The 144,179-nt window shown below is 41.7% G+C and overlaps 2 protein-coding genes across 2 annotated transcripts; both read right to left on the reverse strand.

Moving 5' to 3' along the window:
* Positions 1-38,561: 38,561 nt before the first annotated feature.
* Positions 38,562-50,220, reverse strand: LOC144671994 (NACHT, LRR and PYD domains-containing protein 3-like). The gene is made up of 6 exons (XM_078533929.1): positions 50,145-50,220; positions 49,988-50,053; positions 46,605-48,321; positions 44,683-44,769; positions 43,114-43,305; positions 38,562-38,698 (listed from the first exon to the last, which is right to left on the reverse strand). The coding sequence occupies exons 1-6, from the start codon at positions 50,218-50,220 to the stop codon at positions 38,611-38,613; spliced, it is 2,226 nt and encodes a 741-aa protein (XP_078390055.1). The 3' UTR covers positions 38,562-38,610.
* A 2,350-nt stretch (positions 50,221-52,570) lies between these two features.
* On the reverse strand, positions 52,571-115,706 carry LOC144671995 (uncharacterized). The gene is made up of 6 exons (XM_078533930.1): positions 115,586-115,706; positions 114,071-114,228; positions 110,455-110,611; positions 80,094-80,263; positions 68,045-68,216; positions 52,571-52,821 (listed from the first exon to the last, which is right to left on the reverse strand). Exons 1-6 carry the CDS (start codon positions 115,704-115,706, stop codon positions 52,571-52,573), a joined length of 1,029 nt encoding a protein of 342 aa, XP_078390056.1.
* Positions 115,707-144,179: the final 28,473 nt, after the last annotated feature.

Raw genomic sequence — 144,179 nt, forward strand, 5'->3', positions numbered from 1 at the left:
AGCATTTCTGCATAATAGACTCCAAACGGTGCCCATTTCCAAAAGGAAAGGGTTCAGTCAACGACTCTCGAGAACTTTAGCATTACCACTGGAAAATTCGACGTTACATACATTTTGGAGCTCATAGACGATTCACCCTGATGATGCTCTGGCAAACGGCTTGCACTTGAGGGGTAATTCAAGTGGAAGTATCGCTATGCTGTGTCAGCCATGTTCAATATTTGCAAACAGACATGAGCACTAACTGTGAATGTACAAACTGACCAAAATTCGAGGATTTTAAGGAGCATAACAAGCTGCATCGAAATGAATAGTGTAATACGGCTTTATCGGAAAGGCCAGTATAACTTGTCCACAGTATTCCGTAAGTATATCATCTGGAGTTGTGCAGCAAATTTGATATTGACACATTCCTTATATTGCATGAAGTAGCTATTCGAAAATCTTGGATATTCCCGTCGTCAAGGCCGGGTGTTTACATAATTGTCCTGTTGAAAAGTGAACAGCCTCTACCTAAATGATCGGATATGTTTCACGGACGGATAAAGGGATTTCGAAACGGTGCTTCCAAACATGTAAAATGTTATATTTGTCATGACCCTCCTCTTTTCTTCCTTTCAAGAGCTTCGCTAACATTGGTTTAAGAATCTCACTGTGATGTTGTTTCATTCTTTCGAAAATCCCGCATGCTGCCTGAACTTGCCGAACACAAAACACTCTCAAATTAATTCAGTTTGTCGATCATGAAACACATTTTCTTATGAAAAGATCACCTCCAGCAACGCCCCTTCGGCCCTTTTGTTACTAATATTGCCATTTCCTCTGGCATCATTCTGTGTTGTAACGATTACCAGGGGGCATAATTCTTGAAAAAACACGCAGGCCTGAGCACACCTATGATGTGTAAGCGTAGGAATTTTACAGAAACTTGTAAAATCAGTTTGCACATATGGAAGCGAGCAGAGTACCTGTTATATAGCTTAAAAAGCTGTGGTGATAATTTTTCAGGAATGGGATATCAATTAAAATGTTGTTACATGAAATGTTACATGGTTGCATAAGGGAATAACATTATATGAGGTGAATGATTTCATTCTGCCCTTCAAACTCCTTCCGACAATAAGTAAAATCAATTACGACCTAACCGTGTCTTGGACAAATCTTAGTTTCCCCTGTAATCATTTAACTTGTGTGTTGGTCGAATGCTGTGCAGCTCAATCTTGAATACGTTGATAATTTCAGTTGCCAGAGCATTGGTGAAGTCCAAAGATTAACGATCCACGGAAATAAGACATTTCTCCTCATCTCGCCTTAACTGTGTAACCACTTATTCTAAAAGTAATTTATTCACAGCAGAATGTATAATAAACAGAGGCACGGCATCAAACTTGATACTTTCAGTATCAAACATACTGCAGTCTGATAAATTTTCATTATTCGTAAATTCAGGTTTTGCAACCCAGAATATTCAAAGTTTAAAAATTAGAGAACTCATTCATTCCATGAACAAACCCGCATGGGCCCCAGCTATGCCTGTCTCTTTATGGGGTATGTGGAACATTCCTTGTTCCAGTCCTACTCCGGCCCCCTCCCACAACTCTTTCTCCGGTACATCGATGATTACTTCGGTGCTGCTTCATGCTCTCATCGGGACCTGGAAAAATTTATTAATTTTGCTTCCAATCTCCACCCCTCCATCATCTTCACATGGTCCATCTCTGACACTTCTCTTCCCTTCCTTGAACTCTCTGTGTCAATTTCTGATGATAGACTGTCCACCAATATCCATTACAAGCCTACCGACTCCCACAGCTACCTCGACTACAGCTCCTCACACCCCGCTTCTTGTAAAGACTCCATCCCATTCTCTCAGTTCCTTCGCCTCCGTCGCATCTGTTCTGATGACGCTACCTTCAAAAACAGCTCCTCTGACATGTCCTTCTTCTTCCTTAACCGAGGTTTTCCATCCACGGTCGTTGACAGGGCCTTCAACCGTGTCTGGCCCATATCCCGCGCATCCTCCCTCACGCCTTCTCCTCCTTCCCAGAAACATGATAGGGTCCCCCTTGTCCTCACTTATCACCCCACCAGCCTCCGCATTCAAAGGATCACCCTCCGCCATTTCCGCCAACTCCAGCATGATGCCACCACCAAACACATCTTCCCTTCACCCCCCCTGACGGCATTCCGTAGGGATCGTTCCCTCCGGGACACCCTGGTCCACTCCTCCATCACCCCCTACTCCTCAACTCCCACTTATGGCACCTCCCCATGCCCACGCAGAAGATGCAACACCTGCCCCTTCACTTCCTCTCTCCTCACCGTCCAAGGGCCCAAACACTCCTTTCAAGTGAAGCAGCATTTCACTTGCATTTCCCCTAACTTAGTCTACTGCATTCGTTGCTCCCAATGCGGTCTCCTCTACATTGGAGAGACCAAACGCGAACTGGGCGACCGTTTTGCGGAACACCTGCGGTCTGTCCGCAAGAAAGACCCAAACCTCCCTGTTGCTTGCCATTTTAACACTCCACCCTGTTCTCTTGCCCACATGTCTGTCCTTGACTTGCTATTTTGTTCCTGTGAAGCCCAACGCAAACTGGAGGAACAGCACCTCATCTTCCGACTAGGCACTTTACAGCCTTCCGGGCTGAATATTGAATTCAACAACTTTAGATCTTAAACTCCCCCTCCCCCCATCCCCACCCCGTTTCTTCACCCCGCACGCCCACCCCCCCCCCCTCCCCCCCCGCTTTTTTATCAATAATTTATATAGATTCTTCTTTCCCTACCTATTTCCATTATTTTTAAATCTAAAACTAAAACCTTGTTAGCCTTTCCACGCCACCCCCACTAGAGCTGTACTTTGAATATCCTGTCTTCCATTCTTAATTAGCACTTTTCTCAGACAAAACACCTATTTGACCCTTTTGTCTGTGACATCTTTTGATTATCTGCTTATCTCTACAATCACCACACCCTCAATGTCTCTCTCTCCCCCCACCACCCACCCGCCCCCCCTCCCCCCCACCCCCCCACCCACCTTAAACCAATTTATATTTCTCCCTTCTTCTAACTATGCTTCAGTTCTGCCGAAGGGCCATGAAGGCTCGAAACGTTCATTGATTTCTTCTCCACCGATGCTGCCAGACCTGCTGAGTTTTTCCAGGTAATTCTGTTTTTGAAACTAATGTACTTCTCTGATATACCTCCGACACAAGAATACACCTCTTTATAAAAATAAACCAACATGGCAGGTTCTACTGTTCTCGCTTCACCAAGGCCCAGCTCACTTGTAGAAAGACAGAAGCACATTGATAATGCATCAGCTTTTAAAAATAGGAAAATTACAATTACGTTGCGATTTTTTTCATGGAGAGAGATTTTTGATGGGGTGACTTTTCTCCTCGCGTCACACCTTTAATTGGAGCTTTTAATGTGTTGCTTAATGGTAGCAGTTTGCTTCGAAAACATCATGACATCTATCACATTCCTTTCTAAATTCCTCACTTATGTTTTGAGTTGCGAGTTTGAATTTTAAGTTATAATAGTTCCTAATACTATGATAATCATAATAGCAACAGGCATAGAGTCTTTCTTGAGCTTTGTGTTTTGTGGAAGTTCCGATTCAAACCTGGAGCACTCAAAGGAATGTATTCCACATGCATGTATAATATATAAAATATTAAGCGTGGCTTCAAAATCTGATTCCATAAATCACATCACGAAAGCATAGGCATTGTAGCGTTCAAGCTGAAACATTGAACGTTGCAGAGATGATCAATGGAAGACGAACGAATTAGAATGGAATGACACGTTTCGTAAGAAACTTCAAAAAAAAGTTTTCGCAAGACAATTGTGTTCAGAGATGCTTGCATACCTCTCACATAGAGTGTGGATTGTTGAATAATCAGTTGTGGACAATAACACGATGAATAACGTTAAAAATTGCAAATAATTACGTGGTCATTTTGGTCAATATTAATAAGATAGGACGTGTGGTAAAAGGAGCACTGGCTTCAACATAAATTTGTTTTGCGCTGAGAGCGATCACAAATTTCACCCACATCTTTATGGATTTAAGCTGTGCAATTTCATTTTCCAAAACTTATATGTTTTCTTTCCATAGTATTATTAGTTTTAGCAAAGGATGCTGCTGGCTTTTGATTTGTTTCGACACGTCAAAATTCGTCGCCCACGTTTGGCCACTGATCCTTCAGCTGCCTGGCATCGAAACTCCAATGTTAAGCCCAAAGTGTCTCTCGATGCCCCGTTCGTCCCTTTAGATGCTACTTAAAACCGAACCCTTTTACCAAGGCTGATATGTCCTGATTGATGTGTTTCTGTTAATTCGTCCCTAAATTTGAGAGAAGAAGAAGAACTATAGAGAAAGAGAGGGAGAGGGAGAGGGAGAGAGAGAGAGACAGGAAGGACGAATAAGTTCGAGCTAACTTTGTGCGTTGTTTGTCTAATTGCGATTGAAATATCTTCCACCTTCAGAAAATCAGAAAGCTAGCTGAACGTGATCAAAGGAAAGAGGTTCTCCAACTCAATTTTAATATTTTGTGTGAAAAACGGGGCTCGGGAAGAACGAACAACTAGAGAATATCCTTGAAATGCAAAACTCGAAGCCAAAGCTTAAAGATACAATGTCCAAAATACTTTAGAGACCTGTAGACGGTAAGTGATATCGATAAATAAATTAACCCAGAGAATAAATTTTCTTGTAAAAAGAGTTTCAGATCCCTTCAAGTTAGTGCAATTAAATACTTGACGTAACGGTTCATTGACATTCCTAACATCCATTCCCCATTTAAGTCCGCTTTAAAAACTGGGTTGTCATAAGCACAGCGCCTTATTCGATCGTTCTATGAATATCTTCCACGGATTTTATAGAAGTGAATAGAAGTTGCAATTGGTGCCGTTTGCATTCTTCTCCGATCTGATAATGCGTTTATGTAGTTCAAAATGAAGCTTTCATCACTGGTAGTATTGATATTCGTGAGTTGAAGCTATAATCCCAAAAAGTGTATGCTATTAATTTATAATCCTATACACAGTTGTCACGAACACGATTACATGTAAATGGCCATGCACACTAGATATGATTATTAAACAATCTGAACTTCAGAAAAATAAGGCATTATCTCAATACACTTCCAATGAAGCCACATACCTGTGAGGCTCAGGATGCACTGTCACAATCCATGCACTACTCGAAATATCCAGTTGGAACATGATTTTCAGCAAGAAAAACGAGCGATTGTGTACCGACAAACAAACATGGCAACATCTTGCTTAAGTGCAAAACCCTGCACGAAGCTGTCCGAATCCTGGTGCACTTTTGATTTTCATATTCACTTGCCAAGATACTGCTTGGCTTTGAATTCATATGTACTTCCATTGGGTATTCTGCTGATGGCTGTTGAATTCGACGACTTTTAAGGGGATTAAGATCCCAACGGTCGAGGAAAATTAAATAAGGGCAAAATTGAACCTAATGGGACTTTTCCTGCGGGAAAAATAACAAAACTCGACCAAGATCAACCATTATTTTCCAGGTAAAACGAAATAAAGGCTACTTTTAATATATACTATGATGCAAAATAAATGAATTTCTTCCAGCACATGTTTAAGTGTCATTCATCCGGCCGATGTTCAGCATTGCAATAACCTGCCTAAAGTTACTTGAGGCACTCCAGGAAGCTGCCGTTTCTCAACGACTTCTCAACGATACACCTCAGCCCCCTCCCACGGCACCTTCCCTTGCAACTGCAGAAGGTGCAACAATTGCCGTTTTACTTCCACCGTCCTTATTATCCAAGAGCCCAAACACTCTTTTCAAGTGAAGCAGCATTTCACTTGCACTTCCCTCAATTTAGTCTACTGCATTCGCTGCTCCAAATGCGATTTCCTCGACATTGGAGTGACCAAACACAGACTGGCTGACAGATTTGCGGAACACCTACGGTCTCTCTGCAAGCATGACCCAAACCTCCCTGTCACTTGACAATTCAACACACCACCCTGCCCTTATGCCAACATGTCCGTCCTTGGCCTGCTGCCATGATCCAGAGAAGATCAACGCAAACTGGATGAACAGCACCTCATCTTCTGTCTAGGCACTTTGCAGCTTTTTAGACTGAATATTGAGTTCAACAACTTTAGATCATGAACTCTCTCCTCCATCCCCACGCCCTTTCCGATCCCCCTTTTCCAATAATTGATATATATTTTTATTTTCCCACCAATTTCCATCATTTTTAAATGTGTTTACATCCATTGTTTTAACTGCATCTTTTACACTATTTCGATCCTTTCCTCCCACCCACAACCACTAGTGATATCTGTCCCTTGATCTTCCTGTTCTCTCCCCGTAATGCAACCATTAGCACATTTATTAGCTAATATCACCACTGTCAACACCTTTGTGTCCTTTTGTCGAAGACAACTTCTGGCAATTTCCACCTATCACGGGCCCTTTATTCAGCTCTACCTGTCCCACCCCCCTCTTATACCAGCTTATATTTCACCTATTTAGTATTTTTCCTTAGTTGTGTTGAAGAGTCATACGGACTCAAAACCTTGACTTTATTCCTCTCCACAGATGCTGTGAGACCTGTTGAGTTTTTCCAGGTAATTTTCTTTTTGTTCTGCATAAAACTGAGTGGACACCAGCGACACTATGTGTCCAGTCCGAAAAGAACATTTCTGAAGGTTTGGAATTCATCACTGAGAATGAAGAACATGTTGACAATAATAGAGTCATGCAGTCCTAATGTTGTGCAGCACAAACAGGTCCTTCAGCCAATCGTGTCCATGCCGCCCATCAGGCATCTAATAAATCTAATCCAATTTTAGAGCATTTGGCCCTTACCTCTATATGCTATGACGTTTCAAGTGCTCATCTAAATACTTATTAAATGTTGTTAGGTTTCCTGGTTCTACCGCCCCGTCAGGCAGTGTGTTCCAGATTACAACCGCCCTCTGGGTGAAAAAAAAGTCATCAAATCACCTCTGAACCCCTCCGCTCCTTACCTTCAGTCATTGCGCTCTGCTTATTGGCATCTCGGCTAAAGGGAAATGTTTCTTCCTATCTATCCTCTCTATGTCCCTCATTACTTTGTATACCTCTGTCAGGTCCTCGCTTAGCCTTCGCCTCTCTAAGGAAAACAACCCTAGTCTGTCCAGTCTCTCTTCAAAGCTGAAACGCTCCAGCCCAGCCAGAATCTTGTTGAAACTCCTCTGCAACCTCTCCAGTGCAATAACGTCATTCATATATTTTGGTAACCAGGAATCCACACAATACTCCAGTTTGGCTTAGCTGTCGTTTTATACAACTCCAACATAACCTCCCTAATATTAAATTCTATACCTCAGCTAATAAAGGCAAATATAATTTATGCTTTCCTAACCAACTTATCTACCTGTGGTGCGGCGTTCAGGGATCTATGCACATTTACACCAATATCCCCCTTTATACTCTGTACTTCCTGGGGTCCGATCATCTATTGTGTGTCCCCTGGCTGCGTTCGTGCACCAGAAATGCAACACCTCACATTTCTCAAGGTTAAACTCCATTTGCCACTGACCAGCCCAGACTGCCAGCCCATCTATATCGTCCTGTAATCTAAGACTTTCCTGCTCACCATTTACCATACCAGCAATTTTCGTGTCATTTGCGAAGTTACTGATCATAGCACCTATATTCACTTCTACACCATCGATAATCACTGCATACATCAAGAGTCCTCGCATCGATCCCTGCGGTCTACCGCTCGTCAGAGGCTTCCAATCGCAAAAAAATCCAGTAATTATGAACGTCACTTAAACATTTTGTTGAAGAAGCCGGCGCTTCCCCTTTAGAGATGAGCTGTTAAGAGAAATTTGATAGAAATTTTCAAAGTCAGAAGATGGCTGAAGGGAGGCGAAATGCCGAAAAAAATCCTTCTGTTCTCAGATGTAAAAGAACCAGATGACACCGATTTAAAGTGATTGACAAGTAGCAAAGGCAACATGTCAAAACAAAGGAAAACGAATACAGGTGAGTGCTTAGGATATGGAATGCATTGGCTGAGAAGGTGAGGGAAGAATATTTAATTGGACAATTCAAAAGAAAAGAGGGCTGCTATCTGAAAAGAACACGGATACAGATAAAAGACAGGTTAGTGGGCCGAGGTAAACGGTTATTGAATGGTGCCCGTATGGACAGTAGGAACCAAATGGCCTCCATCTATGCTGTATAAATTATACGATTCTATGATTCATTTTGGATGAGCTCCTTCGTGAAAATATTATAAATTTTGTTTTTTTTTTCACATGTTACTCAAGGTTCTACAACAATCACTTCAGCGAAGTTGGAAAGAAAACTCTGACAGCGGTGATGGAATCCACACCGAGATTGACAGTGGATGTATAGTTCCAAACTGAAGTAAAGCTTCAAATTGCATCGAGCGCACATGTTTAATGGAAAACAGCATGCTTTTTAATTTGTTTGTTTGACAGAGATAGTGAGTGTCTGCCCAATCGCTTGATACTAGCAGTTTTGTCGAATAATTTCACCGCAAATTGACATGGCAGGGATGTAATACCTAAGGTGTGAGTGAGTGTACGATCATTCTGCTGCCAAACACCTTGAAAATAATACAAACATTTCCGTCACTGTTATTATTATGATTTGCTTTGCCATTGATTTTTTCCTGTAATCTCAAAGTAATAACAGTTATTGAATAAGTTCCCATTTGCTTGTAATAGAGGAGCATTAAGGAAAACAATACCTCCGAATTCGTCAATCCACGATGTCCGTGCCAGGGTACCCAACTGTTAAGAATAGACAAAAGACTGAATTGTCCTTTGTGAATGGACGATTTGTATCATGTTGCATTTTGTGTGTGAATATAATTGAGCATGATTGAGGCATGGAGATAGCGGCAGGGGGAGCCAGCTTTCTGTTCATCAGGGCGGGAAAATTACGTAACGTTACGTTCAGAGTCAGCAGCTCCCGGAATTAACTTTAAATAATTATACCTATGTAAAAGACACTGCTTCAATGAAACGTCAGTCAATTTCTTGTACGCGTAAATTTATGCTCAAAATTTCTTCTAACACTCTGTCTGATTGCAAGTAAAGCGCAGGGTGTAATTAGCAAATCTAACCTCTTTGTGTGTCACGCTGCAACCTTATGTTGTTTGGCGACGATTATGCGTATTCACATTCCAATTCGTCCATCAGCACGGTATTTGTAACCTGTTCTCTTTCAGATCAATGGGACTAAACACTTTACTGACGTCGCCCTCTTTTTCAGTTCGGATGATCTTCAGCAATTTTTTTTTTTACTTTGAGGCACGTTTCCCACAATAACCATATTTTGCACTGACTTCCTCTCTCCCCCAGAGGAACACGGAGAAATTAAAGCACTTACATCGCAAACAAACGAAATTCCAGAATTTCAAAGAGCACTCAACATAAAACATATAGCGCAGACGTTAAGTGTAGAAAATCATTCGGAATTAGACTTGCAATGTAAACCCCAGTCAAAAAAAAGAACCACCTGCACAAGCACGCACAACAAATTGTCAGTTGTAATGCTTATTTGGAGTGCACACAAACAAAAGCACTTGAAACATCCGTGCATATCTGCAACGGTATTTTCTATTGCGCCATCATTTTCAAATTTCAATGCGACTATAGGCCATATCGAGGTATGTGATATAGTCTGAGATTGGAAAATCCCACAGACTGAAACATGATCATGCCACTACCAATATGCAAACATTCAAATAATGGTACTTAAAGTAGCCCTTGACCAATTGCGAAACCAGTTTGGTATACACTACAAAATTCACAAATTTATCCTCTATGAATTCACCACGTTTTAACTTACATAGGTATTATCGAGTCAATTCATACAAATTACTTTGCATTTACCTCATGTACCTTGCCTATGACAGCCTGAAATAATGAACGCAGCTTTGTTAATAAAAAAAAAGGAATATTTGAATTTGTTGTATATAATTCCTCAAAAAACGAGGAACAAAAGCCTGTGAATGGCGTGTTGACAGCAGGTTAAAGGCGAAAAGCAACCTGACGTTACTGGAGTCTCAGAGTACAGCACCAGTGAAAGGCTAAATAGAACAATGTTGAAATTGCAACGTGTCTTGCAGAGGTCTTATGGCCGTTCGGTAGCGTCCCTATTTTGGGCCGGAAGTTCTGCCCTCAAATTCCACTTCAGGATTTGATAGCCATGGAAGGTGCGATCATAAGGTGGCCAAGCAGGTTGATAGTCAATATGTAAATCCGTCCAATACGCCCGATGGCATCTTGAAAGAGTGTGCTGTCTGGTCAGCCATATTGAAGAAGGCAATGGCAAACCTCTGCAAAACCTTTCCAATTTTAAAGAGGGACCAATCCAAAAGAACTTGAGGCACATAAACGCCCTCTTTGGTCATGACATCTGAAGGAGGAAGAGAGGTATGAAAGATGTTTCTCAGTGTATATGCGGAAGCTGTCGTCTAACTATGGGTGATCTCGCAAATAGGCCGACAAGGACGACAAAGGGTGGCAGATTTCCTTTCAGAAAGGTCAGCGAACCAGATAGGATTTTCCAACAATTTATATTGCTTTAATGGACGTTTCATCATTGCACGTTTATTTATAGATTGCTATTGAATTTAAATTTCACCATTCAAACCTGGGTCCGCAGAACATTTCTCCCGGTATCTGGATTACTGGTGGAGCGACAGCGCCTGCTTGCCACTGCCTGGCCAAATGGCAAGAGCAATCTAAAGGCTGAGTTCGTAGATTATTTTCTTGTTATTTTCCAGGAGAAATACGTGATGTAATGCTTTAAGGAAAAAGCTATATTTTATGTACTATGCGTTAATAAAGCTGGGTTAATTAGAAATGAGGGAATAAAAGGCCAATTGGAAAATAATAATTGAAACGCTACTGAATTACAAATTAAATTTGAAAATGATAATCCCCAAGCACACACACAAGAAAACCTTAAAGATGAACAACGCCAAATATGTAAGCATGAAGGAAGAAATGGCGAATGTTGTGATTAAGTGGTACAGAAGTAAATGGACAGTGGAGACAAATAATGAAATAATTCAAAGTTTCAATAAAAATACATTGCAAGACAAGCAGAAGCTCAGCAGGATGTACTATTTGTGTTTCCTTCAGGTTCTTAAGAATTGCATCATGTTAAAAAGTATGCATATAATTTAACAAAACTGGTGGCAGTCTGAAGATTGAAAATAGTTTTGAAATCATCACGGTGACACCCGTTTAATAAAAACGGAAAAATAATAGAATATGACATTAATCCATCTGGAAATATAACAACAGATTGCAATACATATTAGAAGCATATAAATAGGAAGTGAATACTTTAAGAAACCGTTGCGCACTTAGATGCAGAGGCAGGAGGAACTGTTGCAGAGAAAAAAAACTTCTTTGCGGAAATTAACATAATGAAATTTGGAAAACACATCGAGTGACTTGATGACTCATTCACTCGAGTTATAATTAAGATAGCAGCAGAGTCAGCGGATGTGCTGGATATAATTTTCGACAATTACTTAGATTGGGGAACTGAGTTATTGGATAGGCATTTGGAACTTGTTAAAACACGTTTCAATAAATGCGGGAGTGAATAAGATATATATAGGCCATTTAGCCTAACAGCAGTCATTGGGAAAATGCTACATATAATTGCTAAGGGAACCTTAAACACAAAGTGTAAAATGTACTACAATGGATCATGGTGTAGGGTGTTATATTTGAGCGTAAATGGAGGATTGTACAGAGACAAGGTACACATGGGTTTTAGCATTGCTATGACTGATGGAGTTAGTATAGCCGAGTTATGTAAAAATTCCAGAAGGAATCTTTAAATAATTGTAATAACATATCATTTTAAATTTAATGTTTGAGATGTGAATCTAAATTCAGAAATCAGAACACCATTTCTCGAAGTCATACATATAACCAATTGAAACATTTTGTTAATTTACACAGGTTAAATTAGTTATAGGTGTGGCTTCAAATCACAACTATTATAAATATTAACAAATTACCAATCTAACCTCCATTAAGGAACAACATCCCATAGACTAAATCAGACAGCAGGCAATACATCTGCACCTCACGAATTCAAATTAGATTGTTTTCCCTTTGGATGCTGTGGAGACATTTGGAGGCTTACAGCTGGCTTTTGATCTCGCATTTCATCCTATATATTAATGACTTAGATGAAGAGCCAGAAAACAATGTATTAAATGTTGCTAATGATACGAAGTTATTAGGGAAGCTAAGCTTGGGAGCGCAAAGAGAGACTGTGGGAAGTCATGGTCAAATTAAGTGACTAGGCAACAAGATGGCAGATGGTGGAACATGCAGGGAAGCGTGAAGTTATTCCCTTCAGTCCTTACTTTTCTAACCCTACTTGGAATTTATGTTGCGCCCTTCATTTTGTCTTTTTCTCTGATATTGTATTCTTTTACTGCCCTTATTCAGCAGCTATTCGTAATCCAGCATTACATGAACTGCTATTGGCATCATGATATTGTTACTTTCCCCATTCCCCATCCTTTTTGTCCAGCACTATGAAGGTCTTCTTTCCCATTGAATTCTCTCTCCCATTTGCTGTATTAGAAACAGGCTCCAATATTTTCCCCTTTATTGGTGCTATTCTATCATTTTGGGACACTTGGCCTTCTCCAAATTTGTGACCGAGTGCTGATTTCTTCTGTTCGCCTTGGCTTTTCTTCTTTCACTAGCTAACGCCTGGCTGCCAGACAAGTCCTTCTCAAAGGAGCTATCATCCTCCTTCTGTTAGCTGAAGGACAATTGCAACTGCAACGGGGACTTAAACATGGTCCATCTCTATGCGGGCCTCATAGAGAGGCTCAAGCTGAGGCCCTACTCCAACTCCACCCATCAAGCTTTGGCCTTTAGTGTGGCCTCGGGGTTTGAATTTAGTTTTCCTTCGAACATCAAAAACTGTCTGGCCCTTGTTTCGCGGGGCAGTTCCTCGGAATCGCTAACAGTTTGAATGAGGAATGGGGACAATTCTCCTGAAAACACCGAATATTAGAGTCTCTCTGGGAGTCCATCCGCCTCCGATATAGATAAGGCATTGCCCTCTAATTGATAATCTTATTTGGCGAGTAGCTCTTCTGCACTGCGCATTCGGGAATCTTTCGGGGCATCTCTTTTGAAGTCTTATGTACCCAATTTCCTTTCTTCACCATCAGCAGAAGTACGGTCTGCAGTGGGAAAAATCCGGCCACCTGAATTCTCCCTTTGGTTTGTAGGGTACGGAGGCGCGGTAGGGCGCTGTTAATTGCTGGAGGGACTTCTCGCACCTCCTTCTCACTTTTCTTTTCAGAGCTGGGGACATTTCCTAACCAGATAGCCCTGCTTCTTTTTCCAGCACTCATGGTTATAGCTTGGAAAGGACCTGCCGGAATTTAAAGCCCTACGTGCAAGATCGTAACTATCTGCTATTACTGCTTGCTGCAACCCTAGCAATGATGATTCTCTCTGCTCCTTTAGGCATCGTCGCATGTTGGAGGTTAGGTTATTTTGGATTATTCCAACAGTGCTAGTTCAAGCAAGTATTATAATGTGCGTGGAATATTTTGGGCTCTTATTGATCGGTGAAATGTGATTTTTGTCACTCGTTAAAGCTCGTGTAGATTTTGTTTAGCATCTTAACGAGCGTTCCTTATTTGCTCGTGGCCTCTGGGACTAACTCGAAAGCACTTAGGAAGGCAGATTCAGGTAGCCCAAAATTTTGGGATGCCGAAAGTAGAGGTCTTGGTTTTCCTTGGCAACTTCCCCGAATTAAAAATATCCAGATATCTTACGGCCATTTTAACATCTCTGCTGTGATCAGAAAGGTGGCAAAAAAATTCTTCCCATTACTCTCTTGAAACTTGAGAAGGTACTTCGCATAGGTGAGTGCCCAAAAGAGTGGATTTGTGTTAAGGGGATAGGAGATGCTGCCGCAAAGAAAGGCATGTATCCTCCGAACGTCGAAATGCCTGTTCTCTCTCTCTCTCTCTTTGAACGGTTAGCTCCATTTCCAATTTTCCGAACTGGTATACGCTTCCCATTAATCGTTTGCTTGCTGAAGCTCCAATTGAAGCTTTTGTAACTTGATATTGGCTAGGCGAGGGGGTTCGGAGTCATGATTGATTTCCATTGTTAAATGCTCAACTGGTAACGTCAAATGCAGACGTTCTACCACCGCCAGAAACCGTCAGTTACTTTAGACTTTGCTGAGTAACTTGAATGGCAGCTGCAGACCTACAGCCTACAATTAATCTTTGCAAAGTGGGTGCAAACATTTTCCGCTTAAATTATCTTGCTGAACAGGCATCTAGCCATCGGGGTTACTGTTTCCTCACGTTTAAGATTAATAATATAATTCGCTGTGTGTTTACGTGCCCTTAGATTCCTAAAAGCCACCGAGTTTCCCCTTTTTGCAATTCCACTTAACTACTTTAATTTTAATTTGGTTAGTAGCTTAACATGGTCTCCGGGTGATTTCGAATTGGATCAATCCTGGACAAGCCCACAACTTATGTAACGGGCAGGAGAGTGATTAATTTTTAAAACGCCTTCCGCACACCCCCACGCCAACCCCCTCTCAATAAACGTCCGTGAAGAAATGTATTTATGTGTTCACACTTCCCCTTTTGGAACTAGTAGCGTAGTTTCCGTAATACGTCAGTTTGTGTGATGCAATCGTCTATTCAGAGCCCCACAGCAAACTCGAGATAATGTATAATAAAAGGGTTGGTTTATTTTACACACACGCAAAACGTGGAAAGGGGTATCACAATGCGCGCCCTTTTTGCACTCACACAATAACAGGGGCATGAGGAAAAACAAATGTGTGCAGGGCAAAACGCGATAAAAATAAGAGTTATGGTTTCATGAGACTCATGAGTCCAAATCAAAAACCTAATGGTGTAAATGTTCTAAGGGTAGCAGGCTTAAACTGCTGCAAGGTTATCAGTAACCATAGAAGCGATAACTTCCCCGTTGGAAGAAGGCACACAGAAATGAATGAGTCTTATCGACACATACAGGATTTCCAATGTTACAGTACTGCACAGTGTGGATGAGGGCCAAGAAATATACCTGTACACAGAGTCATTTATGCTGATGACTGATAGGTGTTGAAATGGTGGACTTACTCTGTTGATTTCGGCACAGTAATATTACAGCTTCCAGCAGCTTGCTTCGAAGTCGTGTAGCAGGCCTCCAAATTCTTCTGCTGGGTTTTTGACGACAGATGTATTTCATTTTTCCTGAATTGCAATCTCGTGTGGTTGAGCACATGAGCGAGGGTCAATTTAACCCTTGCAGATATGTAGTCTCTGTGGACCAGAGCGCTACCTTAGATATGTAAAGGTTTTTGGTGCATTTCATTGCAGTTTGAGTTTCCACATTGCTGGCGGCACTGGCATTTTTTTTTTTTTGAAAGGTAGCGAAGTTCTTGCTGCTTTTTGAAAGTTTTTAAATCGAGGACATGAGCCTCATAACAGCATCAACTCGCAATACTATAGTTAAGGTTATTTTAATTCAGAGCATCAAACCCTGGTGAAGCATTTTTGGATTATGAGAGGAAGTAATTTACACTCTGTGGCAAATCAATGGACTATTATTTACAATTCCATCACCACCTCCAACTCTATCGTGATTAATTTTATACTATTCTTTCCACAGCATAAACGTCAACTTTGCTCTTCTCCGCCGATGATGCCAGACCTGCTGAGTTTTTCCAGGTATTATTGTTTTTGTTTTGGATTTCCAGCATCCGATTTTTTTTTTGTTTTTATCTATATTATTATTATTATTTTAGAACGATCAACAATTCCGGTTTGTATTAAGCCAGGTCTGAACAATCCACTCCTTGTCCAACAGCTGGTTGCTTAGATCTCCTGGATACTCTAAAGAAAATAACAATTTAACATTCCTGGTAGATCCGTTATGTGTACCTCGCTCATTGCAGTAAAGACGACCTGAGAGGCAAACAAAAAAAAACTTAAATGAATGTTTAGCCAAACTATCGATATTATTTTTCTGGAAGTCAGATTTTGCATGGAGGATTGGCTTTTTTTGAAAAAGAAATGGGCTAGGTGCTAGGTTTTCCCAATGAACTATGAGCCGCTGAAACTGAAATGCATTCTGTGTGAAGTGTGAGCGCCGATTGTACCCCCCTTAAGAAGGGAAATTGCTTGCTCCTTGCTTGGGCCATGTTGAGTCTGAAATCAGCTCTAAATGGAGAAATAGCTAACCTGTGCTGAAGGCATGTGAGCTATCGTTTGAAGTTTATCACCTGAGTGGATCACAATGAATTACATCGAAATGACCATTTTGTTGGTTGACATTTCCAACTGTTAAGACAACATATTGCACTGAGTGAATTATTCGTTTTTGTGATCATTGTCTAGCATTTCATTTTTGAAAGAAAGCCTTGAAGGAGACTTTGTATATGTTTAACCAGAAGTATCAGCAACAGCAGTATTGACACTTCATTGAAATACCTCTGTGTTGAAGCATTATTAACTGACATATTAGATTGATGAAAGGGAAGCATCTCAGACATGTATATTTATTTTTTGTTACACTAGGAAAAGACATATACCTCTCTATCCATTTATTTACATCTATCTATATATCTATCCATCTTCTGCCTGTATATTCATCTCTACCTATCTATCTATCTATCTATCTATCTATCTATCTATCTATCTATCTATCTATCTATCTATCTATCTATCTATCTATCTATCTATCTATCTATCTATCTATCTATCTATCTATCTATCTATCTATCTATCTATCTATCTATCTATCTATCTATCTATCTATCTATCTATCTATCTATCTATCTATCTATCTATCTATCTATCTATCTATCTATCTATCTATCTATCTATCTATCTATCTATCTATCTATCTATCTCTGACAGCCCTTAATAATAGTGATAAGCCTACTTTGTTTCCCATCACTTCTGCCCAGCTGTTGATTAACCTCCTCGGGTCTTCTGCCTATGTCAATTACTTATGCAGAGTAAGTTATAAGAAGGCAGCGCACCACCATCTTAGCAAAGTTTAATTATAAATGGGCAACAATGCTGGCTTATCCTACATAGACAACATCCAAGGAAATATATAAGAAAACACTGCGCCTTCAGATTTTTTTTCGTGGGAATACATTTTAGTTTGTAAGCACGTTTTTTAGAGGAACAATCACAGAATGACTATAGCCGTGCAATAATTTTGCTCTTAATGCTTATGATTTTCTACCAAAATATTACTGGCAACATTTTTTAAATTTGAAGTATTAACACAATAAAATCTTTGCGAAATTTGCCAGAGAAAATAAGTAAGACATTTGCAGGCTGCGTATGTCACTGATTTTTGTTCAGGACTTTAATAACTTTCGAGAACTGATTGTGGTGTTAGATTTAAACAAAATATATCACTGTGGGAATACTTTCCCATTTGTAAGAATGTAAATATATATTATATATGTACAAAATGTAAATAAACAATGCTGCACAAATCGCAGCTGGAGATAATGAACTCACTCACACACATATTAGAAAAAATCCCCAGTCCTGGAACTCACAGAGGAACTATATATTTTGTAGACACTGGAGGCAAGTTTAAGGACGCAGCCACTCTTCTGGTTAGACAAGTGAAACGCATGTTGGACAATTTTCATTTGATGCGGGTTACACGTTAGTTCTGCCATAAAACAAAACACGTAAATTCTGACGTTTGGGCAGTTGATAATGCCCCTTCAGATAATAATGCATAGTAGGGGAAGGAAAGCCTGACAAGCCGACATGTTTTCCTACGTTTGCTAATGGTGTATATTTGGGGGGATTGAACTATAAGTGTTTCCTTTCTCATGATGAAGCCTCACACATGTTGTTTGGTGAGGCACGAAAGTTGTTATTAGTCATATCAGAGAATGGATCAACCCATCACTGATGATTGCAAGTCAAATGAAACTGCCTACAAATAAGAAAACGAACAACTGGCTGAATAACTAAGTATTGATTGATTTCGTAGGGAATTGTTTCCAAAGTCCTTTCTATGAGGTTCATTTGATATGTTAATATGCTAATAAGCTTGTTTCTGTCGAGGTGTTCGTTATTTACTTATTGGATAGCTGGGTACCCTATTCGAAATGACTTGGCTGTCGTTGAGTTATTGCTGCCTGCAGTGATGTGAGAAAATCCTGCTGAAATTGAAGTTTTACAAGGTTACTTGACTGATTTCAAACAAATTAAATAATGATTTTGATAAACATGATGTTGAAATTGATATTCTGACTAACGAAATGTTGGAAGTGTCAGAAGATCTGCCTGCTATCTATCTATCTCTCTCTCTCTCTCTCTCTATATATATATATATATTAAAGTTCTAAGTGCATCAGGCTCAGATGGAAAGGGAAATGACAGTTGGAGAATTTGCTCAATAGCCTGAATTTAAATGGAGACATAGCATATGCAAGATGTTAGAAAAATAATGATGAAAAAAAAAAGAAATATGTGTTTTGATTGTGAATGGAGACACAAAAATAAAATAGTGCAAAGTTAGCGTTATAAAGCTGCAGGAACGAACGCTATTCCCTGAACGCACGTTCGAACATCAGAAAGTGGAATTGGCAAAGTTTATCAAAAAGTGATTGTGCAAAGTTCAATTTCAGAGTAACGTAGTTGAAATGGAGCTGGGTAGGGTAATTTTTGAACTGAATAAAATTATTATCAAACTCTCTCAGCTGAAATATAATAACTAGGACAAAAATTCTGAAACTCTTATTGCAGCATGAGAGAACTTTACTCGCCAGTGATGTTATGCTCTAGTGAACTATAATGGGGAGAATGACGCTGTCATTGACGGCAATTCTGATGTTCATTAGGCTTTTACGTTCTTCAGAGACCTGCGCCTAAAACGGAAGGCACGGCAGAACGGGCAAATTATTGATATTAGTAGTTGAAAAGAAGAATGGGCAGAATGTTTCAGTGCCTATTTTTTATAAGCTGAAGGCTCTCATAAAAGCAAGAATATCTTGTGACATCCTGGTGTACGGGTTAAAAAAATGTGGAAGTGCTGAAATCACAGGGGATGAAGAATTATGACAGATAATTTGTTCTTCATCTCATAACAACCAGCATCCCAGTTCAGATCCATTGCCAATAATGAACAATATTGTTGAAGGCAAAAGTGACCAAGGCGAACATTGTTATTCGCTTTGGATCCATCAAGAATACTATCCAACTGTAGATTAAGAAGATAACCATGGAAAACACAAAGCTAACGTACAACTGTTAACCAAGTAGATGGATTGACTCGGACAAAAACAATACATAATTGGAAATTAGATTAGTTTGATAGATTGAAATAAAGTGTGTCAACCAGTATTTTAAGATGTTTTGTTCGCCAAATCATTGGATCTGTAAGAACCCATGTAGTGTTTCCCTTGAAGCCTGTCACGTTTGGTCGGTTGGTAATGATTAAACATTATGCTGCTTCCAATTTACAAAGTTTAATTGTAAAGTTGTGCAAAGTGATTGTGGGAGGTAGGTTATTTCTAAAACTTATAGTGGGATAGTCGTCAAGCTGTTTACAATGTTACGACCTTTTGCATTATGATAGGGTTGCGAGAAAAAACCCTAATTTCAGTAAGGCGTTTTATTTCGTCTGGATGAGGGATACTACATTTTAAGTGTATTATGGGAAGCAAGCATTTTACTTCTGTTTGATGGTCTCTTCATAAAAAAATGGACCGGGGAGTATTCTCACAGCAAATACTTTTTTTTAGCATTTGATCGTGACGTTGTTAGCTTCCAAATGATTCCCATGTTTCATTGGCTTGCCTTGGAAGTGAAGAGCTGCAAACCAAAAATTTAAAATAACACTAATTACAGTTATGTACCATTTTATTTTCAGAAAATGTCATTAAGGAGGGAACAAAGAAGTGTTTTTTTTTCCGAATAGAAAAGTTTAAATTTGGCAGTTTGCGAAATCATACTGGTGTTGAAGTCGGTCTCTCTGTGTAGGGCAGGCACTACTGCACTATGTGTGTTTGTGCGTGCGTGTGAGTGTATTACTCAGTCAGATATAACAGGAAGACTAGGGAGTTGTTGATGGATAAAGTACATTGTTCCTATTTCAATGTTGCGAGTGATGCGCAGCTCTTTTGAAATTCTCGAATTAGGGGTTGACTGAAGATTTTCTGACTTTAGGATGCTAGTGACCCTAGTGAGATAGCGTTCGTCGATATGCGCCCTGTCGGTGGTAAAATTGACTGAGGACTTCAGTTGGAGTACGTCAGCTCGCGGTTTGCTATTCCACGGTCGTAATGATTGATTCTGGAAGTGAAATATACTATATTCTCAGATTTCAAGTTTCAATGATTCCATGCAGCACCATTTTTGTTCAGGAGCTAATGCGAGTGCCTGTAACTACGTGAGGAATATCTTTGTTGCATTAGCATTAAAAACAACATTTTCATTTCAAAGGCCCTCTACCTGTTTTAAAGTGTTTCAGTCATAGTGCCACAGAATTGTTACATCACAGAAGGACAATCGTGTCTGCACCGGCTCCCCAAGCGAGCATTATGATTTAAAGCTATTTCTCTGCTTCCCACAGACCCCCCCCCCCCACCCCCCCCCCCCCACCCCCCACTCTCCCCCCGCCCGTAAAATTGTGCATTTCATAATCAGACAATCACCTAATGCCTTCTTGAAAGCTTCAATTGAACGTGACCTTACCAGACTTCCAGTCAGAAAATTCGAGACTCGAGCCACACTCTACATGATTTTTTTTTTCTTGCATCACATTGCTTCTTTTGCAAATTTGTGCCCTGTCGTTATCGATCCCTTGACGAGCGGAACAGCTTTTCCCTTTGTACTCAATCCAACTCCGTCGTGCTTTTGAACAACGCTATTAATTCTCCTATTAGCCTTCTCCGCTCCAAGGAGAGCAGTCCTAGCTTCACCATTCTTTATTCAGTTCTCAAGCTTCTCAGCCCTGGAAGCATTCCCGTAAACCTCTTATGAACTTTCTCTAATGCTATCACAACCTTTCCATAATGTGGAACACAGAACTGTCCTGGATCCTCTAACTGAGGTCTAACTAGTACCCTATATAACATCAGGTTAACCTTACTTCCCTTGTACTCTATGCCCGATTATTAACAGCAAGGATTCTTTGTAACTGCTCTCTCCACCTGTCCTGCCACCTTCAGTGATATGTGCACATATACACCCAGGCTTCTCTAACCCTGTACATTCTTAAACATGTACCCTATATTTAATATTGTCTCTCTATATTCTTCCTACCAAATTGAATTTCCTCACGCTTCTCCGCAATAAACTTTACCTGCCAAAATCAGCCCACTCCACCAACTTGTCTCTGTCCTTTTGACGTTCTAGGGTGTTCCCCTCACAGTTGACAATGTTTATAAGTTTTGCCTCTGTATCAAACTTTGAAACTGTCACCTGCACACTAAGCTTTAGATCATTAATATATATCGGAGAAAGCCAGGACCCCAAACTGACCCCTGTGAAAATCCATAACAAACCGTCCTTCAGACAGAATAAAATCCAGTGACCATTACATCCTGTTTCCTATGGCTCAACCAATTTTGAAACCACACTGCTTTTGTCCCTTTTGTTACATGAGCTATAACATTTCTCACAAGTCTTTTGCGTGGCACTGTATCGAAAGCCTTTCGAAATTCCACGTGCACCTCATCAACAGCATAGGCTAATTTTAGCAGTTTTGCTACAGTGAAATTTCATTTAAATTGTAGTGTGCCCTTTTCATTTGTGTGGTGCTGATCGCTTTTCCTTCAGCAAAATGTTATGATGAATTGTAACGGTTATTGGATGCAATCTTGTACGTGTTGTATATTCGGACGATTAAAAGGCATTAGATAGTGCCCCACATAACAAACTTATTCAAACATTGCCAAAAAAGCAACGCTGTTAAATTAGAGTTCAACTGGTTGTGAAGGATTGTTCCAACATATACACACCTGGCAAACTCCTAACACAAGAGGAAACTTAAGCACATCAGCCTCTAAATTGTCAGGTTGTTCCACCAGGTAAAAATCTGCAAGAATTCTGACACAGTGTGAAATAACACGAAAACTTGGCGAAAGTCTTAAGAAGTGATGTCTCTCAAAACCTGCTAAGACATGGATATATATTGCATAAGTGGCCTGGCCATTTTAAACGTCAATAACCCAGACACTTGTTGCACAATCTGAATCCACTGTGTAGACAAAAAAGCACCTGAGTAAACACCGTGAAGTACAAAAAAATGCAATATGACTCTTCCAGATCCAACATGATATTAATTGCTATCTTGTTTAACACCAATGCAGGCTGTATAGTTAATAATTGTTTGTATAATACCAATAAATGACGATTGGCAAGGTAGAAGGCTTTGAATTATAATGCCGTTACAAGCTTTTTTTCCACCAAACGACTGCAAACCTGTACGTAAGAACCATCTTCTGGTGAACCCCTTGTTAGTAGAATTGATCGTAAGGTGAGCTTCTTATTTCATTCCCGCATCACCATTGAGGCCTTTTATTTTGCAGTGAAACGACATTGTCGATTGCCCCTTATGTCAACTTGCCTGTCTCGAACATTCTCGTCTCTGACTTTTAAAATCCAATCGACACTAGTCTGTTCTACGCCAGGCAGGAGTACATGATGGTAACCTTCACAACCGTGAAGTCTTTGAAATTGCAGCCGTTTTTAATAGCCTCACGAACTCCGAATCACCCCATCACCCCTTTGCCCGCTGACAGAATTTGGATCTTGTTTAAAGCCAAGTCTAAATTTTGTAATACTTTCGCTTGTCCACTCCCTGTAGAACCTCGCCCCTTCGTTCTTATGTGAGCGTCTCCAGACGTAAGCCTCCCGAGGTCTCACTGTTACCAGAATTCTGGCAATTTAAGTATTTCCGATTTTCCTCGCTCCACCATTTTGGCATGGTATTCACATCTCCAGAAGAAAAAAAAAACCTTAACATTCCATTATTGCCTCTTATCGTGTTCCCGCAGTTAATCAAATGACACGTGCACCGGTGGCAAATTTTGCTTGAAAACGCTTGCAGATGGATTTTTATCGCAATTATCATGATAATGATACGGTATAATCGCTTTTTGTCTTCATGACCTTATTGTATGTTGAACTCACCCAGACCCTGTAGATTCATGGAAAATTGTGAAACCTGATACACACTGAAACCATTTTGGATTCAAAATATAAGTTGCAGTTTCACGACACATTTCGGCATCTTTCATGTTTCCAACATTCCGTCAAGTTACACACTGCAGCCACGGCACAACTCTGGTGTAGGAAGTTGTTCAATGTTGGAGATGGCGTGTCGCTGAAGTGGGTTTCTTGTCACTTAATGATATTGGCTTTCTTGAGAGTTGTTGGAAATGCTGCCGCGCGGGAATCATGTCCTTCCAACGCTAAATGTGATTTGGGCTTGGGCACGATTTGGGGAGTCAAGGGGTGAACTGACCAGCGTATCATTTATTTTTCTGGGGGGAAGAAGAGTGGAGAGCGTTATGTATTTACCTTGCCAGTCAAAATTATTTTTATTGGTGATGCGCAGAAATGCGCCGACCAACCAGCGATGCTAATACCTTTCAACGTCAATAGGCGCTACGTTGACTTAATTTTTTTCTGACATGGTACTTCTCTTGTTTTGTATGGAAATATTGTGTTACTTCCCTCTAAATCCTAATTTAAATCCAGATTTGTTTTTTGTTGTGCATTTATGCATGGGCTACTTTACAATTCGAGTTAATGTTGATGTACTGGATACGATGCAATGAACAACGAAATTTGATAGTTCTGATATTAAGAGTTAAGACAGGTGGCAGGCAAAGTATCCCGATAACGGTTTGCCATAAGGCTCTGAACCTAAAGAACAACTGAAGTGATATGTTGGGGTTGAGATGATTTTCATTCAACAATCAAAAACATTTTAGCCCCCTTTATTATAAACTTGATTTTCGCAAAAAGAACGTTTTGCTCTCATTCTCATTGAAATAAAAATATCAACACAGCAATCAATTGAAGGCACACTGGGTCAAATGCTGTCTTGGTAACTGGGCCAGTAACTCTCACTTTACCTATATAATCCCGGAGTTTGGGCGAATGCTTAGACCAAGTCTACAATGAGGCCAGGAGCAGAGTTGTCCTGGCGGAACATCAGCTGATTTTATGGATTGCGCCTTGAACGCATTGTTAATCATAATTTTCATGACGTTATTGATAACATATACTAAATATTTCTGTCGAAAATTGATTTTTTCGGATTTGTCCTTTTCTTGGAAAGAATATGCCTATTCCATTTTCCACAATGTCGATTAATGCACATGTTTACTTGAACTTGGACAGCTTTTCGAGGTTCGCAGCTAACTTTTTGGAACTTTGACACTTGATATATCAAATGATTTCATATAGTTCTTCAAACCACCTAGATTTAACCGGAACTGGTGGAAACTGACATCATAAAAGGCTGAAATATATCATGCACTCGGTACATCAAGCAGAAAATAGGCCCGAATGCTGCAACATTGTTTTAACTAACGTGATGATACCTGCCATGTAGGAGATTGAAGGTGTTCGTTAAGATTCCTCGTACAATTAGTTATTTGATATTACACCACTATTGTCAGGTTCAATGTGATAGGAATGCTAAATATGACCTGCTCTATTGATTTTCTGATCAATTAGCTGTAGACAATGCTGCCAACGATACTTCATCATTTTTGAAGGCCATCTCCATTTTGAAGACCATAAGGTATTCAGTGCAGTGAATGGATGTCATATGAATGTGACGAATATTGGGTATGTGTGCGAGTGCGTGAGATGGTGGGCGGGTGAGAGAGTCGGTGAGAATTTACGGATTATGGCAAGAGATAAGGCGCAGTGCGCACTTTGCAGCATATATGTTAATACCCTGCCGGGTTTGTGAAAATCCTGGAAGTACCATAGATGTCTTTAATTTTCCTTTGACATCATCAATCGAACACAAGGCTTGGCATGTAATTTCCGCACCGCAAAATGTTATATTATCTGTACGGAGCGGAAGCAATTTTGGTATCCATATGCATCTTGGCAAGATCCTGTTGATCGTAAAGCTCTCTACATCTAAAATCACTGGGAATCATATGCTGTAATTTCCAGCCCACTGCTCCCCGATCCGAAACAAATATGAAAAGTTTAATTAGACCACTATATTGTCCTAATTGCATCCAACTTTTTAACTTACAATCACAGAATCCGAGCATCAGGTCTGTAAAACTAACATGTAAATTAGTATTTAAGAAAAAAAAAACTGACTTAAAGCAGCATCAAAATAAAGAAATACGACCTGCGAATTTATAAATCTATGGCATAAACTCTACCCCTTCTAAACTCCTACACACAAGCACACAGAAACACAGACACGCACACACACAAGCACGTGAAATAAAACAGGTCAATAGCACCAAACCTGCGTACGGATTTATGTGGGTTGATTTTCATTCAGGTCATCACAAATTCCTTGTCGTCCATTGTTAATGGCAGGAGGTGGTCTTCCAAAGCTTTCAGTGTTTAGTTGTCAGGCTGAACACTTGTTTTTCAATTTCGCTGCAGTTTATTTCGCCTTTTCGTCTAGCAAGAGTTTTCCTTTTTCAGAGAGAGCAGTTTACAGAGATATTAGCAAGCAAGTCTTGTAGATTACCTGTAACCCTGCACACACAGGGGAGAATGGCTGTGCATGTGTTCGCTTTGCAGGCGAGGATCTCACTACTCACTCCTATTACACTACAACTTGGTCATATGATCAGGGGCCAATTAAAATGTTGTTGCTAGGCAGTTCGTTTTATTTCGGGACCCTTTTCTGGCAACATTTTGTCCAACCAGGCCACTCTGTTCAAGGAGATAGCAACATGGAATTTTTTTCACATTCTGTTCCGGTTAGCATGCCTTTCAAATGCTGCCATGGATTTTTTTTTTAAAAGCCATAGTTCAATTTTAAAGCCAAAGCCCAAGAAAATATAAATATGCCCTTTTCTCTACGAATGTATTATTAAACCCGATACAAACCTTGCAGGATACCGGCAAAAATTGAAAACCTAAGCAAACCTGACAGGATTCTGACCGTGAATGATGCTGAAAGAGCTTTGACACCTTGCTATATTGCGGGTATATTTGATGGAGTATCGACTATTTTAAAGCTCCGTACACTCCTGAGACAATGCGCATGCTCTGTGAAACAATGCACTCACAGGCACAGACAGAAACTCACATATACACACACACATATTCAAAGGCTCACACGCACAAGCACAAACTCACTGGTTCACGATGACACCGTGGACAAGCAGGGTTTCCAGGAAACTGTTTTATTAAATATCTTATAGCTCCCTCAGTGCAAACTTTAAATGCAATCGCAGCACAAAACTGTTGTAACTCATTTGATAGAGATGCTGTTCAGACTATAGATGAAGTGGCCATGGAATGCAGAAGAACGAGAGAGTTAAAAATGGGCATTTAAACCTGCTACTTTGGTAAGTCCCGATGTATTGAGAGGCGGGCGCGGAAGAGCGGGGGACGGGGTGGTGGTGCTGAGCCGTCAGGAGAGGGTGTTAACTGTATATCATTATCTTGCCGAGGAATCTAGACTGGAAGTTGGTGTTTGAGGGCAAAATAACAACTAACATGGGGGGGCTTTCAAACGTCATTTGATAAGAATTCAGGACCGGCATGTTCCTGCTAGGATGAAGGATAATCATGGCAAATTTCAGGAACCTTGGATAACGAAGGATTTTGTGAGATTGGTTAAAAAGAAAAGGGATGCTTTCGTAAGGGCTAAAAGGCTGGGAACAGATGAAGCCCGTGGAGAATACAAAGAAAGTAGGAAGAAAATTTAGCAAGGAGTCAGGAGGTCTAAATGGGGTCATGAAAAGTAACAGGCAACCAGGAATAAGGAAAATCCCAAAGCCTTTTATACATATGTAAAAAGGAAAAGAGTAGCCAGGGAAAGTGTAGACCCACTCAGGGACAGAGGTGGGAATCTCTGTGTGGAGCCAGAAGAAATTGGAAAGATACTAAATGATTACTTCTCATCAATATTCACCAAACAGAAGGACTTAGCGGTCGATTTGTCTAGGGGAGAGTGTGTAGATAGCCTGGATCATTTTGAGATCAAAAAAGAAGAGGTGCTAGGCGTCTTGAAGAATGTTAAGGTGGATAATTCCTCAGGGCCAGATGGGATCTACCCCAGAGTACCGCGGAGACAAGAAAGAAGATTACTGGGGCCTTGACAGAAATCTCTGTATCCTCACTGGCTACGGGTGAGGTCCCAGAAGACTGGAGAATGGCCAATGTTGTTCCACTGTTTAAGAAGGGTAGCAGGGATAATCCAGGAAATTACAGTCCGGTGAGCCTTACGTCATTGGTAGGGAAATTATTGGGGAAGATTCTTCGTGACAGGATTTACTATCATTTGCAAGCAAATGGGCGTATTAGTGAGAGGCAGCATGGCTTTGTGAAGGGGAGGTCGTGTCTCAATAGCTTGATCGATTTTTTCGAGGAAGTGACAAAGATGATCGACGATGGAAGGACAGTGGATGTTATATACATGGATTTAAGTAAGGCCTTTGACAAGGTCCCTCATGGCAGAATGGTACAGAAGGTAAAGTCGCATGGGATCAGAGATGAGCTGGCAAGATGGATACAGAATTGGCTTGGTCATGGAAGACAGAGGGTAGCAGTGAAAGGGAGCTTTTCTGAATGGAGAGCTCTGACTAGTGGAGTTCCGCAGGGATCAGTGCTGGGACCTTTGCTGTTTGTGGTATACATAAATGATTTGTAGGAAGATGTAACTGAGGCAATTAGTAAGTTTTCATGCGACACTAAGGTTGGAGGAGCTGCAGATAGTGAAGAGGATTGTCAAAGGATACAACGGGATATAGAACGGTTGGAGACTTGGGCGGAGAAATGGCAGATGGAGTTTAATCCGGACAAATGCGAGGTAATGCATTTTGGAAGGTCTAATACAGGCAGGAATTATACAGTAAATTGCAGAAACCTTACGTGCATCGACGGGCAGAGGGATCTGGGTGTACAGATCCACAGATCACTGAAAGTTGCAACGCAGGTGGATAATATAGTCAGGGAGGCATACAGCATGCTTGCCTGCATTGGCAGGTGTATTGAGTATAAAAGCTGGGAAGTCATGCTGCATCTCTATAGAACCTTGGTTAGGCCACACATGGAATATTGCGTGCAATTCTGGTCACCACATTACCAGAAGGATATGGAGGCGTTGGAGAGGGTGCAGCGGAGAGTTGCCAGGATGCTGCCTGGTCTGGAGGTTATTAGCTATGAGGAGAGGTTGGAGAAACTCGGATTGTTCTCACTAGAGCGACACAGATTGAGGGGCGACTTGATAGAAGTTTACATAATTATGAGTGGCATGGACAGAGTAGATAGTCAGAAGCTTTTTCCCAGGGTGGAAGGTTCAATTACTAGGGGACATAGATTTGAGGTGAGAGGAGAAAACTGTAAAGGAGATGTGTGGGGCAAGTTTTTTTACGCAGAGGGTAGTGAGTGTCTGGAATTCGCTGCCAGAGGAGGCGGTTGGATGTAGTTACGAAAGTCATGTTTAGGAGGCAGCTTGACAAGTACATGAATACGATGGGAATAGAGGGATACGGACCCCGGAAGTGCAAAATGTTTTAGTTGACGGGCAATATGATCAGCGCAGGCTTGGAGGGCCGAAGGGCCTGTTCTTGTGCTGTACGTTTCTTCGTTCTTTGTTCTTTGTAGTGCAAGGGGGTATATTATGATCTTGCCAGCTGTACACCCGGTTTCACCGTCTGGTAACATGATCCCATCTGGTCTTTTTGCGGATTTACATTGTCTTGGAACGAACCCAGGAGTTCATGAGTTTGCAAAGCAGATCAGCATCCTAACGGATGAATTGAGTCTTGACAGCATAATTGGATCCTAAGCGATTTGTATGATATTTCACCGTATTAGCATAATCCAGGGGTATAGATGTTCTTGCAGTGTATTGAGAAACTAGATTTAGTGGGTTGATTCATTGTATATTTAGGACACAACCAGATGTGTTGACCTTACAGCAATATTATTGAATAATGTGTTCATTTTACATTTATTCTTTTGAAACAGTTCATTCAGAAATTCTTCACTTACCGTGCCTTCCGCCTTTTAAAGCATTAAATAAATATAAAGTTCGATGTTGCCTCGCCAGGCCCGTGCTGAAGTATTGCTTCACAGACACATTTGACACCTTCGAACTGGGATCCGTAAATCAGTTGTTATGCCCGAATCGGTGTTTGTAAATTGAAGAAAGTTACCGTTAAAACTCGAGAACGTCTGCAAGCTGGCTGTTGGGTGACTTCCAAGCCGGGAAACAACTTAGCATCGGGGCAAGTCCAGGAAAGAACAATTACAGGAGCATTGGAATTCAGGTTTATAGATAGTAAAACTTTTGTAACTCATGGTATCTCTGAAACGAAGTCAGCAATGTGGTTCTAAACTCGAATTTTCATTTCAGATTATACACAGAGAAGGTAATAAATTTTGTTAAACAATGACTTTGGTCAAATTTCGCGTCAAGTTCCTTCCGATCATTGTTTCTACACTGAAAGTTTCTGAGTTTCACAAAAGCTAGTGCAAAGAATTGAAGAAAAAATGTGATACGCATTCGTTCCAAAAGATGTTCACACACTCCAGTGCTAAATTCATTATGCTGATACTCCGAAATGTATATCAGAACAAAGTCAAAAGTAATAGCGTTGAATTAAGAGTACACTCGATCTGCTCCACAATTTCATCATATAACTGGTAATTTCCATTAATCCACGATTGAGCATTTCCCCTGGATAGCCTCCTTTAACAGACCTTTCACCGTCCCTGCTTGGAAAAGGCCAGATGTTATAAATCATTAGTTTCGTTTGTGATGAGAATTCTGAGCTAATCGAGATGTTGAATTAAGACGGAATTTGTACTGTTGCGCGTGGGTGGTGTGGGGGTGGCTTGTTGTGGGGCGGGGAATGTTCTTGGTGTTGGAGTAGGTAAAGCAAGGTAGAAGGTCAGCTATAGGTGGGGGTGGAGGAGAGATTAACATAGATGTAATGCACATAACACAAATAAAGTGTCATTGGCAGTGGCGAATTCTAAAGTAGATGTTGATAGTGGCATAAAGTTGAGAAGTTAGAATGTGTTAATGGTAGAACAAGGGTCAGCATTTTGTTAAAAAAACAGATAAAACATGTGGCAGATGCCCATGTTCGCGGGGGTGGTTGGCGGTAGATGAGGGTGGGTGGCGTTGGTGGGGTGGGGACTGTGCAGCGTTGTTAAGGCAAAAAGGATAAAACTAATTTACAAAAGAGAATGAAATGAATTAATGAATAAAACTGTAACTAATTCAACAAAATATTAATAAATGAAAATATTTTAAAAGGTTGAAAACAGCGAAGAGAGTTCATGACCTGAAGTTGTTGCACTCAATTATAAGCCTGGAAGGCTGCATAGTGCATTATCAGAATGTGAGGTATTGTTCCTCCATTTTGCGTTGGACTTCAGTGGAACATTGCACAAGGCCAACAATGGAAATGTGGGCATGAGAGCAGGATGGCTGTTTGAAGTGACAAGCGAAAGAAAAGTGTGGTTCATGCTTGCGGACAGACCGAAGGTGTCCCCAACCGAATTGTCCAGTAGTTGATTCACGCCTTTCAGTTGAGCTGCTAAAGTTGTGCGTTTGCCAGCAGCCTCCCGCCAACCCACCCCCACACCTTAGCCCCCACCGTCGCATGTGTTCTTGCCGCAAAGGGATAATCATGCACTCAAGTGGACAACGTTGGCGATACAAATGGCCTATGAACAGGCTTACGCATGACTCCTTCCGCCCACCACCTCATGAGGGTCATGAGTGGACGGGTGGGTGTTAGGCTGAGCTAGTACTTTTTTACCCTTGCGTTGTCAAAACCAAACCACTGCCTTGAAGTACCCTGACGTGGGCCGTAAAATTCTAGCCTAAGCATGCCAAATTACGCTGGAGGATTCCGATTTTTAAGCCTATCTGCCTGTTGTATTATGCAAAACTGCCGCGATCTGGTGGGGAACGGCGCCCGACGTCACCATGCCCGACGTCAGCCCAACAATACGTCTCCAATTGTAGGGATGCTCCAGGTTTGGGAACCGAATAAATTTGCGCATGCGCAGAAGCAATGCCATTTGATTTGGTCAGAAATAGGCTTAGCTTACCTAATCAGGGCGTGGAAGTAAATATTGATGATGATTCCGGCTTTTGATCTTCTCAATTATCATTCAATTCTTGACCATTCTCTGCCACGAATGATTTTGCATGGGCGTTGCGTCCTTTACGAAAAATGCTACAAATCTCAAATAGCCAATATCAAGTTAGACAGTTCTACTTCGGTCTGTGTGTCTGGCGAGGCATTACAGTTTTATTGAAGTAGTTCATTGAAGCGACTATGAACGGGGCCATTCTGCTGAATAGAATTCCAAAGATTTATTGACAAAGTTGGGTGGAAAATATTTCAGAAATTTACGGGAGGGAAAGAACCAGAATTTTGTTAAATTTGAGAGCAATACTCAATTGCTTCATGTGATTCCAAAGGTCTCTGTGCTTGGAACTGGGCAGTAAAAAAAAAAAAGTTGTGTTGCTGTGAACATTTTGAACCTGAAGAAATCGTGCACCTTCGAGCAAAATGCCTCATGTAGAAGACCGTAAACTTATTAGGCAAGGATCGCTGAGATAATGGCGGAAGATTAGGAATGTTCTCACAATCTTGCAAGTAGCAGTAAGTCACTATTTGAAAGCTCACAGAAAACGGCAGAGGTAAGAAGTTTGATAATGAGCAGAACATTGGTTACAATGAGGGAGGTCGCAGAAAGGGAGAGACAGATGCTCCCCTAGGTCATACAAACATAGAGAATGGATGCTAGGAATGATCCTTGGGGACTAATATAATATTCTTACCAGAAGGAAGGACATATGGAGGCAGATTGGTAAAAATTAAGAACCAAGAGGCTAGCATTGGAAGGAGCAAATTGCCTGCCATTCAGAAGATATAATGTCCATAGATAAAGATGAATCAAATAGCAATGCTTAAAGCATCAACTGCTGGAGTAGTTCAGAGTATAGATTTTTTTTTAAATCTTAACATATTCAAAGGTGAAATATCCCCATGTTCGTTCGCACAAATTAATATGTATGAGATTTTTAAAAATCATTTAAAAAGCTCGTATTGCTCAGACGTCTGGCAGCATCTGCGGGAAAAAAAAACAGTAAACGGGAAGAACAAAATGCTTTCAAAGCAGGAGTGTTCCCTGGATCTGGAGACGCATTATCGGGAGTGATGAACTTTGGCGGTGCTCCCGACGCCATCATGCCACTTCTGTGCATGATGGCACGTGGGCGACTTTAAAACATGGAATCTGCATCGCATTATGCAAATCTCAAGTAACGGTATATCCATGGCCCTCAACGCCCCAATTGACGGCACAAAACAACATGAACGCTATAGCGCATTTGAGTCAGATTCACGCCGTGTGTTTTTTAAAGTGGAATAATGTTTTGGCAAGTTCGACAACTGAGCAGTGCACCGAGTCTCAGCTAATGAATTAGTAGCTGCTGTAACAGCTGGGGGTACTTCATTGAATGATCGCAGGAAACATTTTAATATCATATGAGCTAGAAGCCTTAGCTCGGCAGTAGGCTGCTCTGCTGCTTGCGATAATTTGTTCCTGGACATTTCCTCGGGCTTTAACATAGTTGAGGGAGATGGGCATTGTGTTCTCGGGAGGAGACACAAACTTCAGAGAGAATAAGAGGGAGAGGAGAGTGAGCAAGATGGGGAGAACAGGACGTTCAGGATGCTCTGGTTCTGTATGAAGGGGCCAGAGCCACGCCAGAGGTGAGAGTCATGAGCAGTTATGTATCCTCAGCGGGGGAGCAGAATGTCTTACACGGCCCCCAAAGAGATAGAGCTATCTGCAAATGTCACAAACTTATGCAAGAGTACGCTTAGGATATCAAGATTCACAGAGACTTCATTCCGTGAAATGCCCACAGGGGAGATCTTCTCCAACTGCATAGCTTTGGGGGGAGTGCTGGCGGGCTTGTGGTTGGTGGGATGATGCTGGGGAACGCAGCCTCAAATAAGTGTAATGCCACGCTGAACTTCTTCGTGACAGGTCCCTTTCAGGCAGCATGCAGAGAGCGGAGGGCAATACCGCAGCCTTTTACACGCCACTGTATCAAGGTCTTCTCGGACGCTGTGTTTAGAATGGCAGAGCAATATATCTCTTACACATTGGGCAACCAAAGTAAAATCGAAAGAACCAATGGGGTTGCAAGGTACAATGAACCTTTGGCAATGTGCGCATCGACAGTGAGGCTCATGCTTGACAGATCTGGACCTTGATTAAAAGGAAGGGCTTCACTCGCTGAACGTCAGGCTTATCTGTGATCATTTTCGAAAGATCGTGCTGGTAGGCACCAGGTACCCGGGAAGCAGCCACGACTCCTGCGAAACCCACAGGTTCCGGATTTATTCGGCGGTCCTGATATCTTCGGTGGATGCCTCGTTGGGGACTAGCATTGAAGATGTGCCCCTTAAGGCAAGTGTAGGCATTTAGACCAGATTCGGAGAGGAGATACAATGACAATATTGGAAGCACAGGGGCCATATTAGGATAGACGATCACCTCTGGAAAATTTGACTCAGCCTTGATAGATTAGTAGAACATGTCAGTACGCTGTATTATGTGCGCCCGTCAACGACGTAGACCACTGCTCCCTTCATAACCTCTCTCCATCCAAAGAGGGTATACCCTATAAGACATTGGTGACCATTCATCTGGCGTTGATCTGAGATGAGTGGAAGACCCCGGAGATGATCGTATGGATGGCATTAGTTAATTCTGTAGATTGATGAAGCAGGGAGGAGGATACGCAGGGTGCGCTTGTTAAATATAGGGGTTGGTTTGACCCCTCCCCAATGCCTTTCCATTCGCTCCAATGGCTTAGACACCTCTGTATGGTAACATACAACAAGTAGGCAACTCCTCTATGTTAACATGTGGGAAACGAGTTAATGGTCAAAACGAAAGCCACCTCTGCTCAATTTTCAAACAATGGCTACATCAAAAATTAAACAGATACACACTTACCTTAAAGGACTGCAATTACCTCCTCTTTAAAAATGCTGCAGTACTCGGCACAGTGTTGATATTTTCGAGGTCGCCTGACATCCTTATGTGCCAGGGGGCTCTGACCGCGTTCTGTCTCACTGCAAAAGACCTCGGAGGCCGCCAGTGTACCTTCAAGCATTACTTGGACATGGCGCTGAACTGCTGTAGGCATTAAACAAGCCCGCTACTCGCAATTGGATCAATTATCATATTATGTGGCGAGTTTGAACGCAGGCCACGAAGTTGTTATGCACTACCAAGTGCTGGCCCGTCCTCTCGCGCAGAGTTGTGTTATTTATTCCACGTTTCGACTCTGTATGACCTCTTCTGAGCCAAGCTTCTGTTTTGGTCTCTAAACGTTAACTCGGTTTCTATCTACACAGATGCTGCCAGGCCTGATGTGTCTTTGCAGCATTCCCTGTTTTATTTTTTTTCTTTTCTTCAGATTTGCAGCATCCGCGGGATTTCTGTCTATATTTTAACATATTAGATTAATGTTACATACGAACATGCGAGTTTACGATTAGGAGCAGCAGTAGTTGAGTCTGCTTCGTCATTCTAGAAGATCAAGGCTCGCCTTTGTGTTTTGAGTTCTAACGTTGGTGATGGTATGTGATGGGAATATCCTTTCAAAAGTTTATTTTTATAAAAATGTATCGATGCAGAGAATCAATGGAGGTTGATAAATCTTCTATAACAGAAATTAATTTGATGTTCGGTTTATTTTCTAGGATTGTGACTGTGCGAATAATGACTAAGTAATCCTTTGAAATCCGTTGAGATTTAGAGGGAAATGACCTGGTGCTATAAATGTTTACCATCCCATGTAATGTGAGAATAGGCAAGTTTAGCTGCTAAATTTGATAAAAAATGAAGACAGCGTGAATTAAATTAATTTTTGTAATGCAGCTGTGAAAATGACTGATTCAACTACAATACCTTGACAGATTTATAAGCTGGAACCATTGATAACGAAGGGATATTGGAACAGCACGCTTACAATAAACACTTAGTAACAGCTGGGGAAGAGTTAACTAAGGGATACAGATAGGCACAGTACAAAATAAGGTGAAGCATTATCAAGGGGGTGCAGCAGCAGCGGGATCTGTGTGCATATGTGCATAGATCATGGCAGGTGGAAGGTGAGGGGAGAGAGTTTCTAATACAGCATGCATGTCCTGAACTTTATTCATAGAGGCGTAGAGTACAACAGCATTGAGGTTATGCTGAGCTTTTAACTGACTTTGTCATCGCTGGAAACATTTTTGTAAACCGTGTCTGCACTCTGTCCAATGCCTTCACATCCATTCTAAAGTCTGAAGCGCGCAACTGGACTCAACACTCCAGCTAAGGCCAAAATTTAACTCAAATGCATTCAACATAACCCCTGCTGTTGATGAACCTAGTTTACTGCATATTTTATCAACTCATGGCTAAAACTGTCCTGAGCCTTCAATGACTGAAGGCCCTATACACACAGATTCATCTGTTCCTGCACCCCCTTTAGACTAGCAATCTGTTTTTTTTCTCTCTCCACTTTCATCTGACCAGAATGAATCACTTCACACTTCTTCACAATGAAATTCATATGCCACAATATGCCTCAGATGATTTGCTGTGATTGATTAGAAAAAAGCGAAGCCAACAGTGATAACAGAACCCTCGGTGGCAACTGTCGTTCGAAATGCAGAGAGTAGTAAGGCTTTTGCTTTGATTGACCTGTGTCTATTTTGTGAAGTTCAAATGAGATAATGAGCGTTTTAACTATCTTACTATTAGTTCTGACCGTCGATAAGACCATATGAACTTTTTAGCTTCGGGACATGGGGTGACTTCAAAACATCTTCACAGTAATGCATTAGATTGAACATTGATGACATAAAAATAGCTGTAATTAACGCTGGCCGACCATCGGACTCAGAGGCACTAGTGCAAACAACAATTAGTCGATGTTGAATTTATATTTTCTGTGACTTTACATGCCTTGAACCATGGATTCCTAACATTAGTTCCTTTGGGGAGATATTGGGGGGGTGGGTGGGGGTGGGGCGTGGTTGTGTTTGTGTGATATGTGTCTGAGGGAGAGAGAGAGAGAACGAAAGACAGAGCAGCTGCTGTGGAAAGCAAGGGAAGGAGCGGTATACTGTTAGCCAGCAGACAGCAAGTGGTGAGAGCTGCTGTTCAAGTCGAAGATATGAGCGCTAGCAGCTTTTAAGACAATGGAGGTTTCACATTGTCATTACCAGAGGAAGGAATCTCCCCAATGGCCATTGTTGAATGAAACCGGTTCTGGAATGCTCAAAAGGCACAGAGCAACGACTTTCAATGGAAACTGTGAGTGATTATTGAACAAAATGGGGAGAACAGTGCCTCTTGCGGGCAAGTGGTAAAAAACTGTCTATGGGGGGTTTAATAAAGCCAACCACATTGCTGTAAATTTGAAATGGGTCGTCTTGAAATTATTTCCATTCTTAGGACAGATTGAAAGATCTGTTATGTGACGTAACACTATGGAACCCGCGTTGGAACGGCAGCATGATTGGCAGCTTCAGCAAATGGAGCCATGTGTAATAGAATAACCTGGAGAGGGGGTGGGGAGGTGGAGAACATTACCTAAAAATGCATCAATATCAATTTTGTTCTTTTCATTCAAGCATTCAACTTTGAATGTTCATTGTTTAAGTCGATATTATAATGCAGTGCTGAATGTATACAGACCATTCAAAGGACGCTACTTCTTTCACAAAGTGCCAGGGGAAGGCACCACTGGCATCAGCTTAATGTGTCATCCGGAAGATAACAGGCCCAACGGTGCAGGGCTCATTCAGTGCAAAATATACTGAACTGTTTGTAGGGATGTCTTATTTTGGTGAAGTCTACTGTTCTACAGCAAAGTCATCAGCAGTTTTGTTATTTCTTAGTAAAACCAAGGTAATGTTTAAAAAATGCAAATCATAAGCAGAGAATGTATGAAATTCAATTACTGTTGGACTGACATGAACCTGATTGATTTCCATTCCGGGCCTTTGAAATCTTGGTAACATTGTCGCCTTTGAATAGCAAGCTGCAAAATTGCTTAACCAGACACCTGAAACCTAAATCTCTGATTGCAATTCACTGAAACATCAAACGAGGAAGTGCCCTTGGCAAAATTCGATGTATTGGCAGCAAGTGCCGACCGAATATTAGGGACCCACTTTTATAACATCAAATGAATGATGTCAAAGATGTTCCAGGGCATCAAATGGTTCATGGTTTTATGTTGCTAGGGTGTACCTTGGCCTAGTTCTTGGTTGTTTTAGACAGTGTTTCCCCTGTGAGGTACTTTTGCGGAGCAGAAGGGGAGAAATGATTCACAGGGTTTTCTTGTCCTCAATTGCTGAACGGATTTGATATCTTGGAGAAGAAGAAAGATGATTGCCAAAGTTGGAGCTAATATTGAGGGGAAAAGAAACACCAAGGGATTATATAAAAGAAGAATTTTTCTTCACATCTTGTTCATGTGTATAACAGATTTTCACCATAAAGCATTAATACTTGCAAAAATCGCGTTCACTTGGGAGCAGGATGAAGCTATATACCGAGGTGATCAAATATATTCATGGGGCAAGATGGCTGAGTGCTGCTGTGAATGGAGCACGGGGATTTGGAGCCTGGCATCCGAAGTGCGTGCATTCTCAATTATGTATTCCCGTGGACTGATCTCAAGAATTCAACTAAGACATATCTGGGAGCAGGTTGTGGAGTGGTATGTTGTCTGATGACACCTGGGTGGTGTGGAAAAGTGCTTCAAAGGAAATAAAACACACTTGGAAAAATAAACAAAAAAAAAAAACAACTGCTATCCCTTGAGCTTTTTTGTAGATTCATTGATTAACTGGTGAGGATATATCCGGTATACTGAGAGTGGGACGGCAATTTAAAAAGGCCAGCTGCCGGGAACTCAAGCTCACGCTTGCTGACCAAACCGAAGTGCTCAGATCGCCAGGTGTGCCATTGTCAATATGGTCAGCAATACCGCGAAATGTCATATCTCGAATGATGAAAAAAAAGTGTAGCAAAAATATAGAATTACACGTGAATTTTCAACTCGCAAGACAGAATTGTTTGAGCCCTGCAGACAGGAAAGGGGCAGAGTGAACGGGTCGAAATTGTAGTTTTTAACCTTCATTGCGCATATATTTTTTCCCCCAACAGCTTTTCCCGACAAATTGTTCAATAAAAGCATGATTTCAGAGACCATCACATAAAACATTTAATAAAAATATGTGCAAAGGAAAACATAAGTTGACATTCATTCCGTAATTACAGTCAAGTGCAATGATTCATTGTCCGAATTCAATGCTTTCCGCCCCTCTTCTGAGAACTGATTGCCTCTCAACCTGAAGAAAGGAAGTGAAATTATCATAGAGAATACAGGTCTCAATAATGAGTCCATCAATTTATGCATAAAACATAGTAATATTATAAACTTCAAAAATAAATGTTCACATGGATTTTCTGTATCTACAGCCTCTAATTTTAGACGCATTGCTGTCAAGCCAAGTCTTAATGCAAATCCTTAATTCCCTTCGTAAGATGTGGATGAGAAGCATGGTTGAATTTCTATGGGACAAGTTGTAACACGTACTCAAACACTGCTTTTTGAAGGGATTTTCGGGGTTTTTACACGGCTTCAGTGAAGGAACACGTCCATTCAAAATTAGGATTCAGATGTGGTTTGAGGGGAAATGGCAGATGGATCGGCTCCTGTAGGTCAGGGCTCCTGCCGTTTTACTTTATAGGTATGTTATGATTGGAAGAAGGTGAACAGGCGAGACCCTGCAATGCACCTTGTAGAAAGTACACGATGCATCAACTGTGCGCCAATGGTGGAGGATGCAAATGATTATGTGAGAGGATTAGGTTTCAATCAAGCCATATGCTTTTCGCTGCGTGTGGTGTAGCTTTTTCATTGTAGTTCCGACACTCTATCAGTAAACTACTGCGTTTTCTTTACACAGTTACATTGTGCCTTATAGATGCGCGACAGGCTTTGGTGCGATTGGGTGGTGAGTTTCTGGGCACAGAATTCCCTGCCAAATGCCTCCACTTTAGGAAAATTATTTATAGACTTGATTCAGATAAGCTTCTGTTTAATGGTAACCAGCAGAATTTTGATAGTGGAGGGTTCGATGAAAGGAATGCAGTTTAACAACAAGCAGAAGTAGTTGCCTTTATGGGAAGCTCACTTACGAGCACTTGAGTGGCAATAGTTTGCTTGCGACTTATTAGGCCAAACCTGAATGTTTTCCAGTACCCCCTTTATGAGGCCATATTAGTTTCGATATGTGAGTTTCAAACCCATTCATATTGTGAGTTTTAAAGTGATTTTATATATTTAAAACTGTACACAAGGAGGCTAGAAAATATGACCGCCTAACGTCAACAGGCTTCATTTGTGCATTAGAGCCATTCCCTGACTCAATACTGAGAAAGAATAACAATAGTCGTTGTTGTTGAGAACATGAGCATTGCTGAAAAAAAACATTTGGCGAAGTTTATCTTGCATTTATCAGGATACCAAAAGTATACTAATGCCAGTGGAAACAAGTAGTTATACTGTTTGAGAAAAGAGTGCTGAATGGTTGGCATTTAGACTCTGATTAGTGGATGCGTTGCAATGGAGAATGCACAGGTGAATGATGACAGACAGGTAGCTTCCAAGAATCGTTTAAAATTTAAACCAGGCAGCTTGACTGTGATTCGTCATGGCATTGCACTGAAGATTGAAGCAGCGAATGGCTACCACTTATTTTGTTTAGCTGAAACAGGTGCAATCTGTGTACATCTTCTTTCTGCCCGCAAGAAACAGGGCCATGTGTTTTTATTTATGTGGCTTCCGGCACACGCAAATGCACTGCACTGCGCGCCACACTGACAATGTTAATCTCGTTGTCATAGTAATTTTCCGTACATTGAAGATTATTTAGAAAATGTAGCTCAATTGCGGAATCACATCTAACGTTGAACGCTTTGTAAAGAGTTTTGCCCTTGCAGGCTGGTTGGGTACAGTGTGTACTATGCCCATTGCGAACAGCAGTAGGGACATGCTGTTTGATATCATCCACGAGTCTTAGGGTCGTAAGGCATACATAACTACAATGGCACTGAGTTTGTGAGATAGGTAGAACAGTTTTTTTTTTGTCTTGACAACAACTTACTGTTACTACCAAATACCACTCATATTGCTACTGTATAGTAGCAGGGTGAAACGCCTGTTTGTCTTTTTTTTAGATATATTGCCATTAGTTGGTAATCTGAGGTGGACTAGGCAATTTGTAGGCCGTAACTAATGGACTTTGGTTACGGGTTTGCTTGGCATACAACGTGAAATGAACAATGAACTTAGGCTTGTGGTTGTTGGCTGAAGTAAAGTCTAACGTGCTACCGCGTTAATGTTGACAGGGCCTCTCCTGCTTCCAAGCCTTTAAGTGGTGTCTTAATACCACGTATTTAGCGGGATGATGGGAAATTTAGGTACAGTGATGGATCATAAACTCCGTACATCTAGCTGACGATGGTTGCAATAATTCCAAGCCGCCATTAGGCATGGATTTGCCTTGATAACAGAAACTGAGAGTGCGGATATGTGTAGACCATTACTCTATGGTTATTGATTCAATGTCGTTTACCATACGCAATCGGATTGGGCGGGGCTATAGAGCTTTGATCTGTCTTCGCCATTGTTTTCTGCAGCATTTTCTATGAAATGGTGTATAGATAGTCTGTATGTAGAGAAGTGCTGTAGCTTCACTAGGCTGGGGTCTTATGATAAACTATCCCTGTTCATACTAATTGTATGCACGACGACAATCCTCATAGTATAGGCTTGCTTGGCTGCATTGTCGATATAGATACGTTAAGGTACATGAGCGTCCTGTTGCTGAATCAAGGCAAATCTAGCTCTGCCGTTGGCGTGCAACTTATTGTGGATTGCGAGTATCGAGATGCCATATCCGTTTTCAAACTGTCACTTTTGGCATATTGACACTGCCACAGAACAAACTGCAGCATATCCTTAATACGTAGATTGGTCTTTCTTTCCACACGAACTGGGAGGTTGATCACTCTTACCACTCAAATTATGCAAATATCTATCTGCAGTATGTGCTTGATTAAAACGATTCTAGTAAGTTTTCACTCAGAAGGTAATTTCATCAAATCCCACAGACGCAGTCTACATGATATATTGTTCCTGCTCAGCTAAGGCGGGAAGTAGGACTGCTACTGGGCTTTTTTTGGCGACGGTAATTGAAGTCCCTAAAAACGTAATAGACTCGCTGTCCTTTTTATGCCGAGTACACTTCCGAAGTGTCGTTCAAGAGGGAGGAGCACTGCTTCGCCACTTCAATGATTGTCTTAGTTGGTAGTAATCAAAAATTATTCTTCTTGCAGATAGCCATCACAGACAGAACGAGCTGTATGTTTTCTATTTGTGCTGCAACCATTTTATGGCACTACTGTTGCCTTGCCTGTGCTTGCCCCGACAGCAAGCGACTTCAAGGTTTCTAGAGACAATTTCGAAGAATCCCCAACATGCTCCCTTCCATCTGATATATCACTTTTCCAACATATTTGATTTGCCCATCATTTCAATGGCACGGGAAATTAGTGACGGGAAAACGTCTTCCACGTTGGGTCTGCTGCAGTGGGATAATCCTGTCATCCTGTCATTCATTAGTATGTTTGTACAGCACTCCTTTCGTTTTTGTCATAAGTTATCAGATGTTGGTGAGAAGGAATTTCCAGTGTCGGCTGGACGATGTGGGCGTTACCGTCAAGGGCACCCTTTATTGGTTCAGTGGTCCACTTGTTCTGTGTCTAGGATTACAAGTAGACTAGTCAGGTAAGAATGGCAGATTTGTTTCTCAAACGGCATGGAAGAGCAAGATAGGGATTGGCAACAATCGAGGATTGCTTCATGTCACTAGTACTGAAATTAATGCTGCATTGGCAACAATTCAATATATTCGTCAATTTAATTACAACAACTCTAATGGTTATGCGGGCGGGTGAAGAGTTGTGTGGAGGTGGTTGCAGCCGGTGAGGATGGTGGTGGGGGGCGGCAGGGGTCGGGGGGGTGGGGGGGGCGGTGGGTGGGGAGGTGACGGGTGGTGATTTGATGGGGTGCTTTGTGCTCCTTCGCCTTGTCATCTTGTTTACTTTCCACTGACTTTGCCGATACGCGGCCATCTCAGTCCTTTTTCTTTAGCTAAATCGAATTTTTCAGCCAGCAGTTGCGAGTGAACCTCATTGCTCTATATTTGGAATCAAACATGCAACCGACCAGCAGCTGAGAATAGTTCTGCTCACTGCCTGCCACGACCCTAACGAACCCAATGAATTTTAGCCCATGCAGCATTAAATTCAATACGAGCGACATTCATGCCTAGATTGATATTATTTGTCAACATTCCGGTAGGATCAAGGCCATCGTTCTTGAGACAGGAATTTTCTTCATATTCCAAATTTTTGTCACTTGTATCAAGGTATATTTTTTTCCAGCTGCCTTATTGCCTTGATGTGTTGCAACTCATAATGTGGAAACATTGTTCCAGGTCTCTGGATTTCGAATACAGTACCTTCATCGCGATGTCATTGAAACCATTGACTTGAATCAGACGTATCCATCCCCACCACCCACCCAGCCAAAATAATTAATTTTCCTTTAAAAGACTATTAAAATGCACATAGAAGCAAGATATATAAATGTTGGATAAACATTTAATTAATAATTCTTCAACACTGCACTCACCTGATTTCCTTCAAATAGGTCCTACTCTGCATCAGGCGTTTCAATGCAGGAACAGATTTGTCAGTAAGTCGATTGGCCTGTTCGGAATCCAAATTATCATTGCTCAGATCCAATTGCGCCAACGAGCAGTTTGCGCTGAGAGAGAAAACCAGCATTGCCACAGAATCATCTGTGAGACCATTAGATTTTAACCTGCAGTGATTAAAAAATGGATCACCTTAATCTTGCATGTTGAAATGTATAGAAATGGCAAATAATGTCTGCGAATTTTCAAAATCGTTTGTGTGTGTCTTTGTGTGTTTGTGTCATGAAAGTGTAATAATTTTCATAGTATTGTGGTGATTTTTTGTAAAAGTGGGTTAATAATGAGGTTTTGATTAGTTTCCCTGTGTGTGCGTGCATGTGTGTGTGTGTGTGTATGTGTGTGTGTCTGTGTTTGTGTGTGCTTGTGGGGTGATCGGCGGGGTTAACTGATTTGGAGGCATCTGGTCTGGAAGTTTTGAGACTTCAAAAGGGAATTGGGGTACAATGCTAAATACCTAAACATGGCTGCAGTTTTAGAATATGAGGTGTGGGACACATTTGCATTATTACATAAATTAAGTTAGCCTGAATTTCAACAGTGATGTTAACATATTAGTGGTCGGCTAAAAAGCTAACGCAAACAGTGTGTTTATATTTTTCCCAAAGTTTACTGATAATATGAATGCTTTGAATGATTTATCTTATCAGAAAAGTAAAGTTGGAAATGCATATTGGAAGAGTGGGGTTCACGTGAAAAACGGAGAAACATGTGCAAAGGAGATGAGGTTCTATGTAAGGAGGGGAAGGAATTCTAAGACCTAACAATAACATTCCAGCCTCTATGCATTAAGGAACCAAACTGGGGCGGGGGGGGAGTGGGGGGTGGCGGGGGTGGGGGGTGGGTGGGTGGGGAACAATTTGAATCTTCCTGTCCAGGCTATCGAGTTGCTTTGCCTGTTTAAACCTCTTTAAATCTATTCATCTCTTTATTATTGCCCTAATGGAGGTGTAATTGGCAGGCAGATTTTTAGGGACGTTAATAGTTCGTATACTAGTAATTTGTAGACCTTTGAATTGCTTTAAATCTTTTCTTCTATTAATAGAAGTTTAATTTTGTTATTTAAAAAAAGACCTCTGCATCTCGGTGGGTTATTAGTACTGAATTCAATGCACGGAACTCTACGTAACCTACAAATTGCAAAACTTATGTGGGAGCTATTTCAAGGTTGCGCCATGCATTTGAGACATCTGGCACACATAATCTGCCACGACATATCAAGTGTGCGTGTATGTGTCTGTGATTGACAGGGAGAGAGAAGGAGAGAGAGGGTGGGGAGCAAGGTAGTAAAAGAGAGAGAGAGAGAGAGAGATTAGGGGAGGGGTAAAGTTTTTTTTTCCTTTATCGATGTTCAATCTCTCTAAATGATTTCTATCTTAAAGAAATTCCAAAATTCATATTTGCTGTTCATTACTAATTGATAATTGATATTCTTCTAGAAGAAGTGTACAATTTTGCTCCTCTATATTTTAAACTCAATTACTCACTCCAGCTTTTGTATTTTGCAATCACTTCTCTTCAGAACTGCTGACATCCATTTCAAACCGGAATCTCCAAGTTTGTTATCATTGAGTCTAGACACGAAAACACGAAATCAAAAATTAACAGGACAAATTTCATCATACTGGTAATATTCACTATTGACTATTCACCGGGAATACTTTGGCATCCCAATGCGAAAGTTGGACCTTTCATTCAAATTAAGGTATATATATATATATATATATATATATATATATAATATATATATTATATATATATATATATATTACTGGCAAAACAGTTGGTACAATCAGTGACGAACACATGGTGCAATTACCTAGCACGGTAGCAGTTATAACGTCCGTGGTCAAGATGTATGCACCTTTTAAACGGTTAGATGTAACGTGGAGAAGGGCGGACTGTATGACATTTATTCGCAATTTCCTTCTCTGCATTCTATCAGAGAAAACCACGGCAATTTCGCTGGAAATAGGTCAGCGTGGGCTGCGACAAAGGGAAATGGACAAAAAAAGCTCCAACTAGATATGCAATGTGAACGTCTATGGAAAAACCGTAATGATTTTCCAATGCCTATTCATAATTTCGGTTGAAAAGGTGCCGATAAAACTTTTTCTTCAAACTTTAAAATCCGTCAGGCTGGTGCACACCCTATGCTAAAGGGATTTTGACGCTGAGGCAGCAATGCAATAGTTTATACTGCGAATTAGAATGATGAGTTGCTTAGGGGCTAATTTGCAGTGTATTGTTTTCCCAGCCGTTTGCATCCATTGATCCGCAAGCTGTCGCGGGTTTTGGAGGCACTGTTTGAAGAGGCATGGCGAGTTGTTGCGGTGCATTTTTTATTTGTTGCACTTTGCTGCAAATGTTCCATCTGTTTTTGAGGGAGTGAATGTTTCAAGGTGAGCAATGGGGCGACAATGATAAGGGCTTCTTTGGCCTGGACTATGAATTATTGATGGATGGTTTGAACGTCCTGTGTATTGTCTAAGTCGTCATCATCTGAATAATTGTAGAGCATTCCATTACATTACTGAATTGAGTCCTGTAGATGGTGGAAAGGACTTTGGGAGCCAGACGGTGTGCTACAAGCCACAATATTCTAGACGCTGGTTATCTATTCGGTCCACCATACTTATATGGATGCGCCAGTGAAATTTCCGGTGAATAATTACCCTGAAAGTTGTGACGGCTTGAAATGCAGTGATGGCAAAGAGTTCAATATTAAAAGCATAACGTTGGTTTATTTATTTTTGGAACCAATAATTGCCTGCAATTTTTGTGGCACGAGTTATTTGTCGCTTATTTGCCCAAGTGTTTATGTTGTGCTGGTCTAGCTGAATATGGTATAGATAACGGCCATACCCTTTAAGAATCCGATGTTAGTGGACACTGCGCAATCACCAGGTGACATCCCTAATTCTATCTGTATGATGGAGGGAAGTCATTGATGAAGCAGAGGAAAAAAATGTCTCCTTAGGAAATTATTCTAAGGAGCTCCACCGGCTACATTGTGTACCTGAGATAACCAGCTTGCTACAGTTTCATCCATCTTCCTTTTTCTTAAATATGGATCTGCCATTTCCATAAAAAGTAATATAACTGACATATCAGTGCAGCTACAGAGGTTATCCAAAAAGTGCAACAGTTTCAGATATGATGTAGCCAAGATCCAACCTGATCTCCTTTTGAAAACAAAACACACAACTATGGGGCACTCACGTACAACCCGAACAGTCACTTTTATGTTCTTATTGCATCCTTTCCCTTCCGCACAACAGAGCGTAACAAGAGAATGCGCTTCTCAGTGGGTTCAATATAAGATGTACTGACGTTTATGTCTCACTATTAGCAGACCACATTCTACATTTATTGCTTATAATGTTATTTAATAATTTTGGTGAGTTACCTGAGAACTTTGCATTTGGGTAGCAAGAGCTCCAGCTGATGGATTTCATCAGCTTCGATGCAACAAGCAGCGAGATTCAGCTCTTCCATCCGCTCCATATACATCAGCACAGTTGACAGAACCACACAGTCAGAGCATTTAAGAGGAAACTGTCTGAATGTTATTGTCTTCAACGGTTTTAATGCGGCCGCCATCAGTTCGGTGTCTCCAAATTCAAACAAATAGTAGAACATCTTTAAGAGGCAACTTTGGGTTTTCCCGTCTTCCATGTTCGGAAGAAGTGATTTCACATTTTCGTTCAGCCAATCCGATACTCGCAATTCTGTTTCGGTGTTAATTTCGCCCATTTGGCGGTCAAGCTGATCAGTTAAATTTCGTGATGAGAGACCAACAAGGAAACGTAAACATATCTTAAGTCTGTCGTCAGTGCACATGTTCCATTCACTGATAAGTCTGACCAGTTCATTTCCTGCTGTTCTTTGACGGTTCGTAAGTGCAGCGATAAAGTCTTGCAAAATGGAATGAGTGAATGTGTATACAAGGCAGCCTCGATTATCGTCTCGAATCTCTAACATAAAAGCAGTGATAAAATTTGAAAGAACTGGTTCTTGGTGATTTAACTGCTCGCTATGAAAAATTATATTTCGGTTGCAAATCCCCGTGTAGGCCATCTCACCCAATTGCAACAACTGTTTGACAGCGATTACACGATCACAGCCGGATCTCTCTAAAAGACTGGTGACGTAAGCTAAGAACACCCGTGTGCTGGTCATGCGGAAACGAGATCCCCTGTCTGACCCTTGTGTCAGATGTAACGCTAGTAATGAATTAAGGACTGAACAGTACAGAGGGTTATAGCACAGGGTGTACAATGTCTCATTCTGTTCAATGTATTCGGTTACATCTCTCGCAAATTGTATATCTCCATAACATTGGCGAAAGTATTGTTTAAATTGATCAGGTTCAAATCCCACAATCTCGACCGTTTGATCGATTTTTGCTTTTGAAAGTAGCTCCAGTTTCCACGGCCGTGTTGTGATCAATACTGAACAGCCTGTCAACAAGTTACCTTGTATGAGGCAGCGCACGATCTCTGACACTTCACAATAGCACTCGGGATCTATGTAACGGCTCTGTTGATCTATGCTGCTCTTGGCATCGTCGAAATCGACTTTATTCTCGAATCGGTAGAAATCATCAAACACAAACAATAGTTTTGAGGGTTCCTGCCACAGACGCTCCAACTGATAATCGAAGTGAGGGTAGGAATCCATAATGAGATTAGATAGAGTGGTCCTGTCATTTGTTAAATTTAAGGATGAAAAGTTAAAATAAAAAACAAATGCAAACTGTTTGTACATTTCCCCACTGGCCCAATCCAGGAGCATCTTCTGAATCAGGGTAGTTTTCCCAATCCCAGCAGCGCCAATTACCACTGTTGTCCAAGTTTGTCTTGTTTTGCAACAGGTGCTGGGCAAAAGTTGATGGATTTCAAATGCCTTATGTTTATTAATGCATTTCCTGAGTATTTCTGCTCGGATTCTCCCGCGGGCCTTCACTTCACATTCTACTTCTTCGCGCTCACGGGGGGAAGCAGCAATCACTATGGTGGTGTAACACTTAGCCAGGAGGCATGCCCTATGGCATTCATTTCTTCTAATGTCAAGGGCTCCCATTCTCTTATTCTTTTCACGCATATATTTTTTGTGCTTAAAGCCTAGGGAATAAAATAATGCATGCATTATATACGTATGTGTTTCATTGGCACATCAGTCCTGATTCTGAGATTGACATTTGTCATTTGAGATTGATAGCAATGCATTGACGGGGAAAAGTACTCAAGGAAACACATTAATACTTCACTGTGTGTGTGTACTGAGAACAACTTAAGTTATTTTGTCTTTTTTTTTTTGCCCTGGCATCACGCGGTAAATAATATTATTCTTATCGGTAAAACTGTTCCAAAGGTTCATGGAATTTTATGAAGCAGGATTAAAGTTTGTGGCTACTTTATAGATGGACAACGGGATTTATGTCGTGAATCTTTCTAAGTTAATAAGGGCATTCGTGACGAATAGAAATCGCCTGATCTTAGTGAGAACTCTTGACAGAGGGTATGGTATAAGCCCTCTTAATCTACATTTCCAAGCTCATTGAAACCCTCAATTTTACATGCACTGTGAATCAGAACAGCCACTACAACACGGTGCGGTCAGAGAGAAGAAAACAACGATAATACATTTAATAAATGAAGACTGGCCAGAGAATTCCGTAGTAAGCGGATTTTGCGAAGACTGCTGATTGGCGATGCGAAACTAAAGTAACATAAAGAGCCAATTTTGATCAGTAAGTCAGCTTTTTGTTTATCAGAGTCTCAATTGTTCTTAATAGAGGTAAAAGTGCCGTCAAACAAAATTAGATATTTTAATCAATGCAAATGAATTATATGGAAACAAAATAGTTTGTATACTTATAGAAAAATCACGTGGAAAAATTAACTCCCTATTTCCCAGAGAGCGTAATGTTCGATCAAGCGCTCTAACCTTTTCTCCGAACTATCGAAATGGAAGCTTGGCTATTGTTCCGACATTAGACTATGGGGAATTAGTTACTGATGCAATCTAAACAATGATAACGTTTTTTTTTAGCACAACTTCCAGATTTGGAAGGAAACTTTTTGTGGTAACCTGGAAATGATCAGCTTGTTAGAGCAGAAGCCGTGGTTGGCAGCGACTGGCCATTAAGTTTCGCTTTTTGCACAGGGTGGTTTGTTTGGTTTGTTTCCAAGCCTATATTCTGCACAGGCTCACAACCCAGCAATAATTTCTCGATGTGGAAAAAAAACCTGCAAGATAAGTTATTGAGGAATGCATAATCTGAATAAATGCATATCTATTTCTGCACTTCAGGACAACGACAATGTTTGTATTATCCGTTCAACTATCGCTTTCTAAAATTACGGCCTTACTGTGTGCTTGCATTCACTCTGCAGGTGGAAAGGTGATGAACTCTCTCTGCGAAAAGCAAACATCTACTATTCCGCCTCTGGAACTCATCGACCTCAGCATGTATGCTAAAAATAAATAGCAGCTACCCTCCACTCCTCCCCCCCGCCCCCCACACCACCCCACTTCCCCTCCCAAACACACACCATTTAAAATCTATTTCAATAGTTTTTCGTGATTCTTATGCATGGATTTGCATGCTGGCAAGTTTACGGAAAATTGATCAAAAAACAGTAGCACCTGCTTTATTCATTGCTCATCAACCTGCTGTTTTCCAAATATTATGCAATTCAATCTATAAACTCCTGAATTTGACAATTGCACAAAATTAGCTGCTGCCTCTACAAAGGCTTTTAGTAAATTATATTGGACACTTGCCTTGAACAAAAATTTCTACTTCTTGGTTCATTTCATTCCGCACGGATTCCGTTCGGAAGTCGCAACCTGTAAACATATATGTCGCATTTTTAAGTTCAATATGATGCTCTGAGTTATTCATAAATTTACAGAAACATTATGTTATGTCATTAGTCACCTTTCTCTCTTACTTCCGATAATATCTCATTCAGTTCACGGCTGCAAATCTGCATTTCAGCAAAAGTGTTAAACATCGTTCTTGGGCCTTTTGGTCCTGATTCCAGCACAGCCTCGAAAAAGATTTGTAACGCAACATTGCTTTGGTTACTTCCAGCAAACTTGCAAATTTCCTTAAAGCAAATGACACATCCAGACAGTTTGTTTCAGATTGTTGAAGACATTTGACGAATTAAAGCGGCAAGAAACATAACATTAAAAAATATTTTCCTTATTTTCTCCCCAAGCCCCAAAAGCCCCGAAGCAACTCTTGAGATTATAGACCAACTGCAAAACAAATAATTTGTATTCTTTATTAAATTCCGCAGATTCGCAATTGCTGCAGTGGCTCCCACTTCCTTTCGTGCTGAGCCTTATTTGTTTGCTTAGGCATTTATCTAATACTTTTAATTATGAAGTAATAGTAGTGGCACTGCAGCAACTAACCATTCTCCTTAGACGGGACTATCCAAACACACGGCCACCAGCACCTAGAATGATAAGGGCAGCAGACACATGGGAACACCAGCGCCTCCAATTCACAAACTGCCCTAGCTTGGAAATATACCGCCGTTATTTCTCTATTGCTGGATCATAATCCTGTGAATTCCCCTTCCTAACAGCACTGTTGTTGTTCTTACAACACATAATCTGCAGCAGTTGAAGATGGTAGCTCAGCATTACCTTCTGAAGGGCGATTAGTGATGGACAATAAATAATCGTCCAGCCAGCGACGCCCACATCAAAAGAACAAAAAAATATATAACAACAAGCACTGGCTATAAACATCCACTGTTACAGCGTTATGAACTGTTACTCACACAAAATTAAGTACTCTACAACTTCCCATGCGGCTTATCTATTTTCCGCTTTGGCAGGAAATTAAACGTGTTTCAGATTGCAATAGCAGGAATGGGGCAAAAATTAGGTTATAAGAAATAGATGATAAACGACAACAGGATCATATCCCTCCCAATCCATGTTCATCTGCAGCCATAAGGAAATCCTTAAGTCTGACACCGGGCAGACACACACCCTTCGCAGCACCAGATCGGAAGTTGGAGTAAACAAAATACTTGGGAAAAGTTCAGCTTTGCAATTATGTTAACGGCAGCAACCTGACAGTCACAATCACCCTCTCCTCACATGTTGATGGTGGTAAGGCATTTGGCTGTCAAGGAGATTTGTAGAGACCCCCGTGAGTTGTAATTGTTCACCTGTCAGCACTTCTGTGGTTGGAATGTCACTTGTTAGGTGAAGAGACAAAGTCATATTTTGCCCAAGTTTTTCTGAATAAGGCTGCTTCATTCTTGGATGGGTTGTGCTCCTAAGGGAAACTGCAGTCTTAAGCGAGAATCCCCAATTGTGATTTCTTGATGGAAGGCAGTTTATAATAATGTTTGTCAAATATCCTGCCATGAAGCGATACTGGGTGTGCCAGGAATATCATTCCGCTGTTAATAAAAGTATGAATTGATTTTTTTTTTGCTAGATGATTTAGATGAACTCTTCAAAAGTTGCTTGCGGGAGTAGCAGGCCATAATTTCAGCTTAACTCTTGACATAATTTCAATATGGTTTGAATGCTGCATTAATCATGTATTTGTGATGGATACTGTTCATCTGGGCATTTAATAGTAGCACTTATTGCAGTCGATAGTATTGAAACAGCTATGCCTACCTTGTGATCTGTTTCAGTAAACACCTTTGCATCTAAGAGCGACTGACTGACCGCCTCCAGATTTTTTTCAATTGGCATTGCCAGTTTGTGGCGGTACGTGCTGATAATTCTGTGTAGCTCAATATCCGTGTGCGTCGACAGCATGAGGGATAAGTTTGTATCAGAAGTTTCTGAGAGCATTTTGCAACATCTGACCCCTATTAAAGAAGATGAATACGGTAAACAGGTTTTATCACGTGACCAGTTCAAATCAAATGATTCATCATTTAACATTGCCATGGGAACATAGTGTTACAGAGGGGATGGTGAAAGATGCGACAGGCAAAGGCAAGAAGCAAGCTTGATTTGACTTAGATGTGTCACCATTTTTACGTTCTTTCTTTCTTTCTTTCTTTCTTTCTTTCTTTCTTTCTTTCTTTCTTTCTTTCTTTCTTTCTTTCTTTCTTTTTTTCTTTCTTATTTTCTTTCATACTTTATTTATTTCTTTTTTCATTTATTTCTTTATTATTTTCCATTTCTTTCCTTCCATCCAGTTTTCCTTCCTTCCAGCCTTCCTTATTTATTTTCTTTCTACACTATACACAGTTAAGTCAAAGAAATACATAATTGGGCTAAACAAGCCATCATGAAATTAAAAGCAGAAATAGTTTTAAAATAAATGTTTAACAAAGGAAAGGAATATTATCGTGTAAGAATTTACTGAGATTATTAGAAATGGGACATATACTTGCCTTCCAATTTAAGAACAAATTCTGCGCCACTGTACGCACCTGCTGAGTCATTAGTGCAGACACCTCTGCTCTCTGTCTTTTGTTTAATTTGTTGGAAATTACATTTGCTGTGCGTGAAACAGCAAATTATCGCAATTATTTCAAATAGTGCTCCAAGTAGAAATTCCGCCATGACTGAAATGAGGAGAGTTCTGTGTTGTTCTCGCATTATTTCTGAACAGTCAAACCCTGTTAGTTATAAAATGCATGTTGAGCAGTCACACAGAAAAACACGTGTTAAATATCATCTCAACATAATTAAATTAAAACCAACAGTAATGCTGAACGTAAATCAATCGTTGTTTTCCAGTGAATATCTCAGAAAAAATTTTGCAATCCTGATAATTTGTGAAAGTATTTCTCTTCCGTGTCAGACGTTGTGAAACTTGTGCATTCATGAACACCGCGAGAATATTAATTTAATCAATTGTGGACTGGTTGTATATCGGAGAAGAACACGAGCTCTGCTTGAGCTAACTGAAGGTTTGTATCATATATAACAACTCAGCAAGTTTTTATATCACGCAACAAGGAAGAAGCCTGTCAATATTTGGATTGATGCTAATTTGGACATCACCATTTAGTCCTATTACTGTATTATTCCTCTTTAACATTTCTGTTTGCCTGGCGAATGGGCAACAATTGACAGCTGAAGTTCTGTTAGTTGCTTATGTCAACAAGGTACACTTCGCCCGAGAAGTTGCACTCTCTCCTCTAACTTCCTGGTCAGGGGGAGGGCTCTAAATTATATGTCGTTTCTAGCAACGTGCGCTGTGAGACGCAAGGTTTATAATTAACTTTATTCTTAAGAACGGCTGATTCAAATACATGAACCATGGGCATAAAATGAAGGACTGAAACAATCCTATGCATCTGTGAAATCGTTTTTTCTTGCCAATTGAAGCCAGTTTGGCCTTTCAACGTACAGCTAGCAACGACTTGTGTTGTTTCATATGGTAAGTGATTGCATAATTTTTTGTGTTTGTGCGACACAACGAGCGGTAGGGTAAATTTATCCATAAGATAGCATCGCAATTTTACGAGCTGACCAGGTTGCCCATTTGCGTTGCATTATTCCATAATTAAGGGAATCAAAATTTCAGAAATACGATTAGAAACATAACAACGATAAACAAAGCATTTATTTTCACCAGCAGAGTCCAGTTAACTACAATTCTCTGATATCTAATACAATCATTCAAAAAAACTGCGAACTCTGAAAAAAAAGATGTTGCACATTAAAATCAGCACTCCCGTTCTGTAACATACCGGGCGTCTAATTGGGCTTAATGTGTGTTATTTTTTATTTGTTTTATGACACAAACTGAGATGAAGGGAACAACCATTGTGGTTGGGGAAATATTTGACTTATACCAACGTGAATTGCTGTTAATTCTCTTTTCTCTCTTCACTAACTTTTCCTCTGCGTTTCGATATTCTGTTGTTAATCAAGTTCTTGGTCAATCTGCTATATTGTAAACCACTCGCAGCCGGTCGGAACCAGCCTGAATTTGCGATATGTTCTGCATCTCTCCTTCCAGGGTCTATCCTGCCCAACAATTAAAAACACATCTCCCAGGAAAAGCTTGAACCCCTGGTATCCTGCGTAATTTTCGTTTGCTCTCCTGTTCCATTTTAAACATTTTGGTATGATCGGGATCTGATTTATCTGAATCCAATTGGTCAGTTTTCCGAGCGATTGTTCTCCTCTTATTGAAATGCCGGCCAAGTGTACAGGGAGGTAACAACACCAGCTCCTGACGATTTATACACTTTTTAGCCGCCCCTCTCGTTCCGTGGGCGGTAACGTGAAAGACAGAACAGTGAATAGAATAGGCGAGCGGGTTACCAAGCGAGTTTTCCATCCAAGCCCAAGCCTGAGCAAAACACAAGTTGACAGCCACTTGGAATTCATCCTCTCTTGTGTCTTGGTCTGTTCCTATAAATTTTATGAGACGGGCAAAAGAAGGTGAACGGCGGCCGAATATCATTCAAGACATATGAGGCATTTTTTATCTTGTTTAACCTGTGATTGTCTCTCGGACATGGACTTCTCAATTTTGAACAAATCGCCCATATTATGTCATTTCTCCAGCCAGCCGCCACGGCTTTATACTCATTAATAACGTTGCTGGCAAAAGTAAAGCATTGATATCACGATTAAAATGACTGTTTTAGCTTTCATCAAATTTTTGTGGGAAAAATATGTATTTACAACGCAATTTGCGTGAATATTATTTTTGTGAGTCATGAATGGCCGGGATCTCATTGTAAGGTCAATTCCTCTTAGCGAACTTGCTGTTCGAATTGGAATGTGACACTGCACTTTATTTCCAATATCAAGTACTTTAAATTACCTTAAAAACAATGTCAAATTCACCCAGTATCACTATTCTATCCATGGATAGCACACCTTTCTTCTGAATTATCTGCTGTAAAATTTAACTTTAAGAACAAAGTGAACCTGGAATGCATGTCATCCAAGACCAAGCTATTATTTTTAATTTGCCTCTTGCAGTGCTCTACACTGTAACATCTGATGAGAGCAAGCTGATGTTCTCACTCTTAGTATGTTTGTCATTTTCGACATGCCAAAGAGCGAGGTGCTGATGATGTACTGAAGTGCATGGATTCTTTGTTAAGATGTCTATGAAACAAGCCTCCATTAGAGAACCCTGAAGCTCAATTGCACTTATCCTCTGAGCCGTTGCCACGTTCCCTGAGGTCTTTGTACAACCGACGTCCTGGAATTTCGTTCTTTATTTCTTCCATTAGAGGGGAATCACGCTCCCAAATATCCTCATTGTAGTAATGCTCGCTCTACTGTAGCATTCTGAGAGTGTAACAAACTATGTTGACATACTTGGCACTTGCGGGGGTCATAATGAAGGTCTCTACCATATTCAGCTAACAGCTGAAGTGCGTCTTCAGAAGTCCGATGTCTGTTTGCTGGCCTCACACCTTGCCAGTTACAACGCTCCTCTACATTGGCATGCAGTTCTTCATAGACGTTAGTGGCCACGTTGTATGTGGGTAACACCTGTTGCGCAATATCAACGCTTGAAGATACTGTATAACGCTGGGTGTGGCGTTGAGCAGTGAGACTGGTAAGCTATAGCATCAGAGACTCGTGTAGTGTGTACTCAACCCTGCAGATGCCCAAAAAAGTGTACATGCCTGCAGCAACCATTTTGGCAGGCGCAAGTAAAGAACAAGCAGAATGATTGGAATTCCTGGCTGTTTATGAAGGCTGCAGCCTCGTCAATGGAAGGCATAAATTTGGCGTACGTGGAGTCAATGCACCAGCACGGATGTAAGGGGAACTCCAAATGTTATCGCCCTCCCAACACATATGTGAGCATCGTCATAAAAGCTCATGCATTCGCTCGACTGCCTTTAACGGCACCACATACCAACATATGTACAATGAGCAAGAGAAGGCCATTAAAGCCACCAAGACCGCTCCGCTATTTAATATAATCATGGCTGATCTAATTGTAATGTGATATTTGCATCCCAACTACCGCCAATAACCTATCACACAATTGCATCTACAGCTTCCACTTTATCCACAGCACATCTGACTTCCTCAAAGAACTCCAATACGTTGGTTAAACACAGTTTCCCTAGTACAACACCATGCTGACCCGGCCTGATTAGCTTGAGCTGATCCAATAGCCCTGCTATTACTTCTTTATTAATTACTTATAATATTTTACCGACGACTGATATAAAGGTAACTTGGTTGTAATTTGTTACTTTCTGCCGCCCTCACATTTTGACTAATGGAGTAACAGTTGTTATCTTCGAATCTAAAGCAAACTTCCCCGAATCCAGCGCGTTTTGGAAAATTTAAACCGATGCATCAACTATCTCGCTACACAGTTCTTTTAAAACCCACAATTAAGTCCATCAGGACCCGGGCTTTTGACAGTTAGCAGCACCAAAAATTTGCTCAGTACCACTGTTTTGGTAACTGTAATCTTCCTGACTGCCTTCCCCACTTCCATTTCCTGTTTTTTTTTACCTGCACCTGCAGTGTCACGTGTACCTGCTATCGGGAAAGCTGTCGCACAACACCGGGTCAATTCATCTGTGACTTCCTTGTTTTCTTTGACCTATTTTCCAGACTGACCTTCTACAGGACCACCGCTCACTTTGTTCACTCTTTTCTTTTAAAAATATTTATCAAGATCCTTACTTACCGTTTTTGTTTATTTTTGTTTAGCTTTCTCCCATATTCCAATTTTCCCCTCCTTATTAGTCTCTCTGTTATTCTTTGCTGTTCCTTATACTTTGTCCAATCTTATGGTCTTCCACGTATATTTCTACACTCGTATGCGTTTTCCTTAATTTTGACACTATATATAACCTTTCAAGTTAAACACGGATGGTGTGTCCTGCCGCTGGACATCTTCTTACTCATTCGAATGCACATATTCTGTGAATTATGAAATGTCCCCTTAAGTACCAAACACTGCATCTCTATTGACCTATCTGTTAACCTGTTTTTCCAATTTGCTTTCGCCAGCTCAGCTTCCATGCCCTCGTAATTTTACTTTTTAATGTTTAAAACATACTTTCAGGCGCACCCCTTTCTCCCTCAAACTGCAAATAAAATTCATTCATATTATGGTCCCTGCTACATAGGGGCGCCTTCACTGTGAGATCATTAATTATTCCGACCTCATTGCACCAGACCAGGCCTAGAAAAGCCTGCTGTGTGGTTGGCTCCAGAACATGCTTTTCGAATAAACTATCCAAGAAAACTGCAATGTGCTCCTCATCTAGACTACCTTTACTCATCTGAATTTCATCTTCGATATGTAAATTAAAATCTCTCATGATTATCACCGTGCCTTTCTGACAAACTCATATTTGTGCTTCCATTATGCACAACCAAACATTTCGTTCCTGTAAGGGGGCAGGGACACTGCTCTTATAATTGAGTTCCTGCCTTTAACTTTTCTCATCTCTTCCGAACCTGTTTCCACATGCTGTTTTCCTGACCTTAGATCATCCCTCTCTATTGTGCTAATATCATCGTTAACTAGTACAGCCACCTATCCACCATTTATTCGCTTGCTTTGCTGGCTAATTACCATATATTGTTCAATATTGAGGTCTCAATCCATGTTCTCCTGATGCCATGTTTCTGTAATGTCTATCAGATCACAATTATTTATTTCTATGGACAATCTCAGTTCATCTGTTTTGTTTCAAATGCTACCTGCATTCAGATAGAGGATTTTTTCTTCTGTTTTATCCTTTCCTTCTCCTTATAATCTTTCGTTTCATCTGCTGATTTACTGTTAGATTGTACTCTCCATCCGTAATACCTTAAAACGCAGGAGCTGAGGTAGATCACGGCATAGTAGAATTGTCGCAGGACTAGTCATCCAGTCGCCCAGGGTAATGTACTGGGAACCCGAGCCGGAATCAATTAAAATTCAATAAACATCAGCAACTAAAAAGTCTAATGATGACTATTGTCGATTGTTGGTTCTGTGTCTGGTCCTCTGACTCCGGTTTGGAAAGTAAACCTGCCTGGCTAACATGTGATTCCAGACCCACAGCAATATGTCTGAATCTAAAATTCCCTCTGAAATGGCCAAGCACACCACTCAATTGTAAACAAAACGATACAAAGTGACCAAAAATGTACGAAAACGGATGGACCACCCAGCAACGACTGCGGCACCGGAACTTACAACTCCAATCAAAGCCCTGTCGACACTTCAAAGCTCTCCATAATAATATCTGGGGCTAGTGCCAAAATTGGGAAAAGTGTCTCGCAGACCAGTCAAGTAACAACCTGACATAATCAGCCTCACGATTTCATTCCTTACAGTTAATGTACCAGAATTCGCCATCGCCATCCTTGTGTATATCCTGTCCTACGGGCAGGGCAGACCAAGCAGAGATTGTGGCATATTGGGAAACAGGCGGAAGGGAGATACAATGTGTGAACTCAACATCAGCTCCGGACCACATCGGCACCAGGCCAAACATGGGCAAGGGAACCTCCCATTGATTATGAGGTACCGCCCTCCCTCAGCAGATAAAGCATTGCTGCTCCACGATGAACATCACTTGGAGGAAGCTCTGAGGGTGGCAATGGTTGAGAATGTACTCTAGTTGTGGGACCACAACGTCCATCATCAAGAGTGTCTTAGTACACCACTACTGACCCATTTGGTCGAGTCCTTAATGACATAGGCGATAGACTGTGTCTGCAGCAGGTGGTGACGGAACCAACAAGAAGGAAATTAATCATACTTGACCTCAGTCTCACCAAACATCCTGCCGCAGAAGCATCGGCCCATGACAGTATCGGCAGGATTGACAACCACACAGGAATTGCGGAGGCAAAGTGCCGCCTTCACATTTCGGATACACTCTTTCATGTTGTGTGGCACTACCATTTGCGAAATGGGATTGGTTTCGAATAGATCTAGTAACTCAAGACTGGGCAAACATGAAGCGCTGTGGGCCATCATGAACAGCAGAATCGTATTCGAATGCAAATTCTAACTGCATGGCATGGCATATCGCTCACTCTGCCATAACCATCAAGCGAGGGGATCAGATCTGGTTCCGCGAAGAGTGGTGGAGCGCATGGATGGAGCAGGACCAGGCATACATATTAATTAGGTGTCAACCTCCCGAATCGATAACACAGGACTCCGTGCATGCCACACAGCATAAGTAGCACGTGATAAACAGAATCACAGTGTCACAAAGTGCAGAAGAGGCCTTCCAGCAAATCGAGTCTGCACCGGGACATGAGAAACACCTGGCCTACTACCTGATCCCAATTAACAGCACACGACCCATAGCGTCGAATGTTATGACGTGCAAAATGCTAACCCAATTATGTTTTAAAGGATCTAAGACAACCCGCCACCAACATACTCCCAGGGGGCGTATTCCAGACCTTCAACAGCCTCTGGGTAAAAAGGTTTTTCCTCAAATCATCCCTAAACCTCCTGCCCCTGACCTTGAACTTCTGTCTCCTGGTGACTGAGCCTTCAACTAAAGGGAGCAGCTGCTCCCTATCCAACCTGTCCATGTCCCTTAATCTTCTACACCTTGATCAGTTAGCCCCTCAGTCTTCTCTGCTGCAACGAATATAACCCAAATCTATCCATCCCCTGTTCATAACTTAAATCTTTCATCCCAGGCAACATTCTGGTGAATCTCCTCTGCACTCCGTTCAGTGCAATCACATCCTTTCTATAATGTGGCCACCAGAACTGCAAACAGTACACCTCTTGATGGGCTTAACAAGGTTCTATACAACTCGAAATCGATCTCCCTACGTCTGTATTCTATGCCTCCCTTGATAAAGGTACGTGTCCCATATGTCTTTTTAATCACCCCGTTAACATGCCCCTCCGCCTTCAGACATCTATGGGCACAAAGACCAAGGTCCCTTTGTTCCTCAGAAATCCCTATTGTCATGCCGTTCATTGAATATTTCCTTCTAAAATTATTGCTTCCAAAGTGTATCACCAGAATTTATTTAAGGTAAAGTGCTGTCTGCCACTTATCTGTCCTTATAACCATCCCCTCAATATCTTCCTGTAGCCCAGGAGACTCAAACTCACTGATAACCACCCGGCCAATATTTTTGTCATTCGCAAACTTACTATTCCTACCAGCCACATAGTCATCTATCTCGTTTATTTAAAGTAATAATAAAAGGGGGCACAGAGACATATCATGCGGTACACCACTGGCTTCCAGTCACTAAAGCATTATTTTGTCATCACACTCTGTCTCCTACAACTAAGACAATTTTGAATCGAACTTATCAAATTATCGCGTATCCCATGTGCATTTGCTTTCTATATAAGTATGCCATGTGGGTCCTTGTCAAAGACTTTGCTGAAAACCATATAAACTCCATTAACTACTCTACCATCGTCTACACAAGTTGTCACCTCCTCAAAAAATGCAATCAAATTTATTAGACTTGACCTCCCACTGACAAAGTCATGCTGACTATCCCTGATAAAACCGTTCCTCCCCATGTGGAGGTATATTGTCTCCTTCAGAATTTTCACCAATAGTTTCCCTACCACTGACAGGAAACGCACTGGCATGTAATTCCCTGGCTTATCCGTACAACCGTTCTTAAATAGCGGGATCACATTAGCTGTTCTCCAGTCCGCTGTCACCTCCCCCGAAGCCAGAGAGGAATTAAGCATTTGTGCACAGCCCCTGCGATCTCCTCCCTTTCCTCACTCAGCAGTTTGGGAGGCAAATCATCAGGACCTGGAGGTTTGTCCACTTTGAAGCCTGCCAACCCCTCCAGTTCCTTTCACTCCCTTTGTCAAATTGCTCAAGAACCTCGCAGTCTCTCTCCCTGAGTTTGATACCATCATCTTCATTCTCTTGGGTAATGACAGATGTGAAGTATTCCTTCAAAACTCTACCGATGTCCTCTGACTCCACCCATAAATTTAACCCTTGGTCTTTAATGGGCCCTAATCTTTACCTACTTATCCACTTCCCCTTGGTATACTTATAGGATATAATGAGACTTTCGCTAACTTTACCAGCCAGAACATTCTCATAACCCCTGTTTGCTCTACGAATTGCTTTCTTAAGCTCCACCTTGCACTTTCTGCACTGCACTAATACCTCCGCTGATGTGCTTCCCTTGTACCTGCTAAAAGCTTCATCTTTTTTTCTCATCTTATCCTGAATATCTCTGGTCATCCATGGTTCTCTGGGCTTGTTTCTCCCTCCTACCAAGCTAGGGGTATCATTTTGAGTCTGTAGCCTCCCCAATGGCTTTTTGAGCACCCCCGCTGTTCCTCTGTAGGTTTCTCCACAAGTCGCTGTTCCCAGTGAACCTTGGCTAGATCCTGCCTTGTTTTACTAAAATCAGCTCTCCTGCGATCCAAAACAATTTTCTGCAACTTGGCCATTTCTTTGTACATAACAAGCTTAAATTGTACCACGATGTGATCTCTATAACTTAAATGCTATCCCTTCACGACCTCAGCCACATGTCTGGCTTCATTACCCAGAAATAGGTCCAGCACTGCTGCACCACCTGGTGCACCTATTAGATATTGACCGAAAAGTTTCCCCTGCAAACATTTCAAGGAATGAACTCTATCCAACCCCTTAAGACTATTTATATCCCAATTAATTTTGGGACAGTTGAAACCACATAGTACAATTACCGTATTGTTGTTGCTCTTACACAACTCCGCAAACTATGCACATGTTTGTTCCTCAATTTCCTGCTGATTATCTGGAGGCCTATAATAAACGCCTAACAACGTTTTCCTAAATTTTATCCACAAAGCTTCGTTAGATGCCCCCTCCAAAATAACATGTCACCTCATTGCAGTAACTGCCTCATCGTCTTCTACCCTCTCTCATGTCCCGCCTGATAAATTCTGTATCCCGAAGTGTTGAGCTGCCAATCCTGCCCCTCCCTCAACCACGTTTATGTGATGGCTGCTATATTACAATTCCAAGTGTCAATTCTCACCCTTAACTCATCGATTTTACATGTAACATTCCTGGCATTAAAGTAGAGGCCATCCAGCCTTGCCTTACTCCCGTGAATCATATTGCAGCTGTACTCTCTGTGAGTTGATTGTTTCTCTGCATTATGATGTGTCCCTATTCTGCTAACATTCTGTGTCCCCTACCACTTCCGAATAATTTTAAATTCATCCGAACAGTACTAGCAAAACGGCCTGTAAGAACTGCTATGGTTCAGAAGTAGACTGTCCCACTTGTACAGATTCCAACTCCCCCAGAAAGGGTTACAGTGATACAGTGATCTAAAACCTTCCCTCCAGCACCAACTCATAAGCCACATATTCATCTGCACTATTATCCTATTTCAGAGCTCGCTATAAAGTAGCACTGGGAGTAATCCACGATTGCAAATCGAGTGGTATTACATTTTACTGCACTGCCTAAATCGTTGAATGTTTGATGCAATACCTCATACCACTTTTTATATATCTCCTTAGTACGAACATGTACCGTGACCTCTGCCTCATCATGCCCTTAAGGATGCCCTGAAGCCGTTCAGTGATGCCCCGGTCACTGGCACCAGGGAGGCAACATACCATCCTAGAGACTCATTGACGACCACAGTAGAGCCTATCTGTTGGCCTGACTATAGAGTAACCTATTCCTATTGCTTTTCCTTTCTTCCTACTCTCCTGTACAGACTGGCTGCTTGCGGTGCCAGAAGTTTTGCTTTGTCTGCACTATCAGAAGGAACCAGCGCCCTCAAAAGCCTCCAAAATGAAATACCGATTTGGGCGCAGTGCCACATGGGACCCCTTACCTACCTGCCTATTTATATTGGACTGCCTGGTGGTCAGCCATTCCCTTTCCTCCTCAAGCCCCTTCAGCTGCGGTGTAACCACATCTATAAACCTACTACCGACGATGTTCTCAGGTTTGTCGATGCTCCAAAGTGTCCTCAGCCTCCATTCCAGCTCTGAAACCGGAGCTTCCAGAAGCTGCAACTGGACGCACTTCCTGCACACACGCCGCTCCCGGGTAATGCAAATGTTTCCGGATTCCCTCATGGAGCACGAGTTGCACACCACGGCTTTGAGCTCCCCTGTCATGACTTACAACATTTATGTTAATCGTTTTAAATCAATGGCTCTAGAGCCCTTCTGTTTTGTTCCTCGTTTCTACAGAATATACATACTGTGAACTTAGAAACTACCATTAACTATAAGTGATAAAAGTAGTACTAATTACCGCACCTTACCCAATACTTAGCAGTGATTCCCTTCCGTTGTAGCCGCTGCAGCTGCAGCAGGTCAAGACCATTCTCTGAAGATTCAGGAATTGAGATAGAAAAGCAAAAATGCCAAGAGCTGCTCATCCCCTATGCATCAAATTTCCACTGTGCATCAAATTGTCAATACCCACACTCACTCTAGCCGTGTCACACTCAAGATGAGATTACCCCCTGTTCGTGTGCAAGCATGCAAACAGGTTTTGCTTATATGCTCTGCGTCCTAAAGCATCCAGTCATCAATTGTCCTGAACAATTAAACAACTCACTGTAGGATGCGTTTCCACAAATATCCCCATCCTCAATAATGCAGGACACGGAATCAATAGTCGTAATGGTGAGGCTGAAACATTCGCAACAATATTCATCTAGAGGTGGCGAGTGGGTGATCCATCTCGGCCTCATCCGAGGTCACCAGCATTACAGATGCCATTTCTCTGCCAATTTGATTAACACTGCATGATATCAAGAAACTTCTGAATGCACGGATACTGCAAGCACTATGAGTCATGATAAAATTCCCAGGTTGATAAGAAGATTTGTGCTCCAGAAATCGCCGCACCCATAGGCAAACTGTCCCACTACAGATACAAATTGTCATCTATGCGGTTATTTGTAAAATTGTCCAGGGATTTCCTGTACACAAAAAAGCAGGACAAATCTTGCCCGGCCTTTTGTCGCCCCATCAGCCAACTCCCTATCATCAGTAAAGTAAGGAAAGTCCCACCAAGAGTGCTATCAAACTGCACGAGCTTAGCAATATCCTACCCACTGATGCCCAGTTACTTTTTCAGCCAAGGCCAGTCAACTCCTACAGTTACAGTCTTGGTTACAACATGAACAAAAAAGCTGAACAACCGAGGTGAGTTGAGAGTTATTTACTTGACATCAAGGCAGAATTTGACCGTGTGTGGTATCAAGGAGCCGTAGCAATATTGGAGTCAATGGGAATCAAGGTGGAGCCCTCCACTGTTTGGAGCGATACCTAGCACAAAGGAAAATGGTTATGATAATTCGAGGTAAGCCATCTTAGCTGCGGGGCTTCACTCCAGAAGCCCCTCATGCTAGTGTCCTAAGCCTATCGATTTTCAGCTGCTTCATCAATTAACTTCCTTCCATCATAAGGTCAGAAATGGGGATGTTTGCTGATGCTTGCACAATGTCCAGCATCATTCGCGAATACTCAGACACTGAAGTCTCCATATGAAAATTCAGAGAAACCTGTGCAATATCCCAGCTTTGTCTGAAAAGTGGCAAGTATCATTCACGCCACAAAAGTCTCAGGCAATTATCACCTCCAAAAACAGATGATCCATCCAGCACCCTCGCATGTTCAATATCATTTTACCCACTGAATCCCCCACTATCAAAAAGCTGGAGGTTACTATTTCAATGAAACTGAACTGTACTTGCCATAAAAACACTGTGGATGCAAGAACATTTCAGGGGCTAGCAATCGTGCGATAAGTAACTCACCTCCTGATTCCCCAACGCCTGTCCAACATCTATAGGGCACAAGTCAGGACATCCGTGGAACGCTCCCCACTTCCCTGGATAAGTGCAGCTCCCACGACAATCATGAAGTTAGAACCGTATAGGGAAAATCAGCCCTCTTTATTGGCACCAAATCCACAAACATTCAATCCTTCCACCACCGATGCACAGTAGCAGCAGTGTGCACAACCTATGTGATGCACTGCAGGGATTTAACAAGACTCCGTAGGCATCACCTTCCAAGCCAACGACCACTCTCAGCTAGGACTTTAGGGGCAGAAGTTAAATTGGAACATCACCACCTGGAAGTTCCCTTCCAAGTCAATCACGAAGCTGTCTTGGAAGTATGTCGCCTTTCCTTCACTGTCGCTGGGAAAAAGTCGTATAACTCCCTTCCTAACAGCAGTATGGGTGTACCTAAGCCACATGGGCCGCAGCGATTCAAGCGGTCACCTCACCACCACCTTCTCAAAGGCAAATAATAATGGGCTGTAAATTCCTGCCCCAGGCAGCGAATCCCACAACCTGTGAACGATTTTTTTGAAATAGAACATTCGAGTCACTCCGATATTCAATGAGATCATATCTGATCTGATAATCCTAAATTCCACGTTTCCCCCTTTCCCCCATAACCCTTAATTCCCTTGCTGATTTCCTGTTGTCGATCTCAGCCTTCGATATGTTTATTGATCCAACCTTTACATCCCTTTGTGGTTTCACAGATACACGACCCTGTAAGAGAAGAAATTCCTCTTCATTTCTTCCTTAACGGGTCAAGCCCATAAATTTCAGATTATGCCATCGGGTGCTGGGCTCACACAGATGTGGAAACCACCTCTCAGCCCCTATCCTGTCAACTCTCTCTGAATTCAAGATGTTTCATTAAGGTCTGCTTTCATTCTTCTAAACTCCAATCAGTAGAGACCCAACCTACTAAATCGTTTCTAATCAGAAAATCCTTCTGTACTTGAAAGCAAACTAATGAAAATTCTCTGGAATGCTTCCAATGCCAGCATATCTTTCTTTAGATAAGGAGACCAAAACTGCTGACAGTATTCTATGTGGGGTCTAACTTGTGGCTTGTGTCGTTCAGCAATACTTTCCTGTTTCTATATTCCATTCGCTTTGAAATAAAGGCCAACATTCGGTTTGACTCCCATATTACCAGCTGTTTTTTAGACTACTTTCTTGTGATTCATGCATGAGGACAGTGCCTCTCTGAGTGCTACAAAATTCTATAATATTTGTACATTTAAATAATATCTAGCCCCTCTTCCTCCTGCAAAAGTGCACACCTCACATTTTGCCATGTTGTATTCCATTTGCCAAGATTTTTGAACACTCACTTTCCATGTCTGTGTCACTCTGTAAACTATTTGTGTCAACCTCACCACTTGCCGTCCCGCTTAATCTAGTGCCAACGGGAAAATTGGTGAATTCACTCCCCTCAGCCAAGTCATTAACATGTATAGTAAATAATTGTGTCCCAAGCACTGATCCATGTGGGACTCCATATTCACAGTATGCCATCATGAAAATGCCCTCCTTATCCCAACTCTCTGTCTTCAATTAGTTAGCTAATCCACTATCCATGCTAATATAGTAACAACACCATGAGTTCTTACCTTATTAAGTAGCCTTATGTGTCGTACATTACCGAACGCCTTCTGGAAACCCAAATATATTAATTCTCCTGCTTTTCCTTTATCTTCCCTCCTTGCAATTCGCCAAAAAATTCTAATAACATCGCCGGTTATGATTTCTCCTTCATGAAGCAATGCTCACGCTCCATGATTGTATAATGTATTTCTGATTGTTTTTCTATTGTATCATTTATAATGAACACTAACGTTTTGGAAATGACAGATTTTCAGCGAACTGGTCTATAGCTGCCTGTCTATGTCTCTCTCGATTATTGAATTAGGATGTTACATTGGCATCTTTACGATCCTCTGAGACATTTCCAGAATTCTTGGAACATTAATACCAGTCCCTCCCTGCCACGGTCTCTTTCTAATTTCCCATAACAATGCCTTTCCCTTTTGCTCTCTCGCTAAACTTTGGATTACCAAGCCTTCCCAAATTTGATCCCTTGGGCTGTGGTTGATGCAGTTAACAATTGCAAACGGCGATACCTGACAAGTACCTTCAGTGGATAATGGTTAGAAATACGGTGGTACTTTGATCATCAAATTCTCAAGCAATGGCTTATCAGAAGGTCTAATAGGGCTCCGTTAGTCCTCCACTATGTCACCCAGCTCTATGACGGTATCCCGGGGGAAGTCGAGTTATAAATTACTCTGCGGCTCTGACATTTGAAGAAAGCTGGCCTCGATCAGTAAGCTAGGTCCGTAGAAATTTTGAGAACAAACATTATTTGGATATAAATCTGGATTCTTGTGCCTTTGATTCTTCCCCCTGCGTCAGCTTCCCGCTCCCCCCCCCCCCCCCCCCCCAACCACCCGAATTTTATTTTTGCTTCTTTCGCAAGGGCTGCCGTCGCCCCTGCTTGTGGCGGACGCTTTGTTAATGTCTGATATTCTCTTTTCACCGTAGGCCAGGATCTATTAGTTTGGCCGTGTTCTCATTCTATATTGCAGCTTGCCTCCCAACACACCGGTCCAACACATACACACAGAGCCCCGCTGAAGGCCGTGTTCACACATGTCAATGTCAGCGCTTAGATTGCACTCACAGTGTAGATAAAATATTTGTTTCCTTCTCTGAAACGACAGAGTGAATGCTGCACTGTTTCAAGCTCGCTGCCGAATGGCGTTTCGATTTAGCATGACTGCATCGGTAGAAAGAGTTGCCTCCCCTCCAGTTCAAAGCCTGTTTATGGATAGTAGACGTTATGATTCCCATGAAGCTTTGGGAAAATATTTGAAAAAATAACTCCCGTGCAATTAAAGTTGTTTCTTTTTTTAAAGACTAAATCACCATCACGCTGCACCGAGCCAAATGTCCTGCTTTAGGCCAGTTATTAATATTAGATTGCAACGTGAATAGGCCGGGCTATCCACCGCGTTGCTTTCTCCCTAATTCCTGACACCGAATGGCCAATGAAAGTTATACCCAACCAACTTTCGTGTGAAAAAAAATAATAATCTGTCAAATTACCTGTCCTCTCTATCTCCAGCAAGGTATTTTTCAGTTTGGGTTTGTATTTCTGCAGTTTAAACAGTATGCTCCACATGGCTCTTTCGTCTGTAGCGTTCTTTTCCAGTAGAATATCAAAACTGATTTTGGAAGCTTCGTAATGTGAATGGCTTTCAGCTAAGCTTGTGATTCTCTGTAATAAAAGTAGTTTGCATCCCACAATTAGTCAACAAATTCAAACAATAATAGGAAAATGTGCTTTGTCGTTCTTATGTTCTTCATCACGATGAATAATAGGAATCCTCAGAGTCAGCACCAAGCACATCTATTGCGAAAATGAGAAGAACTTACAATCAACAACAACAAAGAACAAGCTAGACCTTTTATTTCCGTCATAGGTTTTATTAAGTGTACTAAAGGGGAGCTCATTATTTAGGAAAATCTGTCACTGAGCCACATGAGGATACTTTATGCCAGCCTTGACATGTTTGTTAAAAGTGTTAGCTTTGCTCGAGCAGGGAGGAACGAGATGGTCCTTGGAAGAGAGGAGGCTGAAGGGAGATTGCATTGAGACATATAAAATGGTGGCCAGCCAAGAAAGGGTGGACGGGAAGGGTGTCTTTACTTTAGCACACAGATGACCAAGGAGGGGGTATAGATTTCAAATGATTTGTAGAAATATTGGAGGGAAGATTGGGGTTTTTCTTTTCAATCAGAGGATTGTGGTGGCCTGGAACTCACTACCTGAAAGGACAACAGAAGCAAAAGTCCCCAACGCATTTAACGAGTGGATATGGGCCTCAAATGCCGTAAATTGCAGAGCTGGGTCCAAATCTGGGATTAGACTGGATGCCTATATTTCGGTCGGCGCAGGTACGATGAGCTAAGTTGACTATACCTGTGCAGTATCATTACTATTTCTATTCTATGGATAGAAATTCGTCTTTTATATTTTTATTAGTGTTTAGTTCATTTTCATTTCTCGTGCTGCAATGCCCACCCTTAAGAACTAATGTTCTTCTATCCAACGGGATTTCAGATTATCAATTGCGCCTTGCCAACCTTCATTTTTCATCACTTAGCATACATGATCAAACATCCATAAAAGTATAGTTTAAGGGCCTCAACTTTTTCCTGAACATCCAATCCTGGCTGTACAATATTCCACGTGTATGTAATCTAATTAAAATGTATATATTTAAATGCAGCCTTCATATTTTCTGTCTACGCATAATAAAAGATATCAACAATAATTTGAGGGAACTTCCAAATAACTTGGCAGCTTCATGGAAAACATCGGGTAACGTTAGAGAGGAATAACAAGTGCACAAAAAATTGCGAGAGGCACATGATAATGAAAATGAAACTTTAATTCAATAGGCGCAGTAATAATAAAAAGAGAAAGTGGTAAATTCTAAATTAGGGTTGCTGTGCATGAATGTGAATGCACTGAGTGCTGTGATTGGAGTGGTGGTTTGAGGGGGCAGAAGGTCATGTGGAAATCCATGCTTCTAGCGATAACTTGAATCAGAAAATACCGATACGTATGACCGATGTCAAGTTGATAACAGAATTGAGCGCCATGCTCAAATTAGAACCGTCAGAAGCAACTATTAAAAAAAATACAAATAAAACAAACAAATAGAGTGCCAGGTCACATAAACGTAAACCCAAATGAATTATATAGGCATGTAACTGTTACACATAGTCGTTTGGTAGGAATATTTTTGAGTATGGCTGAAAAGAATGCATACTATTGAAGCTTTTCACTTTACATTCATTGTAACAGCCACCCAAGCGAGTAAAGGGAAACAACAACTGCATGAAAAGAGGTTTGCAAGTGTAATCTGATCGCTACAGGCTTTGGCATGAAGAATACTGCAGGGAGTAGTAAATTATTAATTGCAAAGCTTTTATTTTCACTTTTTACCACATTGTGTTATATAATTCACGTTCTTTAACATTCCTCTTTCTTTATCTCACTATTTTAATAATTGATCCGTGGGATGTGGACTTCGCTGGCTGGGCCAGCATTTATGGATCATCCCTAGTTGCATTTGGAAATGTGGTAGTGAGTTGCCTTCTTGAACCGTTGCAATTGATGTGGCGTGGGTACACCCACAGTGTTGATAGGAAAGGTGTTCCATGATTTTGACGCAGCGGCAGTGTAGGAACGGCGATATATTTTCAAGTCAGGATGGTTTGTGACGTGAAGGGGAGTTTTTAGGAGGAGTTATTTCCATCTATCTTGTCCTTCTTGATGGTATTGGTTGTGGGCATGGAAGGTGCGTTAGGCGGTGCCTTATAGAATTCCTGCAGTTCATCATTTAGATTGTACACACTGTTACTACTGTGCGTTGGTGGTGAAGGGAGTGAATGTTTGCGGATGTGGTCTTAATCAAGCGGGAGGATTTCTCCTGAATGGGGTCATGGTTTGTGATTGTTGTGGGAGCTGCACGCATCAACGCAAGTGGGGAGTATTCCATCACAATCCTGACTTGTGCCTTGTGGATGGTGGACAGGATTTAAGGAGTCAGTGGGTGGACGTGAGGGGACCAGCCAGCTTTACTCGTCGCACGATTCCTGGCCACTGGAGCTCCTCTTGTAGCCATAGAATTTATATGGATAATGCAGTTCCGTTTCTGATCAATGGTAACCCACACGATGTTGATAGTGTGGAACTCAGTAGTACTAATGCCATTGATTATCAATGACAGATGGTTGGAATTTCTATTGCGAGAGATGGTCGTTGCCTGACACTTCTGTTGCGTGAATGTTGCTTGCCACTTGTCATCACAAGCCTGGCTATTGTTAGGATTTTCTGCATTTGGAAATTCACTGTTTCTGTATCAAAGTGTCACGAATGGTGCTTTCCATTATGCAATCATCAGTGAAAGTACCTACTTCTGAGTTAATGATGGATATAAGGTCATTGATGAAGCAGCTGAAGATGGTTGGGCTGAGGAACATGATGTCTCAGGGACACCTGCAGTGCTTTACTGGAGCTGAGATGACTGACCTCCAACAAACACAACCACATAACATTGTTCTAAACATGACTCCCAGCAGAGGAGGGTGAACCCCCTGATTCCCATTGACTCCAGTCTTGCTAGGGCTCCCTGATGCCGAACTCTGTCAAATGCTGCCTTGTGGTCAAGGACAGTGACGTTCACTTCACCTTGGGAGTTCATCTTTTTTTTTCATGTTTAAACCAATGCTGTAATGAGATCTGGAGCAGAGTGGCCCATGCAGAACTTAAACTGGGCTTCAGTGATCAGGTTATTGCTAAGCATTTGCTACTTGAAAGCAGTCTTGATAACACCATTCAAAACTTTACTGATGATGGGGAGTAGACTGACGGGGCGGTAATTCACCGGTTTGGATTTGCCCTACTTTTTGTGTACAGAAAATACCTGGGCAATATTCCACATAGCCGGGAAGATGCCACAACTTTACCTGGACTGTAACACCTCGTCTCGGTGTGCGGCAAATTCTGGTGAACAAGTCTACAGATCTATTTCCAGGTTATTGTCAGGGACAGAAGTCTTGACATTATCCAGTGTCTTCAGCCACTTCTTGGTATCACGTGGAGTTCATCGAATTGTCTGAAGACTAGAATTTGTGATGCTGGGGACATCCGGTGGAATCCCGGATGGATCATCCTCTAGGAACATCTGGCTGATTTTTGTAGCAGGCTCTTCAGCCTTATTGTTTGCGCTGATGTTCTGGGCTCCTCCGTCATTGAGGACGGGGATATTTGTGAAGCCTCCGAGTCCAGTGACTTTTGATTTCGGCACCACCATTCACGAGCAGACGTGGCAGGACAACACAGCATATATCTGATCCCTTGTTTGTGTGGTCGCTTAGATCCGTCTATCACTTGCGGCATATTCTGTTTGGATCACAAGTAGTCCTGTTTTATAGCTTCACCAGTTTGACTCCTCATTTTTAGGCATGCCTCGTGCTGCCCCCTGCACGACCTGCTTGACTCTTCATTAAACCCGCTGGCTTCATGGTAAAGATGGGATTATGACGGGCACTGAGCTGGAACGTTGTGTTCGTTTACAATTCTACTGCTGCTGATGGCTACAGCGCCACATGGATGTCCAGCCTTGATTTGCTAGGACTGACTAAAATCTACCACATTTAGAACGTTTGTCATGTCGTACAACACAATGGACGGTGCCCTCAATGTTAAACCCGGGCTTGCTTTGCACAACGACTGTGAGGCCCTCACACCTACTGATATTGTCAACGACAGAGGCGCCTGCGACAGGTAGGTTGTTGAAGCTGATGTCAAGTATGTTGTTTTTCGCTCTTGTTTGTTCCCTCACCACCTGTCACACGCCCAGTCTAGCAATGATGTACTTTCAGATTGACCAGCTGGGTTACTAATTGTGCTGCCGAGCCATTCTTGGTGATGGGCATTGATGAACCCCACCCAAACTACATTCGACGCCCTTGCCACCCACAGTGCTACCCCCAAGTTATGTTCAACATGTCGGAGCACTGATTCATAGCTGTGTGAGGGTGGCACGTGATAATCAGCGGGAGGTTTCGATGTCCAGGATTAACCTGAACACATTTGTCTTCATGGGGTTCGGAGCCAAGTTGAGGACTCCCAGTGTAATTCACTGCCGATTTTATGCCTTTTTTCCGCCAGCTCTTCTGTGTTTATCCCTGCTACTTCGTTGCTTATTCCTCCCAATTCACTTTCCCGATTTCGCCAAAAAAACCTGTATATATTACAATCAATGCCTTCATTTAGATGTTAAAACCGTTTCTGACTAGCGAACGCCCAAATGTTCATCATTTTGCTACCGAATTTTTAAGCGATGGAAAGCAGATAATGCCCGGTCTATTCTTATTTTTTTTCCCATGAAGCGATTTTCAAACAACATGAAACTTAACCCCAAAGCCTTGAATCACATTTTTTGCGATACCCTCTTATTTAGACAAACACTCTGACTGCATTTCAAAAATATTGAAATTCATTTCATTTGTTCCTGTTTATCCATCCTACTTTTTGCATTCTGAAAGCTACATTTTTCAAACGCAATTTCCTTTGGAAAGTCGTTTTTGACACTGAATAGCATGCTATTATCTTCTCTGCTATTCTTAAATACTTCCTTATTGATATATTCTAACAGTTTGCCCACCAATGATATCACGCTAATAGGCTTAGAGTTCATGTTTTCTCTTTTCCTCATTTGCATATTTATTAAGATTTTGTTTGTCACCTTCCAAAACTTGGGAAGCATCCTGGAATGCAGAAAGCGTTCCATTGCCAACACAATTTGCACCTATCATCCCCACACCAACCTATTTCAAAAATCAACGATATGCGTCGTCATGTTCATTGACTTCATCAGCTTTCAATAACTTTAATGGGTCCAGCAATATTTATTTTCTTTTAGCGATTTGTTCCATGTTTGTCCTTATCGATCCATGGCTTCTTATTGGTTTTTGACTTTTTTCCGGTCAACTTACATGAAAACAGATATGCCGGATGGGTTTTATGCTTCTGCAATTGCCTTATTCCCTGTTATTAATTCACATAGTATGTGCCTTTAATGGGCTATGATTTACTTTCCCTTATTCTGTAACGTCTACATCCCTATAAGTATGTTGGCATAATTTTTCCCCTGTCGACTTTCTGTGTATTAATGTAATTTATGTTTTGTTTCTTGTAATCTATAGACGTGTTCTCTAAATTCCAGCTATTATTTGACTGCCCTGATCTGCTTAAATATAATGTCCCAATTTTCTGCAACTGCCTTCCACCTTCGATCCAGGAAATTATTATTTTTGGATTTAAGACTCATATTTCCGACGTTAATAAACAATTTTCAATCTAAATGAAAGATATCCGAATAACTCTGTCACGTGTTGCAAAGATTAATAGCATTGGTCATGTCTACACGCCCATGAATGCAAAACTCCAGCACATTATAATTAATTGAAGATATCATTCAGCCATCGGTCAGCAGAAACTGAAAAATCTAGGGGCTGCCAAGAATTACACTGACAACCATTTCAGATTATCAAACAGGCATGCAATGCATTTCACTTATAATTTATCGAATGCCATTTGTTCATACACGGGATCCTGTCATCTGTAGAAAAAATAAATATGTCCGGTTATTGCACAATTTGTTTCCTGAATCAAACATAATTGTGCGGGTTGGGAGCACTGGGGAGGGCGACTAGTTACCTTGTACCTTTCCAATGGCAACGGATCAACGAAACAGAGTCCACTTGCAGGCGCCCCCTGTTCACTTTGATTATAAGTTATTTTGACATTGTAAATTTGTCATTGTCATGTTTGCCCCAAAGAATGCAAAGCTTCAATTTTCAACAGTCTGGCTGTTATTGCAGCAATTCTCAACTGAAAATCTATGAATATCCAACCACTCTTACGAAATGCCAATTTACTGCAAAGTTATACATTAAGTCTTATTGAACACATTACAAGTCCCTGAGGTATCCTTCCCTTGCTTTCAAACTTCTGACAAAAATACGATTAACAGCTTCTCGCAGAACCAAAACAATCAGAGAATCGCAGAGTGTAAAAGAGGTATTGAGTCGGCAGCGACACTTGTGAAAAACCAGAACTACGCACCTACTACCAGTTACGACCACTTGGCCCATAGCCTTGAATGTTATGAGGAGCCATTGCTAACCCAGGTAAATTTTAAAGGATGTGAGGAACCGGCGTCCACCACCCTCCCAGACAGCACATTCCAGATCCGCACAACCTTCTGAGTAAAACAAGTTTTTCCTCACATACCCAGTAAAGCTCCTGCCCCTCACGTTGAACGTGTGACCCCGCGGGATGACCATTCAACTAAGGGGAACAGCTGCTCCCTATTTAACCCTGCCCATGCCTCTCATAACCTTTTACACGTCGATCAGTACGCCCCTCAGTCTTCTGCGCTCCAAGGAAAACAACCCAAGCCGATCCAACTTCACTTCATAACGTATTCGTTTAATCCCAGGCAACAACGTGGTGAATCCCTTCTGCACCCCCTCAAGAGCAATCACATCCTTCCAATAATGTGGCGACCAGAAATGCACACAGCACTCCAGCTTAGGCCTTATCAAGATTCGGTAAAGCTCCAACATGCCCTCCCTAATTTTGTGATCTATGCATTGATTAACAAAGGCAAGTGTCCTAAATGGCTTTTTTGCCACCCCAAAAGCATGCCCCTCTTTGTTCAGAGATCTATGGAAACGTACGCAAAGGTCCATTTTTTCCGTAAACTTCTTATTGTCATGCTGTTGTTTGAATAGTTCTTTGTCAATTTAATCCTTGGAAATGGTATCACCTCACACTTTTCAGGGTTAAATTGCATCTGGCACTTGTCTGCCCATTTGATCGTCCCGTCTATATATTCCTGTCGCCCAAGACAGTCAACCTCACTGGCAACCAGCCGGCCAATCTTTGTGTCATCCGAAAATTACTAATCCTGCCCCCCACATTGTCACTAAGTTGTTCATACAAATGACGAATAATAGGGGACCCAGCACAACTCCCTGTGCCAAGTCACTGGAGACGGGTTTCCAGACAATAAAGCAGCCTAGTGTCATCACTCTCTGTCTCCTACAATTAAGCTCATTTTGAATCCACCTTTTCAAATGGCCGTTTATCACATATGTATTTGCCTTCTTTATAAGTCTCCCATGTGCGAAATTGTCAAAGGCTTTGATGAAATCCATATAAACTACGTCAACTGCACTACCCTCATCTACACACCTGGTCACCTCGTCAACAAATTCAATCAAGTGTGCTGGCATGAGCTCCCTCTGACAAAGCCATGTTGACTCTCCCTGATAAAACCTTGCCTCCCCAAGTAGAGATGGATCCTCTCCTTCAAAATTATCTCCAATTGTTTCCCTCCACTGATGTGAGAATCACTGGTCTGTAGTTCCCTGGCTTATCTCTACAAACCTCCTTAAAAAATGCAACAACTTTAGCTGTTCTCCAGTCCCCTGGAAGAACCCCAATGGCCAAGGAGGAGTTACAAATGTACATAAAAGCACCTGCGATCTCCCCCCTTGCCTTCCTGAGCAGTGAGGGACACAAAGCACCCGGACCATGAGATTTGTCCGCTTTTAAGCCTAAGAGCACATCCAATAACTTGTGAGCCCATATATTAATTTTCTCAAGAACCTCGCAGTCTCTCTCCCAGAATCCCATACCTTCATCCTCATTCTCTTCTGTGATGATGGATGTGAAGTATTCTTTCAACACTCTACCAATCTCATCCAGCTCATGCCATTGATTGCCCCCTTGGTCCCTAATGGGCCTTGTTCTTCCCCTGTTTATCCTCTTCCCATTCATATACTTATCCAATAACTTGAGATTTTCCCTACTTTATAACAGCCAGAGCTTTCTCATATCCCTTATTTGCTTCACGAATTGCTTTCTTAAGCTCCACACTGCCCTTTCTGTAGTCCGATAAAGCCTGCACTGATTTACTCCCTTTGTACCTGCCAACAGTGTCTCTTTTCCTTCTCATCATATCCTGAATAGCTCTGGACATGCATGGTTCCCTGGGCTTGTTACTCATTTCTATAACCTTAGCGGGAACATATTGACACTGTACCCTTCCCATTTCCTTTTTTGAACGCCACCAACGGCCCTTCTGTACATGTACCCACAAGAAACATTTCGCAGTCTACCTTTCCCAGATACTGACTTATTTTACAAAAGTCACCCCCAATATAAAACATGCTTTTGCAACTTGTCTATTTCTTTGGCTATTACTATTTTAACATCTACCGTATTGTGGTCGCTATCAGTAATATGCTCCCCCACATTCAGCAGAAATAGGCCCAGCACTACGTTGCCCCTTTTTGGACCATTTAAATGTGGATATTTAATAGTTCTGCTGTGCATATTTGAAGAAATCCACTCCATCAAGGCCCTTAAAACTACTTATATCCCAATTAATGTGGGGAAAGTTGAAGTCACCTAATATATTTGCCCTATTGTTTTTGTTTTTAAACAGCTACACAAGTTGTTCACATATTTGCTCCTCATTTTCCCGCTGAATATCTGGGCGTATATAATAAACACCTTAAAATGTGGCTGGCCCTTTTTTATTCCTAAACTCTACTCACAAAGCTTCATTCGATTCCCCCTCCAAGATATCATCTTTCCTTACTTCAGTAACTAACTCCTTAACTAAAAATGCAACGCCTCAGCTTCTTTTACACCCTGCCTTACTCCCCGGAACTTCATGCAACTGTAGTGCCTCAGAGTTGATTATTTTAACGTACACGATGTGTCCTTAATCTGCTAACATTATGTGTCCCCTCTCCCTGCCGAATTATTTTATGCTCCTCGCAACGGCACTCGCAAACTCCCTCGCAATGTTTTTAATCCCACACTGGTTCAGACGTACATCATCACGCTAGTACAAATCCCACCTTCCCCAGAAACTGTCCCATTAACCCAAGAAAAATAATGCTAATTGATATTGGAAATAACACCTGATACAAGGTTACATAGAATAAATGGCACGGAAACAGACCATTCGGCCGGACCAGTCTTTGCCATTTTTATGTTCTACTAAAGACTACAACCAGCTTCCACAGGTGTTTTCTGCACATTGATTTTTCATAGCTCCAAAAGACTGAGTATTCTATTCATTTCTTCCCATTAATATCGTGTTTTAACGTTAATCATGTGAAATTTGACTGCTTAGTCTCACCTGTCATCGAGTCGAATATAGGCCACCGACCGTACCAACTTTTCTACCCCTCCTCCGACACTATTCCTTATCTTTTCATATGTTTGATGATGTTTAATATTTCACACGCTTTGTTCTGATATAAGACCAACAACTCTAAACCAGGACTAATTTCTGTCCGCCGAAATTCTGACAAACCTTCTGAATATAGGTAGCATGTTCTTTATTATTACCCGGAGTTGGTGTTTAATGGTTGGACACAAGGCTATTCATGCTAGTGACAAGAACATCTCCAAAGTCTAAAATATGAGAGATGCAAAGATATTTGACTAAACCAAATCTGAAAGAGGCTACCGTGATAGCGAAGAACGTCGTTAATCATGAAGCGCAATAGCAAATTATCAAGAAAGTGATATCACAGGAGATGATATATATGACATTCAAGCAAGTGTAAGTGAAATTCAGGGGGTTAATTGCCGAATGAAATGGGTTTGGGGAGGCGTTTGTGACTATCGGTATGCAATTGTGAAGAAGATGCTTCGAACAAAATAATGCATGAATTATGAGTAATGCTTTCTAAAATTCATAACGTTTTTTTCTTCAGAAAGTAAGGTTACATACATCCAAACTTATATCGCGTGGAAGCCAACTTCACTCAGGTGAAAGGAACATTTTTTGAGGCCGTCTTTATAAAAAAAACATCTGGCAATGTGTATGCCAGTCTGTGTTTTATTGTAAAGACATGATTTTCTGACAGAATATAGAAACAGTACTAGGCCTTGAACGTATGTTAAAATCGACAGTTAATTTTCTTTCTGCAGTTTATTTTTACACTTGGCGAAGTTTGTAGATGTTACTTGTTTGAGCTGCCTCATGGAATCTCACAGCTATTATATTGTTGGCACATGATTCATGCGTTACCAATTGTGCCTTATATAATTCATAAAATATATTTTGTGTCTTTCCTCGAAATTATGCACTATATCCTGCAGAATCTGGAGTCAACCAAACCATTTCCTAAATGCGAAAAACGGAATTGGCTTAACTGCAAGAGGTTTGGCAGTGATAAATTGCATGTTATTTTAATGCGGCCCTAAATATGTTAATGTTGCTGGATACAATGGATTGTAATGTCACTGAGCGCCTCTCCCCAGGAAATTTTATTGGTTGGCACCTGTGTGGCAACTGTGTGGCCCAATTATCCGTTGGAAATTTGTTTTCCTAAAGCTGTGTTTAAACAATCATTTTTTTTTCAAATTCCAGCAACGGTCCCTTAATTATCTAAATGCAAACATATCCAAACACTGTGTAATATTAACTTAACAATTCCAAATCAAACCCTATAAAATTTATTCTTAAAACAGCTGACAGTAGCACAACCTCGAAACTATCATATTTGTGCCTTAGCACGCGGTGCTCTGTTCATTTGTTTTTTTATTTAATTCATTTGTTGACAATTCCAGTGAAATTAATTCACTGATTGCTGCAAAAAGCCATCACAAAGATGATATGTTTTGCAATGAGCAGAAATTTCATGTCACTAATTCTATACAGGTTTGGGCAATTTGCTTATTTAGGTTACAGAGAATATATTCAAGATAAACAGTCGTCCTAAAGGATCAATTACATTCGAGAGGTAGCCATTACACCTTATGAGCTCTGTTAAGAATTAGGAAAATGTGTGATTGCACCAAGATGATTCTATCAAAATAACTTATTGCCGCCGAATTATAAGACTGACAATTTGGTAAGATCGTAAGGCAATACAGGAAGGTCAATTTGTACAAGTTGAAAATGAGGAATCAAATTTTAGTGAATTTGGTGATGGCCTGTGGTGTGAAAAGTCTGACACAGAATCGAAGGAGTAATTAAAGTTCTGAAGCGCATATTATCAGAGGACATCATTAATAAACCGATGCAACTTTGCAGTGTTTGTAACATTTTGTGCATTAAGAAAACCGTTTGATTGTTTGTAAGAGAAAGACTGGAATTTCAAGGGGTTGATCGTATATTGATTTCAATATTTTGCTGTGTTTCCTGCTGTTCATTTCATCACGTTATATTAGAAGTCTGTAGCTTTTACTCCTTTTCATCTACTCCCAGGTATCTCACTTCTGCTATGATGTTGGTGAATGCTGCAAACTTCGCAATTTTTTCCGTCCACAGCTTTTCACTCCAAGATGTCTTGGGGATTTCTCTGCTATCTGAAATGTGCGTTCATGCTTGGACGTATGCATGTCATCTAGTAGAGCTTCGAAAACCACCGTATAGAGCTTATTAGAGCTTAAGGTTCTACCGGATATATTCTCTCTAAGCAGTCCCCCCTATGGATCAATTAACACTTAATGAAGGTGCATCAAAACGTTGCTTACCTTATGTTCTTCTTCAGTCAAAATCTTTGCACGTGCGAGCGACTGACTAAATTCCTCAACGAATTCTTCAATTGACTGTTCTAATTCATGACGGTACCAAAAAGTAATTCTGTGAAGTTGAGCATCCGTGTAGCCCGCCAGCTTTTGTAAGATTTTAGCATTTGAACATTCTGCGAAAGTAAACGGAGGACAAAGTAAATTACAATTCACCAACGAGGGCGCCCTGAACATTGATATTTGAAATAATTTAACGCACTGACTTGGCTGGTGGCGCCTCTCGATGTAGTGAAGAACATACCAAGCTGTATCATTTTCGTAGAGTTGTTAGGAACGGAGCAATAATTGGAAAACATTTAGTCTAATTTAAATAAGCAGAAAGTACAAACGTGTAACAATACAAACACTATACAGCGCGTGGCTGGGAGATATTTGTTTGGAATCTGGAGTAAAGGAAATGCTGTTTTGAACAGAAGAGCTAGCAGCGGATGAACTGGGGTGCATTATTGCGGATAGGACGCAGAATGTATAAGTAAACTGTTGATGCGTATATATCTTTGCAGATGAGTAGGGTGAATTCACTAATTATCGTTTTGAGTAATAAGCGAGTGTGTTGCCGAATCATGTAATGCTGAAGGCGACATGAAGTTTAAAATTGGCAGCTTAAATTCGAGTGAAACGCTTGCAAAAGCGCTGATAAAGCTTCCCAAATATTTGCAGCAGGTAATTGAATGCAATTTCCAGGTGACATTGTAGAATTAGGTACATTCATGACGTCTGCCTGTTTACCCGAGCAGAAAATAAATAAGGTAAAGAAATCTGATATTAAATGAAATTGAAACACGAACTGCCTTATTCCACTCTACAACTCAAGTGCCAAGGCCGAAGAGTTAACATGATCAATGAAAAGATAATTGTAATCGAAATGTAATTGCCATGGAGCCTTTAACAATGAAGAGTAAATAATCCAAGTCAGCACAAGGAAGATTTCTTGACGCATGAACGCACGCGGCCAAGGAAAGAGGCAACGAGGGCATATATAACATTACACTCCGAATATTGCAAACGTCGGGTCGCCGATGTAGTGACGGTTAAACTTGGAGAGAGAATCGCAGGCTATTTTTCTCGACTTCAAATGCAATTCATTTTGTACTATTTATTCATGTGAAGAAAATCAACTTAAATGCTCAACTGCAATTTCCAGCCTTTGTTTCCAAGCGGCGCTGTTTCGTTCCTGAAGCATTTTTGTCTTCGTATTAACGCCATATATGGAAATGACATCTCCTTCGCCCGTTTCCAAATATAAAATAATATAAGCTATTTATAATTTCGAAAACATTTTATTAATTGTCATGTAAATAAAACAAATAAACAAATAAAATAAATCAAATCAAATAATTCGAAAACCAGAAGTGATTTTAAAATATGTCGTTTATACGTAGGAACGTCGGAAATCTCAGCGTAGTTAGTCTATATTTAGAAACCATTTATTAGCGCTGCATACTTCAATTTAAATGCACTGCTCCATATCCTGTTTGAATAGGCAAATATATTTGCATCAGTGACTTTAAACCACTATCTGTCCAATTGGTCCAATGCTTATTGCGTCTTCGGGCATTCAAACATTGTAAATTCGTAACGTAGCTCCTATTTACATTCTTCCTTCATAAGGTCAGATGTTGGGAAGTTCGCTGGTGATAGCAGAATACCCAGCAGCATTTGAGGTTCCACATCCAAATGCAGCAAGGGTTGTACAATATCAAGGTTTGCCCTGATAGGTGGCAAGTAACATTCACGCCACACAAGTGCCAGGCAATGACCAACTCCAACACAAGGCAATCCATCCATGACTGGTTGACAGTCAGTGGCATTATTGTCGCCGAATTTCGTACTATAATAACCCTGGTGTTAACATTGACCAGAAACTGAACTGTAATAGCCGTATAAATACTGTGGCTAGAGTAACATGTAAGAGGCTAGGAATCTTGCGGCGAAAAACTCACCGCCTGGCTTCTCAACGCCTGTCGCTTACCAGAACGCAAACGCCAGGAGTGTGATTGACTACTCTCTACTTGCTCGAATGAGTGCAGCTCCGACAAACTCAAGAAGCTAGGGACCCAATCAAATATAAAAAAAACAACAACTAGCTGTTTGGCACTCCATTCACTCCCACCACCACCTTTGCACAGAGGAAGCAGCATGTACCATCAACAAGTTTCACTGCACAAACTAAGAAAGCCACCTTGGACAGAACCTTCCAAATCCACGACCACTACCATCTAGAAATTGAAGGACAGCAGATACATTGGAACATCACCAACTGAAAAGTCGCCACCAAGGCACAGACTAGCATGGCTTGGAAACATGTTGTGTTCCTTCAATGTTGTTTGGTCAAAACCCTGGAAATAACCCACACAACCAGCAACAGCCGCCATCTTTAATAACAATGTGTGTATACCTGCAGCACATAGACTACAGCAGTTCATAAGGCAGCTCACCAGCACTTTGTGAAGGGAAATTATGATAGGAAGTAAACCTTCGTCTGGGAAACTAGGCGAACATCACATGAATGAATGAAAAATCAAAACATCTGCAATGGAGGAAGTGTTCATGAGCCTCTTTCTTAATATCTGTTTTTATTGTACGTGAAAGAAAACCATGATACCGAATTTCAGATATATAAACTGAAATGTAACGACAACATAAAACAAACAAACAAACAAAAGCAGTCTATTCAAAAGTGGAGACAGGTTCACCATAGTGGGAGAAAAAGTCAGAATAACTAAATGAAATGGCTCCATTTGTGACAAGCTGCAAAATATTATTGATAATTCAAATATTTATTTAATATTCTGCGATCACATTGCAGACGTGAATCATAGTGCAAATCAATTAACGTGTCTGATATTTTTTGTGAGATGAATGTTTTTGTTAATTCCATAAACATAATACTGAAAGGACCGTCTTAAGCAATCATTGGTAATAACATGAAACATCCGATTTTTTTAGCCCTTCTATAGTCCAAGCTGTTCGGTTCGATAATGGTCAACAAGCTGATATTAGTTCAGAGCGAACAAACAGGGGCATATTCAATGAGAGGACAGAGGTACATATGAGAGGAGGCTTGAGGGCATTACTGTAATGCTTCTGACCTCTTTAACTGTAAGCATTCTCTTCAATGGTAGTGAGAGGAATACATGCGATACACACGCAAGGATAAGTGGGGCAGCACATACGTTTCTGATTAGTAATATCCGTGACAGTATTATTTCTTGATTTTGATGGCGTGCTTAGATAGCTCATGTAGAAAACTATAAAATTCAAACAGGGCTAAACAGGGTAGATGCAGGAAGGATGTTTGTGATCGTTTGGAGTCCAGAACCAGGGGTCACAGGGGTAGACCCTTTAGGATTAAGGTGTGGAGAACTTTCTACACCCAGATGGGTATTTTATTTAAACATTGTAAATTAAAGGGATAAGTCATTGTAGGTAAGCTGAAAGCCGTGGTGTGCTCCTTGTGATCCGTTTGTGGAACCGGGAACATTTCCAGTGCCGGGGACCGGCATGTATGCAGGACGTGTGTCCGTCTGCAGCTCCTGGAAGTTCGGGTTTCAGTGCTGGAACGGCGGCTCAGGACACTGTGTAACATCCGTAATTCTGAGAGAATCGTCGATAGCACCTTTTATAGATTGTCGTATCTCAAGGGACTTGAGGAAGGAAGGGAATGGATGACCAACAGGCAGTCCAAGAGAAGCAGACAGGTAATAAAGGAGCCATCTGGTGTCCCGCTCGCTAATCGGTATTCCACTTTTGAGGCTGAGGAGAGCGGTGGGTCCTTCAGGGAGTGCAGACAAAGCCAAGCTTCTGGAACCACAAACAGGCTGTCGGTACAGGAGGGGAGGAAGAGAGAACGAGGAAAAGTAATAGGGGCTTCTATAGGAAGTGCAACAGATAGGCGCTACTGTGGCCATCACCGTGACACCAGGTTACCTGCCTGGTGCCATGCTCCGGGATGTCACTGAATGGCTGCAGGGCATCTTGAAGGGGAGGGTGATAAGGCAAAGGTCATGGTACAAGTTCATACCAATGACATAGCTAGAAAGAGAGATGAGGCTTTACAGCAAGAATTCAATGAGTTATGCAGTAGATTGAAAAGCAGGGCCTTTCCCGTTGTTATCTCTGGATCACTCCCAGTGTCACGTGCTAGCGAGCAAATAGATAGGCGAATAGAGCAGTTGAATACGTGGCTTAAGGCTCGTGCAGGAGGAAGGGTCTTTGATTCCTGGATCAGTGGGACTGGTTCTGGAATAGATGGGCCCTGTGCAAGCGAAACGGCCAATATCTGAACAAGACCATGACAAACATCCTTGCGGGCGGATTTACTAGTGGTGTTTGGGGTATGTAAACTAATTCTGCAGCGGGAGGTTCACTTAGTTAGGAAAAATCATAACACAGAGAAACAATCAAATCAATGGGAGTACAGCTGCTTTAATTTTCAGGCGAGTAATGAACGGCTGGATGGCCTCCACTTAAATGCTAGGAGTATGATAGATAAAAAGGATAATTTAAGGGTGAGGATTTACACTTGAAATTGTGATATCTCAAACATCACTTAGAAGACGTTGAGGGAGAGGACCGATTGGCAGCTCAGCATAGCGGGATATAGAATCTTCCGGCGAGACAGAGGATGGGGCCAAGGAGGAGGAGGCATTACATTGTTAGTGAAGGAATCAGTTACTGCGGTTAGGAGAGATGATGTCTTCGAGTTGGCATGGAATGGAGCTTTGTGTGTAGAGCTTATGAGTAAATAAGTGGCAGCCACATTTGTAGGTGTTTATCATAGACCCCCAGATATTCAGCGTGAAATTCAGAAGCAAATGTGTGCACAATTGCGGGTGTGTGTAAAACTAATGACATTTGGGTAATCACATTCGGTGGTTTCAATATTCCCAACATTAATTTGGAGCGACATAGTGTTAAGGGCCTGGATGGAATGGATTCCTTGAAATGTGTAAAGGAAAACTTTTTAGGCCAAAGTGTAGAGTTTCCAACGAGCGAGGCGCAGTACAGGAACTAATTCTGGGGAATGAAGCCGGACAGGTGTCTGAAGTGGTGTTCGGGGAGCAAATTAGAGACAGCAAACACAACATGGTACAATTTAATCTTATTATGGACAAAGGAATACAGAAATTGCAAAATGAAAAAATGTTTTAGATTGCGGGGAGAGGCTTTTAGCACGTAAAAGGCAATCAAATCACCGGACGCATTGGTGCAGTACAGAGTCCGCAGGGTTGAGTTTAAGAAAGCAATCAGGAAGACAAAGAGGGAATTTGAGAAAGTTCTGGCTTGTAAAAGTAGGAAAAATCCCAAGATATTCTATAAGTATTTCCATGGGGAGACAACAACCAGGGAAAGGGTAGGATATTTCCGGAGCGGGTCGGGGGGTGTGGGGGGGGGGGATACAGGGATACAGTAAGAACTTATTGAAAGCGAATGAATTACGTAAAATCTCCAAGCAGCTAATGCCTGCAAGCATATAAACAGTTAACATTTAAAGGTCAGTTTGGAAAGGGAGGAATCTGAACCTTGCCTAGCCTCAGAGGCTGTGATCATCAGCAAGGCCAGAGAGGAATGAAAACATCACATCATAAATTGGGGTCCGTATGTGTCATACCGGAACCTTAGGTTGAAAAGCAACCAAGATTGGGTCTTTTTATACCGGATAAGTAAAGAACAGATGATCCTAGCTCGGATAGGAGGGAAAGTCTCTGCCCCGCATTAACATAGGGAGAGATGATGACTGTATCTTTGTAACTTTCTTACGAGAGATGTTTGTTTAATGTAAAGCTACATGTTCACGAGATCAGAACATGAAGAATGTTCTTTTGCATGACCAATAATGTATAAATATGTTGAACAATTGTAGTTTAGCAGAGTACAGGCTCATACTGCAATCAGATGGTGCTCTCCCTGCAAATGCTCGAACACTCGATCGCAACCTGTACCTGAGATTCCTGTGGTCCGTTTGACAAAGACACCACATCAATTTGGCGTGGTCGACAGGATTCTTGGATTGTATCCTCGGGACGGCTCTGCAAGGTGGGTCAGTTTATTTTCTTTACCGCCCGTAGTTCGTGCAGTAAGTCTACCCAAGAACGTCGAGTATCAAAAGAATCGGGAGGAGGATTCAGGACAGGCGATATGGGGCGACAGGGTAGCAGGCGGAGCCGCGCAGTAAGGCCAGACTGCTACCGAGAATAGGAGGCAGAGGCCTGCTGGTGGGATACGGATTGAAATAAGCTTAGCCGAAGACGCGCATGGAGGCCAGACCCCAGTAAATTAACTGAAAACACTCACACCGCAAGTATCTAAGTTGTTAGGTCCGGGCAAACCTACAGTCCAGAGGTTGAAGGGAATAACAACAGGGTGCCGTCAAGGAAACATAATAGTGCTATGGAGCTCGACTGGGGAACCGCGGACTCCATTACGAGGCAGATAGCGGAACTGCTGTCAAAGCTGATCACAGCAATGCCGAAAGAGGGGTGGAACCCACAGGGAACCACCCGAGTACAACAATAGTGATGGGCAGATCAGAAACAAAAATAAAGAAAATAAACGTGTAGTGGGTTTTATCACCTTGTACCTGCAGTTGTGTAGATGGATAAATACTAAGTTCCAGTCGATTAGAGAGAGAGAGAAATTCAGATCCAGAGCCGATGGGAACAGTGGCAGAAACTTGTAGTGAGACTGATCCAGAGGAGGAGAGCTCCGAAGGAGAAACCATTGATGGAGTTGGGAAAGTCCCACCCTCATACGAAACAACTGCTCGCCTACCATTGAATCCGATGACCCCTATGGCAATAACTGTTAGGAAAAGTAAAGTCAGGAAAGGCGAATTAAAACCCGAAGGGGCAAAGGGACTGAGGAATCGGGAGAGGATGAGGAGTTTGAGAGGTTTAAGGAGAATGCTTAGCACGTACCATTCAGCCCGGTGGAGAAGCAGTTTTTGCTTAAAGAACAGCCGGTACTTAAAACTTGGCATAACAAACCAGATTTTTGGCCCAAATTGTGGAAAATGCAACATATCCATGCAATGCACCCCCTTGACACCCGCATACTAGTGAAGGTGAAATGCCCATGGGGTATCTGTGTAAGATTGTCACTTCAGCTTAGAAGTGGCGAATGGACGAAACCTGGGGACGTCCCAGTCCGGGAGAAGGCGGCAGCCCTGCACAGCGACTTTGCGGAGGCAATTAAGGAAGCCTTGGGGGAGGGAGAGCCGAACTGGGGGTGCATAACGTCCGTAGTTCAGAAGAACGGTGAGTCCGTAATGGACTATGCAGAGCGGAATTGCGAAACGTATGGGCAAATTTCAGGGCAACCGCATCCCTTGCGGGATGATGAGATTTTCATGAAAATGTTGAACCCAAACACCAGAAGGTTATCAGGATGAGCCTTTCAGCAGGAGGGAAATATTTGAATATCATGCACTGGGCCACGGAATAGCAGGCCTAGGAGCCTAAAGTGCCCCCAGTGGCAGAAGTTAGTCAAAGGATATAATGTTATATTTGTGGAAAGCATGGGTACATAGCCAGGGAATGCAGGAGTGGAAGGAAGGTGCCGGAAGATACGAGGTTGAGGTGTACGAACTGTAGGAAGACTGATCACTTCAAGAATGATTGTTGGTCTCCAGGAGAGGGACAGGAAGGCCAGGGCCCCAGACAGTCCGGAGCAACTGCATCTTACCCTGGTCAGAAGCTTTTGACAGTGGACGAGTCCCGGAGGCAATTGCGGGACTGGGCAAGCCAGGTAAAGGTATCACCGGACCTCAGGATATCAAGGACAGGGGACCCACGAATGCTTGTTGATGCACTCTTTGGGGGCCGGCAGTGCAGATTGTTAACATACATCGGGGCGCCCATTTCAGTTATGGATCTGGTCATAGAAACTACCTGTTTTACCATTTCAGTGACAGGAATAAGTGGGGTACATATGGGGGCGAGACAAATCTTGGTCATTCGCTTAGAAATAGGGGGTTTAATAGTCCCTGTCCGGATTTGGGTACGACAAACTAATGAAGGGAGCATTATGGGAATTGATATACTAAAAAGATTAGGGGCAGTAATTAGCCCACAGGATGGTAACATTATTATGCAAGGTCCACTGAAGGAGTGTCGGAAGTCGTTTCTTCTATTTAGCTTGGACGCAGTGACAGAGCCAAACCTAGATCAACAGGGACAACATGGGGAATGGGGTGTCCTGTGTCAGCAATTTGCCAGAGTTTGGGTATGCCACAAACATGACTGTGGTAAGAATGAACTGAGCCCCACAGATATTCCAGGGCCAGAACACCACTCGAGGAAACAATATCCCACTAAATCAGAGCCCCAGGCTGCAGTGAGGGTCATAAAACTGAGTCTAGAGCAGGACGGGATAGCGAGGGGCGCCCAATCCTCCACCAATTCCACTATTTGGCCCGTTCAGAAAACGGACATGTCATATCGATTAGCAATTGACTATACAGTTTCATATAAGGTAACACCTAGGGAATACTGAATAGTTGCAAGCCCTGCCACCATATTCAACTTTCGTGGGCCGAGCCATTCAATCTTTAGAGTCCTAGATATAACAAAGTGGTTTTGGGCGATACTGCTGGATGAAGAAACCCAGGATAAATTTGCTTTCACGCTAGGTCAAAGGCAATACACTTGGACTCGCTTGACCCAGGCTTCCACAATAGCCTAGCCATCTTCGAACGTGTGATGTGCGATACACTGAATCGCGCAGAACTAGATGAGGGCAGCGTAGTGTTCCAGTATGTGGAAGAAATTTTCATTGCCTCAGAAACGGCAAAAGGAAACATAGCGGAGCTGTTGCACATTCTAGAATTATCAGACATAGCTTGGTTTAAAGTAAGCTCAGTTGGGAAAACGGGAGTTACTTTGCTTGGGTCATGTCAAATCGCAAGGGAAACGAGAAATTCCCCGTAGTAGAGAGGAAGCTTCAGAAAGAAAGCCGAGACCCGTAGCTGTGCGAGGGGTTAGTCAAATCATGGGGTTGTTAAATTAATGTAGGGCCTTCATGAAGGATTTTGCAAAGTTGGCACAAGAATTGATACAAGGAGGGAAAGCATCGCAGGATTGTATAGAGTGGGGCAAGAAATAAGAAGTGGCTTAAAGGCGCTAATAGGGGCGCTCACCCAAGCGCCACACTTAGGGTTGCATGTATGGGTAAGGTGTTTCCTCTCTATATCCATAATGAGACAAGATGCAACATTGCGGTGCTGACCCAAGAGCACGGGGATCGGATGAGATCTGTAGGGTATATTTCATCAAAACAGGCAAATGAAGCTGGCGGGATGCCTCGGTGCGTAGCCACAATTGACTGTGCATCATTGGCTGTGAGAGTCTCTGAGCCGATAGTATTGACTGGGGACCTGGTATTATACACACGATACACTACATTAGAATTATTTAATACGGAAAATTTAAGAACGGCTTCAGACAGCAGGCGAGCGGCATGGGGAATCACGTTACTCCCACGATATAAATCGGTTGTAAGAGTTGATGATTTAGGGACTAACTCAGCAGAGGAGCAGCTATCAGATGGAAATGGATATGTTATTGAACTTGAGCATGAGTGCTCGCGGGAGCTAATGAAGATAATCCAAAGGCAATGAGGGAAAATGTGTTAGAAGACGTGGACCTCACCTTGTTTGTGGACGGGTCCTGCAGATATGTGGATGGTCGACCCTGCACTGGGAGGGCAGTGGTGGATGGAGAAGGACAGATCATGGTCAGAGGAAAACTGGCAGGTAATTGATCAGCTCAAGTAGCAGTGCTAGTGGCACTTAAAGAGGCACTGCATATCGCACATGGAAGAACGGTTCATATTTATAGAGCCGACGGTACGCCTTCGGGGTAGTGCATGATTATTTGATAACTTTGAGCCCCATGGGCAATGTCACGTCGGGAGGAGGTCAGGTACAGCATGAACCGATAATTAGAGAAATACTAGAAGCTATTCCCTAGAAGCAGCGGTAGTAAATGTTCAATCCTATCAGGTACCTATCAGGCCCACTTGATCTCGGCAATAAGCATCCGATAAAGCAGATATAGGGGCCGCAGCTACTGGCCGAGAGTATTTCGTGGCGGTAGTGGCAGTGGGCTTGGAGGAGATAAACGTAGCTTATTTACATCCTGATGCTAAGAATGAGGAGCGAGAACATTTGAAGGGGTAAGATGCAATGGAAAGCACGGATGGGGTGTGGCGAAAAGATGGGAAGGCAGTAGAACCACAGTGTATCCAAGAGAATCTTATGAGAGTATACTCTGGGAACTCTCATCATGGAAGGAAAGCCATGATAGGGCAGTTAATCAGATGCTTTTATAGCGGGGAATGGCAAGAGCTATAGCTAAATATTGCCAGCGGTGCATTTTATGTGCCCAACATAATTCAACTAGGCCCATAAAAATTCGTTCGTCACACGAGCCCCGACCGAGGGCTCCCTAGGAACAGATACAAACATATTTTACAGGGCCACTCACGCCGAGCCGAGAGAAAACCTACTGTTTGTTTTTTATTGATCAATTCACGAGAAGGGTGTAGGATTTCCCCACCTTGGTTTATTTAACCACTACTCTGGCCCAGATAATGTTAGAAGAAGTAATCCCACGCTGGTGAATACACTTGCAGATGGATTCAGACCAAGGTGCGCATTTCAGGCGGCGTGTACTAAACAAAATAAATAGGTGGCTAGGAATTGAACAGAAGTCCCATGTTCTTTACCATCCACAGAGCTCAGTTATTGTTGAACAAATGCATAAGACCCTGAAACGTGCATTGGCAAAGGCCATCCAAGACACAGGGCAAGGTTGGGCAGGCTTATTGCCCAGCATTCTTCTGGGAATTCAGGTGACACCTAACAGAAAAACGGAATTAACCACTTTCAATTTGATGACAGGGATAGTTATGAGGTTGCCGGGAGACCTCATAACTGGCAGTGAGGTACTGGGTACAATGATGGAGATAATGAAACAATTTCTACGAGAGCTGTGCCGACAGCTTCATGGACTAAGCAGAAAGCCAGGGATCAGCAGGTTATACGGGATTTGGTAGGGAAAGCCAATTCCAATCAAGCTGAATTTCTTGGCTTAGGGTAGAAAGTTTCCTTCAAAATCGTGCCCGAGAAACCTGGGTTCGCACCCAAGTGGGTGGGACCGTCTGAGGTAATCATGACCAGTGATACTGCGCAGGCGTGGGCTTGAGGGGACAGGGGCGCTGGAAACACTCGTCACAATTGAAGCGTTTTAATAATTGATTTTTTTAAACCACAAGACTAACCTCAACAACGGACCCATGACGAATGGGACAGTTATCAGCTTAGGTTCACAGAATGTTAATTATAATATCAGCACTCGAGGGCGTGGCGATGAAGACAACAAGTTCGGCAAGTATCATTGCTTGTCCAGCTACGCCGGACGGACCTTGGTACAACGTGGGCAGTAGCGAATGCGATTCACAACAGGAAATGATAAATGTTGCTTCAGGGGAGCACTTGCTCTTGAATTGTAGTAAGAGTTTACTTCAAATCTTGCGTGGAAGTATCAGAGACATGCCGCATGCAAGAGGTTGGTGGGGGCTTTTTGCGAAAGGGGGCACTTATGATAAATTCCCAAATCTAACTCCTGTGTGCTTTTAGCGTAAGGAATGGGGAGGGCAGTTCGACTTTGACTGCGAGCTAGAAAGCCACGTCTATTTAGCTTGTTTAACAATGGACCAAACCAAGGTTACTCATTTTCAGGATAGGGTTTCTAAATTGAACACGTGTAGCCCAAATAACAACCATAAACCGACTTGGGAAAATAGTGACCAGAGGTCGGTATGGGAGGTCCGCCGAAAAGAGGAGATTATTACCAGTTCCAGCCACCTCACATGATTACCCCTACAATCCAAGAAGAGGCAATCAAAGCCTCTCAAACCACACCGACCGACCCTCCTTGTCTGACCATGTATCCAGGGTCGACACATGGTCTCGTATTGATCAATCAAAATAAAGTTCCACATGATAATGCACACCATGAGCTGGTACCCGTTGTCTTGAATATATCTGGTGTCCCCTTCCCCCAGTGGTGCCCAACCCACACCAAAACACTCTATATGGCTCTGAATGGACAGTTGATGGCTGAACAACTTCAGTTCAATGGCGGGATGCGATCAGGCCGAGAAGGAAAACTAGAGAAGGGCAGCCTGATGAATGATGCTGCCACGATATTCAACAAAGGGACATCCACGGTTAATTCCTTTGACCGAGCAACTGCTGACCAGAAGTTCCATACCCTGAGGTTTAAGCTTACAGAGCTTTTAGGGCGGGGACAGGGAATTTAGGGCACCCCATTAAATGCGGACCAGGACATGACACAGTAAATCCAAAACCTGGCTACTGTGTTGGAATGTCATTCGGGGACTATCAACTAACTGATTAAAATGGGGAAAAATATTTCAGACGATGCAAGCAGAAATTATTTTTGCAGCACCTATGGATCTTGGGCACTGGAATAAACCCTATAGAATTTAAAACAGATTAATGTAGGGTTAGATCCTATATGGGTAACTATTGAGCAGAATTTAATCTTTCAGAACGCAATGATCATGACTTGACCGCTTGCCAGCTGAAAGGTTTAACACAAATATATAGAATGAATGTTGAATGCGTAGTGCATATTAATATGCTAATAGGCATTGTATTATTAATACCTGTCATACCTTTGTCAACACCCGGCAGTACATTATATAGAGTACAAAACATTGGGATTGTACGGGGGGTGGGGATGGGGGGGGGAGGGGGGGTGAGGTTACTATATTAAATACCACGATACACCACCACACGCAATAGACATAGAAGGAAACAAAGTCTGTGCTACATTAGATGTCAGTAGTATAGAGGCCACCGCAATAGTATGTGCACACTCAATATATGAGAAGGAAGAAGCAAAGTGTGGAATTAAAGCATCAGCAAGCTCTACGTTGGAAACTGTATGGGCTGCAAAATAACTGACTCATATTACATACACAGGGAATGGGAGATATTGTATCACCACATGGCAGGAAAGAACCAAGTACGGGAGTAACCAGATATGCCCCATCCACAATTATTCTGTGTGCCTACACACACAGTTGCCAGCAAGTTTGGGGAAGCTGGAACTGGTTGAAATATACAACAGAGGAACGACTACTCTTCAGGTCAGAGGAAGCCTTAAATATAACCTGACGCAGTATATGAACCAGTTCTCCTACGAAATTCACTTATTACTAGAGCACCTCACCAGGATTCGGATACAGGCTCAGAAGGTATATCGAACTTACCATACACTGCAGCAACAGGTTAGAGCTTTATAGACGGATATCGAGCAAATAGATTTTTTCCACACGATGGGAAGATCTGTGGAATTCGGGCTCGAACGTACAGGTACACCCCTGGATCCGGATTATCTCCCATGCCCTAGTCATTCTTCAGCTGATATTGATAATATATTTAAGAGACTTGATTCATCGCACCCGGCCCGACGCCACAAGCAAGGTGGCGCTGGGGCAATTGTAGCAGGTGGAAAAGTAGTAGGGTAATTCAGACGGTCGAATTAATGGACCAGATGATACAGATATTCCGACCAATACCCTTTTACGTGCCGAAGTTGGATACCTGGCCAATATCAATGGGCGACGGTACGGAAAGGGGGGCGGAGAGTACAACTGTAGTTGGATATCTTGGGCTAGGCCAATGGCCAAAAGGGGTCTGTTAGGGGGGAATATAGGGATACAGTAAGATCTTATTTAAAGGAATTAATTTACGTAAAATTTCCAAACAGCCAGTGCCTCCAAGAACATAACCTTTTAACAGTTAAATGAAAGGCTGGACAGGAATGAATCTGAACCGTGCATACCCTCAGGGCCTGTGATCATCAGCAACGCCAAAGAGGAATGCAGACATGATAAACCAGGTGCCTTAGTAGTAAGTCCTTAGCCTTAGCCTGAAAAGTAACCGATATTGGGTCTGTTTATCGCAGATAAGGAAAGAACATATGCTCCTAGCAGAGAAAGGAGGGGAGGTCTCCTCCGGGTTCAAAGTAGGGAGAGATGATGTCTGCACCTTCGTTACCAGAAATATCTGTTAAAAGTATTCCTATGTGTTGACAAGATAGGAATCTGGAGAATGTTATTGTACGTAACCAAAACTGCAGAAAAATATGGTGAACACTTGTATTTGTCCTGTCTCAAACTGCATTGTGATGGTGCTCTACTTGCAATCTCTTGAACAGAAGATCGTAACCTGCACCTGAGACTCCTGTGGCCCGTTTGTCAAATGCACCACATCAGGTCCATTTGGAACGATGGGGACAATCTATGACCAGAAAGAACGGATATCGGTAGACTGTTGAACGAATATGTCACATTCGCTTTCACTCAGGAGAATGAGGATGGTGGTATGGAACCTGGGGAGAAAGACTGCGAGGTTCATGAACATCTTGATATAGGGAGTGACAAGGCATTGGAGCTGTTAGCTGGCTAAGAAGTGGACAAATCTCCAGGTCCGTTGTCTCAGACTGCTGAGGGAGGCAAGGGATGAGATCGCAGTTGCTCTGATACAATTATTTAATTCCTCTCTGGCCAGAGGCTACTTTGCCAGAGGACTGCAGAACTCCTAATGTGGTTCCATAGCAGGGATTCGCCCATCAGTGGTAGGGAAACTATTGGTGAAAATTCTGAAGGAGAGAATATATCTCTGCTTGGAGAGGCACGGTATGATCAAGGATGGTCGGCATTGCTTTGTCAGAGGGAGGTCTTGCCTATCAAATTTGATTGAATTTATTGAGGAGGTTGCCAGGTTTGTAGTTGAGAGTTTTGCAGTTGACGTAGTTTATATGGCTTTCATCAATGACTTTGATAAGATACCATATGGGAGTCATATAAAGAAGGTAAATGCACTTGGGATAGAGGATAATTTGATAAATTGAAATGAAAATTGGCTTAGTTGTCAGAGACAGGGGGTGATGACAGAAGGCTGATTTAGTTTCTGGAAGCCACTGACCAACGGGATCTGTGCTGGTACACTTTTTTTCGTCATTTATATAAACGACTTAGATGACTATGTGGGGGTTAGGATTAGTAAGTGTTCAGATGACACATCGATTTGCCGGGTAGTTAACAGTGAGGTTGACTGTCTTGTGCTACAGGAAGATATAGTCAAATGGGCAGTTAAATGGCAGATAGAATTTAAAAGTGAGAAGTGTGAGGTGAAACACTTTGGAAGAATTAATTTCACAAGGATGTATTCAATGAAAAGTTGGAAATTTTGAGGAAGAAATGGTCCTTGGACTATGTCTCCATAGATCTCTGAAGGCGGAGGGTCATGTTAGTGGGGTGCTGAAAAAGACATTTGGGACACTTGTCTTTATCATTCGATGGATATATTACAAAAGTATGGAAGTCATATTGGAATTTTACCGAACCTAGATGAGGCCACATCTGGAGTACTGTGAGCAGTTCTCGTCGCCACATTATAGGAAGTATGTGATTGTTCTAGAGGGCGTGCGGAGGAGTTTTACCAGGGCATTGCCTGGAATGAAATACTTAAGTTAGGAAGAAAAGTTGGATAGGCTTTGCTTGTTTTCGTTGGAGCAGAGAATGCAAAGGCCGACCTGATCAAAATGCACAAGGTTATGATGGGCATGCGCAGGGTGGATAGTAAACAGCTGTTCTCCTTATTTCAGGTATCAGTCACGAGGTGACAAAAGATCAAAGTGAGGGGCAGGAGGCTTCGGAGGGTGTGAGGAGAAACGTTTTTTCCCAGAAGGCCATGACGGCCTGGATTGCGCTGCTTGGGAGTATAGTGGAGGCGGGTTTTCTCACATCCTTTAAAAGAGACCTGTATCAGCACTTGGCACTTGATAACATTTACAGGCATATGTCAAATGCTCACAAATGGGATTAGTTATGTAGGTCAGGTAATTATCACATGTCAGTGCAGACTCGAACGGCCGAAGTGTCTATTCTGCATTGTGTGATACTGTGAATCTCTTGAGCCTGTGGCATTCGCTACCACAGAAAACAGTTGAAGCCATTATATTCTATGTTTTCAAGAAGGAGTCAGTTATAGCTCTTGGTGTGAATGGTGTCAAAGAATTAGGGGAGAAAGCGGGAGCACAATAATGAGTTGTATGTTCTGCCATGATCATAATGAATGGCTTAGAATGGTGGAATGCCGAAGAGCCTTCTCCTGCTCCTATTTTATGTTTCTATATGATAATTCCTTTGTCCCTTTTCCAGTTTCAGTTACTGTGCAATTATTTTATGACCCTCATCATTATGCTTCCGCCTGGGCTGTGAATTGGATCGAATCCCGTGGTCTCTGTGTGTGCGGTCAGTGAATCTGCATGCAATAGATATGTATGATGTTTGTCGAGTGTCTTAATTGAACATATCCGGATTCCAATGTGTAATGTGATCATTTGAAGTATAATGGATTGTGCGTGGGTGTGAGATCTGTTGAGGGAAGAGTCTGTTGGAAGCGCAGATGGTGGAATGGAAATTCTGGAACTATAATGGTTCTAATATACAGCACTATCTCCATTAAATACTCGCGGGGCAGTTACAGCGCCGGGTTACATGGAGTTGAATGCTCCCTCAACACTGCCCCGATCAATAACTCACAGGGGATGTACAGAGAGAAGCTCCCTCCGCACTGCCCATCAAACATTTCCAGTACAGGCACAGCACTGGGTTAGATACGAAGGAAAGCTCCGTCTACGCTGACCCAATCAAAAATTTCCACTGCAGTCACAGCACACGGTTAGATACAGAGGGAAGTTACGCCTCTGTTGCCCCATCAAACACTCCCAGGATACGTAACGTGTGGTCTTCGATGCAATGTAATTCTCCCTCGACACGGTCCTGATCGAGCATTTCCCAGACAGGCACAGCACTCCGCTAAAATCTAGGTAAAGCTACATCTGCACTATACACAACATACTCACCCAGGACAGACACAGCACAGAGTTAGATAAAGAGTAAAGCTGCCTCTACACTGTCCCCATAAAACAATCCCAGAACAGGTGTCAGATGCAGAGTAAATCTTTCACTACACTGTCCACGACAAAAAGATCAACGGCCGGAGCAGCAAGGGTCGAGTCGCAGAGTAAACCTCCCCCTACACTCTGGGCATCAAACACTACCAGGTCAGGCCCACTGTGGATTAAGATATAATAAATCTCCCTCTACACGCTCCCTATCAAAGACTCCCAGGACAGGAGTGACACGATGTTAGATACAGGGCAATGTTCCTTTTACACATCCCAATCAAACATTCTCCTTATCAATACAGCATAGGGTTAGATAGAGAGTAAGATAACTGAGCACTGCCCCAATCAAGCAATCCAAGACAGGTACACCATCTTCTAAACTTGAGATTAAAGTTTCTTCTGAACTGTCCCAGCCAACCGGTAAGGCACGAGGTTAGATGCAAAGTAAATCTGCATCAACAATGTCCCCATCAAAGACTCCCAGGACAGTTCCAGCAAGGCGGTAGATATTAAGTAATGCCTGCACTACACTTTGCCCATCAAACACCTCCAGGACATATTCAGCACGGGATTAGATACAGATAAAATCTCCATCTCCATCTCCTTCTACACTATCCCCCTCAAAAACGGCAAGGGCACTTAGAGCACGGAGTTAGATGCAGATTAAACTCAGTCTACGATGTCCCCATTTAACTCTCTGAGGGGAGGTGAAGCAAGATGTTAGATAAATACTAACGCTTCCTCCACACTGTCTGCATCGAACACTGCCAGGGCAGGAACAGAACGGGGTTACATAAAGAATAAATCTCCCTCCAGACTGTCCCGTCGTACACTTGCAGAACAGGTACATCGTTGTTTTGAATGCAAAAGTAACCTTCATGAACACCGTCCCCACCAAACATTCTCAGGACACAAACAGCACGGGGTGAGGTACAGGGAAAAGCTCTCTCCAGTGTCCCTGTCAAACACTCACAAAGCAGGTAGAGCACGGTGTTAGAAACAATGTAAATAGCCATCAACACTGTCCAACTCAAACACTACCAAGGCATGTACAACACGGAGTTATGTACAGAGTAAAGCTCGGATAAAATATCCATACCAAACTGTCTGAGGCTATTAGAAGCACGATGTTAGATGCAGATTAACGCTCCACCTACACTGTCTCCTTCGAACACTCCCAGGGCAGGAACAGCACGGAATTTGGTACAGAATAAATCTCCCTATACACTGAACTCATCAAAAAATCAAATGACAGGCACAGCAAGTGGATTGATATAGAACAAATGCTCCTCTACACTTTCCCTATCAAATACTCCAAGGACATGTACAAAACTCTGCTAAGTACAAGGTTTAAGCTCCTTATAAACTGTATCTATCAAACTTACCTAGAACAGATGCAGATAAACAGATGCAGATGCAGATGCAGATCTTAGATAAAGAGAGAAGCTCCCTCAAGCACTGCCTTCATCAAATTATCCCAAAGGCAGTTACATAATGGTGTAAGAAGGAGGGGAAATCTTCCACTACACTGGCCACACCTAAATGCCTAACAGCAGGTGCAGCAACGGTTTAGGTACAGAACAAATATCCCTCTATGCTCTACGCATCAAGCAATCCCAGTTCAGGTCCAACACTATTTTACATATAACGTGAATCGCCACCACACGCTCCCCATCAAAAGGCTCCAAAGATAGGTACAATACGGTAATGGGTACAGAACACTGGTCCGTCTACACGTCCTAATCAAACATTCTAATTGCCGGCAGGTAAAGTAGAAGTTTGGACATAGAGTAAAGCTTTATCTACACTATCCCCATCAAATACTCCAAGAACATGTACATCTTAGGGCAAAATACAGGCTAAAGTTCCCCCTACACTCTACCCATCAAACACTCCCAGGGTTGATATAGCACAAGTTTAAGTACACAGTAAAGCTCATTCTACATTGTCCTAATCAAACTAACACAAAAAATGTGCATGGCGTTAGATGCAGTTTAAGCCATTTTCTTCAGTGTCCCCACAAAACATTCCAAGGGATGGTACAGCAGGGGTTAGGTCCAGAGTAAAGCTCCCCCTACAGTTACTGCATCAAACACTCCCAGGACAGGTACAACATTGGTTTGGATAGAGATTAAATCTCCCTCAACACAGCGTCTATCAAATACTCCCAGGGCAGGCCTCGCACGGGGTTTGGCATAAAGTAAAGCTCCCTCTACACTGTCCCCATCAAACAATCAGAGGAGAGGTGTAATATTGTGTTAGGTGCAGAGGAAACCTTAAAGTACAATGTCCCCACCAAATATTAAAACGTTCACTGCAGCATTGGTTAGTCACAGAATTACGCTCTCTCTACACTCTCCACATCACACACTCCCAGTACATAACCAGCATGGGGTTATTTATGAAGTAAAGGTCCCTCTACAGTCTCCCGATCAAATACTCCCAGGATATACAACACATGGTTAGACACAGAGCAAAGCTCCGTCCACAAAGTAGGCATCAAACACGCCCAGGGCACGTGGAACATGTGGTATTCACATAATACATATTCGTCTTCACTCTCCTCATCAAACAATCAGAAGACGTGGAGAGTACGGTCTTAGATTTGGAGTAAGTTTTCCTCTAAACTGGGCCCATCAAACTCTCCCAGGGCACGTATAAAATAGCTTTAGATAGAGTGTAAACCTCCGCCTACAGTGCCAACATCAAACACCCAGAGGGCAGGTGCAGCTCGGTGTTAGATGCAGATTGAAGATCCGTCTATACTTTCCAAGACAGGTGCATCATTGTGTTAAATGCAGAGCAAATCTTATTCTACTCTCCCCACCAATCAATCCAAGTACCGGTAAAGCAGAGGGTTAGGTACAGAGCAAAGCTCCTTCCAAGCTACACGCACCAAACACTCCCAGTACAGGAAACGCATGGGATATGTACATAATAAATATCTTTCTAGAATGTGCCCCATCGAATCAATCCTAAAGAGCTAAAACATGTTTGTTAGATGCAGAGAAAATCTTGCTCTCCACTGTCTACACCAACAATAACAAAGGCCGGCACAGCATGGGGTGAGTTCCAGGGTGAAGCTTCCTCTACACTCTCCCCATCAAACACACCCAGGCCTGGTACAGCAGGCGGTTAGATCCAGAGCAATGATTGACCTAAACTGTCCCCATTATACACTAACAGGGCGTGTGCAACAGGGGTTTACATACAGAGTAAAGCTGTGTCCGCAATGTCCTCTTCAGACACTCCCAAGACAGCTATATCATGATGTTAAAGACAGAGGTATCTTCTTCTACACTGTCCCCAGTATACACTCGAAGGGGAAGCATATCAAGGTGTTTGCCAAAGGTAAACGCTTCGTCCACAATTTCCGTACCCAAAAGCTCCCAGGAAAGGCACAGCACGCAGTTAGATACAGAGTACAGCAGCCTCCCAAATGCCCCCATAAAAACCTCCGAGGACAGATAAAACAGAGAGTGAGATAGAGCGTAAATCTCTCTCGACACTGACATATCAAACACTCCCAGGAGAGGCACAGCACGGAATAGAATCAGGAGAAATGTTCATATACAATTTCCCCTTCAAACACTCACAGTGTAAGTACAACACGGTATTCGACAAATTGTATTGATTCCTCTACACGGCCCTGATCGAAAATTCCCAGGACAAGTACAGAAATCGGCTAAATACAGGGTAAAGCTCCCTCTAAACTCTTCCCGTCAAAGTCACACAGGACAGATACCGCACAAGGTTAGACAAAGAGTAAACCTCACTCTACACTGCCCGCATAAAATACTCGCAGGAACGGTACATCATGGCGTGAGAAGCAGAGTGAAGCTCCCTCTAGTCTCTCTGCACCAACAAGTCCATGGTCCGTGCAGTAAGGGGTTAGATGCAGAGTAAAGCTCCCTCTACACTCTCAGCATCAAACCCTCCCAGTCAGGTCCAGTATGGATTTCGATATGATTAATCTCCCTCTGCACTCTCTCTATCAAAGGCACCCGGGCAGGTACAACACAGTGTTAAATACAGAGCAATGGTCCTTCTACAAACGTCCAAATCACACATTCCCAGGGAAGGCACAGCACAGGGTTAGATGCACAGTAAAATTCTCTCTACAAATACTCCTGGGTTATGGACAGCTCAGTGATAAATAAAAGGGAAGGATCTGTCTGAAATGTACATTCAAATAAACCCATGATCGAAGCAGCACAGGGTTAGATCGAGAGCAAAGCTAAGTCTTCATTGTCCCAATCAAACAATCCCTAGTACGGGTGCATGATGGTGTTAGTTTTAGATTAAAGCTTATTCTGCACTGTCCCAAACGAAGATTCCAAGGGAGCGAAAGCATGGGGTTAGGTACAGAGTAATGCTTCCTCTGCACTGTCCGCAACAAACACTCACAGGACATGTACAGCACGGGGTTAGATACAGGATAAATGTGACTCAGCACTGTTCCTACCAACACTTCCAGGGAATATCCAGCACCGGGATAGATATGAAATAAAACTCCCTCTATACTGTCTCCGTCAAACAATCCTAGGAGAGGTACAACACTTTTTTTTTGATGCAGAGTAAGCCGTACTCTTCACTATTCCAATCAAACAGCCCAAAGTGAGATTCAGCACTGGGTTACGTCCAGACTAAAGCTCGCTCTAAACATTCCCGATGAAACATTACTTGGGCATGTCCAACACAGGTTTAGATAAAGATTACAACTCCGTGTACAAGGTCCTCGTCAAACACTGTAAGGGCAGGTACAACACAGGTGTTGGTTGCAGATTAAAGCTCTCTCTAAACGGTCCTCATCAAGCACTCCCAATGCACGTACAACACGGGGTTAGAAGCAGAATACAATTCGCTCTGCACTGCCCACAGCAAACAATCCTAGAAGATTTGCAGCATTGTGTTAGATGCAGAGTAAATCTTACTCTCCAATTTCTCCAACAAGCAATCAAACTGCCGGGGGAGCACGCGATTAGGCCCATAATAAAGCGTCCTCTCCACTTTCTGTATCAAACGCTCCCACGACATGTCGAACAAGGTGTTACATATAAAGCAGAGCTCCTTCTACACTGGCCCTATAATGGTCTCCCAGGATAGTTACACATGTCGCTGAAACGAGAGTAAATCTTATTCTATACTGTCCACACCAAAGGGTCCTTACAGCATGGGGTAAGGTACAGAGCTAAGCTAACTCCAAACTATCCGCACCAAACACTCCCAGTACAGGTACAACGCGGTGTTAGGTACAGGGCACTGGTCTATCTACACGTCCCAAACAAATACTCTCATTGCAGACAGGTACAGCACAGGTTTAGATACAGGCTAAAGATCCCTCTACTCTGTACCCTCCAAATGCTCCCAAAATCGATACAGCACAAGGTAAACTGGAGAGTAACGCTCACTCTACATGTCCCAATCAAACAAAGCCAGTAAAGTTGCATGATCGTGTTAAATGCAGGTTAAAATATTTTCTTCACTGCTCCCACCAAACACTCCAAGGGACGTACAGCACGGGGTTAGGTACAGAGTAAAGCACCGACTAAAATGAGTGCATCAAACACTCGCAGGACAGTTACATCAGGGCTTTACATACAGAACAAATCTTCCTCAACACTGCATCTATCAAACACTGTCAGGGCAGGTCCCGCATGGGGTTAGATATAAATTAAATGACCATCTACACTCTCCCGTTCGAACACTCCCAGGGCATACAACACATGGTTAGATAAAGATAAAAGTTCCCTCTGCACATTCGACATCAATCAATCAAAAGGGCACGTAGAGCACGAGGTTCGATACCAAATAAATCTGCCTCTTTGCTGCCCTCATCAAACACTCACAAGACAGGTAGAGCAAGGAGTTAATACATAGTAAATCTCCCTTTACACTGTCTCATCAATCGCTGTCTTGACAGGTACAGCATGGGATTAGATATATAATAAGGCTCCATTTAAATTGGGCCTATCAATAAATCCCAGGACCTGTACAACACGGGGTTAGATAGAGCGCAAAGCTCCCTATAAAATGTCCCCATCAAACACTCTGAGGGCAGGAACAGCTCGGTGTTAGTTGCAGATTTAACGTCCATCAACACTTTCCCCATTGAACACTCCGAGGACAGGGACATCATGGCGTTAAATGCAATGTTATATGTTCCTCTATACTGTCCCCACCTAACACTCCACGGGTAGGTACGGAACAGGGTTTTTTTAAAAGGAAAGCTCTCTCCACGCTGCCCGCAGCAAACACTCCCCTGGCTAGTAACGCAAGGAGATAGATATAGTATATAACTTCCTCTACAATGTCCCCACAAAACAAACCTAGGAGAGGTGCAACATTGTGTAAGATGCAGAGTAAATCTTATTTTCCACTGTTCCCACCAAACATTCGAATGGCCGGCAAAAGACAGGGTTTAGTCCGGAGTTAAGCTCCCTCTACACTCTCGCCAACCAACACCTCCAGTATTGGTACAGCACGCGGTTAGATTCAGTGTAAAGCTCCCTCTCACTAGTCCCATTCAAACATTACCAGGGCTTACGCAACACGGGGTTAGATTCAGAGTAAAATCCGAAAAACAATTCCCCCATCAAACTCTCTAAGGGTAGGTGCAGCACGGTGTTAGATGCTTTTTGAAGCTATCTCTAAACTGTCTTCATCAAACACGTCCAGCGTAGTTACATTATGGTGTTAAAGGCAGAGATATCTTCATCTACACTGTCCCCACCATACACTCCAAAAGCCGGTACAGCACGTGGTAAGGCAAATATCAAAGCTCCCTCGACACTGTCCGCACTAAAAACTCGTAGGAAAGGTCCAACACGGGGTTTGGTACCTAGTGTAGCACCATCTTAAATGTCTCCATCAAACACTCCGAGGACAGATGAAGCACAGGGTAAGAAATAGAATAAAGCTCCCTCTACACATTCCTAACCAAACACTCCAAGGACAGGCACAGCGCGGGGATAGACTCAGAACACATGCTCCTCTAAACTTTCCCCATCAAACAATCCAATGTCACGCACAGCACGTCATACTATACAATGTATAGCTACCTCTATACGATTCTGATAGAAAACTCCAAGGACAGGTACAGCATTTTGTTAAACACAGTGTAAAGCTCCTTCTGCACTGTTCCCAATAAAGTCACATAGGACGGACACAGCACATGGTTAAATAAAGAGTAAAGCTCCCTCTAACTTTCCTCATGATCAATCCCAGGAAAGGTACATCATGGAGTCAGATGCAGAGTAAAATCTCCTCTATGCTGTTTGCACCAAAAAGTCCAACGGCCGGTGTAGCAAGGGGTTAGGTGCAGATTAATTATCCCTCTAAACTCCCGGCGTCAAAAACTCCCAGGTCAGGTCCAGCATGGATTTAGATATTATAAACCTCTCTCTACACTCTCTATATCACTGATTCAAGGGCAGGTACAACACGGTGTTAGATACAAAGAAATGGTCATTCTACACGACGCAATCAAAAACTCCCAGGACAGGTAGAGCACAGGGTTAGAAACAGTGAAAAGGTCTCTCTCAGATGCCCCCATCAAATACTCCAGGGGTATGAACTGGACAGGGCTAAAAGCAGAGTAAAGGTCCATCTACAGTGTACCATCAAAGACTCCAAGGATTGATACAGCACATTGTTGGATAAAGAATGAAGATTCCTCTAAACTGTCCCCATCAACAATCCGAGGACAGGTGCACGATGGCATTAGATGAAGATTAGAACTTATTCTGCACTGCCCCTACCAAAGACTCGAAGTGTAGAGCACAGGGTTTGGTACACAGTAAATTTCACTCAACACTGTCTGCACCAAACACTTCCAGGAAAGGCGCAGCACGGGATTAGATACAGAGTTAATCCCCATCAAAACTATCCCCATCAAACATTCCCAGGAAATGACTAGCACGGGGTTAGATATGAGGTAAATATCCTTCTATGATGTCCCCGTCAAACAATCCCATGTGAGCTACAAGTTTCTGTTAGGTGCAGAGTAAACCTTACACTACGTTTTCCCCACCAATCATTCCATCGGCCTGTGCACCACTGGGTTAGGCCCTTTACACTCACCACATAAAACGCTCCCAGAACAGGGCCAGGAAGCGGTTAGATAGGGAATACAGTTCCCTCTACACAGCCGGCAGAAAAGACTCCCTAGGTTGGTGCAGAATAAAGTTCCTTCTACACTGTTTCATCAAACACACCCTGAAAATGTATACCACTGGGTTCGATGCAAAGTAAAGCTCCATCTACACTGTCCCATCAAACACTCCCAGGACCGGTACAACACGGAATTAGATAGCAAGTAAAGCTCCCTCTAAACTGGCCCCATGAAACACTACCACGGCATGTACAACACGCTGTTAGATACAGAGTAAATCTTCGTCTAAAATGTCCACATCAAACACTTTTCCTGCAGGCACAGCTCAGTGTCAAATACAGATTAAAGCGCTCTCTACACTGTCCCTATCAAACACTCCCAGGACAGTTACATCTTAGTATTAAATGCAGAGTAAACCATCTTTTACACTGTCCCCAACAAACACTAGAAGGGCATGTAGAGCACGGGGTTAGGTGCAGAGCAAAGTCCCCTCCAGGCTTTCAACGCCAATCATTCCTTGGACAGGTACAGCAGGGGTTTAGATGCACAATAAATTTCCCTCTACACAACTCCGACCAAACACTATAAGGGCCCCTACAGCATGGGGTAAGCTCTAAGCTCCCTCCAAACTGCCCGCAGGAAACATTCCCAGGACAGGTACAGCACGGTGATAGATACAGAGCAATTCACCCTATAGCCTGTTCACATCAAACATTCCATGGGCATGAATAGCATTGCGTTAGACACAGATTAAATCTTCCCTTACAATGTCCCCATCAAACTCCATGAGGGGAGGTGCATCACGATGTTGGGTACAGATTTAAGTTCCATTTACACTGTGTTAATAAAATACCACCAGGACAGGTGCAACACGGGTTAGATATAAAGTAGTAATTCCTCTAATATCCCCATCAAACACTGCCAGTACATGTACAACATCTACAATGTAAGACAGTAAACCTCCCTCTGCACTCTCCGCATCAGACAATGCCAGGAAACATACAAAACCGAGTTACATATTGAGTAAAGCTTCATCTTCAATGTCCCTGACAAGTAATCTGAAAGCAAGAACAGCATGTTGCTAGATGCAGTTTAAAGTTCTCCCTACACTGTCCCTTGCGATCACTCTCAGAGCTGGTACATCATGGTGTTACTTGCAGCGTAAATCTTATTCCACATTGTCCCCATTAGATACCCCAACGGCCGATACTACACTTGATTAAATACAGGGTAAACATCCCTCCAAATACTGTCCTCAACAAACATTCCCAGGGCGCGTACAGCATGGTGTTAGATGGAGAAAAATCTCACTCTACACTGTCCCAAACAAAGAAAACTATGGCAGGCATCACATTGTGTTAGAGGCAGTGTTAACCTTACTCTGCACCGTGCCCACCATGCACTCCAACGGTTGGTGCAGCCCAGGTTAGGTCCAGAGGAAAGTGCCCTCCACAATTGCCGCATCAAGCACTCCCAGGGCATGTCCAGCCAGTTGTCAAATACAAAGCAAATTTCCGTCTAATCTCTCCCCATCAAACACAACCACAGGAGATACGTTTGGTTAGATATAGAGTAAAGCTCCATCAACACTGCAAAAAACACTCCAAGGACATGCACAGCACATGGTTAAATACAGAGTACATCCCCCTCAACAAAGTCCCCATTATCCACTTCCAGGAAAACCGGAAGACGTGGTTAGATACGAAGTAAAGTTCACTCTACACTGTCCCCGTCAAACAATCCCAGGACGTGTGTATGATTGTGTAAGATAGAGAGTAAACCTTACAATGCAATGTCTCTAATCATTCCACCGGCCGGTGCAGCACTTGGTTAGTTGCAGAATAAATCTCCTTTTACACTTTCACATCAAGCAGTCCCAGGAGAGGACCAGGAAGGAGTTAGATAGAGAGTTAAGCTCCCTCCAGACAGTCGACAAAAAACACCGCAGCGCACATAGAGAACTGGGATAGATACAAAACAATAGCTCCCTCTACAGGGTCCAAATCAGACACTACCAGGACAGGTACAGCACGATCTTCGATGGAGAGTTATGGTCCATCTGCACTGTCTCATAAAACACTCCCAGGAAAGTTACAACAAGGGGATCGATGCCGAGTAATGCTCCATATAAGCAGCCTCCATCAAACACTGCCAGGGCATGTAAAATAATCGGGTAGATAAAGAGAAAATCTCCATCTACAATGTCTGCATCACGTATTTTGCAAGCAGGCACAACTTTGCCTTGAAAGCAGATTAAATCTCCCTCTACACTCTTCCTATCAAAAACTCCCAGGACAGCTACAACGCCTGGTTAGATACAGTATAATTCTTCTTCTACAAAGTCCCCATCAAACACTACAAGGGCACGTGGAGCACAAGGAATGGCACAGAGAAAATCTCCCTCCCCGATGTCAGCGCCAAACACTCCCAGAACAGTTACAGCACGGGGTTAGATACAGAATATATTTCCCTCTGCATTGTCCCCACCAATTGCCCTTAGAGAACGGGGTAAGGTGCAGCGCTAAGCACCTTCCAACCTGTCCGCACCAAACACTCCCGGCACAGATGAAACATGGTGATAGATCCTGAGAAAATCTCCCTCTATGCTGTCACAATAAACACTCCCAGGGCATGTGCAGCATTGGGTTAGATAAAGAGAAAAGCTCCTCCTACAACGTCCTCATCACACCCGAGGTGTGGTGCAGAACGATGTTAGATGCAGGTTAAAACTCACTCTACACTCTGTCCATTAAATGCTCCCAGGGGAGGCCAAGCACGGGTTAGATATAAAGTAATACTTTGTCTATTCTCCCCATCAGACACTCCCAGGACAGGAACAACACGTGGTTAGATACAGAATAAATCTTCTATCTTGACCCTATTTAACACTCCATGTGCTGGTACAGAACGTGGTTGCTTAAGGAACAAATCTCCCTCTGCACTCTCCGCATCAAATCGTCCCAGGACCGGGTTAGATACCGAGTAAAGCTAAATCTTAAATGTCCCTACCAAGTACTCAGAGGGCAGGTACAGCACGGCGCTAGATGCAGATTGACTTTTTTCTGTACACAGTCCCCAACAAGCGGTCTCAGGACTGGTACACCATGGTGTTAGATGCTGAGTAAATCTTCTTCTACATTGTCCACACTAGAAACTGCAAGGGCCGATACTGCAGGAGCATAAATACAGGGTCAACTTCCCTAATACGCTGTCCGTATCAAGCACTGCCAGGACAACTACAGCAAGGGGTTAGATTCAGAAAAAACTCTCTCCTCACTGTTCCGATCAAACAACTCTTGGACAGGCATAACATTGTGTTAGCTGCAGTGAAAATGTTACACTACACTGTCCTCACCAAACATTCCAATGGCTGGTGCAGCACGGGGTTAGGTCCTGCGTAAAGCGCCCTCGACAATTGCTGCATCAAGCAATCTCAGGCCAGTTCCAGCAAAGTGCCAAATAGAAAGTAAATATGCCTCTCACTCTCTTCATCAAACATCCCCAGGGTAGGTACAACACGTGGTTAGGTACAGAGTAATGCTACCTCTACACTGTCGGCATCAAACTCTCCCTGGGCGCGTCTAGCACTAGGTTAGATACATAATAAAGCTCCCTCTAAACTGTACTCATCAAACATTCCCAGGAGAAGTAAAGCACTGAGTTAGATACAGAGTAATTTGCCCTGTAATATCTTCCCTTCAAAGAATACCGGGACATAACAACATGAGGTTAGGTACAGAACAAAGCTCCGTCTTCAATGTCCCCTTCAAACAACCTGAAGGCAGGTGCAGCACGGTGTTCCATGCAGATGAAACCTCCTTCGAGACTGTCGCCATGATACACTTCCAGGATTGGAACTTTATGATTTTAAATGGAGATTAAATTTCCTTCTTCACTGTCCCCACCAAAGACACATAGGGCCGGCACATCATGGAGAGAGTAACAGAGCAAAGCTCATTCCACACTGTTCGCAACAAACACCACCAATGCAGTTACAGCACGGGGTTAGATACAGAATAAATTTCCCGCTATACTGACTCCATCAAACAATCTGGGGGCAAGTACACCATGTTATAGAGTGCCACCAATTTTATCTCCTTACAAATGTCGAATGTCACGCATTTCATATATAAACTATCATATCTATTAGCAATTCTCTAAGCTTGCATATATGCACACTGTACGCTTCTTAATGGCAAAATATCACGTTATAAAAAATAGCTGAGACATGGCAGGGAAATTATTAAATGTATACAGCCGGCTATAAAACACGTTTTACATATCAACGCTACATTTGAATTATTAGGGTTTAATGGGATGTAATTACAGGTTCGGCAATACAATAGCCTTTTGCGATGAAATTGGAAATAAGAACCATCATTATAGCAGTTGCCATAATGTTGATTGTTGAGTGACTGTTCGTTGTTTAGTTTTAATGATGTCACTAGAATTTAATTGTCCGCAAATTATGTTGCAGCTGTATTGCATCCCGCTGAATGACAATTTAACCTAAAAGTTCCTCTGTAAAAGAGCTATGGATATAACCTACATCATCATCAGGATCAGCACATGGTATGTCTAAATCGCGTTCAATGTAATGAAACAACCCAAAGCGCTTCACAGGAGTAGAAAACCATGTAAGAGATCGAGGCACATGTGGAGGTATTAGATCAGGTGAATAAAAGCTTGGTCAAAGAACTAGGCTTTCCGAGGCATCTTTAAAAGGGGGAAAGTTAATTAGAGAGGCGGAGAAGTGTCAGCAGCGAAACGGAAATGTTAAGGCTCAGGTAACTGAAGGAAACATATCGAGAGCAGTGGTGCAAAAAAGCAGGTGGACAACAACTTCAAGATAATTTTGGGATTGAGGGAAAAAAAAATGCCAGAAACGCCTAAGCCCATACAACAATGAGCATATTGATGATGGTGATTATTAATAATAAAAATATTAATAACTATTAGTGTTGTTATTAATTAAACTATTATTATTATTGATACTACTACTGATAATAATATTACTACTAATAATATCAATAATAATAGTAACAATAATAATGATAACATCAATGTCTCCCTCCAAATAACGTTCTTGTTTTAATAAGGGAAAATACCTTTGCCAAGTTTTGTTTAGGACACCACCTACCTTCCAGATCATTTTCTGTTCCTGGGCTTGACTTACCCATGTCTGGCCATGTCCCTTTATGCTTGCTTTCCTGCAGCTTATGAAGTAGCGCCCACAATTCTCTTTCTCCATGGGCTCCTTTGTCCAGCATTTTATCGATAATCAGTCGGGAAACGTCGCACCTGGGTGGACTTTCAGCACGGGTGCTAATCGTCTTAAAGCATATTACAACGGTATGAAATCAAGCAATGAACAAACTCACTTAAAACAATTTATATATATTTTTTCCATTCTTTGGTATCGTGATGATTTAACAACTGCGTGGCGAATGCTACAATTAAAACATCCTATATTAATGTTTTCGAAGACGAGAAAACCAACATAAATCGAATGGTAAAACGCAATCTACGTTTGTATCGTGCTTTAAAATAATTAAAACACCTATAGATGCTTCAGACGAGAAAGTACCAAGCTCTATTTATCAGCCAATCCGCATAATGGTATTAAGCCAGGCAGCAAAAGTTCGTTCAAAAAGCAGGGAATGCCTGGATCGCAATGGGGCTTTGGAGATTTTTCACGATTGGATTCTGAAGCTGAGGACATAAGTATCACGGGGAGCAGCTTTCGATACCTAATAAACATGATGAAAAAAAAAAGCTCAGCGCATTAAGTAGCATCTGAGGAGAAGGGAAGGGCATTCAGGTTACAGATAATTAAACAGAGATACAATTTTTTTTTGTCATTCTTGGGAAACAGAAATTAGGAAATGTGAAAGACAGAATTTGAGGAGCTCCGAGATCTTTGAAGGTTTCAAGGATTCAGGATGTGACAGAGATCGAGGATCACTGTTGCGTGATGCGAAACGGTAACGTGAAAATTATGAGGGGATGATGTACCACATTTGGAAAAGTGTTCATTGAGAAAAAGCATCATTATTTGCTGGAATTCGGAAAGATCGTGAAGTGGTTTAGGGAATTAAAATTGAATCAAGAGACAGCCGTCATTTTAGGAAAACAATGTGAGCCAAATTCCTAATCGTCACGCAGCATGGGACGTACTGATAATGCACCGGCAGCCCATTTGGCGGGCGATTAGCTGCATTGAATCTATGTAGTTTTTTTTTTTTCATCGTCTTCATTCAACACGTAGGAAATGTATAACAATCAATTATTTACTTTCATAGGCATTTTTCTTCCCACCGCTCTCATTTGAACATCTTATATAATTATAAGCTCTTTGTTTGCAATAGTGTTATTGTGCTTGTGGGACAAGCTTGTATTATGCATTTACTTCCTTCACAAACTATTATCATATTTCCACTAAATGCCAACTTCTATTTCTATAGTGTTTAAAATATTCATTCAATACAACCCATTTAATTCGAATCCCGGATAGAATCCAATTACCGCAAACACTTTTCTTTTCTCAGTTTTTGATAGGTTAATACCGATATCACTTGAGTAACGTCTTTGTTATTTTTTTTTTCTGCGACACGTCTTCGAACTCTCTTTTTCTATTGCTTTCACATTACAGTCCACATCGTATTCAGCTTCTGGAAGATGTGCCGTATATTTATCAAGCTGTAGCATACATCTGTGTACTACTATTGCAAATCATTCCTCACACCAGTCTTCCGTTTTGTTGTTACAATGTATGATGATAATAAAAATGGCTGTGTTTAGATTATTTTATTTTCGTTCCCAATTATTGTTTTAGAACAAAATGTATGTTAATTTTGCCCTTTTGTAATCTATTTTGTTTCTCATGTCATCGCACCACAATCTAGAAGATTTCCAGAAGGAGAAGAGTTTCCTGCATAGTTAGGGACACCTGACAACTCAAGTATTTAATTTAAAAATAAAGCAAAAACGCTTGCATTTGTATGTTGCTTTTCATGACCAGCGACCTTCTCAAAGCGCTTTGCAACCGCGGGAGTATTTAGTTTTCCTTTAGCGTGGTCAGTGCTGGAATGCTCAGGAAATTTTCGAACAACAATGAGACCAAGATCTGATTTTAATGATTCCGATTGAAGTGTGAATAGTCGGCAGGACAGCCATCATTCTCTTCAAATAAGCACTATGTGATATTTTAGATCCACCGGTTCAGGCAGGTGAGGAGCCGATTTAAAGCCTCAGCCAAAACGCGTAACCTCGGACAATGGAGTTCTGCACTGAATTAGCAGGATTGATTACTGTGCTGGAGCCCTTGCAGGGAACTAAACGCGGACAATTGAAATACAAAAGGAAGCGTGCTATCAATTGAGCAACGGCTGACATGATAAAACAATAGATCTTAAAGGGAAACACACTGCAGCAAACTATGTGCTATTCTGTTATTCATTCTAAGCGCTTAAAGCTTAGAGGATGAGGCAGTGTATGCCATTCAAGAAACCTCTGAAATGAGTAGTACGCATTCGTGCTTGATATTTTTCCAAATTTCGATCTTCAATCAAACTTCTGTGGAAAAATACCAAATTGGAGTCAAGCATCTCTGTAGGGAGGAGACATGAGTATTGGTCTTGTCCTGGGGCAATCGGGTCAACCAGTCTCACCACATCTTGTTCGGAATTAAATGTAGAAGATTACACACCTCATGAACTAGGTGATTCTTGCAATTGCCCGCTTGCATATGTGAAACGTGTGATATGGAATTCGGAGTTTGTTTCATTCGGTGCGAAAATTGTACTGGGCATATTATGGAAAAGTGAAAGGGTACAATGATGCTAATCAGAAGACGAATGTAAAGGAATTCTTAGATATTTTAGGAGGAAACTCGACTAACGGTGGCTCACACCACTCAGAACCTGTACTGGAACGAACCAGATGCTTTATTAGAGCATGAACAGAACAGGTAGGCATAGACTTCGTCAAAGTTTGAAGAGAATCGTCCTTATCCTGAATTAATTCCCTGACGTGAAAATCGATATAAAATGTTATTAAAGCTTTAAACATTCACGATTTCATTTGAAGCTGTGTTGCGGGCGGTCAATACATACACTCCCAGTGGTAAATCATCAAATTATTATTTTCGGTGCACTTTGCAAACTCCTCTGTAATCCTGCCATCAAAGTACATTTTTCTATTGGTAGGACAACATAACTCTACACTGCCAAAATCTGCAGTGCGCCAAACCACTTCAGAGAGACGGCCACTGTAATTAATTCATAACAACGTATTTGGCAGGGAATGATCAGGGCGGGATTAAGTGCTGTCACAAAAACATTGATGTTGTTGAGTTTGTCGACGGCAATGCCAGTGAAAGCCAATGGGCTGCTTTGGGTGCACTATTTTGGAGGTGTTAATTGCGTAGCCTGAACTGTGCCATTACTTGCACTGATCCTGACTATCACGCAGGCCTTGCTGAATCTGTCTACTGTCTGTATCGCTAGGTGAGGGACACTGAATACGGATTACATTGCTTGATTAGCGATGACCCCAAAATCTGTCCAGATGAGGGAAGCGCATTCCCAGGTTTTAAAAAATGCGGGAACATATCATGAAAGGACAGTTTAAAGCCTGCTTACACGGAAACCTGTGAGCAATTTCAGGGGCACGACTGGGTATTCAAGAAAACAGTGTAGAACACTTTTATTTTCCTTGTTTGCACATTTACGACATACAGTAATCAAATGTAGAAATTATCATGAAGCCATTGTAGTATGTATAAAACCTACCTCATGCGCAGATTCACTAAACACGTTTTCATTCAAGAAATGCTCCATGAATTTTTCAATTGTATTTTGTAGCAAGCCACAGTGGGATTCGGTGATGCGGCGTATTTCGGCATCCGTGCTCTTCGCCAGCAGTGCCATGATTTTTGTTAACGATTGTCCTGGCAAAGTGTTCATGGAAACATATTAACATGTAGCCCTTGATATGTGGCAATGCCTATTATGAACTTCTTAATTCGATTGTATTAATATTTATTTTGCAGCTTAAAGAAGGGCAATGGCGTCTCACCAGGGAGATATCAATAATTAACACTGCCTCCTTTCAATCTGACTAAAGTACGCGAAGCTGTCCTTAAAAATCTTTGAGTATTTAAAATTATTACGATGCAAAAGGTTTCATTCGTGAGAGGTTGGATTTAGAGAGAGTGGGCTTACTAATTCAACATTCTAAAGCAGAGGGAAGAATGTGTTAGAGAATTAAGTCAGGAAAAAGGGTTACAAATGCAACAGGAGATGTGAAGGTGACTGAAGCGATTACGTGGAAGTGATGAGTATATATATGCATAAAAGTGAAAAGTCGTTACCGAAGGATTGGATTATAATGAGAATTAATTTTAAAAATAGGTAAATCAGAGAGGGGATTATTTATAAACGGAACTGAATATAGATATTGTACTCTTTGTCCCTAAAATAAGAAAATTTGGCAATGCAAAAGGCAGCTTGAGCAATCGAGTGGAAAGCCGACAAAAACGTGAATAAACAAGTAGTCGTATGGAGGCATGTGTTAAGAAATATAACCTGAAATTACTCCGGAAAGCACACTGATCCCACGCATAAAGTTTATTAGCTTGATGTTGTCTACAGTGACAGAATAATTCGATATGGACATGGATCACACATGTTTACTCAGATAACTAATACTTAGTGTAAACCATTGAATGGAACAACGCATGCAATTTTCTCATTTATTTCTTCTTTGTCTGTTTTCACTTTTCGTTATTTTCAAAGAAAGCTCCCACGGAACAGGCAAAATAATAGAATAAAAACAAATGCAACATGTTGAAGCTATTGGAACATCTGAAACGTCGAGAGTTTAATGGTACTGAGCAAAGGAGAACAACGATTTCAAATAAGGTTAGAGATAAAGCAATACATAAACATGCATTCACGAATATTGCAGCTAAACCACTTCTGTTTAATTTATTCAACGGATATTAACTTGGTTGGCAAGGCCAGGATTTGCTGGCATTCCCCAATTGTCCTTCAGAATGTGGTGGTGAACTGCCTTCCTGAATCGATGCAGTTCATATGGTTAAAGTTTATCAATACAATAGTTGATGCATTAAATATTTGTTTTCAGGGAAGTTTGCACGAAGTCTAGTGAAAATGTGCGATTCAAGCAGAAATTTATATCATTGGAAATAACGCGCTATGATGGAGTTCATCAGGAGAACCCATTTTGTTCAGTGTATTATTGTTTTACGACCTGAAATGCAAATAATATTAGGCAACGTTTACCTCGTTCATCACCAGTTCGTTCAAAGCCGCCGGTTGTGATTGCTTCATCTTTCGGGAACCATGTATTTCTATGTATGTTGCTCAGGAAAACTCCAACTATTATTGTCCAGAAATATTTCATTATGCCTTTCAAAGGACGCCAAATGTCCACCTTCCTGTCATCAACGCAATAACAGTGCAAAGTGTAAAACATTACTGAGCTGTCGTTTTTAAATATTCTTTGGAAGTAAAGTTAAGACAATACAAATTTAAAAACCCGTTCACTCGTTACGTTAAATTTATTGTAGTTTTCTATTCATGTTGTAATATTTGTCGTCGATTCCACGGTTGGTCATCGTCAGCTGGCGGGATATTGCACGTTTAACAAGTTTTTCGAAATATGAGATTCACAAAACTGATGGACTACAGATTAATGAGAGAAAGTTGGGAAATCTGTCTGAACTTTCTGTGCACCATATTAGGATTATCGAAGACGTGGCATAAAAGAAAACTTTCCCCGGGGTACCCTTGTCAGTAAAGGTGGAAAATCAAGCGTACCTGACATTTATCTTACCTCAATCCCTTAATTAAAATGACCAGCATATGTGAGACTTTCAAAGCACAACGTATCACGTTAAAGCAGCAGTTTGGGAACCCTCTAAACGTGGAATGTAAACCGACAATTGTGTAAATACACAGCAGTTTAATCATCAAATGGGGAAAAAATAGAGTTAACGAGTCCGAACCATTAAAGATCTCTAAAGAGTTTATTAATGAAAACACTAATTCTACTGAAATGTTATAGATCCATAGGACTGAGAATTGTATTACATTATTCTTATGTACAAACGGCAGTTGTAATTATGTAATCGAGCTAATGATTCTTCGTGTTAAACTAAATGTAGTTCGCACCAACGGCACCACGAACTCCACGGCCTGTAGACCAACACGGAAGGCCCCGAATCCATCCCAACTCGATGGAATCATCAACAGCGACTCTCTGCCCAACTAACACCAACCTCTGGCACCACCTCCAAACCCGCTTCCCCGCCCTCAACCGCCCCTCCCCCACACCCCCGACCGCACTTAACCACACATACACACGTGCCAAACTTCACGATTGGCCAAGGTAAGCATATTACACTGGAGTTTGATATAATTTACATATAAGATATTTCAAGATGTAACACGCATGAAAACGCATTTCAAGTATTAAATGTAAAACTCCGTTGAGAGGTTGTGCAAAGAAGTTTGGACATGAAATCGAGAACAATTTCGAAAATGATTTAGAATGGCAATTATAAACAGTGAAAGCATGTCTAAAAGCGTTGGAGAACAACATCTTTCATTAGCACTGCAAATATTAAACAGCAATGTGGCACTAGGCACATAGAAATCAGGGAGAAATTATGCGTTATGGTAGAACTGATCTACCTACCGGCAACAAAGTGGACTGCCTGGCAGGGGAAATGAAAAAACGCTGAGAAAACAAGTCAAGCATACAAGTAATAAGGAAAAGAGGCACTGTGGAAAAAAAAATACTGTGGAACCCAAATAGAATATTATGTCTTCTACAGGCTCAAGAGAAAATAAAATCTAGCAGGAATTTCGGTCACCATTGCACGGATAGGATATAGTTAAGGATAGGGAAGAAAAAGATCTATGTTTCAAATCATTCTTTCACTTCACTATTTTTCCTGGGGGCAGAACAGCATGACAGTGCATGAGAAAAGTAGATGAAAAAGATAGAACCGTTTTTAATGTAAATGCTAAGAGCAATCTAAAAGTATTAAAGACAGAGTTCAAAAACACTCCAAACCATGATGGAGTTTATCCTCATATTTTGGGAGCATAAGGAAGATAGCACAGGATCATCAGGTAAAACGTGTAGAACTAGGAAGATGAAGGGCAAGAAACGTGGTGATAAGATATAGGCAAAGACTTAAACCATAGCTACGGCAGTTCAGAGGCGATGGCGGAGATTTGTCGCCCAGCAGATAACCTCAAGAATACAACATGGCAGTACACTGGGGACAAGATTCGAATCCCGATGGTGGGTTTTAAAATTAATAAGTAAAATAAGGTTTTTCTAAGAGAAAAAGAACAAGAGCCTATCTGCTTCACTAATGCCCTTTTGGGGCGAAATCTTTTGTCCATACCTGGAATGTCCTACAAGTGACTCCAAGAACACAGCAATGTGGTTGACTCCGAAATGGCATAGCAAGCTACTCAATTGCAAAAAACCGCAACAAAATCACAGAACATGAATGAAAGGGAATGGAAAACCGGCATCAAACTAAGCACAGGAACCGAGAAGGCGATCACAGCCTTGTCGACCCTACAAATTCCTGCTTAGTAACACCTGACAGAGAAACTGACAGACAGTCTCACCGCCTCGTCAAGCAACATCCTGACAGAGGCAACTTCACGGAATCATGCCTGACAGATAATGTCCCAGACACCACCATTACCATCCCTGGATATGGCTTGATCCACTACAGGACAGAACCAGCAGAATTAGCGGCACAGTGGCACACAGTCGGTAACGTTTTGCCCTGGGAGCCCTCAACATCGAATTCGGAACCCATGAAGTCTCACGGTATCAGGTTAAAAGTGGGCAAAAAAATATTTTGCTGATTGCCACGTTTCAGCATTCCTAAGCATTGAACACGACTTGCAGGAAGCACAGAGGTAAGGGCGCAGAATTTACTCTGGATGCGGGACTTGGATTTCCATCATGAAGAGTGGCTCGGTAGCACCACTACTGACTGAGATGACCGAGTCCTAAATGAAACAACTGTTGGATTGGATTCTCCAAGAGGTAGTGAGGGAACCAAAAAGAGGGAAAAATATACCTGACCTCATTTTCACCAAACTGCTTGCCATTGATGCGTCTGTCCAGGACATTATCGGCTCTAGCGACCACCGCAGGGCGGAGTGGAGAGCAAGCCCCGCCTTAACATCGAGGGAGCCCTCCATTGTTTCGTGTGACACCACAACTTTGCTAAATGGGATACATTTCGATTAGGTCTAGGAACCCAAGACTGGGCATTTATGAGGCGCTGAGTGAGATTAGAAGCAGCAGACGTGCACTCGAACAGAATCATTAAACTCATGAACGGGCATATCCCCCATTCTAACATTACCATTCAAGCCAGAGGCTCAACACTGCTTCAGTGAAGAGCGCAGGAGGGCATGCCATGAGCAGTACCAACCATGTCTGATCCTCAGGTAACAGCCTGTTGAAGCTATGAGACAGGAGTACTTGTGTGCCAAATAGCATAAGCAGCAAGTCCAAGAAAGAGCTAAACTACCGCACAAACAAAGGACCAGATCTCAGCTCTGCAGTCCTGTAACATCCAGACATGAATGGTGGAACACAATTAAACAATTCACTGGAAGGAGACGGCTCCACAATTATCCCCATCCACAATAATGGAGGGGCCCAGAACCTCACTGAAAAAGGTATGGCTGTATCATTCACAAAATTCTTCAGCCGGAAGTGCCGACTTCATAATCCATCTCTTCCTTCCCTGGAGGTCCCCAATATCACACATGCCACCCTTCATCAAATTTGTTTCACTCCACATGAAATCAAGAAACGGCTGAGGGCAAGAGATAGTGCAAAGGATATAGGCCCTGATAATATTCCAGCAATAGTACTGAAGTCTTGCACTCCAGAATTTCTCACACAACTAGTCAACCTTTTCAAGTGCAGCTAGAATACTCGCATCTACCCGGCTGTCTGGGTAAATTCCCAACTATGTCATGTACGCAACAAGAAGGGCAAATCCAACCCATCCAAATTACTGCACTATCAGTCTACTCTCGATCATCCCTAAAATAATGGAAAGGGTCATCAACAGTGCTATGAAGTGGCACCTGCTTAGCAATAACTTGCTCACTCCCGCCCAGTTTTGGTTCTGCCAGGGTCATTCAGATGCGGACCTAATGACAGCCTCGGTGCAAACATCGAAAGAAGAACATAACTCGAAGGTGTGGCGCGATTGACGGCCCTTGACATCAAGGCAGCATTTGACCGATCCTGGCATCAAGGAGCCCTAGAAAAATTGGAGTAAATAGGGCTCAGTGTGAAAATTCTTCGCTGGTTGGTTTCATTCCGAGCACAAAAGGAACTGTTTGGCAAAGCGGGAGGCCAGTGATCTAAGTTCCAGGGCATCGCTGATGAAGTTCCTGAGGGTAGTGTCCTCGGCCCAGCCATCTTCAGCCGTCTCATCAATCAGCTTCGTTCCATCACCTGGTCAGAAGTGGTGATGTTCGCTGATGATTGCACAATGCCGAGCATCATTCTGGACCCCTCAGACAATCAAGCATCCCATGTCTAACTGCAGCAAAACCAAGAGATTTTTCGGACATGGCCTACCAAGAGGCAAGTCACATTCTCGCCACCCAAGTGTCAGGCAATGACCTCTCCAACAAGAGAAACTGCGGCGAACCGACCGTTGATATTGCGATAAATGACACACCCACTATCAAAATCCTGGGTGCTGTCATTGACGAGAAACTGAACTGGACAATCCATATTAATACTTTGGTTGCGTTCGCAGGTCAGAGACTAGGAATCCTGCTTCGAGTAACTCAAAACCTGAGGACTCAAAGGTTGTCCAACATCTACAAATAACACACCAGGAGTGTGATGGAATGTTCCCCAATTGCCTGGATAACTTCAGCTCCCACAATACGGACGGTGCTTGTCACAGCCCAGGATAAAGCAACCCAATTGATTTGCCCCACATACAAAAACATTAACTCCCTTCAACGTGGACGCAGAGTAGCAGTAATGTGTACCATGTACAAAGTGCACTGCAGGAATTCGGGAAAGCACCTTACAAACCCACGACCACTACCATCCACAAGGCCAAGGGAAGCAGTCACTTGGTACCATCGCCACTTGGCGGTTCCTCTCCAAGTCACTCACCATGCATACTTAGGAATATATCGCCTTTCCTTCACAGTCTCTGGTGCAAAATCCTGGACCTCCCGCCCTAACATCATTGCAGGCGTACTAAGACCACAATGACTGCAGTGGTTCAAGATAGCAGCTCACCACCATCTTCCCACGCTTAACCAGGGATGGGCAATGAATGCTGGCCCGGCAGCGAAACCCAATCCAGTGAATGAATAATAACGAAGTGACAGAAAGCCTGTATTCTCTGGTACGAAAGGCAATTGAACTTCTCATAAAGTTTAAATCATAATTATCCATTGCTAGGAAAGAACCTCCGTCCAATACGGAGAGACCTTTGTTTGTACAGAGTCTCAGGGGCACCAGAGAGGGTCAAGTCCCCATGGAATACCATAGAATCTACAGGTAGTTAAATAGAGCTTTGAGACACCAGCAGATGGCCACCAAAAGTATTTTTTAAAAAGGCAAAAAAATGAGAATGAAATATGAAATATGAAACAGATTGCAAGAATGTCTTAAGCGATAAATAGAGAAAGAGAGTTTACGATGGCCCCTTCAAGACAGAGAGTAGAAAGTATCATGTGGAATGATTAACTATCAGTTGCGTTATCAAGTGTGTTGTATCTGTTTTCAGAGCACAAGACACAAGTTTCATACCAGGCATATGAATTAATAAAGTTGATAAACACAGGCTGGAGATTAAAGAAAGTAATATCAGGACAGAACATTGTTCTGATTTCACTTAATAGAGTAAAATCCGGCATGTTGACAGCCATTTGCTGATTCGTTCCTCAGGGCAATGCTTTCACCAATCATTGTCAAGCTGCCCGGTTTAAATTTCAAGCAATGTTTGGCAGCTGCTCTACGTCATTATCACTGGAGCATTCTCCATGGTGCAGCAGAACTTGACAAGCAATCAGCATTCTCATCACATGCAGTATAAATTGTTGTTTTCCCCTTATATTGACATTATTGCGAGTGTTCTGATGAATGAAAAACAAAACTTTGACATTTCACTTTTTTTCAGAAATACCCATCTCTGTCCTACCAAACGAGTATAGGTGCAACGTCAAATTTACTACCCCGCCCATACGCGTCCGTGAAAGCAAATATTCACGAAGACCGAAAAATATTACCAAAAAAATGCAATGCTGCGACCGTGATGGGAGGGATTGGCGTTTGGCCTGACTACTCCCCAATTGTCAACGTGTGTGTAAATGTTTAATTCACTCACCACAATGGCTAAATATTTTCCTTCGTTTCTCTTAGACCGAGAATAAAATAGGCTTCAACCAGGCTTCTTTCATTAAACCCAGGATGATTGATTTATTATAAAATAAAATTTCCTCTATAAAAGAAGTTTCAAAAATTGGTTACCAATAATAATTTGAAAATACGCATTAACGCGCACGCAAACACATACACACATACACATACACACAGGTTAAACGGATAGATTCTCCGCAGAGATCGACGTTTGAAGAGTCTTATTTATTTTCAAACAATACATTTTGTAAGGTTTCGACACTATCGACCTGGTGCTCCCTCGTGTGAAGACAGATCAATGGTTCCTGTAGATGTCTGGCAGTGAAGTTTCGACCTGCAGGAAATTAGACCCGAATAAATGCCATTCCTCTCAGCCTCTTCGAATTCCCAAAACAGACACGATCCACTGAGATGAGCGTGCCTCGCTGCACACTGAGACTCACAAGGTTTCAGGCATGGTGAAGAGAATGCAAGCTGGGCACGAATTCTCTTCCGTTCTGCCGAAGGGCCATGAAGGCTCGAAACGTTAACTGATTTCTTCTCCGCCGATGCTGCCAGACCTGCTGAGTTTTTCCAGGTAATTCTGTTTTTGTTTTGGATTTCCAGCATCCGCAGTAGCTTTTAGCTTTTTGTTTTTTTCTCTTCCGTAGTTCATTCCCAAGTGAGTGCTAAAACACTCATCTCTGTCATCTATAGAAAAGCATTAGCCTTTGCCTTTAAATCAGTTTTTATTGTTATCCGTGAACAGCAATTGGTGTGCAAACATGCAAACAGGTCTTCTGTCGTAATGATGAAGATCAGGTGATTTCTGCGGAAAAGCATGCCTGCTCCTAATCTAAAGATGAACGTGTGAGCTTTTTGTAAAAATAAACCCGAGTTGCAAATAATGCGATGCCATTGCAAATTGTAAAATGCAGTTCTTGAAGTTATGACTTTCTCAGCACAGAATTGGTATATGCCTGGCAAATAAATTCCGTTTGAATAGTTGGATTCCGCTAAAAACATTAAGATATCAGGTTGCATTAGAAGATCGGATGAAAATTGGGATACAAATCAGAAGACAATATGAAATTTGACGAGAAATAGAAACAGGAGTGCAAACGCAAGCAATGGAGTTTAATAAGGCCACGTATATGTAAGCACTAATTTGTTTTATAGAGGCCTGTAAGGATAATTTATATAATTTATAGTCAATACTTATACGACCAAACGATTTACAATTGTGGTCTCCATGTTACACAAAAAAATCATCTAAAATAAATGTAGGAGGTGCACAAAATGTTTACGAGACTGAGAATTCAACTGTGAGATAATGCCTACCAGGAAATTATGAAATGACATGGATCATGTTCATTAAAATTTACGATGGTTTGTCATCGGGCAGTCAACATAGAATGCAGGTATGCGGCGATACAAACTAGATGTCATAATTTTAAACTCGTCACCCAATAATCAAATGGGGAATATAGAAACAAATTTTCATCAATGATTAAAGTATGGTCAGTGACAGTGTACTGTCACTGGTGACGGTGAGTGTTAAAAAAAAATCTCTCGCCTTTTCTAAGTATCCTTGGAAAGTGTTCTAAGTCTTCTGCAGTGAAGACGGACACAAAATACCTGTTGAACGCTTCTGCTATATCTTTATTTAACCTTTAATCTTCCAAACATTCACTCACTAGAGGATCAAAAAATGCTTTATTTATTATTTTCCTGTTTCATTATTCACAGAAACTCATCCTGGTATTTTATTTCTAATTTACAACCTAATTGCTTGCGTGTTGTTGGCATTTTTATGCCCATTCACAGCTGTGATGTCTGCCTGAGATTCTGACGTACCAGTTACATTTGCAATTTTGTTCAGTGTTTCTTTCAATTTTATGTCATCCTTAACTTGCAAATTTAGCCACGGGTGATAATTGTTACTTTATCCTTTCCATCGCACTGAGATAAATATTCCCTTAGAGTTATGAAATATTTTTCTAAAGGAGTTGCACAATATCTCTTCAGTCGTACCTGTTCAACGTAGTTTACCCGTCCAAGGGAAATGAATGAAACTTCAACGTTTCAAATGCATAAGGTAATGCTACAGTAAAATGGAAAAATTGAACTGGATTTAAACTCCAAGCTGTAGTATTCAGTTGGCAACTTGTTCCTACGGAGGTCGTAATAATGTGAAATACAAATGAAACTAGTGCAATCAAAGGTGTGCGTTTTTAGAATATTATTGGGAATATGGTGATATGATATAAATAAGGTTATGTGTACATGTATACATCAGGAATTAAACTGGGGGAAATTTTGTAAACTGTGTGAACTAAAAAAGGAAAGGAAAAGGTGCTCGTTGCATGTCCTTGTAACTAGAGTCGCTGGTGGAGTGGGCTTTAAGTCAATGTGTTGTGTTTAAAAAATTGAATTACGTGATAGGTAGGGGCATTATTTTCAGTGCTTACATTTCAAAATAGACTTTTACTCCAGCTTACGGAGTTTTCCGAAGGGAAAAAGGGAAGTTTATTTTTCTCCCCAAAAGTGGAGGCAATATTTAAAGATTAGATACTTATATTTTAGAAAATTTGAGCTAATGGTGGATAACAAAGAAATGGCGGAAGACATGAACAAATACTTTGTTTCTGCTTTCACAATAGAGGATAAGTAAAAGAACATTCCAGTAATAACTGCCAATCAGGAGGTGAACGGGAGGAGCGAACCTACGGAAAGTGTAATCACTATGGAAACGGTACTGAGCAAATTGATGGAAATGCAGGGTTTCAGCTCTCTGGGTGTCGATAGACTACACCATAGGTTCTTAAAAGAGCTGACTAATGAGGTAATCGATGCGCTGGTATTCATTTTCCAAAATTCGCTGGATTCTGGAAAGGTTCCGTTAGATTGGGAAGAAGCAAAATAACCCTTCTATTCAAGATGGAAGGGAGGCAGAAAAATGGAAAATGCTGGCCAGTTCGTTTGACGGCAGTTTTTGGGTAAGTAACTACAACCGGTTATTAAGTAGTTACACCTAGGCTGTTAGTGGAGCTCAAGGCAAAGGGAAGAGACTGCATGGCTTTCTGAAAGGAAAATCATTTCTAACCATTTTTGTGCAGTTTTGTTGAAGGAGTAACATGCGCAGTGGGTAACGGGGAGTTTGAACGCTTTCTGTTCTTGGATTTACAGAAGATAAGGTGCCACATCCAGGATTATTGCAGAAAATAAAAGTGCATGGTGGAGTGGTTAAAATATTAGCAGTGAAAGAAGATTGGCTGACTGGGGAAAAGAAGAGTGTGTGCATAAATGGCATTTTCCTAATTGACAGGATGGACGAGTGGCGTCCCAGAGTTGCCACTAATGTACTCTCAACTTTCTTACGATTTACATTAATGACTTAGATGCGGGGAGTAAAGATTTGGCCGATAAAGTTGCACAAAGTGACACAAAGATAGGTTGGAACTTATGCTGTGCAGAGAATGTGACAAGGTCGCAGATGGATAAATGCCAGTTTGATTGAATAGGCCAAGATCTGGCAAGTAGAGTTCATTTGGGGTAAATGTGAAGGTGTTCACTTTGACAGGAAGAACAAAAAAAAAACAGAGTATTACTTAAATGGAGGACGGTTGCATAACTCTGAGGTGCAGAGGGATCTAAGTGTTGCCGTACAAGAGTATCAGCCAGCTATTTTACAGGTACAGAAAGTAATTAGTAATGCGACTCGGATGCTGTCATTTATTACGAGAGGGATCGAGCATAAAAGTCAGGATGTAATGCTTCGGTTATACAGAGCAATTGTGAGATAGCACCTCAAATACTCTAGGTAATGTTTGTTTCATTTTTTAAGGAAGAATGGAAAATCATTGGAGGCGGTTCAAATGAAGTTTACTGGATTGATAGCTTGAGTGATTGTCTTATGAGGAAAGGTTGGACAGATTGGGTTGGTTTCCACTGGAGTTTAAAAGACGGAGGCGTCATTTTATTGATGTATACCAGATCCTGAACGGCCTTGACAATGTGTACGTTGAAAGCTACTATACACATGTGCGTGAGTCCAGAACTAGAGCCAACTGTTTTAAAATTAGGGGTCTCCCTTTTTGGACAGAGCTGAGGAGAATTATTATTTTTTCTCTTAGAGGGATGTAAGGCTTTGGTACTCTCTGCCTCAAAACGCGGTGCAGGCGGAGTCATTGAATATTTTAAGGTTGCGTTAGATAGGCTCTTTTTAGGCAACGGAAAAAAAGTTTGCCGGGGTTAGATGGGAATATGGAAATCGAAAAACAGGAAAATCAACGATGATATTATTGAATGGCGGAGCAAACTCAATGGATTAATGATCTATTCCTACTTCAGTTTTGTATACTTATGTTCGGTCAAGTCTGAATTTACCCAGCTTGGAGCTGAAATACATTTCACTGTATTGAATGGATTGCTATCACATTTACTTAGCCAAGAAGTGCTTGGAGTATGATGTCACAGAGTGTTTTGTCAGGTGCAGCAATGAACGTGTATGCTAACCTATCAGTGGAGCAATCTGCAAGCTGCGAGGTAGTTAAAGAGGCAATAATAAATGCTTATTCTCTTGTCCCTGAAGCTTATCCTTCGAATTGTAGGACTGAAATCAAGTGGGGAAGTTAATTTTTTGGAGAGTTTGCAACGGAAATATACAATCTTCGGGATCAATGGTTTAGGGCATTGAAGTTTGACAAGGTTTCTGAAAATGTAAAATAAATTATGAATTAAGGAAGAATTTAGAATTAGTATTCCAGGAACTATTGTGAAGAACACGTTTTTGGGAAACTTGAAGAGAATTACATTCTGTGAGCTTATTCTTCCTGGGCTATTAAAAAAGTTTGCAATATCACTTCCGGGCTGTGTATATGTAACCTGTCAAGGAATCACTGCTCAATATACATGTCCAGCTGGGAACTTCTAGTCAGGGAAGAGATTTTTGTTGCTCTAAGTTAAATAATAATTGTTTTTGCTGCCTAAAGAATTTTGGCCCAAGAGAAATATTCTTTGAGCTTCTTAATCAAAGCGTAAGTAAGTGTGGGACTGTATGTTTGTCTGTCTGCGTGTGTGTCTATGAGTGCGTCTTTTTGTGTGTTCGTGACTTAGAAGCAAACTGCAAGATAATGGCCCTCTCTTTCACTGTCTCTATCACGACGTCGTGTTAAAACGGTCACAGAAACGTCTCATTAGGATACCGCATCTGTTTTGTTTTGAATTCGACAAAGTTGCTATTAATAATATCATCAAAGGCAGTTTCTTCAACAAATTCCGGCAGAAAGAACTTCAGGACTATGAAGGACAGAAAACTGCTATAGCAACTGCGACGTGATATTTTCGATTGGTATTGGATTAAAAGAAACATGCCAACCTCCGCTCTCTGCAGTTGACTTTGTTTGTTATATTCTGTATTGTGCTTGTGCGAAAATGCATGTAGGTTGGATGATCTGGTCTTTTTTGAACGGGACAGTTATTTTTCTTCTAAACGACAGTTAATATGTGACCCAGTTTGATAACTTGTTTTTTAAAAATAAGCCTGTTTTATGGTAATTAAATATTCTTCGTGCTTACTGAAAGAAGCCTGGTTAGAGTGTTTTTTTGTTACTAATAACACTATCAAAGGCAAACACTTGACGAGTTTTAAGGGTGAAATGCCTACTTCCATTCTTGTTACGACCTGTAGTGATTTTTTGGTGGAATTGCTGTGCATTGCTGCCATCCCCGTCCGTAACTTAGAGAAGGGTTCCTCAAGGGATCTGAGATCTGAGATGAGGACAACGAATGACTGGATGCTGATCAATAAATATTGCTAAAATTTTAAAAAGACAGAGAAAAACCTTCTAATGCATTGGTAACGGACCTGCTTTGGAAGTTTCTATAACGTTTTTTGTTAAGTTGGTACATTTTTGCCTGACTGGTTTACAAAGTGTAACCAAGAGGAAGCTAAGGGAAATGATAAATAAGTTATAAGTTCAAATTAACTGAAGAGACGAGGAAAGTAAAAATAGTTGTGGTAAAAGCGGTGAATTTGAAATTGGAAGGGTGCAAGAGAGAATAGCTTCTTCAGGGGGTGATTCAATTAAGTTGAATAGGTTTCGGTTGCAAGTAAAGAAATTTGAAAACGAAGAGAAATAATTAAATCAACTGAGAATCTTAAGATTGAACAGTGATGAGCAGAAAGAGAAAGAACATTCAAGCAGCTAGAACTGGAAATTCAGAGAAGAGAGAAGGAAAGAAACAGGGAAATCCAGCAATCAAGGAAAAAATTTAAAACAAAATCACCAGATGTTGGGGTTCGTTTTGCACATGGAAGAATTTAGCATAAGGCAAAGTACATTTTTCAGATGTTCAAATGTGCAATTGCCCTTGTAGGATTTGTGGAAAGGGGTGTTACGGCATTCTTCATTTCGTTTTAGAAGGTCGTTAAACAGGTGAAGCGGCGAAAAGGAAACTGGTCATTTCTCCTGCAAAGAAGGTTAGCTGGCAGAACACGGAGGTTTATGCATTACTTTTAGAATAGGTGTCTGTGGATTATGATATAGTGAAGAAGGCTATCCTTAGCACATATGACATCGTCCATGAGGCATACAGGCACGACAAACGAAAATTAACGATACACTCAAAGGGCAGGCCTACAGTGAATTGGAAAGGCTCATGCAAATTAGCTTTGATTGTTGAATACTGGCACCAAAGGCAGAGGCCACACATTAGACCCTTCGGGAAAGAACTGTCCTGGAGATTGTATTTAAAAGTAAATCCCTCCAGGAGGATGAACTCAAATATGGAACCAAAAGCTTTCAATAGCTAGGCAGGCAGCGTGGAGGGCTGGTGATTATGGGATCCTGCATCAATCCGAAGCCTTTCTCCATCATGAGAAGGGTAGAGCTTGGGATGTTGAAAGGAAGGCCAAGAGACAGGGAAGAGAAGGGACAACTGGGAATGTGCTGAGATTCAGTCCAGAAAGGAATCTACTGAGCTCTGGAGTGGCGCCCAAAGTCCGAGTTTTTTTCATTGTGACAAAATGTGATACATTCGGGCGAATCGCTGGATGTTGCATGCAAAATCTATAGGGCTTAATGGGGTACGTACTGATGATTCAGAAATAAAAGCCCTGACTGAAAATATCACTGCTAACATTGTAATGTTAACTGCAACTCTGAGTTCGATTGTGAACACTGCCCTGGTTGCATGTGAGTTGAGCAAGGTTCCAGAAAGCTAAAGGGTATCCGTTTCAAATAGAAAAAGTAACTCTTTACTCAAGTGAAGTCAGTAAATCTGCAGTGGTGCTAAGGGATACAGGGGCTAGCCAATCTATTTTGCTGCGGAAAGGCCTGACTTTTCCACTAGATAATTCACTAAATTCTAAGGTTTTAGGGAATGCTATTGCTGGGGTGCTTATGCGCATAGATTTTATCCGGTCCATCCTGGAATGTGACCTAACGCCTGCAATGACAACAGTATGATTTTTTCGTATTTTGCCTGCAGTCACATTTGACTTACTCATCGGAAATTATTTGGCCAAAGGGAAAGTAATAGCTTCCGCAAATGTTGTGGAAAGCCCAAGTGAATTCAGGGAGCTGGAGCAGTTGCAGTAAAATGGATCTGCAAATCTTTCCTTCTTGTGTTCTGAACCGAGAAATAGCTAAACAACCTTATTGTCAGACCTAAATTTGGCACCACAGACATCTATTTGGCTATCTGAGGTTGTCTTTCGAGAATTGGACAATCTGAAGGGAATGTTCAGGAAATCGTCTCCGATTGAGGCTCAGCAATCAATTCCAGAGTGAAGTAAAGTGGCACATTAAGCTGAAACTAAAGCTGAAGAAGGCGTTCAGGATTACTATTTTATTAAAGGTGGGATTCTGATGAGGAAGAGGAGATCTCCTCACAGACCTGCAGGCGAAGTTTGGATAATGGCTCACCTGATAGTGTGACCACCAAGTATCGTTAGGAAATACTAAGGGTATCCGATTGATTCCTGTGGCAGCATATGTAGGAGACCGAAAGTCCCATAAGTCAACATTTTTACTGCCCGGTCTTCATAAGGACGTGATGCAGTTTTATAAAACATGACGTAAGAGCCAGATGGGATGATGATGATAACCTGTAAACAAACCAGCACCTCCAATCCACATACCAGGTGTTGAGGAGCCATTTAGCAGTGTGTTATTGGAGTGTGTGTGACCGTTTCCTGAAAGGAAAGAGGGACGCCAGTATACCCTTCCAATTATGGATAAGACAACACGATTTCCAGAGGCCATCCCTTTGACAACGATTACAGCAAAGTTCTTGGTAGAGAAGTTAAACATTTTTTTTTAACTAGATATGGATTACTGATGGTGATCCAATTCAGATTTAGCTTCCAATTTAATGTTTAATGTCATGGAAACTTAATGAGTACTGGACCGTTAAAGTCCACAGCATACCATCCACAAGACTATGGAGCTTGAGAGGGTTACCATCAAGCACTCAAAACATTCGTTGCAATGCAAATCCCCATGATTGGGACAGAGGTCTGGACTTTCTTCTGTTTTGCCATCCGATATTCACCAAATTAATCTACCAGTTTTAGTCGCCATGAATTAATATATGGGCAGGCGTTAAGCGAGCTTCTGAACTTTATCATGTACAAATTTTTAAGGCAGAGGGGCGAATTTGTGTATTGGCGTTGTCTCCATGCTAAAAGTACGACTCACGAGAGCCTGCAAAGTGTTTCAATAACATCTTAAACTTTATCAATAAAACATGATAGAATGGGCAGCAAAAAAAATGGAGTCTCGAGCATTTCAACCACTGATAATGTGCCAGCTTTCTTACCTGTAGAGGAAGGTCCTTTGAAAACACGGCTCGGTGGTCCATACAAGGCAGTTAAGAGGTTAAGCAAAATAAGTTATCTGACAAACGCCCCAGGTCGTACAAAAAAAATCAATGGCTGTATCACATCAACATGGTAAAGTCATACAATCATAGAAAGGAGAATAGGGAGGAGCAGTTAATTCATGTGCTGAAGAGAGTGGAGGATGGAGGAAACAATGAGAGTGAGGCAGGAAATTTAGACAGTTCACCAATTTATCCTACTTCTATTCGCTTAGCTACTTTTTAAATGTTAGGACAGTTAGACACAATGCTCTTATAATTAGAGGCAGGAAAACGAGAAGATATGGTTATGTTACTCAAAAAAATTCAAAGGCACCTGCACGGATGAACGAGGGGAGTGTGCAATTTCAGTCACACATGATGTGAATACAGGGAGAGCTTCATCGATAAATCAACACTCTTATCGTTTATTCCAGGAGAACTAGGCTCAGCTGGAAGCATAAATCCAACAGATGTTCAAAAATCACTTCATTGTACCAAGGCTGGCTGCCCCTAACTTCACTAAACACTTCAAGATGGAAATCGTTGCCAGTGATTCGGGTGTCGGTGCTGTCTTATTACAAGAAGATTTATCAGGAACACAAAAGCCGGGGGGACACCTTAAGATAGACGTCCAGCGGAAACATCTCCTGAGGGATAAGATACTTGGTATAGACAAGCTAACAAATAATGGCTAATGCCAGGCTAAAGGCACTTACTGATAGGTTAAAAACGACCCAGGCATGTAAGAAATGCTGTTTGAGCGTTTTGGCCTCTAAAATCTGTAAGTCACACTGTGTGTGTGTGTGTGTGTGTGTGTGTATGTTTGTGTGTGTGTGTGTGTGCGCGCGCGTGTGTGTGTGTGTGTGTGTGTGTGTGTGCGCCTTGGAGTGAAACTGCAAGAAAATAAGAAAAAAGCAAAATACTGCAGATGCTGGAAATCTAGAACATATACAAAAATAACTGGAAAAAGTCAGCAGGTCTGACAGCATTCCGGAGAGGGACACAGTTAACATTTCGAAGCCGAATGACTCTTCATCAGAAGTAAGGAAAAATAGAGAAGAGCTTAAATTAGCTTATTTTTCCACCTCTTTTCTATTTTTCCTTAGTTCTGATAGAGACATTCGGATTCGAAACGTTAACTGTGTTCCTCTCTGCAGATGCTCTCAGACCTGCTGATTTTTTCCAGCTATTTTTGTTTATGCAAGAAAATAAGTCTCTGTCTCCATCTCTCTGCCTTAAGTTTGTGGTGAAATTTCCTCAGAAACGCCTGATGATGATAACTCATCTGTTTGATTGCGTAAGAATGAAAATCTGTGACAAGTAGTAGTCATAAAGGCCAGATTCACCAACAAATCTGCATGAAATAATTTCCAGACTTATTTGTGGTCCGAACAATGTTAGGTCAACAGCGTCGACATCTCTTCGAATTAATAGTTTTAAAAGAAACATTCCCAACATTCAACCTGTGCAAAGGACAGTGTTTTTGCAGTCTGTTTTGTGCTCGTGCAACAGTGCATGCGTTTCGAATATGAGCTTTTTTTTAAAAGGAGAAAAGTGTTACATTTCTTAACCACAGCTTGTATGTAAAACAGTTTATTAACTTATTATTTTTTTCAAATAGTTTTTTTTATAATAAAACGGTATTTTTTGTGTTTTACTGAAAGAAGCCAGATCCCAGTCATTTCATGCTGGAAATTACAGTATCAAAGTTAAACATTTGGCCATTTTTGTGGGTAAAGAATACATTTAAACTGTTGCTACGACCTGTGCAGCATCGCTTCCTTTCCCGGTCGGTATCGCTGTCAAGGCATATTTAGCCAATGACAGGAAAAAGATCAGGGAAGCTGCTGTTACAGGCGAAACTTATATAATTCACACAATAAGTTGTGTTTAGGAACGACAGCGTATGGCGAGAGCAATCGTATGTATTGAGAACCTAGGGATGATCATAGCCTTAGTAAGAAATCACTTGTTGCAGCATTGCAGTCCGTTAAAAATGGAAAGGCAGAACACAAAGGTGAAGCAAGAAAAGTAGTTTGTCAGCATTGTACCAAGCAAGCACATGCAAGATCACATTGTTGGCGGTTAAATGGGAAACAAGTCGCACTGATGCGAACTCAGGTGAGTTCTGTAAGTAAAAGTGCTGTGCGCTATGACACCCAAGTGTAATACATACCAATAGCCTTTGGACAAGTGAAACAGGAAAAGTTATTAGAATTACAGCAGCATGTCCGTAGAGCGAGGAATATGTTCACAAACTAGCCAAGCAATTTCTGAATGGCAAGTTACAGAGATGTTTAAAGCTTTTATATGCAAAAGGGAAATTCTTTACATGTGTCCTGGGAAGAGCATGAAGGACTGCTAAGATGGTAAGAGAAGCAGGAGCTGGTCAATAACTAATGGTATAGGATAGTGCTATTTGTTGTCCAGGAGCTTATTGAAAGAAGAAAGTGTTGTTAATTGATTTCACGTAGGATTCAAATCTATTTCTATTTGGAAAGTCAATTTAATGAATGATTTTGTAACAAGGGATGTGATTGTTGGAGTGCTGTAGAAATGGTCTCATTTATTCTAGGAAATGAAATTGCTGGGTTGCAAATTTTACGGTCCTTGCTGTAGAGAGGCATCTGTTGTGATGTATTCATCAAAGATCTTACACAAAGAACATTCTGTATTATTTTCAGATTGTGTGGTGACGAGTTGACAGACATAGACTGAAACAGGATGAGAAAGAATCTAAGCGACAAGGGGAGGATACTGGACCTCTGTTGGCTGGACTAATCTTTGAAACGATTGTTCAGAAATAGAATGCTATAGAAGATGACGCTAAATTGCTTACTTCATTGAAGTTAGTAGAATAACAACAGTATAATCCAAACGTAAAACAGTATATTAGATGGCATATTCAGGAACCCAAGAAGAAGAAGACTTTCCAGGTTGTTCTTACCTTAAAGAAGATGTGTTGAAGGGGAAGTTGAAACTGCCTTATGAGGCTGAGGTGGAAAGTTGGTGGTAGGGCACTAACTAGGTATATCACTGGGCACTGGACTAAAATTTTAAGATTGGCTCGTTAAATGCAAGTGGTTGCACATGTGGGAATTATGAAAATTCAAGCTAATATGCACTAAATATATTTATTTAATTTTGTATATTAGATGCAGATGGCTAAATTCTATCAAACATGTCGCCCATGTCCATGATAGGAAAACCTCAAAGCTGGATTGAAGCTGCAACTTTAGTTTCAATTCAGCGTTTCAGGAACCTTTTGGAAGGTTCCCCATCGATTGTTCCGGATTCGCCTCGAAGGTAAAAAGGGGTATTAGTATTTACTGAGAATCATAGATGTGCCCACAAAAGTACCAGAAACAAGACTTTACGAAATATCTCAGAAAGATGATTAGAGAGGAGTCTAACAAATTATTTACAAGATTTAATTTAGCAAAAAAATCCCCTCGGATCAGTGTTCAAATTTAATGTCACAGCTAGTAAAAGAGGTACTGAAAAGCCTAAGAATAAAGCAAATTATCTCGTCAGTCTGCCCCCTCTATCACAGGGTGGTTTAAAAAGGTAGCATCAAACTGTCAAGTCTAAGAGTAGAGCATTCCTGCAAGACTGCTGAAGTGATTCGGATGGATGGGTTCCATTCTTGATGTTAGCTACCAGTGACGCTCATAATGAGTTAACCGAGTTAAGTCATTTCGAGCTAATCTACGGTCATGCAATAAGAGGACCACTCAAACTGATTCAAGAGAAATTAGTGAATCAACGTTCCGAAACAACTCTCCGGGATTAAGCCGCAAAATCCAGGGAAAAATTGCGTCGGGCATGTGAGCTTACTACGGAATATTTAAATATACCTTAGCAAAAGATATATTCAAATAGGGATGATAAAGGCAAATGGCGAAGTTCGTAGATTTGTGGCGTGGAAAATGTCTTTCGACTACGGCCAGTGTCAGGCGATGGCACAATGATCTCATAATCCAGAAATCCACCGTAAAATCCTGGTGAACTGGGATCAGATCTAGCCATGGAAGGAATAAAATTCAATCGGAAACTGCCTTAAAAGTCTACTGATGACCGGGAAACCAAGCCGAATTTTGAAAGAAACACATCTGGTTCACGAACGCCATTTAGGGAACGGCATCTGCCATCCTTGCCTGGTCTGGCCAACATGTGATTCCTAGACCCAGAACATTGAGGTTGACTCTTAAATGCACTTAGTTAGGGATGGCAATAAATTCTGGCCTAGACAGTGATGCCCATATCGAATGAAAAAAAAAACATTCAATGCAACGTTTAGTGAGCCTTACTAGATGAGAAAGAACCTAAGTGATGTAAACTATTACAAAATACGTCAGAAGAAAGAACGAATGTGCGAGTGTGCCATATAAACATGTTAAAATGTACTTTGATGGAAACGATAAACAGAAGGAAATTTTGGTAGTTGTAGGTAAGCGGGGAGGAAACAGAAAGTTAAAGATTCTGTAATTGAACTTCACCTCATTAATTTGGACAATGAAAATTGTTTAAGAATCTAAATGTGATATTAACTTACCTTCCTAAAAAAATCGTTTGAAGAGATTTACAAGAGCTTTTGCAGTCAGACAATTCAATTCACAGAAACTTTACAGTGCCGAAGGGAGCCATTCTGCCCATCAAACATGCAATGGCTCTCTGAAAGCGCATTTTAACTAGTCCCACACCACTACCTTATCCTAATGACCTTGTAAATCTATGTTTTTTTTTTCAGATAGAATCCAATTCTGTTTTGAAAATACCAATGTAACCACCCCCATCACCCTCCACCTCTGTCTGGTCAAGTTTGTTGCAGGTGCCAATCACACTCTGGGTTTTTCCTTTTATTTCTCCGCATCACTTTTACCCCTTTTGACAATTATTTTGATCCTGAGCCCTGTAGTTCATGATAATCTCTTGAGTGGGAGCATTTTCTCAAAATTTACTCTGTCCATATCACTCCATGCCTTGAATATCTATATAAAGCTTCCTCAAAGCCTTCTCTTGGCCAAAGTAAACAGCTCTAACCTCCCAATTCTATGCTCATAGCTGCAGATATTTTAACCTGCTATCATCCTTGTGAACTTCCTCTGTACCATCTCTCATACATTTACATCGTTTCTCAAGTAGGGTGCCCAGAACTGGAAGCAACGCTCCAGGCGAGCCAGAAATGGCATCTTAAACAATTTCAGCATGACATAGTCCCTTTTAGTCGGTACCCCTATTAATTAAGCTTAATCTGTAAAATGCTTTATTTGCAAAACTCTCAGCATGTCAAGCTATCTTCATTGACTTACATACATATTTACCGAATTCACTCGGTTCCTTCACCTTCTTTAGACTTCCTCCCTTTATTTTATACTCTACAGATTTTCACTGCGAAAATGAATGACCTCACATTGCTCTTCAACTAACTTCATATGCCAATTGTCTGTCCAATCCACCAACCTGTCTATGTCTCTGACGTTCAATACTATGCTCATGACAGTTAACTACATTTTGGATCTTTGTAAACTTGTGGAAATAGACGAGGAAAGACAAATTTGTTTTGCACGATGTCGATATTCAGTTTGGATAAGACAACACCCATATAGATTTAATCCAGTAAAATTGGTTCAATGCGGAAAGAGTTTTAATTTATGTTTGAAACTGACATCGCAGCGACCAGTCACAGCAATTGGGCTTCACCCATTGTAATGATGCCAAACCGGATGGATCAGTCAGACATCGATTACCACAAAGTAAACACAGTGACAAAGGCGGATTAATTTCCTTTTCCACGATTGGAGGTTTGCATCGGGAGGGTGGGGCACTTAGCGTTTATCACAAAGAACCGCAAAGATCATGGCAAATATCCTTTTCGGAAAGGTCAAAACAGCTTTCATGGAGCCGGATGGTTTATATGGGGCATGCACCAACATCATTTCAGAGACAAACATCTCAAAGTGAAGGATTTAGTAACGTTGATGACTTCTGAGTATTCAGTAAAACTTGGGAGGGCCAACTGAGACATTAAAAAGAACTGCTTAACCGACTATAGGCAGCCTATTATCTTGTAAATTTGGAGAAAACTGAACTTGCGAAAGAAAAAGTTACATAATTAGGTCACACATTTGGACATCGTCAAGTGTTCCTTTAAGATGAATAAGCAAATGTTATTATAGTGTTCCAATGACTACAAGGGAAGGGAAAGCTTTCAGATTTCTAGTAATGAGTGGATTTCATCGGAAGTTCATGCCAAATTTCAGCAGCGTAGCTACACCACTGACTGTGTTCTTGAAAAAAAAAAAGGAGGTTGTAATGGACACGTCCGTGTCAGACTGCATCTGAAATCTTGAAAGAAGTACTAATGACTGCATCAATTCTAGCAGCACTTGATTATAGAACGTAGCTTAATATGGTTGCTGATGCCAGGAAGTTGGTGCTGAGTTGTTACAAGAAAATTAACTTGGACATGAGGAAACAGTTGTTGGGTGGGTTTTTGGGGGAGTGGGGGGGAAGGGGAGGAAGGGGGATGGGGGGGGGAGGGGGTTGTTCTCACAGAAGTTGAACGTGCATCAGAAGAAATAATTCACCATAGAAAAAGCAACTTTACTATTGTTTTAGATTTGAAACATTTTCAATTTTATGTGTTGCAAAGAACCCTTCAGCGACGGATCTATCTACTAACCATCAACTTTGAAGTTTCTGGAAAAAAAATTGAAATGAAAAATCCAGGCTGCTCCAATGTAATTTATTACTGCAAACGTTCAATTTAGAAATTATGCATGTGGCTGGATAAGAGGATGTTACTGCAGACGCGCTGTCAACAGTTTAATTTCAAAACAGTTGGCAAGCTGGAAAATTGCGAATATACTGGAATGAACTTTATTCTTGCAAAAAAAAACATGTTTGTTCATGCTTCCTGCAGGTACACAATGGAGTGATGTGTTTTGTTGAGGTAAGCATTGTAAGTAATGCAAAATAGGTTTTAGAAAATAAAACATATTTTTGGAATATGACGTTTCTGTTCAAGATGGATATTGCGTTTTAATTTCTTGGGGACTATGGTGATGATATGGAATTACGGGTCTGTGTGTGCGTGTTTGTGTGTGCCCGCCCATGATTAATTAACCTGGTGGAAGGTTAGTAAAGACAGCTCTTTTGAGGAGTGAAGGTAAAGGTGTTAGTTCCATGCATAAGATATCAAAGGTTCTGGTGGAGTGGATTTACTGGTAAGTAGGTTGTTCTTCTAAAATTCTGAATAACATGACAGGAAGCGACTTGATTGTCCAGCTTTTAGATTTTAAATGGGAATTTTAGAAATTACAAATGCTTCAAAAGTAAAAAAAAAAGAGATTTATTAAATTTTATTTTGCCCGAAGTGGCATTAAATATTTTTACACTTAGGAAAATGTGAGTTCAAAGAGGTGTTTGGTATTTTTGAATCTACGTTGTCGGGATAAGCATATTTAATGAAAGACGATGAGCTGAGTTTTAATATTACTCAGTTCTGTTGAAGCGTCATGAGGACTCGAAACGTCAACTCTTATCTTCTCCGCCGATGCTGCCAGACCTGCTGAGTTTTTCCAGGTAATTCTGTTTTTGTTTTGAGCTGAGTTTCATGTCTGTTTGTGGTAGATGGCCTGAGATCAGCACTCTGCAAAGAAAATGCGTGCATTTCAAGCAGCCACGCACGTTCAAGGCAAAACACATGTTGGTTTTCATACAGTTTTATTTCTAAGCTCTTATCGATGTCCACTGCAGAGTTCAAGAGATTCAGATGTCGTATCATATACCTTGTCGTAAAGTTAGTCATGTTGCCTACGGTAATACTATTGGATTTTCATGGCTAACAATCTATGAGGGAGCTGTTGTCGGACAGTTTTCCAGGTAGTTTAATTGTTTGTTCTTATCAAGTGTTTTTTTTGGGGGGGATTCGGGTGGCGCTGGGGTCAGGGGCAGTGGTTCGAGTGGTGGGGGGCGTGGTAATTTATGTTAAGGCTGTTTTAATTGTATCATTTAATCTTTTCAGCTGAAGTATGTTGTTTTTCTTGTTAATAAGTGAAAAAAAAAAACCTTTTGCTGGAATTCTATGACTTTGGGAGCTGATGTTCGTTCTCTTGTTTTCAAAATGTAAAATAATGATTATGATCACTAAGACAAGTTAGCATTGACATTTGGCTTGCTCAGTAAATAACATCGGCTGTGATCGTAACACCAATTATGTTTTAATTACTTCTCTAACATTCTCCCAATTGATGTGAATTAATGATTTTCTTCATTTCAAGTATATCGCTTAGCTGAGCATCTTACATCGTCTTCATAACAACAACCACCACACCCACCACACTGTTGACGAACATTGTTCAATCATAATTGTGGAATACCTGCGCCATAAGCAGATGGAAAGGGCTGCCGGCTATATAATATAATCACTCTGTGATTATATTATATAGTGAGTGAATTCAGGCAATTAATACCCACGCCGCTAACTCACAACGCTCAGCAGCTGCATGTAGGCACTGATTCATCAATTACAAGGCAGAAATCGTTAGTACGCCAGATGCCTGAAATTATTTGTTTCATTATCTATCAGGTGCAGATATTTGTAATAAAAACATAGAGAAGACAGCATTTCCCTGCCACAACAAGACTACATACGATCAGGCTTAATAACAAAAAGGCAACCATTCTGCGATCAATGTATGCCAAAATGCCCTTTCTGAAAACCTGAGATTATCCTGATAATTATGGGCTACGTTGCATTTTCAATGTTATGCAAGCCTAAGTGTGTGGGGAAAGGTTCTCTGAGACGGTGGGCATAACGGACAGTTTAGTTGGCTGCAGACATTCATCACTCCACATGTAAAATCTAATTTCAACGGAACTGAGTATGAAGCGCCTGGAGACAGGGCAGAATGAATGACCACCAGGAATTCCAAAAAGAAGTAGGCAGATCCTGAAAGAGCGCCCTGGGGTCCGCTCGCAAATTGGTTCTCCGTTTTGGGAGCTGGTGAGAGCGCGGGTTGCTCAGTGCAGTGCAGTCAGACCCAAGTTTGTGGCACCACGAGCGGCTCTGCTGTACAGGAGGGGAGGATGAAGAAAGGAACAACAACTCTAATATTGGATTCATTGGTTTAGAGAGCAGACAAGCGTTTCTGTGGCCGAGAGCGTGACTCCAGTGTGCAATGTTGCCTCCTTGCTGCTAAGGTCAAGAATGTCATGGAGCGGCTGCAGGACATTCTTCGGGGTGGGGGGTGGGTGCGGGGTGTGGTGATCAGCCCTAAGGTTGAGGTCGACATTGGGACAATATATATATTGTAAGAAGGGGGGTATGGACCTGCAAACGTATTTTAGGGAGCCAGTAGTTTAGCAAGTAGGAACTCAGTTGTAGTGATCACCGGGTGAATCCCAGTGCCACGTGCCAAAGAGAACAGAAATAGAAGGACACGGCAAATGAATGAGTGGCTGTAAAGTTGGTGCAGAAGGGAAAGTGTTTTAGATTACTCGCACAATTAGACTAGTTATTGGGAAGATGGAATCTGTTGAAGTCTAACGGTTTGCACCTGAACAGTGCTGGGATGGATTTCCTTACGGGCCTTTCGCTAGTGATTTTGGGAGGGTTTACAAATAACACGGCAGCGGTGATGGAGCTACGAGGAAATAGTAGAGTAGAATACAAGAGTGCACAATATACTGGATGGGACAGGTAGCACTGTTTTAGACAATAGCAAGATAATAAATAGCGCCAAGGTAAGGGAGACATAAACTCAATTTAACTCAGGGATAATATGCATGCACGTCAACTCATGGCGTATACAAATTAAGTTTGGGAGCTAGCGGCGCAGATTGCCTTGTGAATATAAGCTGTTTTGGCGATAATAGATAACTGGTTGAAGAGCGGGCAGAACTGGGTGTTGAATATTCCTGGTTACAAGTTGTTCAGAAAACATAGAAAATGGAGGAAAGGAGGGGAATGACGGTACTGGTTAAGGAAGGCATTGCAGTGCTGGAGAAGGAGGTTATCCAGGAGCGTTAAAGGACAAAACCAACTTGGCTCGAGCTAAGGAACAATAAACATGCAAAACATTGCCCAGTGTAGTTTAGAGACAACCAAAGAGTGACTATGGCATAGAAGACCAAGTCTGCAGGTAAATTACAGGGAGATACATGTATTATAGAGTAGACATAATGGCTGATTAAAATTACTCGAATGTAGACTAGGGCAGTGGACGTGTAAATGACGGAGTGAATTAAAATTTCCCTAGATTGTGTTTAGAAGTATCTTCTAAAGAAGCATATGTCCAATCCAACAAGAAAAGACACATTGCTGGACCAGGGTCTTAGAAATGTGACGGACAATGTTGATCAAGTATCAGTGGAGGAGCATTGAGGAGACAGTGCTCATTGTATTCTTTGTTTTAGGGTTATGATAGAAATGGACGGTAGTCCAGATAGACTGGAATGAAACAAGATAGAATTGTTACGTGCACAATCGAGATATATGCTACCGAAAGGGAAAGGTGGGACAAACAAATGCAGAGCTTCCTAGAGAAAATGGAGATTGTTTTTGAGGTCAGGAATAAAAGGTGTGCTTATAACGGATGTCAGATAGAAAATAGGATTGAGAACCAGCAGCAATACAGAACGCTCAGAGCAGATGTGAAAACGAAAAATACAGAGACGAAGAGGGATTATGAGATAAGACTGGCAGCCAACATAAAGGTGAATCCCATAATCTTATGTGGGCATATAAATAGTAAAACGTTGGGAAAAGGAGGAGTGGGGCCCGATTTGGGTTCAAAAACAACACTTGCACATACGCGAACGAACCATGACTGTGGCAGCAAATGAACACTCTGCATCAGTCTTTATCAAGGGATTAGATGCTACCAAGGCCATGGTGGCAGTCTTGGAAACTATGTCATTAGAAGGATTCAAAATCGTTAAGGAGGAAGTGCTGAATAGACTTGACATGTAACGGGACCGGGTGCTGTACAAACAACAATATTGGAGGAACTGAGAGTGCTATTTGTAGGGGCACTGGCCATAATCTTTCACTCCTCGTTGGACTCAGTGGAGTTGCCAGAAGACTGAAGAATTGCAAAAAATAATTCTTGTTTAAAAATGTTTGCTGGGTTAAGCAAAGCAATTAAAGGTCAGCGAGTTTAACTTCTGCGTGGGGCAAAATTTATAGAACCAATTATTTGTGATAAAGTGGAAAAATATGGGTTGATAAGGAAGATCCATCATGGAATTCAAAAGGGAAAATGCTGTTTAACTAGCATGTTGGAGTTTTGGAAGAGGTTGCTTAAACTTTCGATGATGTTAATGGTGTTAATGTGGTGCAAATGGACCTTCAAAAAGCGCTGGCTACAGTGACACGCAATAGCGTGTGAGAATAATTATTGTTCATGGAATAGAAGGGACATTATCAATGTGGATACATCATTAGCAGAAAAAGAGGAAGCAGAGTTTAATGGTCAGTAGATATTTTTCGTGTTGGAGGAAGGTTATTCGTTGAGTGCCCCAGGGTTCGGTACTGGGATCCCTGCTTTTCCTGACAGTATTGAGCTTCCAAACTATATGGACAAGTGGCGCAGTGGGCAGGTACTTGGCAGATGAAGCTCAATGCGGATAAGTGTGATGTGTTGCTTTGTGTTAAGATGAACATGGACAGGCAATGTAAAATAAGGGGTGAAAATGTCAAGAGGTTACAGGAGCAAAAAATACCTGGGTTTGTAAGTGCGTAGATCATTGAAGGTTGCAGGGCTGGTTGAGAGTGCAGTTCATAAACACATTCATAAAATAATGTTTATAAATTATTAATACAAGATTTATAAACAAGATAAGATTACACAGAGTGAGAGGTAATATATTAGCTAGCAGAGAGGATTGGCTAACATCAGGAAACAGAGAGGCGGAGTAAATGGGTATTTTTCGGGATGGCAAGCTGTGCCTAGTGGGGTGCCAGAGGGCTCGATCTTTGGGCCCCAACTATTTACAATTAACGCATTGAATTCAGGGATAGAAGGAGCTGTAGCTAGGTTTGCAGATGAAGCCAAATTAGGTGGGAAAGTAAGTTGCAATGAAGGAAGCAGTAATTTGCGAATGGATATGGACAGTTAGGCGAATGGGCCAAAATTTGGCAGATGGAGTTTAACGTTGATAAGTGTGAGGTTATCCATTTTGGTCGTAAGAATAAAAAGGCGACTGATAATTTAAATGCAGAGAAACTTAAGAATCCTTCAGTGCAGAGGGATATGGTTGTCCTCGTGCATGTTACTGAAAGCTAATATGCAGGTTCAACAGGTAATAAGGAAGGCAAATGGAATTTTGGCATTTATTGCTAAAGGAATAGAGTATAAAATAGGGAATTATTGTTGCAAATGCACATGAAATTGGTGAGGCCGCACCAGGAGTACAGTACACAGTTTTGGTCCCCTTACTTGAGGACGGATGGAGTCGCACTGGAGGCTCATTCACAGGAGGTTCATTAGATTGATTCCATAGATGCGGGGCTTGTCTTATGAGGAGATATTGAGCAGTTTAGGTCTATATTCACGAGAATTTAAAAGCAAGAGTGGAGATCTATTTGAGTTACATAAGATGATAAAGGGGATAGACAAAGAAAATGTGGGGCGGATGTTTCCCCTATGGGGCATTCTAGAACGAGAGGCCATATATTTTGTTTAAAGGGAATTTAGATAGGTAGATTTAAACCAGAGATGAGGAGGAATTAATTTTCTCAAATAGTCGTAAATCTGTGGAATTCGCTACCACAGAGTGTAGTGGATGCTGGATGATGAATAAATGTAAGCAGATTTTTAATTAGTAACGGGTTGAAAGGTTACGAGGAGATGGCGGGAAATTGGAGTTGGGTCAGAAATGAGATCAGCCACGATCGTAATGAATGGCGGCGCAGGCTCGAGGGGCTGAATTGCCTGCACCCGCTCCTAGTCCTTATTTTCTTATAAAGCATATGATATCCTGGGCTTTATTAATAGGCGCATAGCGTCCAACAGCAGGGAGATTATGCTAACTTTATATAAAACACTAATTAGATGTCAGCTGAAATATGGTGTACAGTCCTGGGCGCCAATTTATAGGAAAGACGTGAACATATTGAAGAGAGTGCAGACTAGGCTTACAGGAATGTTTCCAGGAATGAAAAACTTCAGCTATGAGGATAGATTGGTAACTTGGGATTGTTCTCTTTGGAAAGCAGAACGCGTTGATGAGATTTTATAGAGATGTTCAAAATCATGATGGATCTGGGCAGAGCAAATAAGGAGAAGCTGTTCCCGCTCGTAAGTGATGAAAAGCGAGAGGCCACAGATTTAAAGTGATTTGCAAAAGAAGCAAATGTGATGTGAGAAAAATAAGCTTTTCACACGTGTGGTTCTGGTCTGGAATTCACTGCCTGGAAACGTGGTGCTGGCAGGTCCAATCGTTGCATTCAAAAGGGTGTTTGCTGCTTACTTGAAAATAAACAATGTGCAGGTATACACGTAAAAGGCAAGACAATGGCGTAAGGTCATAATGCTCATTTAGAGAGCCGCTTCCGACACGATTGGC

Source organism: Cetorhinus maximus, chromosome 35, assembly GCF_964194155.1.
Source record: "Cetorhinus maximus chromosome 35, sCetMax3.hap1.1, whole genome shotgun sequence".
Taxonomy (NCBI): domain Eukaryota; kingdom Metazoa; phylum Chordata; class Chondrichthyes; order Lamniformes; family Cetorhinidae; genus Cetorhinus; species Cetorhinus maximus.

What these genes read in the sequence shown, in the direction of transcription:
- LOC144671994 (XM_078533929.1), bottom strand. Translation starts at nt 50,220, where the DNA reads ATGTTTAACACTTTTGCTGAAATGCAGATTTGCAGCCGTGAACTGAAT. An exon ending in CCCAAATGCAAAGTTCTCAG is followed by an intron (nt 44,770 to 46,604) that starts GTAACTCACCAA and finishes TTTCGTGTCTAG; the next exon opens with ACTCAATGATAACAAACTTG. An exon ending in TGCAAAATACAAAAGCTGGA is followed by an intron (nt 43,306 to 44,682) that starts GTGAGTAATTGA and finishes TAATCACTGCAG; the next exon opens with GTTAAAATCTAATGGTCTCA.
- LOC144671995 (XM_078533930.1), bottom strand. Translation starts at nt 115,706, where the DNA reads ATGAAATATTTCTGGACAATAATAGTTGGAGTTTTCCTGAGCAACATA. An exon ending in AGGGACATGGCCAGACATGG is followed by an intron (nt 80,264 to 110,454) that starts GTAAGTCAAGCC and finishes TTACTTTCGCAG; the next exon opens with AATGTTCAAATGCTAAAATC. An exon ending in TGACTGAAGAAGAACATAAG is followed by an intron (nt 68,217 to 80,093) that starts GTAAGCAACGTT and finishes CTTTTATTACAG; the next exon opens with AGAATCACAAGCTTAGCTGA.